At 36.0% G+C, this 138,897-nt stretch overlaps 10 protein-coding genes, 3 long non-coding RNA genes, 2 other non-coding genes and 1 pseudogene across 20 annotated transcripts; 3 read left to right on the top strand and 13 right to left on the bottom strand.

Annotated features, from left to right (window-relative positions):
* Positions 1 to 6,499: 6,499 nt before the first annotated feature.
* LOC106399528 lies at positions 6,500 to 8,804 on the bottom strand. 2 transcript variants are annotated; one of them, XR_007323956.1, is made up of 5 exons: positions 7,774 to 8,804; positions 7,568 to 7,674; positions 7,336 to 7,419; positions 6,929 to 7,226; positions 6,500 to 6,855 (listed from the first exon to the last, which is right to left on the bottom strand). It is a non-coding gene; the product is annotated as an uncharacterized LOC106399528 (long non-coding RNA). The 2 variants fall into 2 exon arrangements; XR_001280044.3 differs by lacking the exon at positions 6,500 to 6,855 and having other exon boundaries at positions 6,889 to 7,226; positions 7,774 to 8,791.
* Positions 8,805 to 20,840: 12,036 nt separating this feature from the next.
* On the bottom strand, positions 20,841 to 22,256 carry LOC106402024 (AP2/ERF and B3 domain-containing transcription repressor TEM1-like). Its single transcript, XM_013842656.3, has one exon. The coding sequence runs from the start codon at positions 22,083 to 22,085 to the stop codon at positions 20,970 to 20,972; it is 1,116 nt and encodes a 371-aa protein (XP_013698110.2). The 5' UTR covers positions 22,086 to 22,256; the 3' UTR covers positions 20,841 to 20,969.
* A 17,345-nt stretch (positions 22,257 to 39,601) lies between these two features.
* LOC106401643 (receptor-like protein 4) lies at positions 39,602 to 43,251 on the bottom strand. Its single transcript, XM_048756944.1, has 9 exons — positions 43,009 to 43,251; positions 41,859 to 42,908; positions 41,626 to 41,776; positions 41,129 to 41,200; positions 40,891 to 40,959; positions 40,597 to 40,665; positions 40,420 to 40,497; positions 40,052 to 40,260; positions 39,602 to 39,949 (listed from the first exon to the last, which is right to left on the bottom strand). The coding sequence occupies exons 1-9, from the start codon at positions 43,088 to 43,090 to the stop codon at positions 39,840 to 39,842; spliced, it is 1,890 nt and encodes a 629-aa protein (XP_048612901.1). The 5' UTR covers positions 43,091 to 43,251; the 3' UTR covers positions 39,602 to 39,839.
* Positions 43,252 to 45,926: 2,675 nt separating this feature from the next.
* On the bottom strand, positions 45,927 to 48,401 carry LOC106359127. The gene is made up of 3 exons (XM_048757275.1): positions 47,133 to 48,401; positions 46,063 to 47,049; positions 45,927 to 45,989 (listed from the first exon to the last, which is right to left on the bottom strand). The coding sequence occupies exons 1-3, from the start codon at positions 48,399 to 48,401 to the stop codon at positions 45,927 to 45,929; spliced, it is 2,319 nt and encodes a 772-aa protein (XP_048613232.1).
* A 9,204-nt stretch (positions 48,402 to 57,605) lies between these two features.
* LOC106399027 lies at positions 57,606 to 63,318 on the bottom strand. The gene is made up of 5 exons (XM_048757274.1): positions 62,618 to 63,318; positions 61,335 to 62,548; positions 59,779 to 60,804; positions 58,328 to 59,719; positions 57,606 to 57,706 (listed from the first exon to the last, which is right to left on the bottom strand). The coding sequence occupies exons 1-5, from the start codon at positions 63,316 to 63,318 to the stop codon at positions 57,606 to 57,608; spliced, it is 4,434 nt and encodes a 1,477-aa protein (XP_048613231.1).
* An 88-nt stretch (positions 63,319 to 63,406) lies between these two features.
* Positions 63,407 to 63,513, top strand: LOC125588135. The gene has a single exon (XR_007324529.1). It is a non-coding gene; the product is annotated as a small nucleolar RNA R71 (small nucleolar RNA).
* Positions 63,514 to 70,950: 7,437 nt separating this feature from the next.
* On the bottom strand, positions 70,951 to 71,033 carry TRNAL-UAA. Its single transcript has one exon. It is a non-coding gene; the product is annotated as a tRNA-Leu (tRNA).
* Positions 71,034 to 71,431: 398 nt separating this feature from the next.
* On the bottom strand, positions 71,432 to 74,124 carry LOC106401963 (SUPPRESSOR OF GAMMA RESPONSE 1). The gene is made up of 6 exons (XM_013842588.3): positions 73,877 to 74,124; positions 73,187 to 73,331; positions 72,927 to 73,113; positions 72,348 to 72,844; positions 71,792 to 72,274; positions 71,432 to 71,701 (listed from the first exon to the last, which is right to left on the bottom strand). Exons 1-6 carry the CDS (start codon positions 73,882 to 73,884, stop codon positions 71,648 to 71,650), a joined length of 1,374 nt encoding a protein of 457 aa, XP_013698042.1. The 5' UTR covers positions 73,885 to 74,124; the 3' UTR covers positions 71,432 to 71,647.
* A 6,133-nt stretch (positions 74,125 to 80,257) lies between these two features.
* Positions 80,258 to 82,621, bottom strand: LOC106397101 (probable splicing factor YJU2B). The gene is made up of 6 exons (XM_013837658.3): positions 82,370 to 82,621; positions 81,745 to 81,887; positions 81,408 to 81,516; positions 81,118 to 81,277; positions 80,834 to 80,997; positions 80,258 to 80,747 (listed from the first exon to the last, which is right to left on the bottom strand). Exons 1-6 carry the CDS (start codon positions 82,370 to 82,372, stop codon positions 80,382 to 80,384), a joined length of 945 nt encoding a protein of 314 aa, XP_013693112.1. The 5' UTR covers positions 82,373 to 82,621; the 3' UTR covers positions 80,258 to 80,381.
* A 1,326-nt stretch (positions 82,622 to 83,947) lies between these two features.
* LOC106399375 lies at positions 83,948 to 85,794 on the bottom strand (annotated as a pseudogene).
* Positions 85,795 to 93,474: 7,680 nt separating this feature from the next.
* On the top strand, positions 93,475 to 99,581 carry LOC106401322 (phosphoenolpyruvate carboxylase 4-like). The gene is made up of 20 exons (XM_048756651.1): positions 93,475 to 93,903; positions 94,315 to 94,478; positions 94,626 to 94,740; positions 94,902 to 94,979; positions 95,065 to 95,133; positions 95,211 to 95,289; positions 95,369 to 95,445; positions 95,534 to 95,629; positions 95,792 to 95,933; positions 96,020 to 96,151; positions 96,261 to 96,328; positions 96,412 to 96,678; positions 96,889 to 97,014; positions 97,092 to 97,193; positions 97,267 to 97,413; positions 97,649 to 97,747; positions 97,859 to 97,947; positions 98,090 to 98,216; positions 98,305 to 98,511; positions 98,612 to 99,581. The coding sequence occupies exons 1-20, from the start codon at positions 93,490 to 93,492 to the stop codon at positions 99,434 to 99,436; spliced, it is 3,423 nt and encodes a 1,140-aa protein (XP_048612608.1). The 5' UTR covers positions 93,475 to 93,489; the 3' UTR covers positions 99,437 to 99,581.
* On the bottom strand, positions 96,800 to 98,305 carry LOC111206233. The gene is made up of 2 exons (XR_002658382.2): positions 97,552 to 98,305; positions 96,800 to 97,452 (listed from the first exon to the last, which is right to left on the bottom strand). It is a non-coding gene; the product is annotated as an uncharacterized LOC111206233 (long non-coding RNA).
* A 28-nt stretch (positions 99,582 to 99,609) lies between the features above and the next one.
* Positions 99,610 to 102,485, bottom strand: LOC106401324 (probable isoprenylcysteine alpha-carbonyl methylesterase ICMEL1). Its single transcript, XM_013841822.3, has 11 exons — positions 101,986 to 102,485; positions 101,816 to 101,892; positions 101,638 to 101,707; positions 101,464 to 101,547; positions 101,312 to 101,386; positions 101,086 to 101,187; positions 100,868 to 101,008; positions 100,539 to 100,604; positions 100,288 to 100,431; positions 100,092 to 100,182; positions 99,610 to 100,002 (listed from the first exon to the last, which is right to left on the bottom strand). Exons 1-11 carry the CDS (start codon positions 102,357 to 102,359, stop codon positions 99,850 to 99,852), a joined length of 1,377 nt encoding a protein of 458 aa, XP_013697276.1. The 5' UTR covers positions 102,360 to 102,485; the 3' UTR covers positions 99,610 to 99,849.
* Positions 102,486 to 102,510: 25 nt separating this feature from the next.
* LOC106398790 lies at positions 102,511 to 103,416 on the bottom strand. Its single transcript, XM_013839300.1, has one exon. It carries the CDS (start codon positions 103,414 to 103,416, stop codon positions 102,511 to 102,513), a length of 906 nt encoding a protein of 301 aa, XP_013694754.1.
* A 3,641-nt stretch (positions 103,417 to 107,057) lies between these two features.
* On the top strand, positions 107,058 to 112,059 carry LOC106401321. Of its 5 annotated transcripts, none has more exons than XM_048756653.1 (16): positions 107,065 to 107,351; positions 107,451 to 107,500; positions 107,587 to 107,743; positions 107,856 to 108,048; positions 108,131 to 108,256; positions 108,426 to 108,524; positions 108,780 to 110,512; positions 110,587 to 110,664; positions 110,742 to 110,789; positions 110,854 to 110,931; positions 111,023 to 111,094; positions 111,184 to 111,288; positions 111,363 to 111,455; positions 111,538 to 111,630; positions 111,703 to 111,826; positions 111,905 to 112,059. In XM_048756653.1, exons 3-16 carry the CDS (start codon positions 107,681 to 107,683, stop codon positions 111,916 to 111,918), a joined length of 2,919 nt encoding a protein of 972 aa, XP_048612610.1. In that variant the 5' UTR covers positions 107,065 to 107,351; positions 107,451 to 107,500; positions 107,587 to 107,680; the 3' UTR covers positions 111,919 to 112,059. The 5 variants fall into 5 exon arrangements, with proteins under 5 accessions (XP_048612609.1, XP_048612610.1, XP_013697274.1 ...); XM_048756655.1 differs by having other exon boundaries at positions 107,278 to 107,351; positions 107,673 to 107,743; XM_022702673.2 differs by having other exon boundaries at positions 107,278 to 107,351; positions 107,592 to 107,743.
* Positions 112,060 to 131,097: 19,038 nt separating this feature from the next.
* Positions 131,098 to 132,612, bottom strand: LOC106397824. The gene is made up of 4 exons (XR_001279850.3): positions 132,213 to 132,612; positions 132,047 to 132,126; positions 131,751 to 131,829; positions 131,098 to 131,293 (listed from the first exon to the last, which is right to left on the bottom strand). It is a non-coding gene; the product is annotated as an uncharacterized LOC106397824 (long non-coding RNA).
* Between the last annotated feature and the right edge of the window lie 6,285 nt (positions 132,613 to 138,897).

Here is a 138,897-nt window from a genome sequence, read left to right as displayed (position 1 = left end):
ATATGGCTTACTATCTCACCGATGGTATTTATCCGAAATGGGCAACTTTTATCCAATCTATTCCAATACCACAAGGACCGAAAGCAGTTTTATTTGCTCAACGGCAAGAAGCTGTCCGCAAAGATGTCGAGCGCACTTTTGGAGTCTTGCAAGCTTGCTTTGGCATAGTTAAAAATCCAGTACTTTTTGGGATAAATTAAAAATTTGAAAGATTATGAGAGCATGTATCATACTCCACAATATGATAGTAGAAGACGAACAAGATGGATACACTCAATTTGATGTTTCAGAGTTCTAAGAAGGAGAAGACACTGGAAGTTCACATGTCGATCTCACGTATTCTACAGATATGCTTACAAATATCGCCAATATGATGGGTGTTCGTAGTAGAATTTGTGATAGACAAATGCATCAACAACTCAAAGCTGATCTAGTTGAACATATACGGCGAAAATTTGGACGTGATGAAGACAACAACCGATCTCGGATGCATCTTTCTATTTTTATTGTATTTTTACTAATCTTTGTCTTATCATTATATATTTAAATCTATGTTTTATTTAATAATAAAAAAACAAGGAACCCCAAAATAAGAAACTTGCAATTGAGGCACTAAATTGTGGGGTTTCTTGATTAGGTTTCTTAAACTCACATTTATTACTTAATACTATTAAAAAAATCGCAAGAGACCCTAATAGGGGATTTAGGATAATCATGCTCTAAAGGTCTGATCTTTAGAAAAAAATTTAATGGATTTAGCGGATGAACAAATACTCTAATGATTGATTTTTTTAGGTGGTAATGATTTATGAACTAGGAAGAAGGCCGATGCTTAGAAATTCCTCCTTTGGGGATGATTATGAGAAAGAGATTGGAGCTTTGCTTGGAGAGCAGCAGCGACGGCAAGAGGAAGCTGATGAGCTCAAGAAATAGCTTAACTTGTACCAAAGCGGTTCGCTCCCCCCACTGTGGACTGTTCCTTTAGCGCCGCTGCCGGAGGGCTTTTCAGCGGCGGAGGTGGGTTTGGTGGAGGCAATAAAGGAAATGGGTTTGGTTGTGATGATGAGGAGTTTAGGAAAAAAAATGTAATTTTTGCCCAGGGCCCTGTTAAAATGATGGCTGATGATCTTGATGCTGAAGAAGCCACTCATGTACCAGGGAGTGACAATGTAGGTGGAGAAGTTATGGTTAGCCGTTGGCGTTTACTAACTTTAGCATCATTATTACTCTAGTAGCAGGCCACTTATCCACTTAATAGTTTCGCACACATTTTGTTAGTCTTGCCGCCAAGGACTTGTGTTGCACCTATCATTTGTCTTTGCTCATAGCTTGTTTGTGTCCTACTATAAGGCTTGCTAATTTTGAAAAATGAGAAAGCTTAGCTATGTAATAGGTCTAAAAAGATATATACATCGGAAAAAACGACAATGGCAAGTTTTGTTGTCAACCTCTTTTATGATAGACTACATGCTCTGATTCTATATAGAAGTTTTGTTGTCAACCTCTTTTATGATAGACTACATGCTCTGATTCTATATAGGCAATCATAAAATTTCAGCATTTTTCAGTTGGCCTATATAGTCCAGCCAGATAGCATATATATATATATATATAATGCTAGCCGGCTACACAAATTATATTTACATCAGCCATATTAATATGAGACCGAAATTTTTATTTTAATAGTCGGCTCTTTTATCAGAGCATCTCCAACTCATCTCTATATTTGCCTCTATATGCTATAATAGAGTAAAATCTACTTCATCCCACCTCTATTTCTTTCTCTAAAATAGATATTGTTATTTTCTTCTCTATATTTGGAAAAAGAAATAGTATTCCTCTATAATAGAGACATATTTTTTTATTTACACAATAGTCTTTTAACTTTTTGTGATTATAACTAAAATACATGTTTATGTTGAAATACATTATTTTTACATATAAAACCCAATTTTTTTGTTTACATAATATTCTTAATTATTACAGTTATAAATAAAATAAATAAATAATATTTAATTTTATTTGAAAGTCAATTTTTTAACAAATAATACTTAAATTTTATATTTAAAACTAAAATTATTAATTATATTTTACTTATTAAAAATTCCTCATATATTTTACATATTGATAACATATTTAAGTTGAACTTAAATATTAATCAATATAACATATTAAAACAACTTAATATTCTGGTAAATTACTTCCGGATCTACAAAGATCGTTAGAATATTGTCCAAACGAAATGGATGGACATGGAACTTGTTGATTTTATTGCTGGTTGCTTCAAATATCAGATGATGAAGATAACTGATTTCAAGAATTTTTAGGTCGATTCAAAAATATCAAAAATAAAAAAAAAACTCATTTCATAATGCATTAATTGATTATTTATGAGAAAAATATAATAATGATGATGGTTAGATAATGTCTACTTTGTTTTATTATTTTTATTTAATGTTTTCGTAATAAAATGTTTAAATTAAATAATATTTCATTTTTATGAAAAAAATCCAAAAGATATAATGAATAGGTTAATTTTCAACATTTATAAGTGAAAAGGGTGTCAATTGTAAGACTAAAAAAAAATCTTTTAAGAATATTCTTGTTTAGAGGAGAAAATAGAAGAATACATTGAAGACAAATTCACCTCTATTATAGAGTTCCTCTATTATAGAGGAAAAAATAGAGGAATACATAGGAGATGGTCTTAGCAGGCTAAACTCGATAACATCGCATTTTTTTAGCCGGCTACAAACTCATATACTATAAGCAAAACCTAATCCAGGCAAAAATACCAAAAGCCATCCTTTTTAGCCGGCTAAAAAAAATTAACATCACATTTTTTTAGCTAGCTACAAACATATATTATATGACCAGAACCCCAAACAGGCTAATATTTGCAAAACCATATAATTCCCTCTTTTAGCCGGCTACGAATTCTACATAGAAAACGTCGTCTTATACAAAACGTTGGCAATGAGTCCAAATCAGATGATAAGATGGATCTGGGCTGGAACCCATGTGCACATACAAAACGTTGCCGTTGATGGCTTTCTCCTCTCTTATTACTTGCGTATTCCATTGTTGGGAATAAATACTTTCACCTTCTGTCTGTATTTTCTGTGAGTTTTTATTGATGAGAGCTCACCGGGTGCCTCAATTTATAGACAAACTCCATACATGAACTTTCTCTCTCTTCTCCCCCATACAATTTTTTGCATGTTGACGAAGATTTTTTGCTATTTCTCTCTTTTTTGCATGCAGCCGTTTGTGTCAGATCTTCTAAGGCCTTCATTTGTCAATTTTTTTTATAGGCAACTTCACGGAACTTGGGTTGGAGAATAAACCCTAGGCTAATCATTACTATTCGCCAATTATATTTAAACTCCCTTTTAGTCAGTCTCTTACCTACATTTTTGCCTACACTAACGCATATCCTAATGGAAAGTAGGTCATTTTTGTCAATTTGTTTCTACCGAAGGCCACGTAATTTTTAGTTTGGGTAGATTGCTAATTGCTGAATTCTTTAGGGATTTTGATCCAATTCACTATTCGTAGAACATTATAAATTCATAACTAATTGGTAATTGTGGAATTTTAAAAATTATATATTATTGTATTTGTAATACGAATAAAGGAATACTAATACGTTCATATATTAATTTTTTTTGTTTCATTGTTTATTTGATATTGTAACCCAAATATTATAACTATTTCTAATATTGTATATCTAATTCTATTTCGGTGGTCCATAAAAAAAATTAGAGAGAAGGTTTACTCAATCTATTAGTTCCTTTGTATTGTATTTTTTATACATATTGAAAACAATTTTACAATGGCTATTGGAAAATACATTAGTAAAAATCAATTTTTGAATACATGTATATTTTTGAATCAATTTTTGTTTTGAATTTTGTTTGATGATTAATTTAGACAAAATATATTTTTATTAATTAGATTGGACCAGTTGCATACAAAAAAAATAAGATAGAGTCATTTTCGTATATTTTAAATCTGGTCCAAACAGATAATTTATAAAAATATAATGGGCTTCAAATTTTTTTTAATAACATAAGATCATTATTATTATTTTAATAATGTTATCTATATTTTCAAACAACATTATATTTCTTTTTAATTATGTTATTCTTGTTGTCAAACATTCCCAATAGTACTTCTACTTTAATAATATAAAAGATATAATATTGCAAAAAAATATTTTTATTTATTTTTTCACGTCACTATTAAATATTATATATGTGTCATCGTATAATTAATCGTGTTTTTTACCTACCATCATATAAATAACTATATAATTAATAGTATTTTACACGTACCATCATATAAATAATCATATATATTATATTTTTAAAACTTAATATGAAATATAAAAATCATAATTTACGTTGGTGTTTGAAATTGCTTTGTATTGTATTTTTCTTAAATATATTTAAAACATTTTTTAATGGTTATAAAAAAAAATTAGTAAAATCAATTTTTGAATATATGTATATTTTGATTCAATTTTTGATATAAAAATATTTTAAATTAATATTTTGATTTGAAATATGTATATAAAATTTAAACTTTGTTTTATGATTATTTTAGACAAATATGTTTTTAGGCAATTAGATTGGACCAGCCATTTTCGTATATTTTAAAGCAGACCCATATATATAATTTTCATAATATAATGAATTTCCAATTTTTCTTGATAACATAAGCCCATTATTTTTTTCTTTACTATATTGATATCCATGTTTCCAAACAATACTATATTTTTTTAACTGCTATCTACGTTGCCAAACAAAACCTTAAACTACTTCTACTTTAATAAGATAGACTAGATTTTGACCCACGATTTTAAAGCGCAGGATTTAGTTACTTAAAAAATTCAATCGAAAATCCATATAAAAATTAGTCAAATATAGGATGATGTGTTTTGAAATATATTTAATCTAATAAGATTTTTATTTGTGTTAACGGATGTGTATATTTGTAAAATAGTTATATTGTTAAGTATCGAAATGTAGTTGAATATATTGATGATATTATTCGATTACGTATTATAGAAAAACTATTTTTTTATCATAGGTTATTAACTTATTACTTATTAGCTTAAGTGAAAAAGACTTTTACCATTGTGTTGGAGTTCACCGGTTTGAGTGACCACCGAGATGAAACAAAATTTATATATTGTAGTTTCGGAATCTATGGTGCTTACAAAATTCGGTTCCGAACCTTCTGTTATTAAAAAAAAAGATTTTCAGATTTTGGAAACTAATATTATCAAGAGGCCATTTTATTCAAATATAAAAATATATTCTTGTATCGCAATAAAATTAAATTTATACATATATATATATATATGTTTACCCAAAAAGTCGGCTAAACAGCCAAATATCTTTATTGTTTCTCGGATAAAGCCATGAACTATGATTTAAAGAAGATATTATATTTTAATTGTATTGATTTAAATGTTTGATGAAAATAACCAGATACAATCACAAGAATATCAAACTACTAGGGTAAAGCCGCCCTACGAGCGGACCGGCGAATAAAATTAATAGTACAAATTTATTTTAATTTTAAGTTAAAATAGAATTAAGTTTTATAATTATTTTACAGCACTTTTATCTATCTATTCTATTCTTCATTTTGTAAATTATAAATTTGTATAATTATAATAAAATTTTAAAATATAATTATTTACTTATAAAACTAATGATTTACGCGATAAAGAAATAACTTATTCATTATAACTAAAAATATTTTAAGACAAATAAATTGACAATATGAAACTATTGTTACTATTTATATGTATACATGTTTAGTAGAATCTTATATATTACAGTATTATATATGAAAATGAAGTTACCCATTACTTTGATCAGAATTTTGAAATAAATATTACTGACTAACTTATAAAATATAATTCTTTCATTAATTTTATCATACATAATTAGATTGTTGTATATTGATTTTATTTTATTATTGAATAAAATTATTTCTTGTAAATTAATGTCTACTAATTTGCAATGACCTTAAAAAAATTGTAACTTTTTAGGAGATCCCCAAGCTGATAATTTTCTCTAACCGAAGAACATAAAAATAAATAAAAGTCAACTGCTTAAAAACCTTGTAGCCAAACCTGTTTTCCAACGCATTAGCTATTGTGTGGATGAAAAAATTTCATTTAATATTGAGAACAAAGTAGAGCTAAAATGTGATCTAACATGTTATTGCAATATGTGGCATGCTATGGAATCCGCAGTATCACCTCTTCATCCCAGTCTCTCCATTCTTTTGTTAAATCAATTTTAAGAAATTTAGAAAATCACGCATGGAATTGGCCAATACATAGGTTTATAAACAGGATCTCCTTGAAAGGTTCTTTAAAGACTCGCCAATGTCCTTTATAATTAACTTTCCTCTTTTTCTTGTTCAAAGACTCAATGCTGATGAACCTTTCATATTTTCTTCTTAGTGGTTATGGAAGAAGCAGAAAAATTGCCATCTTAAGGCCTTAGAGAAAATCAAAGCTAGTAGGTGACGATTGTTATTTTGTCAAAGCTTGATTTGGGTTTTCAAAAAATTAATATAATTGGTAATCGATTATGGGATTCATTTCCTCATTAAATCACATTTGGAGAAACATACGTTATCATGATCCGTGTTCCTTCAAAAGCTACTCTCTCCATGTTACCGTGTCTAAATGGATATGAGCCACTTTTAACTTTGAAAGGATTGCACCAACTTAACATTTTGTTGCTCGTCCTGGCCATATTTCATATCCTCTATAGTTTAGTTGCAATAGCGGTTTGCAAGCTTACAACAAAAGCTTTAACCAACGCACTGCAAAAGCAAGATTCAAAATGGTGGACCTCATTAATTTAAAGTAAATGATAGATATGTACGAAAGAAATACCCATAATCCACATTTGACAATAAGGAGCAACAACTCTTCAAAAGGAGCGCACGAAATTTATCAACTAACTCTTTGTTTCTTCTAGATCTCACAGCTTTATCACACCCAAAGAAGCTCCACCAAGCAGCTAAACTACAGCTGAGACAACACAATTCTACAGAGCACCCACCAGACCACATTATAAATCTGTGAACTTCACCCTGCGGTGATTAGTAGTCTCTTTGATGACCTTATACATCTCTGCACCTTCGGCGGTGTCCGCCTTAAACAAAAGAAAGAACTTGACAGGCACATGGAGCTGCACGGTCAGAAGCTTGTGTTAAATGGGACAAACAGTAAATGTAGGGTTTGGTTTCCAAAGGGTGACAATTGGATATATATTAAAGCAAAAGGTGGAGACCAGGAACCTGAATAATGAAGTTTTAAGTGAACCCGAGAGTTTTAAGTAAAACATAGAACCCAGTCGCTTGTAAATGGGAAGACAATGAACACTGAAATGAGGAAAATAATAATAAACAACAGATTCAAATCATGAGGAAATATATGATACAAAAAGAATAATTCTGATAAATATGAATCTAATCACCATGTGTGTTCAAAATAATGATGAATATGAGTTTTAAAGGACGGGAAAATTACAATAACAACCGGATTCAAACCGGACATGGCTGGTCCCTCATTGCCTTGATCCTCCTCTCCTCCGTCGCTACCGCTTTCCTCCTCCTACTGTGCCGTACGCGTCCGGTCTTCAAATCGAAAATAAAAATTATTGCTTAAGCCAATTTACAGAAAATAAGTTTAAACAAATGGAATGAGGAAATGGTTCTCATAGTAGGAAAGGTTACCTTTTTATAGTCGAGGTTCCACGGCCTTGCGTGAAGATCGCATTCAAGGTGGATCGTGGATCGTGGATTTAAGAGGATGAATCTGTATAGCTTCTCGGATTGTTAGGAAGAAGATGAAAGAACAGGTAGATCGTGGGTGGTCGATTTAAGAGGATGAATCTGTAACTGATAGCTCATCGGATTGTTAGGAAGAAGATGAAACAACGCCATGGAAACCTTAGGTCGAGATTAGCTCTCGAATGGGAGAGATGAAGAACGTGTTGAACCCTAAATCAGAAACAACGCGTTTCCATAACAACTGGAGTTACTCTTTATTCGGGTTGGGTTTCATTAAACCCGAATACACACTAAAGCCCAAACGGAATAGACACCAGAATAAATGAAACTCAGCGTTTAGTTTAAGTGGACACGTGTCGCGCTCTTCTGCACCTAATTGATGACATGGAATCCCACAAGGCATATCTCAGAAGAGAGTAAACTGTATTTTATATAATAAGATGATCTGATCTACTACGTAAAATGTAATCAAATAATATAAACATTAATTATATATATTTTATTTTTACCAGATAATAGATATTGATCCAACTTTAATTTTCAAAATTTAACAGAATTTATTTTTAAATTAATTATATTCTGATTTTTAGAATTTTTATTTTAAAATTATTCTATTATTTATGGCTTTAATAAATAAAGGTTATTATATTTAGGTTGGTAGAATTGCTTGTGTTTTCTGGATCTGAATCTTACATTTACCAAAAAAAATGCAATATTTTTTTGTATACAAATGGTATCAACCTATATGATAGTCTAATATAGGGTTTATTAATATCTTTAATTATTTATTAAAATTTCAATTTTTGTAATAACATATTTTGTAAATAATACATGAACTAAATGTTAGTTATGTACTATTATATTTTGTATTTAATCATTTTTAGATAATATATTGATTTTTGTTTCAAAATAAACAAAAAATAATATATAGTTGTAAATAAAATTTTAACATATGTTAATGATTTAGTATTTGCATAAAATATTAAATAGTTTAAGACGTTTTATCGATGAGTGATAAATTTAGTTAAATGAAAGCATTTTAAAAATAGGTTAATCTACCAATTTAATATAATTTTTTTATATTTAGTTCATAGAGCACACCTATTTTAATACATTATAATTTATAATCATAAATTTATAAAATAACATAAATTTTATGATAAATTTTAATTAAGTTATTATATTATTAATTACAAAATTAATTAATGCATTATTTATAAAAAAATATTTAAAATGTTTGGTAGGATTTTGTTAGATTTTTTTTAATAGATTTTCTTAGAATTGAAAAAAAAAGTCCAGATTTATTGTTAACATTGATTTATTATTAATATCTTACTCATTATTAAGATCTAATATAAATAATTAAATATGTTACATTAAGTAATTAGTTAAGTGGTCATACTATGGCTTGTCAATAGTAGATAAAAAATAAGACCCTAAATTAATATATTAGATTTATAAGCTATTAGGATTGGGACTTCGGATATTCAGCTCAGGTTCAGGTAGGATCCGATAGGATCTGATCGGGTTCGGATAATTAAATTATATACCCTAGTTATTAAATAAGTTTTGGTTCCCACCAGTTTCGGATCGGTTCCGGATATCCTTTTATTATGTGATTCATATATATTTTTACAAAATAAAATAATTTACATATAAACTGACGTGGTGTGGATATTTATTTTTATTTATTTTATTTATTATATTTTTTAAGGAAAAAGTGAATCAAAATCGTATATATATATTAATAATTTGTAGCTAAATACAACGAAGTTAAAGTAGCCTAGTGGTATTATACTTGTCACTTCGCCTATCCAGCCCGAGTCCGACATTCGGAGGATACAAACCTATGTTTTTAAAGAGCATAGAATTCGGATCCGGGTAAACCCAAAACCTAACCGATCTCATAGATAATCAACACATTACCCATCGGCATAAATTGACCCGGTTAAAGATCTTCCATTCAGCAATGTGATGTTGAGGTCCAATTTGTTTCAAAAGTCTGGTGATCTCTGTACTAGTCATCAACCATTGTCATGGTTATCACTGCTTGCATCCCCATCTATATTCTCTCTGGTTTATTATCAAACTAGGTTAAGATACTAGTCATCAATTTTATGTATTACGTATTTTTACATGTTATGAAATAATAAATATATATTGAATAATTAAAAGTTAGTAACTATTACATATACAATTAAATTGGTGTGAACATATAAATCAATTTTTTTAATCCAAACAATATTTTTTTCTATTTGATAGGATATAAAAATAAATTTAAAATATATTAACATACATAGTATATTTTTAATATTAATGTCTATTAAATGATGATTTCTACTCATATGTTTTTTTTTAATCATTTGTATCTTTTATAGCAAAAACTTTAAATTATTAACAAAATTTTCATTGTGGGATTAATAGTTTTACTAATTTATATATATTTTTTTAAATTAAGTTGTCAATGTTTGTTCAAAGCTTTTATTAAAAATAATTGTTCAAAGTAAATTTCAAAATTAAAATATTTATGTATTTTATATGGTATATATTTTAATTTAAAATGATCAATATATATATATATATATATTTATCTTATAATCTTAATAATTAATTAATTTATACTTTTTTCTTATATGATTTTCTAATCATTTGCATTTTGTCATAACAAAATTTTAAACCATAGATCACAAAATTTGAATGTGAAACTTTTAACTAATTTAGTAATTTATAGTCGTTTTTAAAAATTCAAAATATAACATATACAAAAATTTATGGTCAGTTTAATAAAAAGCTTATTATGTAATTTGATGAACTCACATATTTTTCTAATGATTCTAAAAATCATCTCAGTGATGACAAGCGGATACAAAAAAAAGTTGTTATGTTTTTCAATTAATATATAGGGGATTCATACAAAAGTAATCTACCATGTGCTTCTTTATCTCGTGGATAAATATTACTCCTTCCGTTTCTAAAAGATCCATATTTTAGGATTTTCACGTTTATTAAGAAAATATATCAAATTTTAGTTACCAATACATTATTTTCTGTAATCAACTACTTCTCACAAGTTTTCACTAATAGAATTTTAATAAATACAATTATGTTTTTTGAAGTTTACAATTTACATTTAATTTATGCATTAAAAATATGAAAAATGTATTTTGAAATAATTTTTTTTCTAAAACATTGATCTTTTAGGAAAAGAAGGAGTATAAAATAAATCTTAATTATTTCTAAACCTCCTAGGACTATCTCCTTGTCTCTCTGGAAAACATGTATGATCTTGAGCAAAAATCAACTACTCAGTCTACGTCCATAAAGAGGAATCAATAATACTAAAACCATAACTAACCTTGGTGGTATCCCTTGTTGAACTGAAGAGGAGATAGAGCTTGTACATTGATAGGGCAAGCTCTAGAAGATGTCCAGAAGAGTTCAATCACGCTTCAGGAGTGCCCTGAAGTATCTATCTTGTGAAGTTAAGTCCAGGAGGGACTTAGACTGATCTTAAGAAGGCTTTGGAGGAGTTTGGGAGAAGATGGTCGAAGGTGCAAAGATAGGGCGTCGGTACGAACCAGTACGGACAGTACGGCCTTGTACGGCCATGGGCGAACCAAGAAGAGGAATGGATCGACTTAGGAAGAAGAATGGGTGATGTGCATACTTAGGGCGAGTGTACGGACCGGTCAGGCCGTACATCGACCGTACAACACCCGAGACTCGTCCATTCATCCGGTTCAGCCAAGTTTAAAGATGTGCAAGGATAGGGCGCGGCTTATCTGATCTTTTAAGACCGTTGGAGACTTAAGGAGAGAAAGGGATATTCCTCATGAGCTGTGTGGTCCAAAGAGACAGGCTGGAAAGTAAAAATGGCTTTACCTTTACAGCCTTATCTTCACACTGTCTCATCTTGGCCATTGATTCAAAATGAGCCAATCTCTCCCCTCCATTCAAATCAGGCGTGCCTCCCTTGCCAGCTTGCACCAGAACATCCAAGACCAGCCTTCTCTCATCCTATCCATTCATTCTATCTTTTAATTACAGCCTTAGGATATAGGTTTATGATCTGAGTCATGTAAAGGCATATATAAGCCATTTGTATGCATTTTGTAAACTCTAAGAGAGAGAGGGGGATTTCCCCTCCTCCTTCATAATCTTATGATACTTTGTCTCTCTAAACTCTCTAGTCTTTGATTCTGGTTACTTCAATCTCGTTCTCAATCTCTATTCTCTCAATCTCTCACTTAATCTCTCATACACACTCACCATTCTCTTATACTTCCATTAATCTCTTATTCTCTTTCATTGTTGAACAAGAATCAGTCCCAACCTGTTGAGGTTGATCCATCACGCCCACACACAGCCTGTGCTCTGAAAAAGATCACATGGTATCAGAGCCAGGTTCATCAGAACTTGGTTCCAGCTTCCGCTCAAGCACAAGCTCACTCCCATGCCATTTCAAGCCAAGAAGAAGCTTCATGGTCCAGCCGGCTGTTCAACCTCTTCAAGAAGAAGATGTGCTCATCCATGGTGTCCAGGAGCTGTCCTTGGTCGTTCTACACTCTCTCATGTCCGTCCTGAAGAAAGAAAGCCATTGGAAGCATGTCCAAGCCTTTCCTATTCTCTGTCCAAGGAGAAACTTTCAAGAAGAAAGCTTTCTACTGGTGACTTGTGGTGGCGACTCAAACATGGTGAAAGGAGGTGTCTTTGGCATGGTGGGTTCAAGGAGAAAGGCCAGGCAAAGAAGGAGAGGTTGGTTCTCAAACCAACAGCTCAGATCTGGCCATTTATGATTCATATTGCCTTGGAGGTTCAAGGAACCAGCACAGGTTCCTTGGTTGTAAGCTAAACCTCCTTCCCTTGTTTAAAGCTTGTGTCTTTATGTTATGGTTGTGTTGTGTGGTGTGGTTAAGTCCTGCGGATTCTGTTTTGCATCATCTTGTTGTGATTGCCATAACTAAAGTGTCATTAATGAGTGTAGCATCTAGTAGAATGTCTAAGCTACTTGCATAATGGTACTGAAGTTGTTTTGCTGTTGCATTGGTTAGTATGCAGTGAGTAGTATTTTAAATCCCAGGATCTGATGTCTTGTTCATTGCATTGTCTTGTGTAGTGCCATAGCTTGAATCATCATGAATGTGTTGTAGAAATGAGTAGAATGTCTCTGCTGCTTGCATCATGGTTGTAGAGCTGTTTTGCATACATAAGCATGTCTCATTGTCTCCTGGTTCAATCCGAGTGTGTACTGGTGCTGTTGCCTGTGTTTAATCCATCATTGACTGTCTTGCATCAATTAGAAGTTGTCTAAGTTGCTTGCCTCATTGGTTTTGATTAGAACTGTTGTGCATAGCTTTAAAGTGTTCTCGGATTGATCATGCATTCATATAGCTAATGCTTTACGATTGTGCATTCATGTATTGATGCATTTAAAACTGAGCCTAAATTGCAAATGTACTGATGTTAGCTTGCATTGCATTTAGAGAACTTAAAAAAAAAAAATTTATATGCTTGATTGTGCCTAGATTGTTTGGCTGTTTCAAGTTTTATATATTGTTGTGGCATTGGTGATCAAACAGGATGGATGATCTTGGTTTGGTCCCAATGGGATGATCTGATCTTGCATTGAGTTGTGGTGATGTTAGGTACACAAAGAAGTGATACAGTGACAAGCCAAACCAAAGTGTGAAGACAAAAGGTCTAGTTCCATTGCAAATCATCACTGGATGTGTTAAATCCATAATCTACAGGAAGTGTAGTGTGATTGATTATGCAATGAGAGGATGCCATTGTATAATACCATAGGACATGTTCAGTCCACAGTCTACAGGAAGTGTAGCATGGGTTATTATACAATGAGAGCTTGTCTTGTGAGGACTCTCTATGGTGATTCAAACACCCTAGTTCCTGGTATAAGGAAGAGAGCAGCTCACAAGACCAAGGCCATCACAAAAGTCTATGAAGACCGGTGGTCCAAAGGCCATGAAATTGCTTACACCTTACACAAGCTTAGCTCCTCACCTATTCTCGGAGTTAAGCTTGAGGGGGAGTGTTAATGAGCAAGTTTCATGGTCCATTATCAAGTCTTTTCAAGGACTTCATCAAAGGATCATCAACCGGGTCTAGGCAGTGGCGTGTCTAGGCAAGAGACTGTTCAGAGCAGTCTTGGCTGGGTGAGGAAGAAGGCTCTCTCTCAATGCGGCTTCAATGTGAGGTGGTTGAGGAGAAGCTGATGAACCCACTCAGTCATCCAACAAGTTGGTGTTGCCATGAAGAGGTTGCAATGGCCAAGAGAGAAGGGCTGCAAGGACTACATTCAAGAGACATCAACCGGAGCTATTCTAGGCTGGGTGTGTATGAAGGCTAATATTCAAGCTGAAGGATCCATACAGTCTTCCAACAAGTTGATGTGTCCGTAGAGGTTGCAAGCATATGCCTAGTGTGAGGGATTCAAGTGACAATCCAATCCAGCCACTCCTCACCAAAACAAAAAGGGAAGTGTCCCTTAAACTTAGTTCAATTCAATTCACTCATCATTTCATTGTTTAAGCTTGATATGATACTCAAAGTGTTTTGATTGAAATGTGATGCATTGATGTGATGCAATCTTGGTTTCTTGATAAGTACTGATGCACCTTTGGGATAATGTATCAGGTACCATTGCTTGAGCCTCACTAAAGATGTTCCTGGTCATTTCCTAGCTTCTCTAAGGTGGCTGTGAAGTCTGTTGAGAGGGGGAGATCCAAACCAGTTCTATGAAGAGGGCAAGCATAGTTTGAAGTCTTGCTCAGCCTCACTGATGTTTAAAGATGATCCGGTCGCATCCTTGCCTTTCTAAGAAGGCTATGAAGCTTGTTGAGAGGGGGAGCCCCAAACCGGTTCCATGAAGAGGTGAAGCTGAGGTGTGAAGTGTGCGCAAAGCTGTGAAGTGTTGCTGCACCTATTAGGCCGTGATCCAGAGCTTCTTGTGTCCAACCACACTGGTTCTAAGGCACAAAAGCTCACTGGCCAATCCCTAGGCTTTGGAGAGCTCTACTCTTTTTCCCTTGCAAGCTTTTGTCCCAATGGGTTTTCCTTGTAAGGTTTTTAATGAGGGAGACTCTTCAGAGTTCCAAGCTTGGCTTAGGATCTCCTAAAGTCAAGCTTGAGGGGGAGTGTTGAACTGAAGAGGAGATAGAGCTTGTACATTGATAGGGCAAGCTCTAGAAGATGTCCAAAAGAGTTCAATCAAGCTTCAGGAGTGCCCTGAAGTATCTATCTTGTGAAGTTAAGTCCAGGAGGGACTTAGACTGATCTTAAGAAGGCTTTGGAGGAGTTTGGGAGAAGATGGTCGAAGGTGCAAAGATAGGGCGTCGGTACGAACCAGTACGGCCTTGTACGGCCATGGGCGAACCAAGAAGAGGAATGGATCGACTTAGGAAGAAGAATGGGTGATGTGCATACTTAGGGCGAGTGTACGGACCGGTTAGGCCGTACATCGACCGTACAACACCCGAGACTCGTCCATTCATCCGGTTCAGCCAAGTTTAAAGATGTGCAAGGATAGGGCGCGGTTTATCTGATCTTTTATGACCGTTTGGAGACTTAAGGAGAGAAATGGATATTCCTCATGAGCTGTGTGGTCCAAAGAGACAGGCTGGAAAGTAAAAATGGCTTTACCTTTACAGCCTTATCTCCACACTGTCTCATCTTGGCCATTGATTCAAAATGAGTCAATCTCTCCCCTCCATTCAAATCAGGCGTGCCTCCCTTGCCAGCTTGCACCAGAACATCCAAGACCAGCCTTCTCTCATCCTAGCCATTCATTCTATCTTTTAATTACATCCTTAGGATATAGGTTTATGATCTGAGTCATGTAAAGGCATATATAAGCCATTTGTATGCATTTTGTAAACTCTAAGAGAGAGAGGGGGATTTCCCCTCCTCCTTCATAATCTTATGATACTTTGTCTCTATAAACTCTCTAGTCTTTGATTCTGGTTACTTCAATCTCGTTCTCAATCTCTATTCTCTCAATCTCTCACTTAATCTCTCATACACACTCACCATTCTCTTATACTTCCATTAATCTCTTATTCTCTTTCATTGTTGAACAAGAATCAGTCCCAACCTGTTGAGGTTGATCCATCACGCCCACACACAGCCTGTGCTCTGAAAAAGATCACGTCCCTTGTCAAAAGAAGGTTCACAACTATGTTTATGGTTTCAGCTACCTAAAAAAAACTCTATTTATTATTTGAGAAACTGAAATTTAAAATACTATCTTCAGTGGATCAAATATTTGTTTATGGATTTCTCCTCAGAGATGTTGAGCTACGTTTTTTTTCAAATTAACGAAAGAAGAAGCCTGTATACATATCACCTCACCTCTATGGTAAATAACTTGTAAATCGTTTTAGTATACCAGTTGGTTTTTGAGTCTTTTGCTATCGTTGACATTTTCATAGCTCCATTATCTCTCGAGGCTAAGCTTAAATGGCTTCTTCAAAAGTGTGTATACTTTGAATTATTTACGTCTTATTTCTTGTTCCTGTAACCAAACATAAAGAAAACTTACATCTATATAAGTTTTCATGTTCTACATTTTATACATTCTTTGGTTCGTGTATGTTACAGCATTTTCCCTTAATCACCTATCTTTACTTTTCATCAACGTCACTTTGGTTTAATAACATTTCATTATCAATTCCTGTTTGCATACCGGTTAAAGGGACACATGTCTAGACCAATAACAATAACAGTATTCCTCTTTTAAATGCAAACTTTGACATTTTCCTAAAAAGGTAATTCGACAGTACTATTTCATCTTCCTCCTAATCTTTGATGTCATTGTTTCTGTATTTTCTGAATCACGTACTTCGAGATGACACATTCTTCCATTAAACCCACTTTATATATATGTCTTGATTCGTCAGTTCTTTACGTTTTCAGTGAGTTTACAGAGGAATTTATCTTTTTTTTTTTTTTTTGGACAACAACAGAGGAATTTATCTTTTTATCTATTTTACTGTCTCATAGTATCTCAACAATCTATATATATATATATATATATATATATATATAAATATAAAGTAAACTTTTTTTTTCTTCTTTTATGTGGAATGGAGTTTTTTTTTCTTTTAACTCAACCTATCATTCATTGATGTAATTCAATTCAAAGATACACGTACATTGACCTCAACATACTTTAGACCAATACAGTGATGAAGTCTATTATCACCTTGAATCACTAGAGATGGATCCAACGCTACCTAACTGACCATCACTGCATTTTTTACAACACTGAGAAGAACGAACACTCCAAGACCCGAAGTGAACACTTCTCTTAGACCCCTAAATTCGACCTAAATGACACGAGAACAATTACAGACACAGTGAACCATCAACCTAAACTGATAACATTAAACTTGACCCAACTATTGGTCCCTAAAGATAAGAATGGAGTACTTGTCCCAATAATCACAACACCATAGGCGCATAATCAGCTAGACTTAGGCTTACCGGCTTCCCCTCCAGAGACGTCCGACTGAAAAGCGGGCTTCAACAAAGAACACGTACGGTATATCAAATCAACACTTCCAGAGCTGTGAGTCTTTAGCGTAGATTTAACCATGAAGAGCTTTTCGACACTGGGATGTAGAGACTCCTCCATGAACCGACCTTAGGAAGACTCCTCTGGTGGCCAACACCATCGTCGCCGGTCTTGATTCATGTCGTCTCCGAAAACCAGAAGACGAAGCTCTGTCCTCTAACCTTCGAGAATTCTCCTCCATAAATCTCACCGTCGCAGAGGAACAATAGATATGTGATAGAGGAGGCATCACCACCGAAACACGTGCCTTTACCTGGAAGGATTCGTCGGAGATCTGAAAAAGAGAAAACTAGATCTGACTCCTCCTTAACCCTAAGAGCCCACCCTATCTTCTTCCGCCGTTTCATGAACCTCGCTGTTGCTCCAGTGAAGGCAAGAACCAGATATTGTCGCATAGCAACCCTCCGATAGAGTCTCACCGGTCCAGAGTAACATGCATATCAGCACAGATTAGGCGATGAGGGAGAGAGCAAAAAGAAAAGAAGATGAAAAGATGAAAGGAGGAAAGAGCCTCCGGCGTCAGAGGAACCGGGCCAGAGCTAGAGTTGAACGAAACTTGTAGAGGGAGGTTGGAGTCTTTTGGTTTTAGAGAGAGAATGACTGTTTTACATGTGGAATGTAGTTTGGTGACATGTTTCCTTATTTTTTTTTTTTTTACATGTTAGATCCTTTTTATTTTAAGTTGCTGCAATATAGCCCGTCATATTCTAATTATGTACTATTTAATTTTTCTTGCACTAGCTAACATCATATAAAATCTAATATTCTATTTTTTTTTTTTTTGACAGCATCTAATATTCTATTTTATTACATTAAAATTCAAGATGAATAAAGAAATAAGTAAAATAATATAAATATATTTTAAATATTTAATATATTCACAACTAAAAATATTTTCGTTATTTTATTATTTTTTACTATTTTATGATATTTCATTTACAAATTATATATTTATTTTACTATTACAATTATAGAAAAAACAAACTAAGAATAAGAAACTATACAAAAACACATAATTTAAATCTAAAACTTCCACAGAGAAAACTAAAATGCCATAGTGGCACTAAATTAATAAAATTTTGAAGCTGAGAGAAGATCAAGAATGAAGACTAACTTACCTCACATTACACATAGAGTATCTTGGCCAGAATAAGCAGAAGTTAGAAAATTGTAAAAAGATAAAATTTGAGACAATGCAATCCCTGGACACAAAGGAGCGCTGTGGACACCACTCGTATGGAAATTCATTTTTTTTTTTATTTAATCTGGGGGTATCCCGGGTCTATGGAAGGGCCCAGACTAATCCCCAAGGGGAGGTGCAGCCCACGGATAGACCCTCTCTCCGGATATGCAAATGGGCCCTAAAGCATGGACCCATATCCGTGTGGGGTGTCCAGAGACATCATGAGGTAGTTCCCTCCGGCAGGGTTCAAACTCGCAACCTGGGTGCAGGAAGGAACCCGTTCTTACCATTGGGCCATGATGTTCCGGACTGGAAATTCATTTCTTCTTCGTTTGCTTTGTAAAACCAAGAAAACTCTTTAATTTTCGAGGTTTAAAATTTTGAATAGACTGTAGACGAATATAAGATATCGATATAGTTACAAAATATTATATTCATCCAAAACATGGTCGATGAAACAATGGTATTGATATAATGCCAGAAGGTTTAGAATACAATTTCGAATAACATGTCATGTTGGAATCTCACCATATGCTTTGGTTCTGTCTAAGAAAAGAAAACACAACTTGGAGAAGAATGGATTGAACAGGAAATGAAACTAAGACCATGATTAGCTCGGGGTTATTAGGGTGGAGTTCTTAGCGGAAGTTAAGAAACCTTATTTAAAAACCGGTTCTTAGCTTTTTTAGTTAAAATTTAAGAAACCGTTTCTTAACTTCCGATAAGAACCCCATCCTAAGAACCACCGGTTAGTCATGCTCTAAGGTTGGTGACGAAGAAGAGAAACAACAAAGTATATGAACAAATGAACCTGGGCTTTGTAGATGGGCTTAAAGCACGACAACAAACAGATTTGCAAATCATTTGTTTACTTTTTGGGTTATTAAGTTTTTAGAAAACTTCACTATGTTTTGTTTATCAGAAAATCATTTGTTTAGATTTTAGTTTTTACTAGTTTGTAAGGATCAATAACACAAAAATAAAGTTTAGATAGTTCATTTAATCATTCATTCTACTATTCTGAAAAGTTACGTGTTTTTCATTTCTTTTACCACACTAGAATGTATATAAGTATCTTGATTCGTGACTCTCCTACAGCTCTGAGAAGCGAGAAAAATTGTGGTAACGGTGCAATAATCAGTTATGATATGAACCAGAACAAGTGTACATAGACGACAGTATGTTTAGCTTTTAAGATCTTATTGATTCTCTTTTTTTAAAGCAAAGATCATAATGATTCTTCTACTTTTTAAACAACTATATATTTCGTGGAATAAGGGAAGATAATCTTATTAAGATGCATGAATCTGACAGAAGACAAACCATTATCAATCTTCGAGATGTACTTCTATTAATTATATGAATGGTTCAAAGTCGTAATTTAGATCCCGTGCATGTTATTAATATTTTCTGGTCAGTGTTTTCCACAGATCGTACGTGAAAACAGTGTTTAAACTTCAGTTAAAGAAATAAGAAACGTACAGAATCTTTGAACAATCGACGTTGTTCTTCTCCCTTTAAGCATATCTCAACCACATAAAAAAGATTTTCGTATCCCACCCACGTTTTTTAAAATGGGCATGTTGACATTAAACAATTCCATTTGATCTTATAAGATATTTTTCCAATAATGTAATCAACTAGACAAGTAGTACAAAATACATAAATACCAGTTTGGCCAAATGCTCAAACAAATTAAATATGAAAAATCACAACAAAGGGACTATATAACAAAAATAAAGAAATGAGATTAAGTTAAAAGTTAAAACACATACTCTTGCCAAAAAAAAAAGTTAAAACACATACTCTCTATGATTCTAAATAATCTATTTTTCTATTTTCACGTATATTAAAAATTTTGTAAAAAATTGATCATAAATACATTATTTCTATGTCAAATATTTTTAATAATTGTACATCAACAGTAGTTCATTACACTTAGTTCCTTTTAATTTTTAAGAATATTATCATTATTAATTAATAAAATTATGTATAAAACTTAAACTATATATTTTAAAATAAAATTTATTAAAACATTTATATTTTGGAAAATGGAGAAAATATCATTTTTTATATTGATGGAGAAAATATCATTTTGTTTTATTTGTACATAGTGTAACAGGGTTTTGAGTTTTCTTGATTTCTTTATTTTCTGATAACTTCAAATATTATATCCTTTGTAAATATATGGTTGAAAAGAAATCATGATGAGCAAGGGAGAAAAACAAACCCAAATTAGACGTAAGCAAAAACTATTTCCTAGTCATCATTTTTTTCTGGTCTTGTCCTAATTTACAACTTGCCAATTTAATAGAAATTTTGAAAAAGAGAAACAAATTTAAAATAAGAAAAAAAATGAAACTGTCACAAGGCATTGATCATCGTCTGCTTCTTGGAACACCCTAACGCAAACAAATCAACTTCCCGAGATCTTTTCTTGCCACCGCACTCTACTGCGACGTCGTTTGGTTTAGCGTTAGTCGTCGCATTAAAAATGTTGACCCCGAATAGCCTAACCACACTCTGAACCGGTGTAATTTCCTCCGTACCGGACTGAACTTTCCAGTCAATATACAACTGCCGGTCTGGACCGGTCGACCTCTCGAAGCAAACCACATCGCCGGCTCGGAGATTCTTCTCCTTAACGAACCGGCTCCAGCCCTTGGTCAACACGTAACTTTGACTGCTGTTCCAGTACGAGTAACGGAACCGCCACACCTTCCCCATCCTGTCTTCCAAATTAATCAAAACGCCTTTCGTCGGAGACGGAGTCATCGCCGCCACCACCGTCGCCGTCGTCATCGCCGGTAACGGAAAATGCTTCTCCGCGTGCTGCTTCGGTATCACCAGCCGGTTAAGCTTCCCGACGTCGCTAGGCGTAACGGCTTTCTCGAAAAGAACTTCACGCGCTCTCGAAACGCCGTCGTTTCCGTTACTCATCGTCGCCGTCCCCGAGCCGCACCGTTTTCCGTTACCGTCAAGGAACTTCCGTTTGCTCTGTTGAAGCTCGTCGGCGTAAGTGTGTTTCCTCAGCATATCAACGATCTCGGCCTTAGAATGAGCCTCGAGGAAAGCAGACTCAGCGTCGGTCCCGTCGATCGCCGGCGACTTGAAGTTCGTGACGGCGTCGCGGCCGCGGAATCTCCTAGCGGCGATGTCGTAGGAAGCCGCGGCTTCTTCCTCCTCGTTGAAAGTGCCGAGCCAGACACGCTGGTGCTTCTCGTAAATCTGAGCTCCCCATCTTCCGTTAGGCTGAGGGACAACGCCTTTGAACTTCGACGACGGGAGCTTGCGTGACTCAGTCTCGACGCCGTTCTCAGAATCCAGCACGACGCTGCTTCCGCCGCTTCCCATTCTGTAGAGACGCATCGTCGCCGGAGGAGGTGGAGGAGGGGAGAGTTTCTTCTTCGCGGAGGGAGTAGAGGTGGAGAGAGACCCTGAAGTGTTGCTAGTACTGTCATCTATACAGCTGTTATCCATTTGTTAGAGAGAGAAAATGAGTTCTTTAAGAGAGAGAGAGAGAGAGAAATGGGCTGTGTTGCTTTAACAAGAGATGGGGTTGGAGTGTATATATATACAGAGGGGAAGTGCATGCATGTACGTTGCCTTTGATATTAATTATTTGTTTCTTTGTGTTCGTCGAAATATGATAGGATATTAGAAAGATAAATGTAAAATGTGGGTGATGTATATAAAAGAATAAGATAAAATGATTATAAAAAAAGGGGAAGATGCAGAAGAGTAGGGTCAAGTCTTGCAAGAATGGCAACATGTTCTAGTTAGAGGAAGTTTCATGGGAAGAGATGAAGAGAGTCAGTCCAAAAATATGGGTACTAGTGTTATACGGTCTTTTTTACTTTGGTACCTTTTAATTGGTCCCTTTTTTGTTTTGTTGGCATATTAATCCCTTATTCGGTTATTTATATATTGGTATTGAATGATGTGTCTATATCAAATGTATTGTGAACACGGACGTTATATAAAGGAATCTGTTTCTGTAAATTTCACTACGAGACAAAGAATAATACTAGCAATGAGGTTCTTGATGCATTGAGATTTGAGAACCGAAAAGTAGAACTAAGAAAAACTCTGTTTTACGTAGAAAACAATGGTGAATATTAGCATAACTCTATTTTTTTTTTTGTTTTTTTTTTCGTTTTACAGACTTACAGTCCGGTGAAAAAGCTTGTTAAACAGAGAGTAGTAATCTTGAAACCAATGACCCGAATGGTCCATATGGAAATGGATACCTGTAGAAATATGTGTAATGTAGAAATATGTGTAAACTAGGATAAGACCTGCGCATTGCGCATGGTGAGTTTATTTGTATATATTATCGATAGTTTCTTTTATATATTTGATCATTTTATTTATATATATAAAATATTTTTTGTTGTTATTATATAATTTCTTTCCGATGGATCGGATTAATTTTTATTAAAAATAATGGAACAAAACTATAATTAATACATCATGGGTTGATCGGATTGGATATTAAACAAATTATGACAGAAAAACCTTATTTTTTCCATCGAACACATTCTTGAAAAAAAGTGAACAGTATTGTTTTCACAGTTGAATTATTTTGACTTTTATATTTCATATGATTTTGAAAGCTTTCAAATCAATCATCGAATTGATACATGTCATTTTAATGTTTTTAGTCGTATACTTAAGGAAAACTTACATTTTTGTAATTTAAAGTCGTTTTAAAAAATTCAAAATATAACATATAAGAAAAAATCTAACATATAAGAAAAATATAACATATAAGGTGTCCTCATTTTTGTATTTTAAAGTCGTTTAAAAAATATATATAACATATAAGGTTTCCTCATTTTTGTAATTTAAAAAATTCAAAATATAACATATAAGAAAAAATCTATCTTTTTTATTATATGGTTAATGTGATTGTTTATTTTTTTTAATACTATAAAATTAAACAAAATGAAGAAGAATGCAAAAATTGTTATCAAATCTTTATTATTCATAATCATTAATTGTCTTATATATGTAAATCATATTAGGTAATTTCGTAGCTTTTATTTATGGAAAAAATACATACTTTTTATATTTTAGGTTTATATAATGTTCTCTAGTGGACATTAAACAAATTATGACATAAAAACTTTATTTTTTCCCTCGAACACATTCTTGAAAAAGTGAACACTATTGTTTTCTTAGTTGAATTATTTTGACTTTTATCTTACATATGGTTTTAAAAGCTTTCAAATCAACCATCGAACTGATACATGTCATTTTAATGTTTTTAGTCGTATACTTAAGGAAAAGTTACATTTTTGTAATTTAAAATCGTTTTAAAAAATTCAAAATATAACATATAAGAAAAAATCTAACATATAAGAAAAATATAACATATAAGGTGTCTTCATTTTTTTTATTTTAAAGTCGTTTAAAAAAAATATATAACATATAAGGTTTCCTCATTTTTGTAATTTAAAGTCATTTTAAAAAATTCAAAATATAATATATAAGAAAAAATCTAATTTTTTTATTATATGGTTGATGTGATTGTTTATTTTTTTAATAATATAAATTTAAACAAAAATGAAGAAGGATGCAAAAATTGTTATCAAATCTTTATTATTCATAATCATTAATTGTCATATATATGTAAATCATATTAGGTAATTCTGTAGCTTTTATTTAAGGAAAAAATACACACTTCTTATATTTTAGGTTAATATAATGTTCTCTAGTGGACATTAAACAAATTATGACATAAAAACCTTATTTTTTCCTTTGAACACATTCTTGAAAAAAGTGAACAGTATTGTTACCACAGTTAAATTATTTTGACTTTTATCTTCCATATAGTTTTGAAAGCTTTCAAATCAACCATCGAATTGATGCATGTCATTTTAATGTTTTTAGTCGTATACTTAAAGAAAACTTACATTTTTTGTAATTTAAAGTCGTTTTAAAAAAATTCAAAATATTACATATAAGAAAATTCTAACATATAAGAAAAATATAACATATAAGGTGTCCTCATTTGTGTATTTTAAAGTCGTTTTAAAATATATATATAACATATAAGGTTTCCTCATTTTTGTAATTTAAAGTCATTTAAAAAAATTCAAAATATAACATATAAGAAAAAATCTAATTTTTTTATTATATGGCTAATGTGATTGTTTAATTTTTTTTAATAATATAAATTTAAACAAAAATGAAGAAGGATGCAAAAATTGTTATCAAATCTTTATTATTCATAATCATTAATTGTCATATATATGTAAATCATATTAGGTAATTCCGTACCTTTTATTTAAGGAAAGAATACACGCTTCCTATATTTTAGGTTAATATAATATTCTCTAGTGTTATATAATTATGGAATAATGTGACATCATTAGATTAAACTATACTTTATATTAGATGCTCTAGAATTCTTTGAAATGGAATTTAGAAGGCATTTAGGGGGGCCTATTGGAAATGGAATTTGTGTGGAATCTGAAAATTTTTAAAGTTCAAAGATTTTTAAGAGTTAAGTAGATTTGATGAATTCTTGCCATATGTATTGCATAAATTGTCATTGATTATGATTGAATAGCATGAATTTCCATATATGTTTTTCTTTCCAGATTTATCTTTCAATAAAAATACTTAAATTTTTTTTATTTCAAGAAATATAGTTATTTGATGTTAAAATAATTTTTTTTTTATTTTTTAATATTTGAATTTGTCTTGTTTGATTTTTGTTTAAAGTTTTATAAGGTCAACCTATGATTTTTTCATGATTCTTGATTATGTTATCTTTGATAATTTTTTATCTTTAAATTTATTTTTACAATTATCTTTCACATGACAACAAAAATGTAATACACAACTTTTTGTGTTTGTATATTTGTGTTTTTTGTTACATAGATTCTAAGAATCTTATGAGTATAGATGATATTTATAAAGTTGAGTGTTATGAGTAAAACTAGAGAGAATTTATGTCCCAATAACAAGAGAGTTTACTAGAATTAAAAAATCAATAAAAACTAAACTTTTTGAATAACAAAGGATTTTATATAGAATTTAAAAGTCCATAAACCAATAACAAAAGATTCTAACAAGATTGTAAGAATACATAAACCAATAACAATAGAATCTCTAAATTTTATAACTCTTTCAAAATTTAACTATCAATAACCCTCCTTTAGAGTGCCACCTAGGATTTGGGGTTTTTTTTAATTAGTACAAAATTAAGATTCTAATTTTTTAAATGCTTCTCAATTAATATATAGGGGATTATTGTTTAGAGTTGACTAGTTGAGAAGAAAAAGAATGAATAATGGGCAATGTGTAGCAAAGATGGCCAAGTAGGGAGCCAAGTGGGGAGGGGGTTCACATGACATTTGGACCTTCCTTTTTTTTTTTGCAATTATCTATCTAAGTTGTGCATCCCCCTTTGAAGCTTTTCTTGGAAACTATTATTCCACATTCCATATTGGTATGTGACGTGTCTCTTTACATATTATGCAATTTGTTTGCTATAGTTAGAGAGTCATGAGCACCGGTTCCTTCTTTGCTTCCTAGAAGTCTTTTGCTACTTTAATTTGGTTTTATCCTCTATGCACTTCTTTGTACGTAGAAACTGTTTGACATCAGTTTCAGTATCTTGTGTGTTACAACGTCACTCAATCATATTTCAAATAATTGAAAACATACCATCCACCAGAAATTGGTTTTAGTTATCCATCAAACCCACAACATATTGTCTATTAACTAGAGAACAAATTGGTGAGAATAGTTGATATTCCCACTTGGATGGGAACTGTGCTCTATTGGTTAGAGTTTGACCTAAACAACCAGATATCTCCTAAACCATTGAACTTTCCTCTGTTTTGCCTTTTGTTTTCTTTGTATACAGTTCTTTTCCCCTCTGCCTTTCTTTAAACTTGTATTCCACCTCATCAGAGATCAAACTACACAATTGGTTTGAATGCAGAACTAAACATCAACTTCTGTTGTTCTGATCGCCTTCATATAACCAATGAGTTCTAGACTTCTTGTCCTACACAATTATTTGGTCAATTATGTTGATCATAATTAAATATATAGGATAATAAGAATGGGGACAAAGAAGATTGAGAGGATGATTGTATGTGAAAGGGAGATGAATGCATTGTATTACCCCAAAGCTATATTATTGTACGGAGGAGAGTACCTAATTCCCTCATTTTCTTGGTCCTACCTTCCTTCATATGTTTATCCATTTTTGTTCGAAACAAAAGTAATTACTTATCCATTTTAAAGAGCTAGGATGTACATTATTTGAACTTACTAATTCCTAAAAATAATTTGTTATGTCTTCTGTTGTAGATAAATGATCTTAAAGAGTTACTTAAACCGAGCTAGACACTGAACCCATTTGATTAGTGGGTCAGGGACTCATAACTCAATCATGTTTCAACCCCTCCCACCAAATTTATTAAGGGGGTGTATTGAATTAATGATTTTAGGAGATTTTAGAAGGTTTTGATTTTGGTGAGTTTTGAAGTGATTTGAGTGATTTAAGTAAAAGTTAAAAAATAAAAATAAAACTTATAGGTGATTTGGTAAGATATTTTCTGAAAATTTTAGAATTGATTAGCTGATTTGAAATGATAATATTTAACTACTAATATTTTCTCATTCGTTAAGCAAAACAATCCTCAATTACAAACTTTTATAAAGTTCATAAGTACGTATAGTTCAGCCAATGGTTCCTGCATGATAATGAGGCTTTGGCTGTGGTTTCCAATCAGGTGAACAGATTAATACATTTCAAAGTTCACTTTTTTTTTTCTTAACTCATGAAGAAATTATTTCTTTTGATATTCAAAGCATAAGGTTAAGAACATCAATACACTGCTAAAACTAGACTAGTCCAACACAAGCCAACATTCAATGCTAGCATAACAATTAAACCAGTCAAGCTCAACTCTTTCAGTCCAAAATCACAACAAGATCATGCTGATTGTGATCATGCCAGAGCCTATAATCTTCAATACAAATATGGAACAAGTCACCCTAAAGGCAAGAACATAAAGCTCCATAATTTGTAGCAGAAGGAACAAACCATAGCTCAAACAGCGGCAGCAACATAGGGCCTAATACAATCTAGCTAAGCAGCAAATGGGAACCTTGACCAAAACACCGAGATCAGACTAGAACCAAAATCTACAAAACTTAAAAGCCAAAGCTCTAATCTGAGAGATCAACGCCGTAACCCTCAAAAAGACGGAAGCTTCAAGCCTAAAGCCATGAGAGACAAAACCAAAGTAGATTGATATCATTGAACCCAAAAAGGAACTTGCACGATCCAATAACTGACTAGAACACCACAAAGGACTGCCAAAGAATCTGAATCACCGCACACGGCCATTCCTTCGATCATGAGCAAGCATAAACCAGACAAAGCGAGACTGGAATCCAAGGATCAAGCACATGCAGCCATAGAAATGCCACCGGTGAAGCTAATTCAAAGAGGAGGTCATGTAATTCGGGAACTAGATCCGCAACAGTCACTAAGCTCATGTTTAAACACCATATCAAAAATTATAACTGTACACAAAATCAAAAGCTATAGATGATTCCGACGGCGGTGTCGATGTCGCAACCACCGCCGGATCTAACAACCGCAAACGTTCGAGAGTTTTCAGAGACAGATGATGAGAAAGTAAGAGCTTGAGATGTTATGCATAATATATTAATTAATTTACTTTCAAGTATCTTCAAATAACATCTATGGAGATGTTATTCTTCCGAGAACTATTTTTAACTATAATTGAACTTGAAGTCTCCTAAAATCTGTATCACAAACTTTTTTTTACTAAATATTGTTTTCAATTGAATAACAGTAGATTTTATATAGTTTTTATAAATGCTTAATTGAATAACAAGAGATTGTAAGTGAATTTAAGTGATTTTGCACGAAACACATTGAATAACACTTGATTTTGAAAGAGTTTTTAAAATAATTGATTGAATAACATGAGACTTTAACAAAAAACCAAAATTTCCTAAAACCCTTAATTCAATACACCCTCCTAATAATCCACCTTTATATGTTTACATATAATTCAAATATCCATAATCATTAACTATTCTGCTGAAACTTCATTAAACTCAAACATAAAATAACAATAATTTAATAATAACTTACCTTAAGCAAATATACCTTGTTTTCCGTCATAATTAATCAAAGGCTATAACAACTTTAGAAGAAAATAAATGGTAAGATAACCTCATGGTTGTCTTGATTAGATGTACCATGCATGGTTACATTAGTTCAAAATCAGTTTGGTGTAATTCAAGGTGTCGTTAATGAAGAATGGGCCATGCAAAAATGCAAGTGGGATGAAGACAACGAGTGGGATGTTTTCCTAAGGACGAAAAGGTCAGCACTCGGCACCATGCATCCTCTTCATTTCTTCTGTATGGACCAACCCAAACTTCATCCTATTTTTAGTAATATTCCAGTTTCATCTCAGCCGTTCGTTTTGGATTCTTATCTCCCATCGCCCAAGTTTGGTAGAGAAATATATACACAACATATATTTATGCCTTCATCTAACATATATAGTATTTTCTGTTGGGGATAATCAGGCTAGCCTAACCAATTAACTCAAATCCAGTGGAATGGTACTTATAAAACCATGGCCTAACTTAGGCCACTTTGCCAAAACTAATTAATTATAGCACTAAATTATGTATGGTTTCTTAGATATTAAAAAACGTGCGATATATTTAATCAACTCACTGAAAAGTGAAAACCTATTTTTTCAAAAACTCCATTGCAAACCAAACTCATCTGATTATATTATTTCTCGGCCAACTAAACTAATTGTATTATGACCTTTATCTCAACTATATAAAATGAACTATTTTCAAGCTTTTTCGAGCTGTCCACATCAATACAAATATTTAGAGCCAATGAAAGTTACATGTCATACATTTCATTTTACTGCCACGTCACATTGAATCTTAGCTCACTCACGTACAATAATTTGCGTCTCATGGAGTTCTTCTTCTTTGTTGTTATCTGAAAGACGGTTGCGATTTCAGCCTCTCAATTCTCTTTAATAATGTCAGATCTATCCACTAAACTTTCATTATACCTTTATTTGGCAGACATGGTACCCTTCCAACTCCCTCATTCTAGAGCTTATATAAATTCTCATTCTCACTCGAAATCCAAAAAGACATACAAGCTCCTCCGTTGATGGTCGGTGAAATCTACCGGGGTTGATCATGTTGCTGAATTTTGACGATGTCTCCGCTGGCTTATCTGAATCTGAGGTCCGTTTTCGTTTAATTGGTCTGGAGATGCTTATGATTGATGAACAGGTATGAACGATTATCTACAACTATTAATTCTCTCTCTATCTTCAATCCCTCTCACTAATGAAATTGAACACAAGCTACAGTTGGTCAGGGATTCATCTCATCAAATTGGGTTGTACGATACCAAAGGAATCTCAACTGTGGAACAATCTATCGACTCATGAATTTCTTTGCAACAAAAGCTAATACATCTATCTACAGGGTTGTTGATCACAACCTTACCATCCGTTTCACTCACAGTTCAGTCCTCTCGGAGCTTCAAGACAACCCCGTTGTGATTCAGAGAGACACGTTCAGGTTTCACTCATTCCAAGAGTTTGAAGCTAATTGTGATCTTTGAGGTGATTTGTGTGGGAAGCTGACTTTCTGGTGCTAACATACAACTAATTGTTGATTTTATGGAAACATTTATCTCAGAAGTAACCCACCTCAACTTGACTAATTTCTTTAACTGTGTTGCAGATATAAGGTCATCAATCCACAATCTCTCAACAAACATGCGGTCTTGGATGGAGTAAACGGTGGCTGGCAGCACTCGGTGAGTTTTATTTCACCTATATCCTAAAGAGCGAGCAGATACGGTTACATATTACCACCAGCCTTAGTATGTATATGTATGTAACTGTCCCACAATTATAATTGGCAATCTCAGGGGATAACGTCTAGCTCTGGGACCAGGCTGCTAAGGAGTTCTATAGCAAGTTCAATGAAAGTCTCGCCGCTCCTGCTGCTCTGTTAGTAACCACAGCGAACACTAAACATATTGGAGGTATAAAGTTTCCATGATTTAGTCAAGAACATCTTGATTTATCATGTACGATTTTATTGCAATTTTTAGTTGGCCAAAGGCATGAACCTAAGATCCCATCTATGTCTTAAACGTCTCCACATTTTGGTTATGAACAACATTTTTTTTCCTGCACGAGCTTATACCACCTTTACACAGCAAACTAAGTTCCCATTTTTGTGATTCTGGCCGTTGCAATCATTTTTAATAAATCTTTCTTTCAGCTCAATGTCCTCATGTATTCTTCGACAATGAGTTGGCTCCTACCATAGACTACTGAACATGGTAAGTATTTATACGCAATACAATTAATATTTATGAGCGCATTTGATTCATGAAACATGTTCAAGATTGGCGGCAAATCCACACATTGTTGCGACTATAACGGAAGTAACCAAGATGGAGGGAGACGCTTACTATTGGAGAGATCTTTGCCTTTCTGAAACAAGAACCAGTTCATGTAATTTTTAAAAGTCTGGGACCCATAAACCATACATTATAAGTACATTAAACAACAACATTTGACCAATTGTAGGTGGTCTCTTTTGATTTTATCGCAACAATAGATGCGTCGACCAGAACAAGGGGTGGTATTACATCGCCTGCAGTGACTGCCATACTCAGGCTAACAGAGGGCCAACTTCATTTATGTTTCCAAAAAATGTGGAGACTTCAACATCACTGGAGTTGCAATGTACATTACACAACGCTTATCTTTCACTTTAGCTTAGCCTGTTTGTTCACGTATGGTTTTCCTTTGTAACAGGTACCGTGTCGGTGCTGAGATCTCCGCCTACGACTATGGCGAGAAGGGAACTTTTGTGCTCCTTGGTAATGCTGGTCCTGAGCTAATTGGGAGGTAGGCGTCAGAGCTTTTTGACAACTACAGTGAGGTTAACTACAGTGAGGTTACTCATATTCATCTTATATTTCACCTCCCAAATAATATAAACTAACTGAAGCATTTTGATATGGCAGGGTAATGGCGACATGGGTGCTAACCATGAGATGCCAGCTCCACAATGTATGGATACAATTGGTCAAACACACAAATTCAGTCTCCAGCTAGAACTTTATAGCAACGAGACAAACCATAAATGTGACAAATGGTGTTTGTCCTTCTGTTCTGCCACTTATAAGAGTCGTAGCAGCACTCCTGGAGCAGTAAACGTCTGCAACACTGCCATAGGTGGAACTTGCAGCACGTGGTCTTTAAATGAGCCAAGTGCATCTAGCAAGGAGAGTGTCGTGCAGAAGAAAGCTAAGTACGAGACGTCTCTAAACCAGCCACAATCGAGGAACCCAAACCATGGTTGCTTGATAGAATCATTATCTATCTCTAAGTTGTTACATTATCTTTTTTTTTTTTTATCTTCCACCTTTTGTTAGGCTTTAATTTTTCAATACAAACGGTTTGGCAGGATTTTTTTGCCAACAACATTTTGCTTAGCAGTTTTAAATACACGTTTAAACTGGTATCATAATTACGTCTACCTATTAACATAATCGTTGTCTGATAAAAAAATGCTAAATCCTACAACACCACAATAGTAGTCGAATTTGTTTAGATTAAAAAGTGTAGTTCAACATACAAAATAGAATTGTAACCACTGAAGTCAACCTGAATTCCAACTTTAAAGTTAAACATTCTTAATTTGCCCTTCATATCACCGATATGCATCCAGCTTCTAAATAGTAAAAAAATTTTAGAAATGTGAGAACTGAGACTATGAACATCTTATTCAAGATCAACCCTTTTAAAAATTATTCGTAGTATTTGTAGACAATAACAATTTTTACCTTTACCTTTTTTACCAAAAAAAACAATTTTTACCTTTTCACTCATCTTTATTTCATTAGAACTTTTTTTTACATATTTTATTTATATTATATTTAGATTCACTAAAACTAATTCATGTTTGTTTATCTTTAGCACATTTCATCTATTTTAAGTAGATTTATTCTTCACCTAATTATTTGAAACTACTACACCAGTTATTTTTATATTTCGAATGGATCCACATCGACATCTCCAAAAAAGAACAGTCGAACACAATGATTACGTTGAAATTTGGGGGTTTTACATTATCAAATTATACACATAAACTTCAGAACGCTTGATACAAAAGGCTGAAATTTTCCAAACTCAAACTATTTCCAAGTTCAAACTTTGGATGTGCTTTATGAAAAAGATATCAAAATATATTATATATTTATATTAAAATTTCAATAATCAGATAATCCGCGCGTAGCGCAGATACGGACCTAGTATTTTTAATAACTTCTAACTGTGATTTGATTTGACGAATTTGTAGGGATTTTTGTACAGTCGTCATATTATTATTTGGAATGAAATGATCACTTTTGGAGCTTTTATCATTAACTAAATTAATAGAATTATTTGTTTTTTCTTTTACTATAGGATTCACACAAATTTCTTCTCAACTTTCTTGTTAAACAAGTTTTCACCATTTTTTTATCAACCGAGAAGATGATTTGTTTGCGAAGTGTCTGTTTGTCTACGTGATATCAACAAACGTTGGAAAATTTCAACAGCTGGTTTTTTTTTTTTGCAGCCTCAATGCCACATATCACTCTGTGGTTGGCCAGAAACATTTAGCACGAACGCGGTTTAACCTGATTCTTTTTAAAAAAAATCTGGATAAAATTTAAATGCTTTGTTCTCATTGATTGGACAGATTTCTCTGATATTTATCATCACTCAATAATTCAAACACATTTATTATATAATAAATTTTGTTTTTAAAATATCAAAATTCAAGATTTTTTTAGACAAGGTCTGATGTATTATGCAGATTCAGAGATTCAACTTAAAAGCTTTGCAGACTCTGATTGGTTTGGATAGCCTGATACCCAGACGATCAATCACCGGTTTTGCTGTGTTCTTGGGTCAAAATCTGATCTCCTTTGAGCTGTCGAGTAAGGAGTGACGGGCCTTTGGAAAACGTCAGAGTTTGCTCACTCATCCAGCAGAAGGAGAAGCATCGGTTTTGGCGGACCGTGCTCCACCCCGGTGAACTCGCGCGGTTTCGACCGGACAACTACCGATATCAATTAATATCTTTTTTTAGAATGTTTTTTTTAATCTATAAATAGAAACTACGCTCATTTCATTTGGATACAGAAAAAATCGTCATTTTTCATTATAATCAACTATTTTAGTGTTTTAAACTTTTTTTGGTTAGATGGATCATAATAATAATTCTTTTAACACTCAAAACTTTTCTAATTTTCCGTTCAACTTCCAAATCCAAACAATTATCAATTTCAAAACCAAACTTCCAACCAATCCCAAAACTAATTAAAATTTATTTTATTTTAGTCTAAAATTAATTATTAATATGTAATTGTTATGTTTTAAAAAATATGAATTAAAAGTTGTGGAGATAAGGTGTTGAAATTTTTAAAACAAAACCATTGTAGAAGTATATAATGAAGTGGATATTGAATAAATGAGATGAAAAGAAAAAAAAATGAAAATGTTGAAAATAGAGAGGATATTCAAACTATTGTACATGGTCTAAGAGCAACATTATTGGTGGGATGAAGAGAAAGAGAAAGAGAGTCCCTTGTTTTGTTTTTTTTTTTTTTTTTGGTCGTTGGAGAATAATGGACATCTCTTAATTAAGAGTTTTTTCCTTCTCTTTCTTCTTCGGTTTCCACCCTTTTTTTCTAAGGGATGTCTTAAGGGACTCCCGATAATGTTGCTCTAACAAGATATGCTAGATTTAGCTAGTAGGCGGAAACTATTTTTAATTAATGCAAACAAGTATATTCGGGTGTACCACACGCCTAGTAAGCCAGATAGGACAACAAGACCCTTTAAAATTACGACGACCAATTATGCTGCAAGTTAGTATATTTTACTGTTTGCCAGCAATTAAATTATTTGAAATGTTTAAGTATTAATACTGATATTGTGGAATAGTGGTAAATATTTAACAAAAATTACACATGCGAGATTTTAAAAAGGGATACTGCCTTTGTTGACCAGTAAAGGAAACATTATCAAAGAGAATCGTAACCATTGGCTACGTGACGTGGGTTTCACGTGGACTCCTGATCCGACCTGAATGCCACATTACTTAAACCCATTGGCTTTTGTTTTTAATTTGTCTTTGTCTTTGTCTTATACCAACTCGCCATTGGTTTACGACTTTAAAGCAAGTTTTGTTTTGTTTTTTGAGTGGAAGAATATAGTGTTCTATAACTATTTGCCAAGTATAAAAATCATATGTCACACGAATTAACATCATTTCACTGAAAATAACAAATTGAAAGGAAACCTTGATATATTTATATTCCCACTATAATCCTCCACTTGTATGATATACTTAAGACGCTAGAAGTTTAAACATAATACACATACATAAACATAAATACTCACAAACTAACATTTGAGCAAACGTATTTTGGTGGAATTAATGTGGCAACCTTCTGCCGACAGACATGGTACGCACAAACTAACATTTATAAAAGTCAAATAAATCTTTATTTTAAAACCAATTGGTTTTTTTTTTTTTTGGTCAACAACCAATTGGTTTAATATTATGTTTGAAAGCAACAAAATAGTCAGTTTTCATATTTTATAAGCAACTATGTATGTAGTCTATCTATGTACGTATTTTTTTCTTATCAATAATTTATTCTAGAGTTTTCTTGGTGCTCTGGTTTGTAAAGATAAGATTGCTTTTATTTTTTCCTGCAAGTTGCTACTCCTAGTTGCTCACCTTAACCCTGCATATATGTATGTATATTCACACATTTACATATAATTTATACATGTAGATGTCTAGTATATACATGTGTTATGTGTATATGTACATAAGTCCTTTCAAATATTATGACATTTACGCTCTCAAAGCCGCCCAGAAAAGAGTATCACATGATATCGCTGGTCTTGATGACATTCCAAGCTGAGTATTTTCGAATACGTAATGTTTGTTTTTTGTACACGTAGATTGATTAATTTTTTTATGTCGATTACGTAATCTTTTTTTTTTTGATAAACCCTATCGGCTGATCCGGTCGGTCCCGGGAGGAACGCACTTAGTGCTACAGAGTGGACTAGCCCGAAAGAGTACCACACTGCCTGACCCGAGTTTGGAATATCTTCCGACTAATGCCAGGGGGTGGACCAATCATCTGTTATGGCCCACCATGTAAACCACTTGGGCCGAAGCCCAAGCCCAGACTGACCAAGTAGTGATAATTTAATTCCCAGTGGGAATCGAACCCAGAACTGATGTGGGTACACACCAAGACCCAAGAGATTGCCACTAGGCTACCACCACTTGGTTCGATTACGTAATCTTTTTGTGTACGTAACACGTATATGAACCACAATTAAGTTAATAAACTAATGAGTCCATTGCTAAATGATGTATTATATAAATAATCATGAGTGGCATATAGTTAAAATGTTAAACGAGCCGGTCCATCAAGAGTTAGATAGCATAATTATAAGAGCTCTAATTATAAAATGTTTAACCCAAAAGACCCGGAGACGATTAGCTTACGTGCATCGAGGTCAACGAAGTCAATATAATTGCCAAATATATTTGTACAGCTATACAAGTATACAACTATAACAAACGTTCGTTATAACTTATAACTATACTCATCTGATACATTTTTGCCTTCAAAGTAAACAATCAGCATTCTGTTGACTTGAAAAAACGTTGTCAGCTATATAACTTAATATCTTTATTAGTTGATAAATACTATATGTTAATCTTAGTTATGTAATCTTGTCTTCTGAAATAAACAAGATTAGATGTATCGAGTGGACAAAGATAAACCAGCGGTACCCCTAGGCTTAGTTATATTTATATTCCATTTGAAAATCAACACGAGAATATAATTTATGTAACTTAACGTATAAAGTTGAAATCACGTGAACGATTTCAAATCGAAGACCATATCAAGTTGGTTGTAGTAATTAATAGATGCATTCTCATATTCTTTTGTCATTATATTTATGAGAAGAATTTTCAATATTTTTTTTGATAAATGATATAAGAAAATTCAGTATATTGTTATTTCATATAGAAGTTTGAGGTTTTCAAAGTGTGGACGAATTGAATACACAAAATATCTGATAGCTCCTCAATAACGAACATTTGGAACTGCGATATACCAAATAGATTGATAATAGAATTACTTCATGGAGTGTCCGAGTGTGAAGTATATATTCAACGTTCTTGTTATGATTTCGGATGAACTTTTTTTGTGTCAAATAGATTGTTTTTTTTAATAAAAATGTCAAATATATTGATAATAGGATTAGTTCATGGAGTGTGAGTGTATATTCAACGTTCTTGTTGTGATTTTTGATAAACTTTTGAGACGCTAAACATGATAATAACAAACCAATTGAGACAATTTCTTTCTTCTAGGGTTTCTCTTTATACGTTTAAGAACCCTATTCAATTTTGAATACGAAATATGTAATAAGCTTAGAAATTTATATATGAAGATCGAATGTTAATGATTAATGGGAAGAAGGGTGTGTATGTTGTTTCTATCAGTGTATCAGTAACCAGTTAAATGAAGTGGGTTTATAGTAGTTTGGTCTCTCAATATTGTAATTAATTATGACTGAAAAAATCCAAAATTTATTAATATATATAGAATAAAGCCTCTAATATAGTCGTGGACGGTTTTATATGATCTGAATTTACATATAAGCTGAAATAGAAATAAATGCGCATACATAGAGAAATAAGATTATTAAGAATAGCGACTGGAAGCTTATAGTGTCCAAATCAGCATTATACATGTAAACACACTACACGGCAACCCGCGCCCTTAACACGAGACCTGCATGGGAAAAGGCTCCAGTGTCAACTATTCAACATTTTTCAATTGGACACCGTCAGATATTCCAATTTCAAGTGGGAAATTAAATTTTAATAGAAAATAATAAATTTGATAGAAGAAGAAGTGTGAATGGTACTTCACAGAAATAAATGTTTTGCTAGCTTACAAGTCAAAGCTTAAAAAAAAAAAAAAAAAAAAAAACCTTTACAATCCAGTCGAGAGAAATTATGAAATGAAATCATGAATACATACACGTTACACTAAACAAGCATTAACATGTATCGAGGAGTTAAATGATACCGATTAAGTATGCAAAGTCTCGGGGTCGTACTATTCTTAGTTAAGTACTTAAGTTTGTACAAAAGTCAGAATGTTTAACTAAAAACAGGTAAGTAAACAATAAAAAATATGTAAGAGAATTAAAAACGAAAAAACAAAGGTTGTCACTTATCATCACCTCACGGGGTCAGTTGACAAACTTTGCTGCTCATTCACTCTCTTTTTCGAGAAAAAATCTTTTCGCTAATTTTTTAAAAATTGGTTCGCGGCTCATCTTTGTCAAGGGAATATCATTTCCTTTTATTTACAATTATTTCAGTAGACATTTGCTCATTGATCGTGTAAGGCTTTTTAGTGGTTAAAAACTTCAATTTGAGAGACTGATAGCTTAAGCAAAATGGCGTGGTTAGTCTCATATTACTTCTGGATTTTTATTTTATTTTTGTTAAAGAAGGTTCTTCAAGTGAAGTGACTTCTTTTTTTTTGCCCACGATATTTTATTAAAAGACCAAGCCCAGGGACAAAGCTCACCAAACCAACAACAACAAAAACGAAAAAGCCCAAAACAAACGGGCCGCTAACAAACTACGGGCTTAAAGCCCAACAAAACGGAAACCCTAGCAGACGCATGCCGCCACCGACACGGCCACGCAAACTCTGCAACTTCACCGGATCCCACCGGACCTAGGACCACATCGCGACCTCTTAATCTTCCGATCCATGGAGAAACCTTCATCGACCGAATCGATATCTTATCCACCACATACCACTTCATCATTCTCGCTTCTTCCAACCGAGAGCATCAATCGATCTTGATCGAGATCTCATCCTTAACCCAAACGAAGCCGCCATACTCAGAACCATTTTCAGTCCGCCAGAGAGCGTCATCAAACATCGAGATCTCATCCGACCACCAAGCACACAAGAAAAGTTAAATAAAACCAGAATCCCTAGAACCACCGTCTCCATCTCTCGGGACACCCCGAGACGACTACAACGACTCATGCAGAGCCAAAACCACCAAAACGCCTTCATAGACAAAGGCCACAGATGCCGACGACGCAGAGCTAAGAGAACCTTCACCTCCCGGGGACAAGATCTGACGACAGCAGAGCTATATAAGCCTCCACCTCCCAGAAAACCAAGCTAAAAGGAGAAAAAAGCTCCCTACCTCTCAAAACCAAACACATCAAACAGAGAAAAAAAAACAAAACGGTTAAGGAAACACAACGCCGGACCGACGGTGACTGTGGAAGCCCCTCCGTCGGCCGGAAAACAGATCTCTCTTTCTCTCTCTAACAGTGACCTTTACCTTTACCTCTCTCTCTAACGGGGCGAGAGGTCATTAAGTGAAGTGACTTCATAAAGTAGTTTTCTTTAAGTTTCAGAGAAATGCTAACGGAAATAACATCTAAAGTCTCGTACAGTGAATCTCAGAGCGTCACTGTCTCTTGGCCCAATATATATCCACAAAGTAAATTTTGGCAAGACAAACTCAAAATCATCATCTTTAAAGTTACAGTATGATCTGTGGCCCATCTACAAAGCAGACATCGTCAAAGTCCAAGGAGAAACATCTATCATGAGGCCTTAAGCATTTCAAAAATCTCTTTAGAACTAGGGAAGGGTCATCTTATGTGTTTACTAGTTTAAATGTATTTTTGCATATCCGTTAATCTCAAAAAGAAAAGACACGAACAAACAAATGTGGAGTATGATACATACAAAACAAACACAGTGAAGGGAGTAAGTAAGAATGTTTTTCTGTCAATTAATAATAATTTATCATCCATATCATATCAAAGAAAACCCCCAAAATGAAATTACAGTGAAACAAGTTCTATCTTACTCTTGATGCAATGCCATTCTTCAATGTTTACTTGTGGTCTTCTTGAGGAGTAATGCTTTGTATACTAATTACACAGAAAATCCTCAAATCTCATCTCCTTGCTCTCTGCCCAAAGTCAAAACTCTCTCTTTCTCGGCTATTGCGAGTTCAAGGGAAGTGTAGGCATTCCTTTAGCATGTTGGCTCTCCATTTCCAGTAGCATCAACGACTTCTGCCTCTGGTATCTGTTTCTCTTTGCTGCAAGTGCTGCGCAACACATACAAAGAGATCAAGATCAAGATCAAGATCAAGATTCAAGAATGTCTTTAATGTTGTTCAAATTATAACGACTTTTTTTTTTACACTCACATGTTAGATCGGTAGGAGGTGCAAAGTCGTAATCATGCCTTCCTCTCCATATGCAGCACAAGTAAATGACCAAGAGTACTAGAACCAATACCACCACACAAGATACGGCTATGGCTATTTTACCTCCTTTGGATAAGTGGCCATTCTCCCATAACAGTGGACACGAGGGAAGAGAGGGAACACCGCATAATCCTTTGTTTCCAGAGAGACTGTAAGGAGATGGAGCTTTTTATTTTAGTTAAATCATGATTGTGAGCTAATGGATTAAAGAAGAAACAATTGATAATAAAAAGAAAAGACAAAGTTGCCATAAATAGAACAAAAGAGAGAGACTATTATCTATGTGGAGACTTTCAAAATTAACTTACTCGATAATTCCACCATGAACACCAACTGAATAAACCTCCTCAGGTACCTTTCCTTGCAACTCGTTGCCATTCAAAAGCCTAACAACATATCATAAGATAAATCAGTCAAGTGTTTGTTTTAAAGCCAATATTGTTAGAGCAATCTAGTTCTCTTAACGTCAATAAATAGCTTCTTACACGAGCTTTAAGCTTGACGTGGACAAACTTTCAGGTATTGGTCCTGTGAGCTGATTGTTTGACAAGTCACTGCGAACCACATATGCAAACAAATGAGCACAAATATACAGAGCCAAAACTGTGTCAAGGGCATTCTCACACTACAATATCACTGTTTTGTTGTCATCTTATAAACGCATAACATTTATTCAGAAATTGCCTACAATTTGAGGAAGTAGCAAAAAATAGAAAGGGTCTCCCATCAATGATAAAATTTGGCAAATTAATCATATGAACTGAGGTGTGTTAACTTACAGACTCGCAAGGGATTTATGACCAAGACCTAAAGGTAGTTGACCAGTTAAGGAATTTGAACTCAAGTTCCTGCAATCATAACAAAAAAAAAAAGAAAAGAATATTCATAAATACGAGATAATAGAGTGAATTTCATATCTCTACCACTATGCATACACATGGATCCAATTGCATTATAATGATCAAAGAGCTATGAACTCTGATTTATAGATATACCAAGTTAATAGTTGATACTTACAGGCTATTCAAATTTGTCAGGAGGCTAATCTGTTCACTGATGAATCCTTTTAAGCCCTGGCTTCCCAGGTCTCTGAAACATGTCAGGAAAAAAAACTGTTAATTGTGGAAGTGTCTTTAAATCTAGTAAAAGACCAACATCGTTAGACCGGACGGACGAAGGATGCCTTTTTAAGATTAGGAAAAGTACGTTTAGTGGGATAATGATGTTTTTTTCTTAAAGGGAAAAGAAAATCGGGGTTTGAAGCTAGTACAAATATGGATCTAAGAGATTGGAAATTTAATCATTCACATAATCAATATTCAAATCCAAAATGGATATATTTGCCTCAATTCATTTTGCTCTCTTCAATTTATCTGCTTTATTCTAAGTTAATTTGAGTTTGTTCATAACACAAATGATATAAGATATCAAGAATATCAGGTAATTTTCTTTGCTCTATCCCAGTTGATCAAAGACAATCTAATTTTCACACATAATGTGACAATGACACTCACATTTGGAATATAACAAGAGCAGATCCTTGTGGGTTAGGCCGGCATTGAACTCCTTCCCAAGCGTCCCAGCTAGTGGGAGCACAAGGATCACCATTCCAACCCATCCTATCAGGAACACGCAGTGAATCCTTCAACGCTTTCATAGCAGTCACTGCAAAAACAAACACAACATATTAGCTTAACTTTGTAATAGTCGGCACTGAATGTTCCAAGTCCAATCAAGAAGTCTTTACTTTGTTCAGGCACCGTAGCCATATCAGCAGGAACAATGGCGTAAGTCTCTAACCCGCTGATGATCGGTGCTCCAGAAATAGGGGATAGCTTCACCGTCAAAGTAGTACTGCTCAGATTCTTGACGGTATAGTTCAAACTATAAGCTGCAAATCCTCCAACCTCGTTGAACACATCAACTCTCCTCACCTTGTCATCGTTCACCACAAGATCAAACACTCTCTGACCAGCTTTCTTCACCGTCGAATCAATCTCCGAGAAATGGAACCACATCAGGTAATCAAGCTTGGCGTCAACCTCCAGCTCGTAAACAAGCGCTCCACCTCCGGACACCGTAACCGCCGTCTGATAAAGCTTAACCGGAAAAAAATTGGGAGCCTGATCAACTCCCTTGATCTTCTCCACCGTGGACAACGACCTGGCCAAGGACTTAGCCTCCTCGGAGCGAAACGCCTCGTCGGACTGCCACGACCGACTGAAGCTATCGGTGTCGTTGGTGAAACCAGGCCCCCACTGGTCCGAACCGCAAGTGAGTCTCCCGTAGTTAACCAACAAAACATCCCGACCAGTCCCGTCGGCGTCGTAAGAAGACGGATCCACTTGCAAGACCTCGAGGGAGCCTACTATAGGAGGATCGGTGGCGATGCTGTAGAAGCACAAATCCAGCTCGCCGTCTCCGATGAAGGCGAACAGATCGGAGTACGAGCCGTCGCGGAGGAAATTCTCAGGCCAAGGGGATCTCCAGGAGAAGACGAGGGTGCCTTCCACGGAGACGTCGAAGGACGGGGAGTGTGATTTGCCGTCGTAGTTGTCGTAGACCGTGAAGGTTCTGATGTAGTAGCGGCCGGCGGGGAGGGGGATGACGTAGCAGTTTTTCTTGCCGAAGGAGAGAGGGAAGTAGCGGACGGTCTTCTCGGCGATGAGGTGGAAGCGGAGAGGCTCCGAGACGACGGCGGTGGATCCGCCGGAGTAGAATTGGTCGGGGAGCCATGTGCGGTTGAAGGCGTCGGTGGAAGGTTCGGGGCTTCCGCAGTCAATGAAGAAAGAAGTATCTGCAAAAAGAGAAAGATAAAAACAGAGGGAATGAGTTCAGTTCATCGTTATCAGATCTAATATGGAAAGATAGAGAGAGAGAGAGAGAGAGAAGCCTACTGAACGGAGAGGAGAGAGAGAGGGGAAGGATCAGGAGAAGGGAGGAGAGAGACAGGAAGAAGGAGGAGGGAGATAAGGGCATTGTTGGAATTAGTTAAAGTTTGGGGTTTGTGAGAGAGTAGTGGGGGAAGAAGCATGTATGGCACTGTGAGAGACAGCTTGTTACATACAAACATAAACAAAGAGATGAAAGGCGAGATTAGCGGGTGGACTGAGTTGAGAGTTCGGTCATTTAAAGACATTTACAACGCTTCTTGCTGACTTTATTAGTTTCACCTTCTTTTTTTTTTGTCAATATTAGTTTCACTTTCCCCCCTATATTTGGGCGTCGCTTTTTTATTATTTTCCCTTTTTAATAGGGCAAATCTCCAAAATAGCACTTTTCTAAGTTTATATCACAAAAATAGCACTCAAAAACTAAAATGACCAAAATAGCATCTTTCTAAGTTTATCTTTTGAAAATTTTAATTTTTTTTATTTTTCAAAATTTGAAATCTTATCCCCAAAACCTCATTTATAAACCCTAAACTCTAAACCCTAAACCCTAAACCCTAAACTCTAAACCCTAAACCCTAAAATCTAAACCCTAAACCCTAAACTCTAAACCCTAAACCCTAAACCCTAAATCCTAAACCCCACCCTTTAACTCTAAACCCTAAGTTTGTGACTTTTGATAAAATATTAAGTTCTATTTTTGTAACTTTTGACCTTGAGTGCTAGTTTACGAACATAAACTTGATTTAGTGCTATTTTTGTATTTTTCTCTTTTTAATATTCGTTTTTCTTTGAGGGTTTAATATTCGGTTTTAGACTAACTTTATTTGAATAAACCTGAACCTGATTACGGACTAGTTTAATTTTTCTCATTTGTAATAATGCAACTGAATATTACTTCATTTATTTTATAAAGAATGTCATTTTTATATCTTTTTCTTATTACACAAACAATATTACTTAAATTTTATACTTAATTTAATATTATTATTATTTGTTAAATAATTTAATGTTATAAATAATTTTATTATCTCAAAAAACTATTAGTTAAAAAAATATAATAATGAAAGTATTGATGAATGAGGAGTGATCCGCGGGAAGTGCTAATAGTTACGGCAGTGAATGAATCAACTTCTACCTGTTACCGTGACGTGGCCACCATGCACTACCAGACAAATATTCACCATCACCACCTAAAATTCACCGTCAATCTACTAAACCCCGACCAAATATTCACCTTTTTAAATTAACTTCAGTACACGCCATATTAGTTCTGAATCTTGTGTTTTATTTGGTGACCAAGTCTTACGAAATTTAATTAGTAACAAACTAATCTGTCATATTTTTCTTTCTGATGGAGAGATATTTAAGTTGAATTTTGTGATCATGGTGCCCACTTCGTTGTAATCAGTTCCGATATATTTTAATCAACTGCTTGATTACTAAGTATATGGTTTTACAATGAAAATTTGAAGAAGAAGAAGAAAAGAGTAACGTGGTTAGTGGTTTGAAGAGTGACTGTGTCAGCTTCAGAGGACAAACGCGCTCGGTGTATTATTAAATTATCGTAAACTCTGAATCCGTGACTCCATCTCCTTGTCGTTTCCTTCACAGTACCCGGTCTAGTTGTCCAGAAAAAGAAAAAAGAAAAAAGAAAAAAGACAAAATCCGGTCTAATAACTCACCAACTCCCGTTTTATATTTCGATAATTATCAACTTATATTGTCGGATTCAATGGGCTTAAAAAGCCCAACCCACTAATTTTATACGTATGGCTCCAGAGTTCAATCGATCCGAATTGTTTTCTTCAACCAAATTTCAACGAAAAAAACAAGGGTTGACGTCAATTGACCCCCTCTACTATACGCACCAACACCCGTTCCACCCAGACTTTATGGCTCATCAATTGGCTTCCTAAACTTTGTTTCATCATCAATTATCCACAATTTTTAACAGATAAAAGAAATCACGTTTAATAACTAAAAGTGCGTTTAATTAAAAACGATTGCCCAATTATAGATCCAATTAAACCTTACCCGACTCTAACCCGCAACATTAAAATCAGAAAACGACAAACCAAAACCTAAATCCAATTAAACTGAAATCGATTTGGGGCTTAGGGTTCATCGAGTGAGTTTGAGAGGAGAGATGCAGAAATCGAGTTGGGTTTCGTCTGAAGAGATGAGTGACCACGGTTCAACAACTAGGCAACAGGTTAATGGAATTCCGACAAGCTGCTGGTGTGGAAAAAAGCTTGCAACTTTCGTGTCTAAAACGAATGAAAACCCGTACCGGAGATTCTATCGATGTGTAGTCGCTAGGCAGGTAAAGTAAACAAGAATGATAAATGTGCATGACTAGATGATGTGTGTAGGATGCCAAGTTGTTTGGTTTTGTTGCAGAGAAAACACGACAATTTGTTTGGTTTTGTTGCAGAGAAAACATGAAGATCATCTTTTCAAATGGGAGGATGAGACGATTCTTGATGAGATTCATATGCTTCAGGTGCAACAGAGGAGGCTTGAAGACGATGTCGAGAAATGGAAGATGATGAAAACAAGAGAAGATGCACCTGTTGGCTGCGTTGGAACCATTGGATGGCTTTGTGGAAAGCTCTGTGATAGAGAAGATTGATGAATAATGTTGTAATTATGTGACTGAGACTGATGTAAGGCTGATGAATCTTTCCAAACCTTAAGCTATTATCTTTGTTTGTCACATGTTGATCATCATCTCTTAACAAAAGAAGCTTCTAAAACACACTGAATTGAAGATAAATTGAGTTTGAAAGACATAACACCATTCTGTTTAACAAGTTAAAAACATCCTTACAAACCGCATCCTAGAGTTATTACAAGTTGAAAAAAACAGCACAAAAAACAACTTGTACTAGCATAACCGCTTAAAGACTGCATCCTCCTCCTTAGTCTTGAATTGTTTGAGATTGGTGTGTCGTGCCATTGAGACCCGAAGTGCTTCCTTGTTCCTGCAACAAAGATAAAATGCTCAGAAAATACTACCAAAACGAGTACAAGTAAAGTCAAGTGACAGGAATGTACCTTCTCTTTAGGCTCTTTCTTGATCTTTTTCTTCGGGTGTAACTTGCATGTTGCTGCATTATGATCAGCTTCTCCACATTTAGAACAATGCATGGTGCGACCTTTCCTTCCAAGAGTCTCTATTGTCTTCTTCTTCTTCTTTGGCGATTCATTTTTGCCTTTGAATCTCGGAAACTTCTTTTTCTTGTTTTTCCTCTTCCTACCAGGAAGCGCAGGCTCAGGTGCTTCAACAACCAACTTGTACTTATCCTTTTTCATCCAGAAACGTGGACCTCTAACCGTGTTGATCGACTCACTGTAAGTTTGTTGCCATAGATGTGTTGAGAAGAACTCAGAAACATATTCATCAACATCTAAGCCTACATCTATCATTGCTCCATACGCATGCTCACATGGAATACCAGTTATCTGCCACTTCCCGCATGTACAAGTCATCCTATTAGTATTGACGTCATATGTCTGTCCTGAAAGCCGTACATCAAACACACCATGAGTTCCCGGAGTCGTTATACACTTGTCAGCATCTTTTTTCTCAGACTTTAGCATTTCAACCACATATTTTGTAAACCTCTGCTGGCGCCTAAGCGACTTCTTGTTTCTCTTTGCAATTCTAACCATGGCTTGTCTTCGGATGGTCTCCAACATAGGTACAACCGCCTTAGCTCTAGCTCCGACAATGGTGGCATTGAATGATTCAGTGGCGTTGTTATCAACATCCTCACAGTAGCTGCCAAGCTTATAGAAAGGCAGGGACCACTTCTTCGGTTCCAGCTTCATAACATCATCGTATAGTGACATACTATACTCCTGCATCTTCGTGAGGTTCTCGCCGTACTGAGTAGTATTGTAGCTCCAAGCTAGATTCCATACCACGAGTTTCAAAAGATCTTTCTTCTTGTGCTTCTTCTTCAGGTTTTCAACAATGTGTTTAACACACCTTCTATGCTCAGCCTTTGGTAACTCATATTCAATAGCGCTTATGAGACCCTGCAATGTTATATAATTATAAAGCTTCAGGTAGTCACGATTAATATAGGATAAAACAATGCATTTAAAGGTTGAATTCTTACCTTTGAGCTGTCAGATAGAAGTACAAACTTCTCTCCATCTCCAAGATTGAGATTCCGTTTGAGTTGCTTGATAAACCAGAGCCATGTATCAGATGTCTCACCTTGTACCAGAGCCCAAGCAAATGGATAAATCTGGTTATTTCCGTCATGTCCTATAGCAGTAAGTAATATGCCTTTCACTTCTTGCTTTAGAAATGTTCCATAAAGACCTATAATAGGTCTACAAGTTCCACTCCACAACGTTTTAAGCTTCTCGAAGCAAACGTAGAACCGATCAAACATATCTTCTCCAGCAGCATTAGGGATGGTTTCAAGGACTACACTCGTACCTGGATTGGTCCTTTGAATCTCGCTCACATAACCTCGAAGATGTGAAAATTGATCTGCATACTCCTTGTGAAGCCATTTCAACGCCAAAGTTCTTCCTCGTTGGCACTGATTCCTTGAAGGTATTAGCTTCCACTTCTCCTTAATCATCTCTTGAATCTTCTCATGCATTAAATTACCATCCTCCCTTAGTTTATCAAGGAACAGCCTTGCTATAACTGGACTTCTAAGCATTTTGCACTTTCCATTTGGTGTACAGCTATGATACCTGTACCTAGTCTTCACCAACCACTTCCGAGTGGGTTCATCATAAGCACAATAAACCCTCCATTTACACTTTCCTCTCATCGCACACTTAAAGCTCAGCTTCGTTTTATCCCACTTACTTTGCTCTATATTTCGGCCTTTGCTCAGAGCATAATGTAACACCGCCTCTTTGAACTCAAAACCAGAGAAGAAAGATGTTCCCACATCAAGTTTATCTTCTGTCTTTTTGCGTTTTCTGTCTCTCGGATAAAACTCATCTTCGTCCTCATCTTCGCTTTCTGGAATCGTGTTCCTCCCAATGAACTCCTCATCCACAAAATCTGCCACCGACTGTTCAATCTCAAGCTCATACCGATCCTCCAGCTCTTCTTCTTCTTCACCATTACCAATTCTTTCATTTTCATCTTTTTCCATGTCTTCTTCGTTGGGCTTTTTCGGCTTTTGCCCGATTTCATACTCCCAATATTCTTCACCTTCTTCGTTTTCTATCTCCTGGGAAACAAGAGTCGAGTTTGCATTTGACTCCTCTTCTATTGGCGAAGCTGCAGTGACAGGAATGCTCCACTCTTGATTTGCGCCTTCTTCTGGAACAGGAACCCAGCTATCTCCATCATGCATCCCCAAATCTACAGATACAGGAATCAAACCTTCTCCTATTCCTTCTTCGTTCTCCATTTTCGTCGAAGAACCCTAGAGTATCGACTTTTCTAACCCACGATCTCTCTGATTCTTTTGAGATGGGAATCGACGAACCCTAATCCCCAATTTTTGAAACTGTCGATTTTGATTTGTGTCGGGTTTTGTTTGAGGTCTGAAATATCCATTAGGTTTAATCGGATCTATAATTGGGCAATCGCTTTTAATTAAATGCACTTTTAGTTATTAAACGTGATTTCTTTTATCTGTTAAAAATTGTGGATAATTGATGATGAAACAAAGTTTAGGAAGCCAATTGATGAGCCATAAAGTCTGGGTGGAACGAGTGTTGGTGCGTATAGTAGAGGGGGTCAATTGACGTCAACCCAAAAAACAATTTATGAAACTGTTTCTAATGCAAAATGGAGCTCTAGTCAGAGGATAAAAGTAAAATAAAAGATATTGACAAACAAAAAGTGAAAATTTTAAAATAAGTATGCTATTAACTCACCAACTCCCGTTTTCTATTTTGATAATTATCGACTTATGTTGTCGGATTCAATGGGCTTAAAAAGCCCAACCCACTAATTTTATACATATGGCTCCAGAGTTCAATCGATCCGAATTGTTTTCTTCAACCAAATTTCAACGAAAAGGCTTTTTCTGAAACTGTTTCTAATGCAAAATGGGGCTCCAATCAGAGGATAAAAGTTAAAAACAAGATACTGGTAAACAAGAAACAAAAAGTGAAAATTTTAAAATAAGTATGCTATTAACTCACCAACTCCCGTTTTCTATTTTGATAATTACGACTTATGTTGTCGGATTCAATGGGCTTAAAAAGCACAACCCACTAATTTTATACGTATGGCTTCAGAGTTCAATCAATCCGAGTTGTTTTCTTCAACCAAATTTCAACGAAAAAGGTTGTTTCTGAAACTGTTTCTAATGCAAAATGGAGTTCCAATCAGAGGATAAATGTAAAATAAAAAACGTGAAAATTTTAAAATAAATATGCTATTAACTCACTAATATTATAAATCAATTGATGGAGTCCATAACCGGTCCATACATTTAGAGAGAGACGGCCCAACCCTAGAGAGAGAGAGAGGCGGCCGTGACCTTAGGAGAGAGAGAGAGAGAGACGGCTTATGCTTTGGAGAAAAGGAAACTCTATTTCCTTTTCCTTGTAATTGTTATCTTTTCATTATTATGTATTAGTAGTTTTCCTAATCCTAGTTGGTTTAGGTTTTTGGATACTTTCATTTTTTATGACTTGTAATCCTTATATAAAGAAACCCATGTTATATATCTTATTATATAAAGCTTGGTTCTTCAAAGTTGCTAATTAACACGATCGCGACACATGACAGTTATATAATTAAGATTGTGACATGTGTTAGTATTGTTTTTTTTCTAAAATCATTAAAAAAATGATAATTTTTTAAAAATCTTATTATATAAAGCTTGGTTCTTCGAAGTTGCTAATTAACACGATCGCGACACATGGCAGTTATATAATTAAGATTGTGACATGTGTTAGTATTGTTTTTTTTCTAAAATCATTAAAAATGATTATTTTTTAAAAAATGATAGTAATTATCCTTTTTAAAAATCTTAATCCTTTTTAAAAATCTTAAACCAAAAAATTGTAGAAGAGTATTTAATGTTAATTTTCTTTTATTGGTTCTTCAAAGTTGCTAATTAACACGATCGCGACACATGGTAGTTATATAATTAAGATTGTGACATGTGTTAATATTAATTTTCTTTTTCTATCATAAACAAAAAAAAAAACTATAATTATTCACAGATTAACACGATTTTTTGAAAAAAAATAATAGTAATTTTTGTTTTTACAAATCCTATACCAAAAACGATTTGTAGAAATAATTTATTTAATACTAATTTTCCTTTACTAAAATCATAAACCAAAAAATATTTGTACAAATAATTTTCCTTTTCTAAAATAATAAAGAAAAGATAACTGTAAAAAAATTGATAGTAATTATCCTTTTTAAAATTCTAAAGCCAAAAAAATTGTGTTTAATGTTAATTTTCCTTTATTAAAATCTGATTTTTTTTGAAAAAAAGTAATAGTAATTTTCGTTTTTACAAATCTTATACCAAAAACTATTTGTAAAAATATTTTATTTAATACTAATTTTCCTTTTCTAAAATCATAAAGAAAAGATAACTGTAAAAAATATTAATAGTAATTATCCTTTTTAAAACTTTTAAACCAAAAAATTGTAAAAGAGTGTTTAATGTTAATTTTCCTTTATTCAAATCCTAATTAAAAAATCAAACAAATAGGAACTACAATTATTCACACATATATATATATAGGACTAAGTTCTCTTATATTTTGTACCTTCTCATATTTGATCAGCAAGCATAACGAAAAATATTAGGTGAGTTTTTTGGTCATCGCATGTTCTTTTCTTCTTATAAACTGATGTTAATTTTTTTTTTCATTATTGTCATGCTGCACACGTAAGTTATTGCCACAATAATGCTTAGGAGTTTGTACATACAATATATAATTAGTTATGCTGTTGTACATAAGTTAATGTCAACGTCAATTTACTACTTTAATACGTTTAATTATGCTTATGTGTGTTCGTTCTATTTATTATTTTCTAACTGAAATTGCAATTCCATTTGCTACCAGGAATAATCAAGAAACAATGGCTTCAGAAAGTTATTTAACACTAGATCAGTTAAATAAGAAACGTCCTTACCGTCGTACTGTAGAAATTCCAAGAAGCTAACCATCCTAAACTACGAGCCTCTTCTAAATCAAGTCAAGAGCAAGGTTAATACCTGGAGTGAATCGCTTTCTTTTGCTGGAAGGTTGCTAGCAAAAGGTTGCTATTGGTGAACACTGTCATTGCTGGAATCACAAACTTGCAGCTGACGGATGAAGAAGACACCTACGTCTAGACTGTCAACGGATCAAACTGGAACAAGTACAACACAGGATCAATCTACAAGGAACTCAAGAATCATGCACCCTTAGTTCAGTGGTACAACACAATTTGGTGTGAAGGAGGCATACCTAAACACAACTTCCTGGCTTGGCTTTTTGAACTATACCGCAGCCCTACAAGAGATCGATAAATCAACTGGGGCCTCAATGTTGATCCATTCTGCCTTCTATGCAATGCGGCTCCAGAAACTCGAGATCACCTTCTTTTTGACTGCTGTTACAGCTGGGAAGTCTGGTCCTCAACGTAGCTTTGCTAATCAGGTTACCACTCCATCATCAACTACTTCAACAGTCTACGACTGCCAAAGCCACACAAAAAAACTCCTCCTAATCGCTTGGAAATGCGCAATATACCTACTCTGGACCGAACGAAACTCAAGGCTCCACAGGAGATGCTTCAGATCGCCCACCTCTCTACTATCAACTCTCAACCTCACTTTCCGAAAAAGATGGTCAAGTCTTCGATCACATAACACAGTCTCGGTTTCAGCTATGATCCAGATGTGGCTCCGATGATCTCTTTAGTTATCTTGCACCGATCGGATCCTTTTTCTTCATCGCCTGCGACTTTCTCCTCCCTTCACTGCATGCTCTGTAATTGGCTGTCTCTGTTGGGGAAAAATTGGACTGGGCTCTTATCTAAACTTATTCTCTAATTATCAGGTTAACTAAGTAACTAAGGCCGAAAACATTACTAAGGTCCAAAAGCCTGTATTTTTTCCTTTCCTGCATTTAAATAGAAAGCCTTTGGTCTCAGAAAAGTTGGCCGATTCTAGCACCAACTATCACCATCATGATTTTATATACATGAACTTTTTTTTTTGGAAAAAAAATTGTCTTCGTGTATATATACATGAACTTTAAAGCTATGTTAAAACCTTCGTGAACTATATTAAATTTTGAAAGCACTACATGACCTATTAAAATATGGTGAAAAACTACGTAACTCATCTTCATTAATTAACGGTAATGGAGTGTTGTAGTAAAAAAAATGTGTTGTCTTAATCTAGGGGCGGGCGTTCGGATACCCATTCGGGTTCGATTTGGATCTAAGTAGGTTCAGTTCGGATTCGGATAACCCATTTAAATAATTTATAAAATTTTAAAATTCATTATATACTTTAAATTTCTAAAAATCTTTAAATAAAATAATATATTACATATAAATTTGAATAACATATGTCAAAACACCTAAAATTAACATATAAATTGGTTTGGTTTGAATATTTTGATAGAGAATCAATAGAATTTTTAAGTATTTTTTGGTGTTTTCAGTATATTTTAGTTATCTTAGACATTTAGTTTTGACTATTTGTTTATATTTTCAAGCATTTTACACGCCTTAAAATTATCTTATATACTTTGGATGTTTTTAATATACATTAAATCTAAAAATAATTAATATATTTAGGTATATAAATCTATTTTCGATATATTTGGATACCCGAAATACTTTGGTTCGGGTCGGGTTCGGTTTCGGTTCTCTAGATACCAAAATTTTTAACCCGTTTGGATATTTATTCAATTTTGGTTCCGGTTCGGTACTACTTTTTTGGAACGGGTATGGTTCAGTTTTTCGGATTCGGCTTTTTTGCCTAACCCTATTTTAAACTCTGTTTCATAGCAACATACGAAGACGTTTACTTTAAATTAATATAATAAAAAAAGTTATAAAAATTCTTTTAAAATCATTCCAAATTACAATTAATATAGCCTTGCATCATTCCAAAATACGATCTGAGTTGAACTTGAACATGATTATTTCAAAACAGACGACATAGTCTCATCATTAAAAGGTGAACTATTTATAAAAACCAAAAAAAAAATATTAACTATTGTAAAACACGAAAGACAAACATCAAAAATTATGTAGAAAACAAATTTATATTCAAAATTGTGTCCATAACATATACATATATTCTAAAATTGATGTAAAAAAACTGTCATTCTTTATATGTTTTCATAAAATTAAAAATCAAACAAAACCCGTGCAACACACGGATCCATACCTAGTGATTAATAATATACAGAAACATTCAGCTCTAAATCTATTGTTTCACAACACGTTATCAGCACGATAGTCCCTAAATACCCTGAGCCTAAAAACCATATCGACAAAACCCTAACCTAGCTGGCGATCTCTAAACCTAATCCGACGAACCCTAATCCATCCTTGCTCACGTTCCAGCTTGTCACCAGCCGATCAGCTCCAGCCCTAAGGTGTTCCTGATCCTAGACGACCTCAGCTTCCCGTTCGCATCAGAAAAGCTTGTGTTCCCTGATCAGCCAACTCGCGACCCGAATAGGAAGCAGCCTGCTCGCGTTCCCGATCAGACGCGTCCTGTTCCAGCTCAATCCTCAGCACGCGACCATTCCAGCTCGTTCCAGCTCACGTTCCAGCTTGTTCCAGCTCGCGTTCCAGCTTGTTCCAGCTCGCGTCCGTTCGAGTTTCTCTTGGTGGTCCGGTTTCTACAATCTGCAAACAAAAGGTAACCCTGATTCTAAGAACATGAGAATTGAATTCGGATTGTTTGTAAAGATTGAAACCCTAAAATATAATCTCTAAAACTAAAGCCATATGATAATAGATCAATCCCCTATGAGTAAATCGAAGCTCTATAAGTTCGATCTAAACCCTAAAACGAGATTGATCCATTGATCAATTAAAATCAGAACCTTAAAGGTTTTGAATCTCAAATCAAATCTCTTTGATCAAAGATCAAAGTTTCGAAATCCCTAAAATCCTAATTCGAAAACTATTCAAACTTATTGATTGATTGAGATTGAAATTGATCACCTTGAAACCGACATTGCTTGATTAATAAAATCGAAACCCTAAAAACCCTAAATTGAAAATCAATTTTGATTATTTGAAATTGAATGGTATTTGATTGATTGATCACCTAGAACTATTGATTAGGATTGTTTAAACTCGAATCTGATTGTGTGAACTAAAACCCTAATGACCTAGTTTAGATTACTTTGAAATCGAATCTGAAACTACATATTAGGTTAAACTGTTCTAGACTTGATCATATTTGTGGCCTTGTTGCATTCATACCACAATCTGATCATATTGATTGATTGCAATTGAACATAGATCTTATTCTAGGGATGGTATTGAATTGAACCAAATAGCCGTGTGGCTTGTTTTATTGCTTGGCCAATTAGTTTGTTGGTTTGATTGCATCATGAACTGATAGAAACAAACCGTCTTAGGATTGCAATTACATGTTAAACTAAATGCATAAGAGTTAAACCTATTGCATCCATAGCCGTGTGGCTCATCTTGGCCGTGAGGCATATACCTTTGCTGTGAGGCATAAAACTTGGCCGTGAGACATTGTTTGAATGTTTAAAACTAAAAACCCTAAATCTCGTTTTAAATCCCTAAAGGCCTTGAAACCTTAAATCCCATATTACCTAAAAATTTGAATGATTGATTTGAGGTTTATGATTGTTTACATATTGCTTAAGAGTTAGGTTGCTAGATTATTTGATTCTGAAACTCTAAATCCTAGCCGCATATTACCAGCCTTGAAATTGGTAAAACCCTAATTGATATACATATAAAACTGAATGATAAGATTAAATGCATCTTACCTGATAATCCTGTTTGCATTCCATTCTTATGTGGCCGTGTGGTCTAGTAATACATCATATCCAAATGGTCGTGTGACCTTGCATGCATACTCATGACCATATGGTCTTATATTCATATTCATAGAGATTACTTGTTTTGATTGATGCATTGGACACATATAGACCTCGCATTCTCGACTTGTCTCGCACCATGGCCGAGTAGTAAATTGCTTTGGTCGAGAGACTTGTGAAAACCGTATGCATTGATTATTTTAAATTGATTGCATGAACTCTAAATCTTAAATTGATTGATAATATGATTTCAGATGTCAAAATTTGAGCCCTTGGATTATGTTGCCCTAAATCTCTCTGGAGATAATTATCTGGAATGGGCAATGAACACTTCAGTTCTCCTAAAATCAAGAGGACTCGGTAGGAGTACCATTCGGGGTAATTATGCAACTGAAAGTGAAATGTATAGGGCCATAACAATTATGCGCCATCATCTCACTGAGGATCTAAGAAATCAGTACCTAAATATTGGGAATCCTCGTGACCTTTGGACAGAATTAAAATCCAGATACACAATGGTGTTATTACCAAAGGTCAGGCATGAATGGATGAGTCTCAGATTCCAGGACTTTGAGTCTGTGGAAGAATATAATTTTACTTTGTCCAAAATCGTTTACAAACTGAGACTATGTGGTGAAGTGGTAACAGAGAAGGATTTACTGGAAAAGACCTTCCTCACAGCTGATACACTAAAAATGAATCCTTGCAACTGTCAATTTAACAGTGGTAATTGTAATATTTGAGATTCAATCCAGAGGACCAGTTTACTCTTTACTCTTATGAGTTCAATAATAAGCTGAGAAACAAGTGGGGTTTTGAGAATTAATTGTGACGCAAGTAACTAGAATACCTAGATGGTTCAAATTCGATTTAAATGAAGCCGGCTTAGGGTTATTAATCGGGTGTCAATGCAAAACTGAACAACTATTCAAGTGCAATGAGGTGCAGTCTAGAACTCAGATCATTCGGCTAGAACAATCCACTATCGTGGTCTTGCTCCCTTTGCAGATCGGTCTTGAATCCTAAGTTCTCACTTGGAACAAGACGCGATAACAAGCCTTAGAGACAAGATCCGATTAGTTCACTTAATACCCTAATATCTACTCTCGCTGATTAGGGATACAAAGTTCATTCAATATATGTCAATTTATCTCCTAAGAGGTTAGCTAGGTGATTAAATCAGAAATCGAACATTAAGTGATCAATTCAATGTAAGCAGTAAGAACAATATGAATAAAGAACAGTTAAGATCACTTATTTGTGTTCAGTTCATGCGGCTAACACCCTACAACCCTAAGAAAGCTTAGCCTACCACTCAATCATAAAGCAGGATGACACATACATGGTTTCTGAATAATACTGCATATAAAATAAAGTAGAAAGACAAAGGTTCAGGATGATCTTCTCGTGAGGATGAAGCCTTCTCCCTTACAAGTTGCTTAATCCAAAGAAAATAGTTCTCGGTCTCTTGCAAAACTAGCGTAAGAAAAAGAAAATGATAGCATAAGCCTTTTTATATGGAGGCGCTGGTGGTAAAGAGATAAGAGAGAGTGGAATCTAGGGCAAACTTCCGGAATAGGAAGTTTCCTTAATGATCGGGAACAGTCAGACGCTTGTTCTCTTCGGGAACAACCTTCGGTTGTTCTAGATGGCTGTTCCGCATCGAATCCTTTAAAACGACATCTGACTTCCTGAATGTCTCTTCTTTGCTCTTTCACTTGCTCCAAACCTGGAATGATATCAATTAAACACGAATTAGGACTGAGAATTAGCTCAAAGCACACATATAATGGTATTAAAAACACCATATATCAATTCCGCCAGACTTAGATCCTTGTTTGTCCTCGAACAAGGCCAAGCCTCAAGAACATGGAGAAAGGTTTGAAAGAGTGGGAACTCGCTTTTCCTGAATAACCATGCTCTTACCACACATCTCTGAACCATACAAGCTGTAGACTTAGACCGCACACCCTTACCAGAACACCCACGATCGCTGTTCGAGAATCAGCTCCATACTCTCTATCTCATACCTGAAAAGGTCGCACTATCGAGACAAAACTCTTTAAACATCAATTAAGAACAGCGTGAGCTTCTCTTTACAGGCACTATTCAGGGTAGACGGATTGATAAGGAACAGACTGTTTTATGGTGGAGCTGAGAGTGTTTAGGGGCTACCGTATTTGAGTGTATGCAGGATATCACGCAAAATAGCAAGAGAGGATGGATCTATTGATGTCCGGAACCCTTACTCGTTTCTGCTTCACGGATGTGGTTGTTCTCCACTTCGGGTCAATCATATGACTGTTCTCCAGCTCTTGACCTCTTTTCTTATTCCTCAAAAATCGGTACCAACTCCTTGCTCAACCATTCCCAGTGGCGTGTATATTCCGAAGTTACCTTCCCCATCTCCATCATAAAATAAATAAAAGCATACTATATATTTTTTGAATAATATTGATGGGGTTTTGAGGGAAAAGTATCGGGGTGAATGTTTTGCAGCCACTGGTGGTCTATCCTTTTGTTTCTCACGGGTCGCCATTGTTCCTCTGGTCAGATCATGCACCCTTGAATGTTTTTCTTATTAGGGCTTGATCTTGTCAACTGTTCTCATTATGCTCGCTTTCTCTTCTCTTAATGTAAGGCATTAACGAGTAAGGGGCTGCGTCAATCCTATCCTCTCCGACCTTTTTGCACATATCTGCACATATGACATTGAAAAACAGAGTGCATGAGGGTGAAAATAAAGGCTTAGGTACAAGGTTGGAACTAGCTAAAGATGAGCTAGCCACTCAGGATCAGCAAGATTAGTAAAAAGAATATGAAGCCCTGAGCGTGGGTCTCGTTTCCTTGATCTAGTGCCCATAACAAGAAGAATTTCAGTCAGGATTAGGTTCAAGTTAGGTGGAGTTGAGTATACCCAGTGTTACCTGATCGGATGAGAGCTTCTGGAGAATCAAATGAGATAAGTTAGAGGGTGTTCCAGGTCCAAGTGTGGGTCTTTCATCACTGCTAAGGTCACTGGATAAGAATGTCAGAGCACGAGGTGGTTAAGAGAATATATCACAAGGTCCTAATTTCCACAAGAGTTTTAGCTGACTCGATTCTAAACTGACTCAATAAAACATCCAAATGACATAAGGACTGACTCCAAAACCAAGAAATAAAGTTTCAGCACACAGTGCTTGGCAATGGGTTGTTCTACCAGAAGAACAGTCCTTTGGTTGTTTTGACTGAAGTGTCCGATTTTTCTTGTTTTTGACCTACAAAATAATTCTGAAAAGAAATAAAATAGACTATAGAAAATAATGTACACACTAACCAGTGGGTTGTCTCCCACCAAGCGCTTGGTTAAAGTCATTAGCTTGACTTGGATCAGCCGATCCGGTTGATGGGGGAGCGCTTAGGAGAATTTCTTCGCCCTCTGCGATAGTGGAGTCAGCAAGATAATGCTTTAAGCGCTGCCCGTTCACTACGAACTCGTCTCCTTTTCTGTCCAGTAACAAAACAGCTCCGTAGGGTCGAACTTCCTTAACAGTGAAGGGTCCGGACCATCTAGACTTCAGCTTGCATGGGAACAACCTCAGCCTTGAATTGAAAAGCAAGACCTTATCGTTGGGTCTGAAACGTCTGGCAATGATTCGCTTGTCATGGTAGGCCTTGGTCTTTTCCTTATAAATTTTGGAGCTTTCATAGGCGAGGTGCCTTATCTCTTCCAGCTCATGGATTTGGATCATGCGCCTCTCAGTTGCTGGCTTGATGTCGAAATTCAGTAACTTGACTGCCCATGCAGCCTTGTATTCGAGTTTGACAGGAAGGTGACACGCCTTACCGTAGACCAGGTGATAGGGGGTTGTCCCTAGCGGCGTTTTGTAGGCCGTTCTGTAGGCCCATAGAGCATCGTCCAGCTTAAGTGACCAGTCCTTTCGTGAAGTGTTGACAGCTTTCTGGAGAATGCTCTTGATCTCCCTGTTGGAAACCTCAACATGTCCACTCGTCTGTGGATGATAAGCGGTTGCCACCTTGTGCCTTACTCCATTCTTCTTTAAGAGGCCCTGAAATGCCTTGTTGATGAAGTGTGTTCCACCATCGCTAATGACCACTCGGGGCACTCCAAATCTCGGAAAGATGATGGAGCTGAACATCTTAGTCACCGCTTTTGCATCATTAGTGAGACTCACCATCGCTTCTACCCACTTAGATACATAGTCAACGGCGACGAGGATGTACTCGTTCTTGAAGGATGGAGGGAATGGGCCCATGAAATCGACTCCCCAACTGTCGAACACCTCAACCTCTAGAATGTAATTATGAGGCATCTCATTCCTCTTGCTGATGTGCCCAAGTCGCTGGCATGCATCGCATCTGGCTATGTAGGCGTGAGCATCCCTGAACATAGTTGGCCACCAGAAACCCGCTTGAAGGATTTTGGAAACCGTTTTGAATGTAGCGAAGTGGCCTGCGTAAGAAGAACCATGGCAATGATGTGGGATTCCTGGGATATCTGCCTCTGGAACACACCTTCTGAACAAGCCATCCTTGCAATGTCTGTACAAGTATGGTTCATCCCCAATATAACGCCTCGCCTCCCTTAAAAATTTCCTCTTGTCGTTTTCAGTGAACTTAAGGGGTTGCTTTTCAGCAGCAAGAAAATTCGCAATCTCAGCAAACCACGGGAGGTGAGAGTACTGCTTTTGGATCGCGGCGACTGGCTCTTCCACGATGCGAGAACAGTCGGTATCATTCCCAGAGGTTGTTCCGCGAAACGCAGACCAATCACGTTGACGTGTTCCACTGGGTGTTCTTCATCAAGAGTTGTGTCGTCCTCAATCTTCATTCTTGACAAATGGTCTGCAACCCCATTCTCAACCCCTCTCTTATCTTTTATCTCAATATTGAATTCTTGGAGAAGAAGAATCCACCTCAAAAACCTCGGTTTTGCATCTTTCTTTGTGAGCAGGTACTTAAGAGCAGCATGGTCGGTGTGCACAATCACCTTAGATCCCACCAGGTAGGATCTGAACTTCTCGAATGCAAAAACAATAGCCAGAAGTTCCTTCTCAGTCGTAGCGTATCTGCATTGAGCTTCATCCATGGTTTTGCTTGCGTAATAGATTACATGAAGTTTCTTATCTTTGCGCTGCCCAAGGACTGCTCCAACTGTAAAATCGCTGGCATCAGTCATGATTTCAAAAGGGAGATCCCAGTCTGGCGGTTGTACTACATGCGCGCTGACTAGAGCTCCTTTGATGGTATGGAACGCAACTAAGCACTTACTGTCGAAATCAAACTTGATCTCCTTGCAGAGCAGTCTGGTGAGTGGTCTCACTATCCTTGAGAAGTCCTGGATGAACCTTCTGTAAAACCCCGCGTGACCCAAGAAACCCCTGATAGCTTTCACAGTTGTTGGTGGTTGCAAGCTCATCATCACCTCGATCTTTGCCTTATCCACCTCAATGCCTTTCTCGGAGATTTTGTGCCCCAGAACAATCCCATCCCTGACCATGAAGTGGCACTTCTCCCAATTGAGCACTAGATGTTTCTCCTCACACCTTTTTAGTACCCTGCACAAGTTAGACAAACAGACACTAAAGGAGCTTCCATAGACGCTGAAATCGTCCATGAAAACCTCCATAATGTCTTCAATCAGGTCAGTAAAGATTGATATCATGCAGCGCTGAAATGTTGCTGGCGCATTGCACAAGCCGAATGGCATTCTCCTGTAAGCGTACGTTCCATAGGGGCAGGTGAACGTCGTCTTTTCCTGATAGTCTGGATGGATAGGGATCTGAAAGAAACCTGAATAACCATCTAAAAAACAGTAATATGGGTGGTTAGCCAATCTCTCAAGCATTTGATCAATAAAAGGGAGTGGAAAGTGATCCTTTCTGGTTGCTGTATTTAATTTTCTGAAATCAATGCACAAGCGATGTCCTGTCACTGTCCTAGTAGGGTTCAATTCATTCTTTTCATTTGTGATAACAGTGATCCCACCTTTCTTAGGTACTACATGAACAGGGCTAACCCATTTACTATCAGATATGGCATAGATCACACCCGCTTCAAGAAGTTTCATAATCTCTTTCTTAACAACATCTTTTAGATTCAGGTTTAACCTCCTCTTATGTTCGACAGAAGTCATTGATTCATCTTCTAGGTGTATTCTATGCATGCATAAATCAGGTGAAATGCCAGGTATGTCAGCTAGTGAATATCCTAATGCCTTACGATATTTCCTAAGCTCACACAAAAGCAATGCAGTTTCCACATTATTTAGTTCAGCGTTCACAATGACAGGATATGTGGAATTCGGACCTGAGAAAGCGTACCTGAGCCCTTGGGATGGGGTTTTAGCTCAACCTTGGGAGCTTTAAGCTCACTCCAGGGATCATCTGGTTGGTTCGGCGGAACATGCAAGTTCGGTGTAGGGGTCGCTCCAGCTGGAATGTTCTCGTCCGTGTTGCTTGCCTCCCCCAGACTTAGACTCGCTACCATCCTTCCCATACTCCTTGTGGAATTAAGAATCTTGGCATACCCGTCTGCATCAATGTTTACGACACTCTGCTCAGCCTCAGCTCTTACTAGTGCAAGCTCAAGTGGGTTTTCTGTAAGAATCTCCTCGATCATTCTTTCGCGAGGTAGTTGCGGGTCAATCCCTTCATCAACCTCAAAGGTCTGCCCATCTAACATCGGCTTTTTTAGTAGTTCATCCATCTCAAATTGCATGACTATGTCCCCAAAATTCAGATCAATCTTCCCTTGTCGCACATCAATGATGGCTCCAACACTACATAGGAATGGTCTTCCCAAGAGGAGAGGATCTTTAGACTCTTCTTCCAGCTCCAGAACAACGAAGTCTGCTGGAACAGAGGTGTTTTCGACTTTTACTTGGAGATCCTCTAGTATACCAACTGGGGATTTGACTGATCTATCCGCGAACACTAAGGACATCTTAGTTGGTTTGAAATGCGTGTATCCTAGACGTCGTGCTACAGAGTAAGGCATGAGGTTCACGCTGGATCCAAGATCAACCAAGGAGCATGCAAAAACTGTCTTCCCAATCTGGATAGAGAGGACGAACTTTCCGGGGTCTCCTCGCTTCTTTATCTGCCTGTTCTGAAACACTACGCTGCAATCCTTGGAAACTGTCATGAATTCGCTCTCTTCTGATATTTTTCCTGAGATCAATCCCTTCATAAAGCTGCGTATGGAGGGCATCATCTGGATCACATCCATCAAGGGGAGTCGGACGGTTAGGTCCTCCAACATCTTCCTGCACTTCATCTCCTCTCTGTCCTTACGAGTGGCCTTGGCTGGAACAGGGTAAGGGACTTTAGGAATGTATTCGCGAGGAGGAACAACCTCTGGGATAGGGCGAACAGCTTCAGCTGGTTGTTCTGGCCCTGGCGAACTTGTTCCAACTGCTGGTTCCGTATTCCTCTCAACTGCCGGGGTATCGGCAGGTAATTGTTTCGACTCTTTCTGCTTCCCTTTCTCAGCCGTGGTGAACCTCCTCTTCTCCGGCTCGGAAAGTTGCTTTCCGCTCCTCAGTTAAACTGCATTGCACTCCTTAGGATTTTTGTCTGTTTTACCAGGTAGAGTACCTTGTTGCCTCTTGACGCTCTCAGCAGTCTGAGCTATCTGAATGTCCATCTGTCTCATATGGCTCGCGACATTATCGTACTTGGTGCTCAAATCTCCGAACATATGGTTCATTCTGGTATTGATCTCGGTAGTAACCTGGTTCAGAGCTTTCCCTTGGAGCTGTTGTCCTTGGAACAGTTGCTGCAACATGACCTTTGTCTCATCTTGCGGAGCAACGATAGGAGCAGAGGTAGCTGGTTGAGGGTTCTGGTGTTTCTTCATCTGGGGCGTGTTGTTCTGCGGTTGGCTTAGAACATAAGCCCGGGGTTGGTAGTTCTTTTGATACCCGACATACTGACCTTGGTTACTCTGTGCAGGATCAGTTGATTTATCTTGCTTAGGCCAGAAAAGCTGTTGGTTGTTCCGCACGTTAGGGTTTGGGTGGTAGTTTTTGAGCTGCCATCCTTGCCCATTCACGTAGCTCACCTCTTGCTGATCGTCCCCTGATAATTCAGCTTCAAACGCCAGGTCACCGACACTCTTCTCAGGAGTTGCTTCTTCCATTATGAACACTTGGCTTTGGTTTCCCTTAAGCAGTTGGTCCACCTTCGCAGCGAGATCATCTATGCTGTTCACACTCTTCGAGCGGTCATGCTCCTTGGTCTTGTTCAGTGAACTTGATGCCATGTTCTGAATCAACGCAAACGTACCAGGTGTGGTTTGAGTCATGAAGTCTCCATTACAAGAAGAGTCAAGGGTGTTTCGGAACTCATAACTCACTCCATCGTAAAACACCTCCAATATGTAATCATCATCAAACCCATGGTGTGGGCACTCTCTCTGGTATTCCTTATACCTTTCTCAAGCTTCATGAAATGGGTCATCAGACTTCTGCTTGAAGTTGGAGATTTTGTGCCGTAGAGCCACGGTTTTGGACTTTGTGTAGAAGTGGCTCAGGAATGCTGATCGAACCTGGTTCCATGAGGTGAGAGAACCGGTTGGGAGAGATTGCAACCAGCGAGAAGCTTTCCCTTCAAGACAGAATGGGAACAACGTGCATTTGACATAATCTGGTGGCACTCCATTAGAGCGAGAGAAATTGCAGATCCTCTCAAAGGCCTCTATGTGGTCCATTGGAATGTCTGAAGTAAGGCTGCTGAACGTGCTCTTCTGTACCAGACCTATCAGTGCAGGTTTGATCTCATAATCTTGTCGAGTACAGGGTGGAGGGTTGATGGGGGAGCGGTTAGTAGCGAAGTTCCACGGAAGGTTTCGCTCCCCAATAAGAGCACCACGCTCTTCTCGTGCGGCGTTCACGGTTGCTTGTTCCTGAGCAGCTTGTTGCTGATTTTGGATGGTCTGCTGCATCTGCAACATCTGCTATTGCTGAGTCTGCATTTGTTGTTGGATGAGTGCCAATGCAGCAGTGAGGTCATCCATATTGCCGCATGTTGGTGTCGGTTGTTCTTGGCTGTTGACGGTTCTGTCTTTCTAATCTTGCGAGTTCGTCGTTGGTCAGTTGATGTAGTGGTCCTTGTGCGTTGCTCTGAGTATGTCTACTGGTCATGCACTTGGATCATCTGTTCCAACAAAGAAATAAAGCAAGTTAGATATCTCAGACTAAATATTAAACCGAAAAATAAAGGTAAAAGCTTAGTCTCCGTCGCAACGGCGCCAAAACTTGATGCACTAAAAATGAATCCTTGCTACTGTCAAGTTAACAGTGGTAATTGTAATATTTGAGATTCAATCTAGAGGACCAGTTTACTCTTTACTCTTATGAGCTCAAAAATAAGCTGAGAAACAAGTGGGGTTTTGAGAATTAATTGTGACGCAAGTAACTAGAATACCTAGATGGTTCAAATTCGATTTAAATGAAGCCGGCTTAGGGTTATTAATCGGGTGTCAATGCAAAACTGAACAACTATTCAAGTGCAATGAGGTGTAGTCTAGAACTCAGATCACTCGGCTAGAACAATCCACTATCGTGGTCTTGCTCCCTTTGCAGATCGGTCTTGAATCCTAAGTTCTCACTTGGAACAAGACGCGATAACAAGCCTTAGAGACAAGATCCGATTAGTTCACTTAATACCCTAATATCTACTCTCGCTGATTAGGGATACAAAGTTCATTCAATATATGTCAATTTATCTCCTAAGCGGTTAGCTAGGTGATTAAATCAGAAATCAAACATTAAGTGATCAATTCAATGTAAGCAGTAAGAACAATATGAATAAAGAACAGTTAAGATCACTTATTTGTGTTCAGTTCATGCGGCTAACACCCTACAACCCTAAGCAAGCTTAGCCTACCACTCAATCATAAAGCAGGACGACACAGACATGGTTTCTGAATAATACTGCATATAAAATAAAGTAGAAAGACAAGGGTTCAGGATGATCTTCTCGTGAGGATGAAGCCTTCTCCCTTACAAGTTGCTTAATCCAAAGAAAATAGTTCTCGGTCTCCTGCAAAACTAGCGTAAGAAAAAGAAAATGATAGCATAGGCCTTTTTATATGGAGGCGCTGGTGGTAAAGAGATAAGAGAGAGTGGAATCTAGGGCAAACTTCCGGAATAGGAAGTTTCCTTAATGATCGGGAACAGTCAGACGCTTGTTCTCTTCGGGAACAACCTTCGGGTTGTTCTAGATGGCTGTTCCGCATCGAATCCTTTAAAACGACATCTGACTTCCTGAATTTCTCTTCTTTGCTCTTTCACCTGCTCCAAACCTGGAATGATATCAATTAAACACGAATTAGGACTGAGAATTAGCTCAAAGCACACATATAATGGTATTAAAAACACCATATATCAACAGCCGATCCAAGAGATCTATTGTTACAACATATCTATAGAGAAAAAGGTTTCACCACCTATAATGATCTGCTCTCATGCCTATTACTAACTGAGCAGAGTAATCAGTTGCTAAAAAGAAATAATGAGATGAAGCATCTTGAAGCCAATAAGGCTGAAGAAGATAAGAAAGAATCCAAGGAAGCCACATCCAAAGTAACGGATGGTGTGGCCGGCTTGTCTATTGACTACGAAAATGAGATTTTGACATACTGATTTTGTGTTAAGTTTTTGATTTATGCTTTGCTTTGACCTTCTTGTCATTCACGAATTTTCTTATAATAATAGAATTGTTTTTGAGTTCATTGCTACTATACCTTGCCTGATTTTGCTTGGTAATGTGAATGATTTTATTGATAAAGAATACAAATTTGCGGGTATAGTAGCCTAGTGAGAAATCTATGGCCAAGGCATTGCCTAAAGGGCATTATATACACCCAAGAATTCGTGACCCATTGAGTTATAATAAAATGGTTTCCAAATAGAAACAATGGGCAAAATGAAACAAAAGGTTCCTTCAGATTTAAGAAGAAAAATCGCCTAAGGCCTTATAAGAAAGTGGTCAAGACTATACATGCGTACTCTACTGATCTAGACTATGCCAAAGATCAGTATGATAAAAGGCAAGAGCCATGGTAACCAGATTGGTATACCCCACGGAAATTATACACTTTATGGCACGACTGGATTAGCCATCCTAGTCTAAACTTGATGCAAAGATTGATATTGCAAAAGGCACACAGAGTTATCCCATAGTATCTCACATTGTGTAACATGTACACAGGGGAAACTCATTAGGCTTTATTGTCCCAAGCATCACGAAATTATAGTATGTTTATGAGGGGGAGTGAGGATAAACCCGTGGTCCATGACCATACTATAAAGACGTATATAACAGCTTGATAACAGCTTGGCCGTACAGGCTATTACCTATAAGGTTCAGACTCTAAAATCTATAAGCTTGGGGACATCACGAGTTTTACATGTATATAAAGTTAATAAGCATTAGGCCATATAAATGAGCATAGATATTCCCATCTCAGATTGAATACGGGTCATAAGCCAGACATATACCATCTTAAGAGACTTTGAATAAACCACCACAGACATATGTGCTGTCTAAGATGGAACCTCAAAAGAGGATTGGGAATATATGTTGGATAAAAGTATGTCTTTCCCCCACAAGTTTTAAGAGACCTTGAGCCAAATATGGGTGATCAGATTGAGGCCAAGTACACGGATTGCATGAGTCAATGAATCTGACTATCCAACATTAGAAGGAGAAAGTTATAAGCTCGTAAAGAGTAAAAGAATGATAAGAGAAATATAATGGTATTAACCATCATTGTATTGGCTAGATCCTCGGACTAAAGAATATGATTTAAGACGTCCAAAAGAAAAGAAAAATTATACAAAGCTAGCTAATCAGATGCCAGACACATTGACCCGGAAAGAAAAGAAAAGAATGACTAAGTCATACCAGCTTAGCACCAAACGAATTTGATGTCCTAGAAAGAGACATAGTCAAGTTGCTACAGAGTTTATACAAGATAGACCAATAAGTTCCATAAGATAAGAATCCTCGGAAAGAAAGCAGAAAGGTGCATAGAAAGATAAAGACAAATCCGAGGTCATTAGGGAAACCAGACCAGACATAGAGATAAGGCTGGCCAGCTGAACATCTAAGGTACCAAACCATGTAGCTTGGGACGCCAAGCTGCTAGGTAATAAAGGTCATGGATAATGAGATCTCAAATCGATTAGATCATGTCTGGAACACAATAGAACTATATATATATATATATAAGAGTGTCGACACATAAATGATATATTTGTATAAGGATACATAAGAAAGTAGCACTTGAGTTTAAAGATATAAGCGAGGATGAGGACCCACGTAAGTATGAGAATGCATTCATAGATTAAATTGAGTCAAAAAGAAAAACGTGGGGTTTAAAGTATCTATAAAAGAGATAGGCGTATTGGCCATATATATAGAAACGCCATCTGATGATATAAGCCAGTGAAAAAGATGGGTCTAAAGGTGTTCATGTTCCTACTAACAGCATTCAAGAATAGCTTGTTACACAAGGATACTCACAGAGACCATGGAACATATTATAAGGAGATAAACTCCTATGTGGTGGATGCTGCTACATATTTTCGAATTGATAAAGGTCTAGTCATAAGAAAGAAATTAGATTGATATATAAAGATGTAGTAAGCAGCATATGGATCACTGGGAAAAAACAGCATTGTTCCTAAGCTGTTTATGGACTGAAACAAAGCAGCTGCATATAGCATGAAAAGGAGTTATATAAGAACAATCCAATTCAGTCCATATATACTTATAAAAAAAATTTTAATTCCTTGTGTTTACTTTATACTAAACCAGCCTAAAGAGAGGTTAATTGGTTGATACAGATTATCTATTAAATCTCAGACCATCGCTGCAACACTAGCCAAGAGAATTTATAGTTGAAGTTGATATATCAACATGGACCGACCAGATTGTAGTATGGCTAGTGGAAAAGAAAGATCAGCTATCATATGGCAGTCCATAAGCACGTGTGGTCGAGGTCCATGACCTAATATATATTCAAGTGCGTGGTATGATCCACGGAAAGAAAGGTCATGGGACGCCATCAAGATATAAATATAGCACTGCAATATCTAATGTATGTGGCATTGCCGAAGGCAAGAAGAATCGATAGCCATGTATGAGGTCCATGAGTGTATTTGGCCGCAGAGCCATAGTTTGATGAGATTGAGAAACTCATTGCAGCAATGATCATTGATCACGTCATGATCTTAGACACTCATGAGACAAGTTATGGACATGTATAGACGAGGTCTATGACTCAACATGGATCGATCAGATTAGAGTATGGCTGATGATAATAAAGAAAGATCAAACTGTGATGGACAAGACATTGGTGCATATGGTCAATATACATCCGTGTGGAGAAGATGCACCAGAACATAAGCTTACGACCTGAAATTACAAGTTCATGGTACCATGCTCAGTCTATATTATCTATGAGTATGTTTAGTTGAGATCTGTCCGACCAAAGTTTAGAGTGGTCGACAGCAAAGACTCACGTCTTGTCCATGCACACACGAGTTTCCAGAAAACATGAGAAAAAGACCGGAGAGGTCAAAGTAATCCAAGTATGGTCCATGATAACTCGGCCGATTTGTTCACTAAGGCACTTCCTACCTGTACGTTCAGGAAGCTCACGCATCAGATTGGGATGCGTAGGCTGAAAGACCTCCACTGAGGTTCGTTTCAGGGGGAGTAGTACGTGTTGTACTCTTTTTCATTCATCATGTTTTTGTCCCACTGGGTTTTTCTTGATAAGGTTTTAATGAGACAACATTAAGCGTATTACAATCCCTGATGGTTATCGCATCCAAGGGGGAGTGTTATAAATCAATTGATGGATGTCCATAACCGGTCCGGTCCATAACCGGCCTATACACTTAGAAAGAGAGACGGCCCAACCCTAGAGAGAGAGAGAGAGAGAGAGGCGGCCGTGACCTTAGGAGAGAGAGAGAGAGACGGCTTATGCTTTGGAGAAAAGAAAACTCTATTTCCTTTTCTTTGTAATTATTATTTTTCTATTATTATGTATTAGTAGTTTTCCTAATCCTAGTTGATTTAGGTTTTTGGATACTTTCATTTTTCTATGACTTGTAATCCTTATATAAAGAAACTCATGTTATGATTAATAATATATAGAAACATTCAGCTCTAAATCTATTGTTTCACAACAACTAATTCTCGTTTTCTATTTTGATAATTATCGACTTATGTTGTCGGATTCAATGGGCTTAAAAGCCCGACCCACTAATTTTATACGTATGGCTCCAGAGTTCAATCGATCCGAGTTGTTTTCTTCCACCAAATTTCAATGAAAAAAGCTGTTTCTAAAGGATTTTTAGTAGATGAATCGTAAAAAAACTCTCAACTAAAAATTCTGTGAAATAAACTTTCAACTTTAATTCTGTTAACATATGTTACCCTCCGTCTAAAAAACCGTGACGGAGGATGACATACGTTAACGGTTTATAAGTTGAGGGTTTATAATGTTGAAAACTTAGTTAAGGGTTTTCTTACGATTCAAAAATAGTTGAGAGAGTTTATCACTAAAAGTCATTAAATGTTTTAAAATATTTATTATCATTTATACATTAATTTAGATTGATATGAGCCCTTAAAAATAATTTATAAATTTTAATACATTACTTTATAACCGATTTATAAAGCTTCATAAATATTTTAATATTTTTACATATGATTAATGCGGTTTCACAATGATTTTATAAGATTTTACAATTTCTGCTACTTGTTAGGATAAAATAATCTAACATTATTCGTGATACAATTGAAACAAAAAGTAATACAATAAATCAAGAACAATATATCAAATATATTATTGATTAAGAAAAGAAAAATATAACGTAATTATTCAGAAATCAACGAAAATAAAAATAATCATGCATTATTTTTTTGGGGATATGGGGAAAGTATGAGCCGGAGGATGAAAATAGGAAAAAGTGCATCATACTCTAAATAGAAAGATTGACTTCATTCATGAATTATCCTCGACACTACTTAAGCCTTAATATAACTTTGAAACTTTAAATTATTTGATATTTGACAATGAAGATATAAACACACAAATTTTTTTATATCATTATTTCCAAATATCAAATAATTTAATATTTTATAGTTATAATAAGTTGTAAGTAGTGTTGAAAATTATTAATTTTGGATGTATAAATTAATATATTAAAATTTATAAATTATTTTTAAAGGCTTATAAGTCAATCTAAAGCAAAGTATAAATGATAATAAATATTTTAATAACATTTAATGACTTTTAGTGAAAAAACCCTCAACTATTTTTGAAACGTAAAAAAACTTCTGCTTTTAACATTATAAACACTCAACTTATAAATTGTTAACATATGTCACCCTCCGTCACGGTTTTTTAGACGGAAAGTAACATACGTTAACAAAATTAAAGTTGATGGTTTATTTCACAGGATTTTTAGTTGATGGTTTTTTTACGATTCATCTTTAGTTGAGGGGTTTAATTACTAAAAACCCTTTTTGAAACTGTTTCTAATGCAAAATGGGGCTCCAATCAGAGGATAAAAGTAAAATAAAAGATGCTGACAAACCAGAAACAAAAAATGAAAATTTTAAAATAAATATGCAGGATGTGGGTTCAACTTATAAACTGTTAACATATGTCATCCTCCATCACGGTTTTTTAGACGGAAAGTAATATATGTTAACAAAATTAAAGTTGATGGTTTATTTCACAGGATTTTTAGTTGATGGTTTTTTTACGATTCATCTTTAGTTGAGGGGTTTAATTACTGAAAACCTTTTTGAAACTGTTTCTAATGCAAAATGGGGCTCCAATCAGAGGATAAAAGTAAAATAAAAGATACTGACAAACCAGAAACAAAAAATGAAAATTTTAAAATAAGTATGCAGGCTGTGGAGTTCGAACCCACGCGCACTTATGTGCAGAAGAACTTAAGTCTTCCCCCTTAACCACTCGGGCAAACCTGCTTGTTGTGACTTTTCATATATCATAATTTTATTAATAAAACAAACAAAAGAAAATATAAAACACTAGCAAAAGAAAAAGTATGAGAAACGTGCGTTCTTCAGCAATTTGGCTCTATGGGAAGCTTGTTAAAACAACCACCGAATCCAATGGAATGGATGAGATTAATCAGGTTGGAGAAAGGTGGTGGACAGTATTCAATAGTGTGGTAGACAGTATTGATAAAAATCATATATTACGCTACTTGGCAAAGCGACGTTGTAACAAGTAAACGATAACATGGTGTTTTGGTGATGGTTTGTTAGCAACATGAAGTTCAGTAAGAAAGAGCTTCCAAGTGAAATTCTGGACAACTCCGGAGAGATTAGAGTCCAAACATGGAGGCTTTGGACTCATTAAGTTCTCAGAAGGAAATTATTTACATAAGGACATTCCAAGTTAGATTGGATACAAGTTCCAAAGTAGTTATCTAAATCCGAAAAAAAAAACCAAAAACAGTTTGAAATCAAAGCACTTGAGCAACATATCATATATCATACATCAGCGTGGCACCGTTTTGCCTACCAAAAAATAACAGAGCAAGTTCCAATAGTCTTGGAACTCGCGGGAGTAGTGTTTAGTCAGTCTTTCCAGTGCCCCAAGCGAGAAAGCTCTCCTGTGATCCAAATTCCTGAACACCCATAACATAAACCCATTTAGCCTTTTTGTGCCTGATTGCATCAAAAAAAAGTTTCAAGAGAATAAAAGGATTAAAGTTTACCAGTTGGCTAAGACGAAACTCGGGTGGAGTATCAAGATCTATGTTGGAGGGATCAAGAACGAGTTTCTGACAGTCCTCCAGATCCCTTTTGAAGTCTTCTGTTCCTCCCAAGCGTGCATAATCACCAAAACACGGCTGCTTGTTCCTTGAGCCTCCTCCATTGTTTGTGTTCTCATCTCTGTCCTGCAATAGATCATCGCAAAGAGACAAGGCTTCCACAAGCTGTTGGGAGTCCAAGATAAACTGAGATTCACCACTTTCCAACCAATTCGGATCTTCCTCAGCTTGGTGTTCATTTTCTTTGCCTTCTTGGTCGTTTCCATCTTCCTTACCATTCTCTTTCTCTTCTCCATCATATACCTTTATTTCATTATCTCGGTTTTCAATCCCGGTCTCAGGTGCAGGCTCATCCTCGGAGCTTGTTCTTTCATTATTACGTTGAACTCCCTGAACCTCATCTTCCATATACACTGCCTCAGATATCTTTGGGAAACAAAGGAAGAAGTGTCAGTTAGTAAGTGTATCAAAAGAAAGCAGAACAATAAGAAACTTTTACCTCAGCAAGAGAAACCTCCTGAGGAATAGCATAGTCATCTGCAAAGTGAGAATCAGAGCAAACTCCCACAGCTTGTGGAGGCTCGGGTGTAAACAGTTTGGGAATGACAGGATCCGCTTTAGGGGTGGCTGAAGCAAAGATATCATCAGAGACATCCTGCTCAGCTTTATCACCACCACCTTGTTTGAGCACTGCTGGCTGCTGGTAGAAAATCTTGGAAACAACGTAGTCACCTTCTTTCTCATCTTCGTCTGTCCCCAGATGGTATTGGTGCATCACCCAGTTAGTTTTAACGTTTTTCCCACCGTATAGAACCATTATTTTCTTGCAACCTCTTTGAACACCATCCAACACAACCGGTTTAGTTCTTCCAGTCTTGTGCCAGCGCACATCGCCGAAATCATCGTCGTGTATCTTTCTGCGCTTTCGAGTTCCTGTGCTGTAGGCTTTGATTGCTCTGTGGAAGAAGTGGGACACAGTCCCATCGTGCTTAACACCTAAATATATTTCAAATTTGATTTAAGAATAAGACTTCATTTGATCATTGAAAACATTAAAAAGAAGCTGAAATGTCCTAACCTGGTAAGTTCTTAGGATGAGTGTAACAGATACCATCATCTTGATTAACAGTTGGGATGAACTCATCAATGAAAGGGTGGGTGCTTAAACCCAACAAACCAGATTTTGCAAGCAAATGCCAGATGATCTCAGGATCAGATGGATCGAATTTCACACCTCGTGGCAAGCCTGGCCAGGCATCAACTTCCTGGAAAATGTAACAAAACTTTTGTGTGAGAATCGTAGATATGAAGGGAAACTAAAGAAAGAGCAAACCGTACATCATCGTTGTTGTCAATGACGTGGTGACAGTTGGGACAGTGTCTAGTAGGATTACTGTTCCACACCACTTGGTGCGAGTCAGAATGACTCGATGCACTCTTTATTTTAGTTGCGATTCGGTTACTATCAACCAGCCACGATCGTCTGCAAGAAAAACATCCATTGGTGAAGACAGTGGTTCATAGCCACAACAATGAGAAAAAAAAAGATGTTACCAAACAAAACACATAGGCTCTAATGAAAAAAAGAGCTAAAAAAAAAAAAAACTTATCCAAACAGTACCATTTCCAAATAAGAAGACATAACAACAAAACATTACTTGTGCCTAATGGAACAAAGAGGATACAGAGTCTGATCCACCACCCCCAACACAGTTAACAAACCATGAATATGTACTTGGAGAAAGTGCAAAGACCTAGATTTTGAGATAGATGTGACATATATTGTGGATAACTGTAAAAAGTTTTTTTTTTTTTATACAACACTAGGAAAAAAAATCTCTTTAGCGCTAAACTTATACATCAGCAGAAAATTAAAATCAGAGAGCTCCATTGACTCACTAAAGGCGGAATCAAAAGTTTCAAACTTTTTTTCCGATTGAAATTGGCAGTAATCGTAGTTAATGCAAAATCAAAACTCGATATAACCTAGCCGAGTTCCAGAGCGATATAGAAGAAGGAAGTGCTTACCCAGCCATGATAGAGCTCGATGATGATGAGAATGCAGAAGAGAAGAAGAACCCTAGACAACTCTCTCGCCAAGTCTTAAGTTTGATATTTGTGTCCACATTGAAGTTTCCTCGAATATCGATGAACTCGACCCCGCTTTAATACTCTTTTCTTTTCTTTTCTTTTCTTTATTTTTGTTTGCGAAGAGGGAAACAATAAAGATTTTTAAGAAAATAAAATCCCGTAAATAACTGGCTAGTGGTGGAGATATCTAGAGAGACAGAGAGACGCGCCAGTTTTAATGTCTTTTTGGAAATTACTGGGTGAGCCGACGACTTCGAGTTGACTTCCACTGTAACAAGCCTGGTCGTCTAGATCGACGGTTGTGATTTCTTCAGTGGGTCTTCTGATAACTTTCCTATTTTATGGGGCAGGTGGGTGACCAATGGTGATGTTGTGGGGGTTAAGTTTATTTAACATTCGTTAAGATTTAAGACTAGTAACGATCCTTTTTCCGACACAAGGTGGTGGACCTTCCATTAAAGGATTATTGAATTTATTGATTACAATCTTCCACACCCCAAAGATCCAAAGCATTCAGCTTTCCATTTGCTTTTCGCATTTTTAAAAACAAAACTAGTGTTATGAAATAACTTATAATTTATAGTATCGAGAAATTTAAATAAGAGTGGAATTTGATACCCGTAGGAAGCAAATAACACTAGTATAAGGGAGAGAGTTTATTATAAGGAAGAAGAAGAAGATGTAATGGTTCTTTGATTATAAACTCTTGTTCTTGTTTTTGGTGTACAAAAGAGTGAGATGAGTGATGGTATTTATAGTGAACAACAATACATAAAATAACAAAGATGGTGCTTAATTTGGTAAATGAGTGGGTGATCATAGTGCTTGATGAGTAGATGATCATAGTGCTTGAGTTGGTAAAGGAGTGGATGATCATTTCAATGCTTATCTTATAACACTCCCCCTTGATTATCCATCTTGTATTACGTGGTACCTCGTTAAAAACTTAGTCATAGAAAACCCAATGGGAAAAACCGTTGTAAAAGTAAAAAGAGTACAACTACGTAAGCTCCTCCTCGAATGAGTAGTCATAGAACCTTTAGAACAATGATAGATTTTCATCTCTCAAATTGTAACATTCTCTTTGGGTGTCTATCTTTTGTATGTTCTTTGTTGCCTCGTTAAAACCTTGTCATGGAAAAACCCAATGGGATAAAAAAAAAAACCATGATAAGGAAAAAGAGTACAACCACACTTACTATCATATTTCTTTCTCTGGAAACAATATCTTCAGGATATGCATTCCAATCAACTCTCTTAAGAGAATTAAGCTTAAGAGAATAAACTCTATTCATTTCTATTATGATATCTAGGGCCTTTAGACTTATTGTCCATAATTCTCTTTTGACTTAGACAATAGTTTATTGGTCTATTTGGATTTCAAACCAAATTTCTTACATATAATCGTATAGAAATTCGTCTCGTACATACGAATTATTCATTTGTAACTATAGAAGTTACTATTATGATTTTCTTTCTTTTCATATGAAATTACATCTTTCAGTAATGAAAAAGATTAATAATTTTCTTAAATAACACTCTTACGTATGGTATTTCAGGACCAAACATATACGAGCGTCTTAAATAAAATACTTTAAGATCTTTATGATAACATCTCAGTTTTAGATCTCCAGTTTAGAATACATAAAAACAATATAGTATTGTCAAGAGTTTTCTTCCAAAATATAATTTTTCTATAACTCTTCAGGAGTTTTGATTATATTCAAATCATGATTCTATTGATTTATAATCTCTTGATAAATACAAATGGATACATTTGTTAACCTTATAATATTTCATATATCCCATAAAATAGTTTGTTTCAATTCGATCGAATATGCAGAGTTCCCGGGAACATGATTTTGATATCATCAATCCTTCATGGATTATACTTTCAGGGATTAACATTTTTCAAGTGGATTGTTTTATTCAAGTTCTTCCTTTATTACCAGACTATAAGGAACTTGAAACTAGTTGCATCTACCATACGAAATTATGTCTCTTCACAATCAATTTCATATTGATCCTTCTTTGTGTGCAACGGTTCATTTACATCTCACTTGTTTTACACCTTTTAGTGTATGGACTACTGGTCCAAATACTTCTCTATTTCACAAGAAGTTTATATCTTTGTCTATTGCATCTTTCTGATTTGGCCAATCATTTCTTTGTGTACACTTTTCAATAGACTTTCTTTCATGATCCTCTTTCTCATTTATTATATCAACTGCTACTTTGCATGTATAATATTATCGACGTTAATTTTCTTATCGGTTCCATTTTGTCTCATACATGACATAACTTATTGAGATCTCTTCATTTGTCTCGGGTACCTGAATTTTCGTCAGTCATGTTTAATTTCTCTTCTGGAGATCATACAAAACTATATTGCCTCGTTTTGACCATTATCAATATATGCTCCTTTTCATTTACGAGGATTTATCTTGGGAACCAATCTGTCTACCACGCTGCAGGCGTGACTAGCAGTTTGATATTGTTCTTGTAGAACATTTATTTTTATTGGAGCATTTACAGCTGGTATATGTGACTTGATCACTATATTTATATGGGTCGTGTCTGGCAACTACTTTAGTAAGTTTTGAAATGAATTATCTTTTGGACTTCTATTTCACATTGTGTTTAGCCCGAGGATCAATGATAATTCATTTCAATTTATTTTCTTTTCCAGCTGTTTATTTTCTCCCCCTTATGTTGGAAGTACTAACTCACTTTTAGAATTCATGTATAGCCTTACTTATATTTTTCGGGGATGGCTCTGGATTCTTAAGTGTCAATAGAGATTTATATCCAACATATATTTCCAACCTCATTTGAAAACACATCTTCATTTGAAGCTCTGTGGCGGAGCAACATCCAACATTCTTAGATGAAAATGATTGGTTTCTGATTCTATACCAATGATGGGGAGAACTAGTGAATATTTATTGGCTTGATGCGATCCAGTGTTGCTCAAAATGTTTAGCACTTATCTCAGTGAATGTGCTATAGTCGTTAAAGACTTTAAGAATTGAATTCACCAATATTATAAAAATGCATAGTGGGTGATCAGTCCACTAACATCTTCGTTATTTATGCCAATATCTTATTTTGGCTGGTGAAAACGATATTACCCTTTTATCTTATGGGTAAACAACATATGTCAAATCATTCGGAAGAATCTTCGGGTTCTTATATGACTATGCATATGACCTTTAAGTATATATTCGCATTATTAATGAACCAAAATGGTCTAACTGATTCATGCCAAATGTAAACTTCTAGTTTACTATACATTTATCTTCATTATACTAATCTTTGTGTAGTACAATATATAAGAGGCTGTAGATATTTTCTCTAAAATACTTATACTGCTTTGAGAATTATTTCTGATTGAAATGTATATATCATTTCGTTTGCTTATTGTCTCAACATAAGTGTCTCAAAATCTCATGGATTTACTTTGAGAAAAATTCATCAATCTTAGTTTTAGTGTAAACATAATCTTCTGGATGTTTGACTTATCATAAAAAGTGAGATTCTTTAACTCTTCCCCTCGAGATGATAATACTACAGGTTTATCAATCTCGAATGTATCTCATTTTCTTAATCAACACCATATCCTACATGAGTTATGTATTTTTCGTAGATCCTTTTAACTTTTGATACTTATAAAAATACAATACCTTAAGAACTTTAAATTGCATTCTTAAGAACTTTAAATTGAATTTTTATGTGCAGTAATACTATGTACACTTCTGGAGCATCATATAGATCATCTTTTTAAGCTTTCTATAAGTTTTTACTACCTTGTATTGTACACACAATAAATTTTCTTTCATCTTCAGATGAATTCATAATTTCTTTTCTTTATTACCATGTTTATTTTCTCAACTTTAACTGAGAGTATGAGTTCTATAAAGAAACTCTTTGGACCTTGACCTCATTTATGCTTACGTCTAAAACCACTTTTATGTTTATTTTCTTGACCAATGTTCACGTCTAAAAGGGTATAAATGTCATATTCTCTTCAGGAGAATGAATCATAATCAACTAGACGTGATTTATCAATAGATATTTTTCAATATATATGCATCATAAAAAATTTATTGAAGAAATTTTACTTTTAAACTTAACATCCAACATAGTTGGCTTTATTTACAGACTTCAGGTTTTGTAATCTTTAAATGCAAAATACAAATTGAGCTTTAGGTAATCACTTCAGGTGATAATACCTTTTTTATATATATTATCTTCCAAAACTTATGGATCTTTTAGAGTCAAACTTTAAACTTAAAATCTTCAATATAAATGGTAATAAAATCAAAATATTTCAAATATATATAAATATGTATTAACAAAGGTGTCTTATTATATCAGAAAATAAATAAAACTTTCATAGTAATTATTATATAGACTATATTATTACTCTCATGCTTTTTAACAAAGTTTAACCTATCAATCAATTTAATGAACAAATTTATATCACTGCCAACTTCATGCAAATTGATTTATCTAATCAAGTTTGTTAAACTTGTATATAAAGCATAAAAATACTTATCTAATAAACAGAAGTATATCGGCGATGAAAGTTTCAGCTGTTCACGTTTCTGAATTGGCTGATAACTTGTACATATCTTTCCGAGAGAATACACAATCCTGAAAACTTTAAATTTTGCTCATATAAACATGGTCATTACATTAGTAAATATCAACATATAATCCAAATTCTTTTATGATATTAGACCAAAGACTAATCTACCACAAAACTAACCGATTACAAATAATTTCTTTTATGATGTTAGACCATGAATCATAAAGTATGTTTCCTTAATACCATTAAACCATGAAGCATATTAAAGTATAATAAGCAAAATTTAATTCATCAAATAACTATTATTCTTACATATAGACAAGCGTTGATATATATATATATCATCGTCTAAAATGACTATATATATATATATATATATATTTAGAATTTCGCAATTTTAAAATGAACCATTTATTATGAACTTCATAATTTAAAAACCGTTTACATTAATCATACAAGCAATTACAAGGAGAAGCGATGTAAATAAAATTAAACCGATATTCATCTTAAATTCACTCGGAGTAAATTCTCCAACGAATAAACCATAAATAGAAACACAAATAAAAATGGCACATAAAAACAAAAGTGCGCGAATCATCTTTCTTGAAATGAAAAATCGGAGGAGAGCGATTTGAAATTTTTTTTGAGAGAAGATGAAATGTTTTGGATGATGAAATGGAGTGAAAATGAGTTGTATTTATAGATGAAAATTACTGTTCATGACCGTTGGAGAAAGAGGAAATTTTTGAAAAAAATTCTTTGTGACCGTTGGGGTTAAATCGAATGCACCAAAAATTAGTCCGAAAATATCGTATTAAACGGTCAATCAAATCTATAAAATTTCATAAAAGTGAAAAATTATGACAATGAAATATTTATGTTATATGACAATGAAATATTTATGTTATATGACAATAAATCATGCGACGGCTCAGCCGATCAATGCATAATATCAAATAAATTATACGGCGGCTCGGCCGACCAATTAATAATAAACAGAATATAAGGCGGCTCAGCCGACCAATAAATAATAAACAGGATATAAGGCGGCTCGGCCGACCAATAAATAAATTAAATTACTAGTAAATAATATAGGCGGTATTCCGGCCATTATAACATGATATAAATAATAGTAGAGGCGGTATACCGACCATTATAACAGGGTATAAATGATACAAATAAATTTTACCGAATCGCAGAGTGATCGTGCTGATAACGTGTTATGAAATAACTTATAATTTATAGTATCGAGAAATTTAAATAAGAGTGGAATTTGATACCCGTAGGAAGCAAATAACACTAGTATAAGGGAGAGAGTTTATTATAAGGAAGAAGAAGAAGATGTAATGGTTCTTTGATTATAAACTCTTGTTCTTGTTTTTGGTGTACAAAAGAGTGAGATGAGTGATGATATTTATAGTGAACAACAATACATAAAATAACAAAGATGGTGCTTAATTTGGTAAATGAATGGGTGATCATAGTGCTTGATGAGTAGATGATCATAGTGCTTGAGTTGGTAAAAGAGTGGATGATCATTTCAATGCTTATCTTATAAGAACTAGTACATTTTTGATATAGTGGAGTTGATGCATTTCACCGGTACAAGAACTTTGCATCGTGAGATTTCACTATTTTTAAAAACCGAGATTTGCGTTAAGATACCAACAATATACTTATCCACCCAGAGTTATCATTTAAGACGTTCCAAGCTTGAACGTAGAAAAGAACCAAGAACAGAGCCAGTATCAAATTCAATTTCCCACGTCAAAAGATTGTCACTAGTGTAACGAGTCAACTTTATTCTTTTTCTTACACAACTTTTCAACGATTCAAGCGCAGGTTTCTAAATTACATCATTCTTACAGAAACTGTTGAGCTCTTGTACTTGCTTGCTGATGATTGTTTTTTAGACAATGACGAAGCTTTGAATCCCCCGCTCAACAGACTCGACGCTGACGCTCCACATATTTTCCTTCTCTTTGCTTCTAGCTCCAATCTTTTCTTGCTTGACGATGACATCGAGTAAGATGACTCTGGAAAGATGGAAGATGCATGGATCAGAGCTCGTTTATCCTTTCGGTTCTTATCAAACTTGGTCTTGAACTTCACTTTTGATGCAGCTGCAATATCTTCTTCGCTTTTCGGAAGAAGTCTTATCCCCAACCCTAGCTTCCTTGAAGCAGCCTCTTCTTCACCTACACGTTTCCTGTGACCCTGGAGAATGAGCAAACGTTAGAAAAAGAGGAATCCACATACAAGTTTGCATGCAGGCAAAAATAAATGCAAAACTTGTAGATTACCCTAATTTGTGCGCGTAGAGCTTTGTTTAGGGAGTAGTCATCTGCATGTCTTGCGTCTGAGACTCGCTGGAGACGGACCAAAAGCGGTTCTGCTGCTTTCTTCTTCTGCAAATCAACTTCCTGGTGCTCTAGACGATAAAACGGGTCTGCAAGCTTTCCCTTCTCTGCACCAAGATTATAAAGCCATACCGAGAATGAGCCGGTGGAACAAATAGGAATGAAGAAAAGCCAAAACACCTATAGATATTCTAAATGCAAACTTGTTGACGAAGGTAGAAACCAACCTTCCTCAGCAGTGAGCTCCATGGTTTCTGCGTCTTCTACGTCATATTCCTCAACCTTCTTCTGGGCACCACTAGTAATCACATACTCGCAGTTCTGAGGATCTGTCTGGATAACTATCTCTTGTTTGCAGCATGGTGCTTTCATCGCAAAGCTCCATATCTGACCATAATATAATATATAAACTCAGCCATAGTTCCATGGCAAGCAGAAGGAGAATATACACACGTATCTGTGCAATCAAAGGTTATTGAAGTGATGGCAGAAAAATGAAAGACTCTCAAATTCATACCTTTGTAGAATAATAGTTCCCAACTTGCTTCTTCTCTGCATTGAATCGAACACCCTTGGCAATCATGGAATTGCAGCCACCACACCATATATTATAGGGCATCTCGAACCTGAAAAAAAACAAGACCACGTGTGAAAATTTCAACCAAAGTAATAGTACCCTCCTGCCAATTCAATTTAAAAAAAAAAAAAAAAAGAAGAACTTCTCATCGATCAACAGAATGTACAGCAGCAGAGATAGGCACATTTGCACAACAACTCAAGCTTCTGATCTCCATTGGTAAGTAGGCAGACACTGGAATGAACTAATAACATCGTATTTGATTTGATTATGGTACCTTATGATCAAAATCCCCTCGCCTAGTTTCCTTGCCCTCTCTCTGAGGGGATGCTGTCCTTGAAACTTGTTCAAGGAACCTTGATCCGGTGTCCATTCTGGTGGATAGTAAAAGTTATCTGCCCTGGCAGCTGAAAGAGTCGACTGCAAAAAAAAAAAAAAATTGAATTTCCAATTAGCGAATTATACAGGACTGACACATAGAATTAAACCCTGAGTAAGCAAGCAATTCATTCGGCTAGCTGAAACGTCTATAAAATTTCCATAACAAGCTCAAAGCTGTAAACTTTTCAACTTTGTGGATAACAGAGAAGGATTGCATCAATACAAAAACCTCAAATCTATCTATGAACCATATGCTAATCTATTTATAATACAATTAAGTAAAGGTATAATCATTCTGAATGATGTGCCAGGAACGAACCCTAAACCCAAATCTCAGCCACCGAAAACCCTAAATCTCCGAGACCAATCCAAATTAATCACAAAAGAAAATCAAATTTTTGGGCTTTGGAGATTAATTCCAATCAACAAACAAGATATCCCCAATTTTCCACAGGAGATAAATCAATCGATGAAAAGCAGTTATTTGAAGGATCGATTGAGAAAAAAAAAACAGCACGTACCATCTTCTTCTTCTATCGAGATTGATCAAATCGTTGTTTCAATCGCAAATCTCTTTGGCTCGGGCTTGGCTATGAGTTTGTTTGTTTGTTTGTTTATTGAAGCGAAAACTTATTTTACCTCTTGAAAACGTTTTGGTGTTGTTTACACACGGAGACGGAGTCATTCTGTATTGGTTCAGGATGTGTTTTTATTTGGTTGAACCGATCATATCCAACTCAAACCGTATTGCAAATCAATTTTAAAATTCAGACTAAAACCTATACCATTAAAAGATGATCATCCTAAAAATCTAATTACAAAAGGTTATTGCACCATTCATTACTATTCACTAATACAGTAATCAATAATTTATTCTCATTATTTAAGTTATCAAAATATATATAAGTAGGGTTGATGAATATATAAATATATCATTAATATTAATGAGTATTTCAAAATGTTCAGCTTACTTTAATATAAGGTACTATTAGTTTTCATTGTATATATTTTGTTATTCTTATCATAGATTATGTTTGTCTTAATATTCAAGACATGTTTATAAATACACAATAGTTTTACATGTTTTATTTGTTTATTCTACTGTAATTAGAGTATTGGTAATAATTAAAATAAAATTTTAATACAAAATCACTGGATTATCTTATTTTTTTCTTATGAATATTTTAAAATTTTATGTATTTTATACTATATTATTAATTATGTGCCAAAATATTATTTTATATTAATGCCAAATGTTTTGTTAGATTTTTTAAAAAATTGATCAAAAATAAATTCTGGATTATTAAATATTTTATCAATAAATTTGGTTTAAAAACAATAAGATGATGAAAATGTGGAATACTTAATAAACCTTTACAAATTATAGTGTTAAATTATTAGACAACTTCTCTTGATGAAATTTCATCATGAAAATAAAGGATTCAGCTTTATTAATAGTGTAACATTATTTTTAATATTTGTTATTATATTTAATTGTTTATGTACTAGGTAAAAGGTGTGGTCGAACGAATTTCTTTTTAATGTGTCGACGCTCCGATTGTTTTTGTTAGTAAGGTTACCGGGTTGTGTGAGTTTTATCCTCTGTTTTAAAAATCGGCCGCCTAGCCGCCTAGGCGGCCGCCTGGGCGGCCGCCTGGGCGCTACGCGTCACTCTTACGCCCCGATTTATGCCAAATCGGTTAAAAAAATCGGATATCAGATTTTCTCCGCCTAGACTGCCTAGCCGCTTAGGCGGCCGCCTAATCTTTTTTTTTTTTTTTTAATAATATTTTTATTTATTTATTTGATCTAAAATATTATAAATATCACTTATATTCATAATTTTGATGAAAATTACACTGTATTAAATTTATATATTCTATTTGTGTGTTTTATACAATTTTAAACATGAAAATGTATTAATGTTATACACAATTAAAGAATAACATTTTTTATAACATAGTAAACAGTCTAAAAATTCCGTCCCGCATAATTTCCGATTAATCTCCGATTTTTTCTTTAGGCGCTAGGCCCAATCCGACCGCCCGACTAGCGCCTAGCGCGTTCCCGAACGGGGGTTTTATCTGATATTATTTTAATGATTTATAATTGCATCGTGTATTTCAAATAAAATAATAATGTGTGGATTTTTTCTACAACGGAGAAAATGAATCGGTGAATGCCATCTGACCTCCCGTAGGTCAAGCCTCATAAACCCAAGATGTAAATACAAGCTAACATGAATGGAAGCCTCACGAGTCACGATCAAGGCTTAGCCCTATTTAATGGTATCCAGTTTAAAACTAAGAAGGTAACAACACCAAATCAAGAAACACAACCAACAGCAAAAACAAAGATAAGCTAGTGAAAGTGACCAGGGGATTTTCCTTCATTTTCATGTGCCACCACCGAGTGCTTAAGTAAACGGGTATGATGTTGCATGACCAGTGCCCCCAGGAGTAACCAACACAGGTTTTGGTTTATCTTCGCTAACGGAACTAGAAGCTCCAGCAGCAGCAGATGTTAATGGTGTTGTCTGCGGCACAGAAATAGGACCAGTAACTAAACTAGGCTTGTCAGACAGTGGAAGGCCAGCACTTGTTTCAGCGACTCTAGTAGTTGATAGAAAAAAGGGAAGCAAATTAGTATCCTGAGGTAGGGTAGGGGGTATAGTAATAGGAGCTTTGTTCGACAACAAAGGAGGTGCCATCTCTGAAGCTAGGGAAGGAGATGGTGCTGATGGCAGTGCAGATTGCATGCCTGAAAAGAGCGTCATAGGTAGACTAGAGAAAGGCAATGAACTGGGTGCTAGAGTTTGAGAACTGCTAATATAAGGAAACAATGACGAGGGTAGGCTTGAACCCAGCAAAGTTGATGAACCAGAAGGTGGAGGGGGGTTAAAGTTAGGATACTGCAGGGGTTGCTTTGCATTGGCAGCGCATGAGGGGGTCGAATCAGAGACTGTTGCTGCAATTGGGGAAGACAATTTGGAGGTGGGGTGTAGTATCCTTGCTAATACAATGGGGGTTGTTGTGAGGCTCCCCACGAAGGAAGATTTTCACCAGGCTGATACAAAGGCATTGAGTTTTGGAATCCCATCCCATGCTGACCAGGTTGTCCATTATTAGAACTAATGTCATGCAGAGAATTGCCTGCGGTAGAGGCAAGCTACTCGATGTTGGGATCGGGCTAGGGTAGTGAGACTGCATAACAAAGACTATCAGAGAATGAGGATTCGTCTCTAAGATCACAGAAAATAACATTTCCACCGTATTCACCTGAATTATAGCAGGGTCGTTATTTATAGTAGCTGGAGGTGGAGGAGAAGCTTTGACTAGCAAATCCTGCCAACAACAAGAACAATTAAGTGGACAAACAGTGATTATTACATCAAAGCATTAGCAAAATCCTGATGGATACCTTGATAATGGTACCACGGAACAGTATGTACTCATAAACTTTCTCACTTGGAGGAACTTGAGGACCATCTTTTTTCCTTCCTTCAGTTCCAAATGACCGGACTACACATATCATCAAAATTCAAGGATCAGGGCATCTCAATCTTACGAAAGACTAAGCTTTTCTAAGCTCCACCAATAGTTTTACAAATCATTGACTACAAGAACACTTCTCTTTCATGAATTTCAATCACAAAATCAAACTGAGCTCAACAGTTCAAAAATTTCACAAGAATAACAGGAATAAACAACAAATCAGATCACAAAGATGAACACAATTATAATTATATACTACACATCTAACAATCGAATACGAATGGTACCGTTTTGAAGTCCGATAATGGATTCATCGGTATTGATGTTGTAAAGGATGCCTTCGTATCTGATCTCGCTCTTGGAAGGGGCTGTTCGTGTCGGCATCTTTCATCTCCATCAGATGATTCATTGTATGATTTATCCATATGACACATTCAAATTTTTGTGACAGTTTGTTTAGTTTGTTTGTCCATACAGATAACTCATCTAGATTACGGATAACTCATCTAGATGAATTACCATCCAAATTGAATTACCATCCAAATTGAATTAAAATGAATTTAATAAATAAATTACCAAAATACCCTTATGTTGATTTAATCATATGTTAAAATTTTACTGCAATAATAACTTCTAATAAACAAAAAAATTAATAAACATGTATTTGAAAAAAAACTTTAGAGTTTCAGACTAAAAAGAGTATTATTAATAAACCGACTGTAACTTCGGTTTTGGCGGAAAACGAGATTTTTCGGTTTTGACGAAAAAACAAGATTTTTCGATTTTGACGGGAAAACGAGATTTTTCGATTTTGGCGGAAAAATACAATTTTGGTTTTGGCGAGAAAACGCATTTTTTGCGCTTTTGGCGGGAAAACACGTTTTTGGCGAGAAAATGCATTTTTTGCGGTTTTGGCGGGAAAACGAGATTTTTTTTTGTTTTGGCGGGAAAACGATATTTTTGATTTTGGTGGGAAAACGAGATTTTCAGTTTTGGCGGAAAAAACTAAATTTTTCAGTTTTGGCAGGAAAACGACAATTATTTGTTTTGGCGAGAAAACATGTTTTACGGTTTTGGAGGGAAAACGTGTTTTTGCGGTTTTGGCGTGAAAACACATTTTGCGGTTTTGGCGTGAAAACACATTTTACGGTTTTCGCGGAAAATGCGTTTTGGCGAGAAAATATGTGTTTTGCGGTTTTCGCGGGAAAACGCGTTTTGGCGGGAAAACACGTTTTTGCTGTTTTCGCGGGAAAATGCGTTTTGGCGGGAAAACATGTTTTGCGGTTTTCACGAGAAAGCGCGTTTTGCAGTTTTGGCGGAAAATGTATTTTGATGAGAAAACACATTTTTCGGTTTTGGCGGGAAAATCCGTTATGGCGGGAAAACACGTTTTGTGGTTTTGGCGAGAAAACATGTTTTTATGTTTTGGCGGAAAAAACGTGTTTTGGGGTTTTTGGTGTGAAAACACGTTTTTGTGATTTTGGCATGAAAACACGTTTTGCGATTTTTTGCGGGAAAACACATTTTTGCAATTTTAGCGGGAAAACACGTTTTTGCTATTTTGTCCGGAAATGCGTTTTTAGTGTTTTGGCGTGAAAAAAAATCGTATTTAGGTTTTCGCGGGAAAATATATTTTTGTGGTTTTGTCAGTTTTCATGTGTGACAAAATGATATTATGTTTAGGTTTGTAATTTGTGAATTACATTTGGGGCATAATAAATATTATACCATATTGAATGAACCATCACCATCCAAATGGTCCAAATTGCTTCAGCTGAATGGACTTTAAAATTAAACCTAAATTTCTGAAAGTCATCCGGATGAGTTGCACTTTTAGTAACTAAACGAACAAAAATCTCATCTTCATCCAGATGGCTCATCCGGATAGAGAAATGAACTGGCCCGAAGTCAAACTAATCAAGCTCCTAACGTATGAATCCGCAGCGGAGGAGCTCGATTTCGTGCCCGTGTTATCAGCCGTATCCTATTTATGTTCCTCTTCGCCGAAAAAAGACGGAAACTAAAGTCAATAGAGGGGAAAGAGTAACACACACGGTCCCTCCGCGAGTTCATGATCCCCTTCGAGAGAGAAAGCGACACAATTAGAGTTTACTGTAATTTGGGGAGATCGAGCATCTCTCTTTAAAAAGGCCTCCCAAAAATAAAGTTAATTATTATTCAAACTTATGGGCGTATAGTCATTTATTCTCATTATTATTCAAACTGATCCGGTCCACAAAGTTAATTATATATGAGATAACGATTTTGTAGATGGTATAATCTGATACATATATAACTAAAAGAAGTATAATTTATAACATGTGTAAGTGGACCATCTATAATGATTCGGATTATACCATTATGTGCATATGTATTGGATTTCATGTAACAAAATATTACCGTTAAAGTTATAATCTCTTCACAATGTTACCAGAACCGTAATATATGTTATAAATTATACTTCTTATAGTTAATAGTTAAATAGATTGAGACAAAAGTATATGCACATGTTTTTACAAGTATTCATCATATAGCATTTAATAATTTAATAATCTAAGTATAATGTCTAACTATAGTCTAATTCAAAAAAAAAAGTATAACTATAGTGTCTACAAATTAATTCCGTTTAAGGACTTATCGTAACAAGGGGATGTCTAACTATTACGAAATCACGATGGCCCATATAATTTCGTTTGAGGACTTATCGTAATTGTAATCATAAACTGTGATTAATGATTGTTACGAAATCACGATGTCTAACTATCTATACTATTAAAGCAGGATCCTATTGTCATAATTACCTTAGGGGCATGTTTCCTTCACTAACATTGCATGTTTCATTAAGGGCAATTAAGTAATATTAATAACAAATCTATATTGGGTCATTATTTTTGGATCCAGCCCAAATCAAATCTCTCTTGGGCCATTTGGGCCTATTAAAAAATCAGATTCAATTCTCACCTTTTTTTTTTCTTTTGGACCATTGAGTCCAAGTTCAAATAATTTTTTTCAACTATTCTTAATTATTATTTTTTTCTTTTCTTAATATAATTTAAGCATTCATAAAAATAATTGAATTTTTTTTTTGAAAAGTATAAATCTTTATTAAAAGTATATAATTTTTTAATTAAAATATTAACCCCATAATAAAATTAATTTATCAGAGTTATACCAACTTAATTCATTAAAAAAATAAAGTTTAATTTTTTTAACATAAATAGTCATTTAAAATGAAATACGATAAATAAAGATAAAATTTTTAAGTCTTTTATAAAATAAAACACAAATATATGAAAATGTGACATTTACTAAATATTTGTCAATTGAAAAAAAAACAAAAATAAACCCGCGCTTTGAAAGCGCGGGTCAAAATCTAGTTAATATTAAAAAGAGACGTGATTTGCAATAACTTTGTTCAAATCTGGGTGAAATTTAAAAGGAAACTTCTAATAATGTTACAATATATATGATATATATGAAAGTTAAAAGAAAATTTATAATAAATTTAATTGTTCTATCCCTTAATGAAACATGATTTGCAAGACAACCGTGATTAATGATTGTTAAAAGAAAACTTCTAATAACTTTGATATATTTTTAAATTACGAATTTGGTAAAGTTTTGGTAATAATACTTGAATCAAATCCGCCATTATTTTTTATAACTTTTTGGTAGTAATAGGGAGTCGATTATGATTACAAAATTTTGTGAACTAGTAATATGTTGTATATAAGGAAGTTAGATTATGGGTTCAAATTATCAAATCAATTAATAATCGTGAATTTTATTCGTTTTGTTCAATTGTAATTTATAAAAGGAAGTTTGATTATAATGTCTACAAAATTAAGGTAAATTGCGATTACGATTGGAGCCCAAGTTATGTGAAATTAAATATGTAATAATATCTTTAATTATGATGCAGGACTTTTCAAGGGTCCAAGATCAAATCAATGTAGTATAATAGATTGTCGAACCAATCCTAGGTGATTCTAAAGCAAAGGGAATGCAAGTTCATGCTTACGCTAAGTGCAATCCGGTTTTAAATATGATATGAACTAAGAACTAATAAGCTAATGCAATAAAGTAATGATCTTTCTTTCTCAATATGAAGCAAAAGGACTCATGTGGCTAGACATTTGATCTCGGGTGATGTAGATCCAATCTAAGGGTGGCAAGGTATCAATCAAACACTTTCCTTATGTCTAGACACTAAGCTAAACAAGCTCTATCTCTAGATGAATGTTCTTTTGGTAAAGCAACTCAAGCATCTAATCTCTTAGGTTGAATGTTACTAAAGCAAACATGGAGAACAAGTCCAATAGCAATCTTAACTCATTTAGCAACTAATCTCTTAGGTAAAGCAAGCTAAAAGCATTGAAGAGTTGGTTAAGGCATTTCATCATACACCTTGTGGGCAGGAAATGCCTAGAGATCTATTTTAGTATGATAAAGACTAAAATAACATTGAGAACCCTCAACAAGCAAGAAAACAAGTAAATCTAACACTAAACACCCTAAATCTTCTCTAATCACCCTTAATCACCCTTAATCACCCTAGCCCATGAATCCAAGATTAGTCTACTCAGTAATAGACATGAATAACCCCAAAACCATGGATGATTTAAGGTTAAACATGATTAGAGAACAAGATAATCAAGCAAAGATAAGAAATTATGATCAAGATTAGATCTTTCACCAAAAAGTGGCTTTTGATTAGATAGAAAACAAGATCCTCCCAAATTTTGGTCTAAAAAGTATTTATAGAAGACTAAAACTCGAGTTGGGCCAACCCAACAAGCCTGGTTTGACCCACAAAAACATAGATATTTTTCTCCGTAGTGACTAGAAAAGGTCGCTACCGGAGGTTGCTACGACTATAGCGACTTGTCTTGCCCGCTACGTGTGGCCGCTAGGATACTTGAACGCATAGGGACCTCGTGAAATCGCTATGTCTGGCCGCTGTAGAAGGCGCTTCAATTCTTGCAGTCTCTCCAGCCCGCTACGTGTGGCCGCTAGGATACTTGGGAGATTTTAGAAGTCTTGAACGCATAGCGACCTCGTGAAATCGCTATGGCTGGCCGCTGTAGAAGGCACTTCAATACTAGCGGTCTCTCTAGCCCGCTACACACTTCCGCTACGGTACTTGGGTGCCTCAGGTTTTCAGCTCTATCTTCTGTAGCAACCAGCCTTTGCCGCTACGCCTGGCCGCTAGGATCCTTCAGCGACTCATCTACATTCTTTGGGCATCAAAACACTCCTTGGGGCACAGAGTTCATCATGAAACTCTCTCCAACACCTGATAAGGACTAATGCATGGAAATGCAACCTAAACATGTGTAAATGCTATTCCAAAAGACCAATATGCACAAGAAAGGATAATTAAAACAATGTAAATATGCAAGATATCAAATTACAGCTATTATTTTGTGTATCACTAATCACACGGGCGCTGCCTTCTTAATATAAATATATGTTCTCTACAATTCATCGACTCACCACACACTTCTTCTCGACTTCCTAATTATCAAAACATTCCCTCAAACAAACAAATGGCTGGCTTTAACTCCGTTTCAGAAAGTGGTATATCAGTTCGTTTAGTGAATTTTTTAAGTAGTTATGTTTAGTTTGGTAAACTAATTCTTAGTTGTTTCTTTCTAAATGGTTGCAAACCAGGAGTTCTGAAGACTATTTTCACGGCATCTTGGTTTTATCAGTGTTTTATTTGTTTCCTTATAATTTGTTTCTTTCATATTTTATTTTTCTATTACTTATGTTTCTTAATATTATAATCATATTCTATTTCCTATGTTTTGTTTTGTCTTAAATTCATAATAAATTAATAAAATTTATTGCATACTATTATATATTTTTTACATAAAATATATCTAATTTACGCAAAACAATCTTTTTCAAAAAAACACTTAAGCTTACATTATATATACATTCACACTTTCATTCCATATATATAATTAAATCTAATATTTGTGTCTATAACTTTAAAATTTCTAATATCTGTAATTTTTTTAAAAAAAATCTCTTCTGGCCACTCACTCCGCGCAGGACGCAGATTATCACCTAGTATTCGATTAAAACTATACTAACCAAACATGTGAGTCTGTGACATTATTTTCTTTATGTATTCAGTAGCAACATTAAGTTCACTTGTATAATAGAGATTTCTCAATACATGATGTTTAAATATTAGTGTACACCATTATATATTAAATAAAATATTTTTTTCTGCAAAATTAATTGATTATGTATTGCTTACAGTTTATAAATTAGTTACATGCAAGCCCCAATTTTTTTAATATATAAATTACTGATATAAAACATATTAAAAATGGATTCTTACTAATATATTGTACAATCTAAAACTCCAACGGAAAACTAATAAAATAAATATATTAGAAAGAAGATACAATACAAATGTCTGTCAATTTGAGACATGAAACTAATTGATCTCATTTACATTATACAATATGTTTTGTAAATATAATTATATACAATGACGCATTTGAAATATATAACACTAAAAAAAAATTATAAAAAGATAATCAATAACCGCGCGGACGCACGGATCAACATCTAGTTGTGATATTTAAAATTCAATGATATTATAACAAAAAAATATACAAATATTTTTATGTTATGAAAATTATACAAACATTTAACAGTTTCAAAAGCTTGAAATCTGTGGAGGCAATGCAACATTAACATTAAGTTTTCGTTAATATAAAGATTATTTCACCAATGTTTATTTTTTAACATTGTTACATTAATTTCATCCCATTGTTTACAAAGTTTTGGTTATCATAACTCTTTTTCCTGTAGTAGTATAAATCTATATACTGCATTATATAAGTTTGTAACATAAAAAAAATATTTCCTAAACTATGATATATTTTAACTTTGTGAGTGAAAATAAAGCGAGAATGTTAGGAGTTAGGACAAAACAATTTTATTATGAGTTTGTCCCTATGTTCGAAAACTAAAGATAACTATGGAAAGAAATTGGAGAGAATATTTGACCGCACGATTTTAGTGGGAATAATAATTAGTCTGTACTTTATCCATACTAATATCATTGGTAGACGGACCTAGAGAACGATCCTCTATGATTACAGCTTTCAAATAATTGAGCTATAAAGCTTAACACAATATATTTTAGAAAAAAATACAAAAATAGCACTAAATCAAGTTTATGTTCCCAAACTAACATTCAAGGTCAAAAGTCACAAAAATAACACTTAATGTTTTATCAAAAGTCACAAACTTAGGGTTTAGAGTTAAAGGGTGGAGTTTAGGATTTAGGGTTTAGGGTTTAGAGTTTGGGGTTTAGGGTTTAGATTTTAGGGTTTAGGGTTTAGGGTTTAGGGTTTAGAGTTTAGGGTTTAAGGTTTAGAGTTTAGGGTTTAGGGTTTATGGTTTAGGGTTTAGAGTCTGGAGTTTAAGGTTTAGAGTTTAGAGTTTAGGGTTTAGGGTTTAGAGTTGAGAAATGAGGTTTTGGGGATAAGATTTCAAATTTTGAAAAATAAAAAAATTAAAATTTTCAAAGGATAAACTTAGAAATGTGCTATTTTGGTCATTTTTGTTTTTGGGTGCTTTTTTTGTGATATAAACTTAGAAAAGTGCTATTTTGGAGATTTGTCCATGTAATTCTTTTTGATAATTGTCCTGACAAATCCGTCTAATATATTAATTAGGAAAGCGGATGGAATTTTTATACTGGAGTCCCAACTCTACGAGCCGAAAAAATCATCTCAAATGATTGAACTTTATTTGTTTGATAGCTAGTTGGCAAATTGTAATAAAAAGTTATTTGATTATTTTGGAGGTAAAACTGAAAAGGCTGCAAATTTGGAGGAGGGAGAAACAAATTAATGTTTTTGGCATTGCATCATAAAGTTCAAATGATCAAATCTTAAATTTTAGAAAATAATTTATTAGAGTAACAAAGAACTTTTTTAATCTAAATATTCAGCACAATCATTTTTCAAAATAGTTTTTTTTTTGTCAACTTCAAAATAGTTTATAATAGTGAAAATAAAATTATTACACGTGAATTCTTGTAAGATAAATAAAATGATATATTCTAAAATTCTCATAACTTATACTAATGTTGACTAGTGTTGAAAAATTGGGACATGGAGAATCAAATTAAAATCCCCCGTAGATTCGGGAATCCAACACATTGCCACCGCCAATTTACAGTTGGTAAAAACCGTGACGTGTCGTCATCTGAGAGCGTAAACATTGTGGGTAGGGCCCACTTCCAACAGACCATAAATATCACTCGATTGTACGGCATTCTTCACAGCAACGAAGACTCTCTCTCTCCCCTTCACACTCTCCACACTGTTTTCCTTTTCCAAGGTCTACTCGAAGGTCAAAGCAGTCTTTCGATGACGGATACGACGGACGATATCGCGGAGGAGATTTCGTTCCAGAGCTTCGAAGATGACTGCAAGCTGCTCGGCAGTCTCTTCAACGACGTCTTGCAGAGAGAAGTCGGCTCCGATTTCATGGAGAAAATCGAACGGACTCGTGTTCTCGCTCAGGTTTTTGCTTCTCTCTCACTCTGTTCTCAAAGCTCTTCTGTGATTTTTCGTGTCTTTTGCTCGAGAAGCGTTAACGTTCTACTCCGATCGTTCCGTAAAACGATTTCTATAGACTGCGATCGGTTTGTTTTGAGAGGAAATGGAAACGTAGGAGGACGCTAGGTGAAGTCTTCTTACTCGAATCGCTTGAGGTCTTCGATATTTCGTGATTGTGTTTGTTTTACACTGTTGAGATTCCTCTCGGATCAAGAACGTTTGTAGAAAACTGTTTGTTTTGTAGCTTTTCTTGATGGATTCGTTTCAGATCTGGAATATGCTTTTTGATTATCATGTTTCCTAGGTGGTGACTGATTTCTAGAACCTTACGACTAAGTGTTTTCACTGGATATAATATACTATTTTTGGTTTCAGAGTGCGTTAAATCTTCGTCTGGCTGGTATCGAAGACACGGCCGAGCTTTTGGAGACGCAGCTGACTTCTGAAATATCAAACATGTCACTGGAGGAAGCACTGACGCTGGCTCGTGCCTTCAGCCATTTTCTCAACTTGATGGGAATTGCCGAGACACATCACAGGTTGACTATAGTTGACAAGCACATGTTAAAAAGAATGAAAATGTTTTTAAGTCGTTATCAAAAGATGAAAGTGTGTGGATACTTGGAGAAGTTTGTGTGTTTGAAAGATTGCTTTTATCATCTAAGCAAAATGTTTCCTGTTTTCAGAGTTCGTAGAGTCCGTAACCTTCCACAGCTTTCAAGATCATGCAACGATGTATTCAGTAACCTATTGCAAAGTGGTGTTTCCCCAGATGAGCTTTATGATACCGTTTGCAAGCAGGTTATGCTTCACTGTTCTACTCGCTGTTACTCTATCATCATCTTTTCTATATTTCTGATGAAACTGGTGGTATCTTGTAACTGAAAGATTGAGTTCAAAGTGAAGTCATTTTGCTTGTCCACAGTATGATACTTGTTTTCTAACTAATTTATCCTATGCAGGGGGTTGAAATTGTTCTTACTGCACACCCCACTCAAATTAACCGGAGAACCTTGCAGTACAAACATATCAGAATGGCTGTGAGTTATCAGTAATGCTGAAAATTGATTGATATATACATGTTTGCAAGCAATTTTAGGTTTATGGTCTTTGTACATTTTACAGCATCTTCTTGAATATAACGATAGACCAGACCTTGGATTTGAAGATCGAGAAACGGTCATTGAGGATATGGTACTCTCTTCCACAAAATATTACTTACAATTTCTCTGCTGAAGCGTTACATCTAATAATTTTATTTCGTTTAAAAGGTTAGGGAGATAACTTCACTGTGGCAGACTGATGAACTTAGACGTCAGAAGCCTACTCCTGTTGATGAAGCTAGAGCTGGTATTCTCATCAGAAACTTGTAAATGTCTGAGAATAAACCAAGGTTTTGCTACAAGTATATGTTATTACAATGTGTCAGGTTTGAACATTGTTGAACAATCCCTTTGGAAAGCTGTACCACATTACTTACGTCGTGTCAGCAGTTCTTTGAAGAAGGTCTTACTTTTTTTCTCATTTATATGCAAATTGTGAATGAATAACCGACTTGATATTGATAATATGTTATTCTCTATGCGTTCTTCAGTTAACGGGGAAGCCACTCCCATTAACTTGCACCCCAATAAAGTTTGGTTCCTGGATGGGTGGCGACAGAGATGGAAATCCAAATGTCACTGCAAAGGTGAGCAGTTACTATTCCCCTGAAAAATCTATGTATGAGTGAGAATGTGAGCTTTGCATGGGAGTTCTGTATTATTTAAGATGGCTTACTATTTGGCTGTTATAGAGAGATATCAGGATTAACTTGCTCACACACGATTGTCTTTTATCAATAAATTTCCAGGTCACAAAAGAAGTATCGCTTATGTCTAGGTGGATGGCTATCGATCTATACATAAGAGAGATTGATAGCTTAAGATTTGAATTGTCAATGAATCGATGCAGTGATAGATTGTCAAGATTGGCAGATGAAATTCTTGAAAAAGGTAAGCTTCTGGGAGACAGCTCATGACTCAGATTTTTCTTGATTCTTGAGAGAACAAATATTGAAGATGTTATTTTTGCTGATCAGAAATTGCTGACCAAGATGACCTTGAAAGTTGGGGTACGAATGTTGGTAGAAGCCAACCAAAATTTCCAAACCAGCAGGGCTTATCTCTACCCACTCAACTTCCACCTAGAGCTGACCTTCCCTTATGTGCTGGTACGGGATTTCATGTGTAGAATACTCTCTTCTTATAAAAGTTTCTAACATTCAATCATGCATATAGACAACTCACTCATCTTATAAGTTTCTGATATCCTACCTGCAGAATGTGGTGAATCACAGTATCCCAAGCTTGAAGTTCCTGTGACAGATTATATTCCACTCAGTCGCCAGGTGAAGCATGCATTTTAGAGATGCATATTAAAAATAGTCTGGCTGTGTTTGTCTGTACTTGATAGTTTTCTTCCTTAAAATAGGATGTTCAAGGCATTTCAAGTGATGGCTATGGCCCAAATTTGCAAATAAAGACAGGAAATGGACATTCCGTCAACTCTAATGGTTGTCAGCAAAGTATCACTCCACGAGGTTCTTCCTCCTCGAGTTCACAACTTCTCCTTCAGAAGAAACTACTTGCTGATTCTCAGATTGGGAGGACCAGCTTTCAGAAGCTACTAGAACCAACTCCACCTAAACGAGCTGGAATTGCTCCTTATCGGATTGTTCTTGGGGAAGTAAAGGAAAAGGTGCAGATCCTTACTCCTTATTTCTCATTGAGCTGAATTAGCATTGCCAAAGATGTGAAAGAGTTCATGTTTATATCTCCAAAGGCATTTATCTTTAGTTACTGCTTAACTTATTTGTAAATATTCTCAATATCAGAAATTTATAAACATATTGGTAAACTGTACATTCTCGCTCAAAACCACTCACTTGTAATGATCTGGTGATTACAGCTTTTGAAGACACGAAGACTTCTGGAACTTCTTCTTGAGGGTCTTCCTTGTGAATATGATCCTTGGGACTACTATGAAACATCAGACCAATTTCTGGAACCATTACTTCTCTGCTATGAATCTCTGGTACGATCTTGCTCCATGCAAATTGAGTTCCCATTAAATATCATTACCTTTCTAACTGAAAATTACTATTTTCTCAGCATGCATCTGATTCCGGAGTTCTAGCTGATGGCCGGCTTGCTGATTTGATCCGTAGAGTTGCTACTTTCGGCATGGTTTTGATGAAACTTGATTTACGACAGGTGACGTTTTTCTTGCTTGTTGTTTTGGCTCCTTTTCTGTTGTTTCTGTCTGATCTAAGATTTAATTATTCAGGAAGCTGCAAAGCATTCTGAAGCTTTGGATGCAATTACAACATACTTGGACATGGGCACATATAGTGAATGGGATGAAGAGAAGAAGCTTGAGTTCTTGACAAGAGAATTGAAAGGGAAACGTCCTCTTGTCCCCCCAAATATTGAGGTCAGCGAGCACTCACCGTGGGTTTTTTTTATGTTAGACCTGTCCCAGAAAAAAAAAAGAATTCTAATTAGTAGTTGCAACTTATCTTATTGTAAGACCAAATAGAGTAATTAATAACTTGAATGTTTATGCGTTTACTTCAAGGAAACCCAGTATGATACAAAAGTGATCTCCCATTTTATCTCTTGTACGTTATGTTTGCAACACAGTCCTCAAAATCATTGAACTGTTGCAGGTCGGTCCTGAAGTGAAAGAAGTACTAGACACTTTCCGAGTTGCTGCTGAGCTAGGAAGTGAATCACTTGGAGCTTACGTGATTTCCATGGCTTCAAACGTATGATAGATCAAGTCTTTTACAGTCAACTCTTTTCTGAGGCTAATGTGGACAAGTAACTATTTTAGATCCGCAGCAAAAATGATGCCATTAATTTGTTGCAACTTGTAGGCAAGTGATGTCCTCGCTGTGGAACTTCTACAGAAAGATGCACGTCTTGCCGTCACTGGAGAGCTGGGAAGACCATGTCCTGCTGGAACGTGAGTGTAATTTCTTGAAGGAACACTTCATTCATTATCAATTTGCATGTCTGCCTACTATCATGAATGGTTGTGTCTTGTGTCTTACATATTTTGATGACATAAGTACTTGGTATGCTGATTTGTTTTTGTTACATGATAGACTGCGAGTGGTTCCTCTCTTTGAAACGGTGAAGGATTTAAGAGGTGCTGGCTCCGTGATAAGGAAATTGCTATCAATTGACTGGTACAGAGAACACATCGAGAAGAACCACACTGGACACCAAGAGGTGTGTATACTTAATTTCAACCAAATCCATCTTTGGAGGCTGCGCCAGTTGTACCTTAATAGCCTTGAAAACATAAACATGTGTGCAGGTGATGGTCGGATATTCTGATTCTGGAAAAGATGCTGGTCGCTTTACTGCAGCATGGGAACTATACAAAGCCCAGGAGGATGTTGTGGCTGCTTGCAATGAATTTGGCATCAAAGTTACCTTGTTTCATGGACGAGGAGGAAGTATTGGGAGAGGTGGTGGCCCAACTTATCTCGCCATACAATCCCAGCCTCCAGGTTCAGTGATGGTGAGTTAAACTATAAGCCGCCACAAATTAGTTAATACTAAATGGACGGGGTTTTCGCTTTTCAGCAGTTCTAAGGCACAGTCTTGCTTTGAAATTGCAGGGTACTCTGCGTTCCACAGAGCAAGGTGAGATGGTGCAAGCCAAGTTTGGGATACCACAGACGGCTGTTAGGCAGCTAGAGATTTACACAACCGCAGTACTGCTTGCTACTTTGGAACCTCCTCAGCCACCTCGAGAAGAAAAATGGAGGAGCTTAATGGAAGATATCTCCAACATCAGCTGCCAAAACTACAGGAGCACGGTGTATGAAAACCCAGAATTCCTCTCTTACTTTCAAGAGGCAACACCTCAGGCCGAGCTCGGTTTCCTCAACATAGGAAGCAGGCCAACACGAAGAAAGAGCTCAACTGGTATTGGACATCTCCGAGCTATCCCATGGGTTTTCGCTTGGACACAGACAAGGTTTGTGCTTCCAGCTTGGCTAGGCGTAGGAGCTGGTCTGAAAGGAGTCTGTGAGAAAGGTCACGCTGATGATCTCCAAGCGATGTACAAGGAATGGCCCTTCTTTCAGTCAACCATAGACCTTATCGAGATGGTGTTAGCGAAAGCAGATATCCCAATAGCCAAACACTACGATGAACAGCTTGTCTCAGAAAGCAGAAGAGGACTCGGTAGTGAGCTGAGAAAGGAATTGCTGACTACTGAGAAGTATGTGCTTGTGATAAGTGGACATGAAAAGCTCTCGGAGAACAACCGGAGCCTGAAGAAGCTGATAGAGAGTAGACTTCCGTATCTGAATCCAATGAACATGCTGCAGGTTGAGATCCTCAAGAGGCTAAGACGTGATCTTGACAACATCAAGCTCAGGGATGCATTGCTCATCACCATCAACGGCATTGCAGCTGGAATGAGGAACACTGGTTAAAAACACTCGGGTCTGTATTTGCTTGTGGTTTAAACTACTTCTCCCTGTTTCATCCATCTGCTTCTTTACTGCTTTTATGTACTCTGCCAACTGTTGAATCATAAGTAATCCAGTGCACTATAATAATCAAGAACCGTTTTAATCACGAGACCAGGCAGTTTAATGAGACAAGGTAAATAAACATTAGTTTCTTCACTGCTCTTTGTTGTTCTACAAGTAACACAAACCAGAGAATGACCAAAAAAAAATCAACGTGTATTGCAAACGGTAATACAATTACACCATCATGATCAAAGTTCAAAATCATCTGTATCTCAAAGTATAATGAAACTGTCACTGCTTGTTAAGTACTATACACGGTAATAGCATCTTTTGGGAGCAGAAGAGAGTGAGAGTGAGAGTGAGAGTGAGAGTTAGAACGGACTGACCCAGTGAGCCAACTTCAACATGAATTCAGGCACAAGACGCCTTCTGTCTACGCTTTTACCAACCACTTCTTGATTGTCTCCCATAACCACTGATACTATGTCTTCAAACATCTCGTCCTTTCCACCTCTCATTGGATCCTAACATAGATAACCAATTTTCCAGAACAGTATTCAGGTTCTTGTACGACTAGACAGTCAGAGATCTCAAATATACCGGCATATTGTACCTGAAGAAACAAATCCGTGTGTGTTTTCCCCTCGTAAAGGATCACTTCTGCTTTCCCTCCGAGCCTCTGGAGGGTTTCCGCAAAACATTTACTGAAAAAAAAAACATTTTCAGAAGTTGAATTATCATATCAACCACCTGAAGAAGTACATGAGACAGACATGTGCACACACAAGGCTATGGAAGTTTAACCATACCTTGCATCTGAAGGGATGGAGTAGTCCGCAGTACCGTGGAATAAAATAATAGGTGGAAGACGAGCGACAATGTGTTTGAGATTTGGGTCTTGCACTACTAGTTCAGGGGAAAACTGTTTTAATGATTCCTCTCCTTCCATGATGCTGAGGACAAAACAAAAAGTCGCATGTTTTTAAGTGTAAAATTTTGGACTGCTCTACTGGCCAGGTGAGCATCGTACGCTAATCTATACTAGGAACTATTATTATACCTCAGAAAGATGGAACGGTACAATCCCCTGCTATGGAAGTGGTCTACAAGGCTCAAAAGGTTGTACCTGTTGATCACAATCAAAGAGATTATTATTTTTAAGTGTGAAAGCCTATAAATAATTTATTTGGCTTTGGCTGGATGGAAGTTAGGACTTAGGAATCTACTTGCTTCTTTAAGATACCATTTGACCTTTATGCTATGCGATTTATGAACTGTCTACCACCATTTTACAAAAAAGACTTGTAAAGAAGCATTTTTAAACAACTTCTTGACACACATTTCAATTCCAATGTATTGTTGGTTCTGTGATCAGAAGAAAGGCTTTACCCTCCAGACAGACCAAAATAAGCATTTATCTGTGAACTACTCCAAGAAACACTGTCTCCTTCCCCTGACTCTTTAACCACCTGGTCTACCAGGGCGCAAGCCGCGATATGTGCACCAGCAGACTGACCCATTAGATAAATTCTACACGACAAAAAAAAATATCAGAAATCATAAACCTGAGAACTTCCATGTTCAAGGATTGTTGACAGGATTAATACCTGTCTGGGTCACCACCATACTCAGCGATATGATTACAAATAAATGATATACCAGAAGAAGCATCTTTAACCATGTCACTAATAGATCCTTGAGGAAAATTCCTGATATTGCCAATGAGATGGGGATAATGTAAATGAAGACATTAACCAACAACAGATTCTAAATGGAAACTGATGAAATATGAGAGGACGCCACTACATTCATTGTGGCATAGAAAACAATTACCTGTAATCGATGCATGCCACAATGATATCTCTTTCTGATAATTGCTGTCCTAAAAGAGAACCCCACGCCTTATAACTGTATCAAACACAAGACATATTCCGTAAGACAAATTGCAGTTCTTCCTAGGATGAAAAAATGGGTACCAAACTCACCCAATAATCCAGGCTCCACCAGTAACAAACGCCACAACTGGTTTCGGACCACCGTTGGAGTTCTTAGGTAGATACAAGTCAAGCCTGAAGAAACCAAAAACAAAACATAAGGCATCAACTAGTCTGTAAAGGAATAAAAAAATAGAAACTGGATAAGCGGTAAAGGATGATGACCTGTTTCTTGGTTGATCACCGTAAACAATACTTCTGCGGACGTGAGGAGAGAAGAAATAGTAATATCCGACTGCAAAGCAAACACTCCCAACCTTTTAGCAAATGAAAGTTACCATCTTTAGATCAAAGAGAGAGAGAGAGAGAGAGAGAGACAGAACCGTAAGTAGAAGATCCAAACCTTGAATGAATCCCGGCATAAGCAGAAAAGCATAGCATCCAAGTGCAAGAAACCTCGTGATCCATCTATAACCTACCCTGAAGAACAGTTTTTGATCAGCGGATCATACATCAATGATCGTGCAAACCCCAACAACAAAATATCATCTTTTTAATTGGATCTTTAAGTACCCGAGATAGCTGAGGAGCTTCAAGAAGAGACGAGTCAACAAGAAAGTCTCTGAGGCGGCGTGGCTAACCTCCTGACCGATAGTTTGTTGTCCGTTTCCATTAGTACCGTCGGGAGAGGCCGCAGAGAGGCAGTTGTCGCTGTTGGATCGTCGCCGTCTGTTCTGGTGCAAACCGGTCGATTCACCGTTGGGAGTGACGGCGCCGTTGAAGCTGGAGGCGCGGGAGAGGAGAGGCTTGACGGAGTGGTCGTCATGGAGGAGGAGGGTGGTGGATGAGGGATCGTCGTAGATCAAGGGTTTGAACATCATTTCGGTGGAGGATTTAGGGGGAAGAAGATGGGAGGATGAGATGGGGAAGAGAGTCTGCGACGGCATTTTCTTTCCTTTCCGATTTCTCCGTTTGCCTAATTTAGATCGAGAGAGACAGAGAAGAGATGTTAGTTAAACCGCAATGAACCAGATGGGGGCTCTGACATGTTCTTTTCTTTTTTTTTTTTAACTCAACCACAACTTCTCATTAACCAAATCATTGTTCTACAAATGACTTATCAGCCTCCATACAAGATAATAACCCACTAGTCACAATATAATACAACTTAGGGACAATGGACGTAAACATAGTAGTCTCTTTCGCTATTCTATGTGCAATTTTATTTCCACTCCTAGGATAATAGGCCACCTCAACTTTCTCCATACCCGACGGTGATGAGCTTATCGCTTGGATCATGGGCTTCACCCTGGGCCAGATTTCCTCTTCATTGTTCAGCATCCTCACCAGCACTTGAGAGTCAGATTCAAACGTGACGTTTCTATATCCAAACCCTGCTAGCGTGCGTATAGCCCAGCGTAAAGCTTCCATTTCTGTTTCATGCACTGATCCCATGTCGGGTAACCTTTTCGCCCCAGCCCACAGCATATCACCGTTATGATCTCTCAGTACCCATCCCACTCCACCAACTTCAGTTTCTTGCATCCATGTTGCATCTGTATTGCACTTAAGCTTGCCTTGAGGTGGTGGAGTCCAACGTCTCTCCGGTATAGCTGCTGCAGGCGGTTTCACCTCTTTCAATTTAACCTCTTCTCTACTCTTCCATACCCTCGCATCATCCCTCGCCTTCTCCACATACATCTGTGCTGTATACTCCTTACTTCTGAAAAGCAGTTCATTGCGATTCTTCCAAAGCCTCCACATGATCCATGGGGTTAGATCTTCTTCCACCTGCTCCTTTGGATACTCTTGTTTTAAATTTAAGACCCAATGGAGTTTGGAATAGAATGAATCAGACCACGATCCTGGGGGCGGGATATGCACGTTAGCTACTGCCCATATCAGGCGGGCATACGGACAAGTGAAGAGTAGGTGATTGACAGTCTCTGCCTCTGCCCCACATCTGCTACAACTTTTGTCTTTCGCTATGTGTCTGTGGACCATATTAGCAGCAACAGGCAGTGCATTACTGAGACACCTCCACAGGAAGTGTTTGACCTTTGGACTTGTCTCAAAATTCCATATTTTTTTTATAGATGACATCCAAGCTTGGTTGGGACGCTACTTGCTTTGTCTCCTCTGCTGCAATCACATTCATATGTACCCAATATGCAGACTTCACCCTGTAGTGACCAATTTTCGTATACTCCCACGCATAGGTGTCTTCACTTACTCCCACGCATAGGTGTCTTCACTTATACTCCCTACTGGATGAATGGCCTTTATTTTCCTTCGGGTTTCCTCTGTAAACATACGTTCCAGCTTCTCCTCATGCCACTCTCTGTCATTGTTACATAACAGTTCACATACTCTCATATCCTCAGATAACCTCTCTTGGGAACCTCCCTCTCCTAATCTCATCGAGGTGACGGTCGTCGCTGGATGACTACCCAACCACCGCTCCCTCCACACCTTCGTTTCCCTTCCATTCCCAATGATCGCTCTAGCTCCCTGTTGAACTAGTCTTTGGGCAGCATGGATACTTCTCCAAGCATATGAAGGTCTTGTGCCAAGAGGAGCACTTAGAGGGTCTGCATTCTTAAAATACCTGCTCCTGAATATTCTTGTCAGCAGTGAGTTCTTGTTAGTTATCATCCTCCATAGCTGCTTACCCAATAGTGAAAGATTATAAGCCTCCAAATCGCAAAAACCCAACCCTCCTCCACTCTTTGGTTTGCATAAACTTTTCCAACTTTTCCAATGCATCCCTTTTGATTCTTGATTGTTTTGCCACCAGAAATCTGACATGATAGACATAATCTCCTTACAAATAGTCTTTGGGATCAGGAAGCATGACATGGTATATGTGGGAAGGGCCATCGCAACCGCCTTGAGTAACACCTCCTTGCCTGCTGGAGATAAGAATTTCGTCTGCCACCCATGAACTTTCTTGTTGAGGTTCGCTTTTAAGTAACTGAGAATTGAGACCTTTGACCCGCCAAAAGCTTCAGGTACTCCTAAATAGAATCCTTCTCCTCCCGTGTTCTCAATTCCCAACTTGGTCTTGATCACTTATCTCTGACCCTCCGGAATGTGTATACCAAAATACACACTTGATTTTTGGTAATTGATCCTCTGACCCGAGGCCAAACTATAACTGGAGAAGATTGATCACCTGATCCAGTTCTGAGTCTGCCCCTTTGCAATATAGCATACTGTCATCCGCAAATAGCAGGTGTGTGACTGGTGGAGCTCTCCTTGCCACTCTCAGTCCTGATATTCTGCGTTTCCTCTCTACTAGCTTTAGCATCTAAACTAAAATTTCTGTACATATGACAAAGAGATATGGAGATAGTGGATCCCCTTGCCTCCATTGATGAGGACTTGATACCTTACTGATGAAACACTGCTCATAATGAGGCTTCTCCATGGTGCCGAGAAACCTATCGCATGCATCGCTCTATCCAAGAAGGTCCATTCCACCCGATCATATGCTTTGGAGATATCTGTCTTGATTGCGATATACTCCGAAGCGCACTTATTGTCTGAAGAGAGCGCATGCAGTAGCTCATGGGCCACCATGATGTTATCTGAGATAAGTCTCCCTTCTACAAACGCGGCTTGAGTTTCTGAGATGATAGTGGGGAGTACTTTCTTTAACCTCTTCGCCATAAGCTTCGAAACTATCTTGTACGCAATGTTACAAAGACTTATAGGTCTATAATCGCTCATACTCTTAGATGTCAGCGACTTCAGGATCATACAGATGTTTGTGTCGTTTAAACCTTCCTCCAACATGCCTGTTGCGAAGAACTTCTGCACCATGGTTGTGATATCGTCACCGCTTGTCTCCCAAAACTGTTGGAAGAAATGCCCACTCATCCCATCTGGCCCCGGACACTTGCTAGGATTAATATCAAAAACTGCCCTCCTTACTTCCTCCTTCGTCACCAGGAGCATCAAACTGGCATTCTGTTCCTCAGATAGCATGGGTGGTATTTCATTCCACTCCTCCAGATCTATACCCACATCTGTAGATGAGAGCAACTTTTTAAAATAAGCTTCAGCCACTCTGCCCAGATCCCTATCCGCAGATCATTCTTTGCCATCATCATCAATGAGACACTTGATTCTATTCTGAGCTTTCCTGTTTTTGGTAATAGCGTGAAAAAACTTGGTGTTTTTATCACCTGACCGCAGCCAATTCAGTCTGCTCTGTACCATCTAGAACAACTCCTCATTGTAATATTCCTCATCTAGTTCTCTTTTAAGGATCTGCAATTCCTCCAGCTTGAATCGCTCCTGTCTTGAGGCCTCATCTATCTTTTGATGGAGTTCTTGGATTCTCATGGCGGAATTTGGCTTAGCTTGGCGCTTCCAGACAGATATGGCCTTACGACAGTCTGCTATCTTACACATCAGACCCGCATGTCCTGCCTGCCCTAAACTTTGGCTCTTCCAGCTTCTGTCTACTGTCGCAACAAAACCTTCTCGCTTTACACATCTGTAATCATATCGAAATGAGGATCTTATTTTTGCTTGATACCCATCAAGGGAGGTGAGTATAGATGTTTTTACCATTACTTTATAAATATATAAATATAAATAAATATTTTAAAAATATTTTTCTGGATTTTTTTTTGATTTTTTTTAAATCCGAAAATTTATTTTGAAATTATTTGTAAGATATTTATTTTAAATTGTAAATACTAATTTATTTATTTTTAAAAATCGTAAAATTTACCCCCAGAATCTCATCCCTCAAATCTGAAATATAACCTTAAGCGTAGATTACTTGTTCCTAGTAGTATAAGTTTTTACTTACCTGTTTAATGAAATGTTTTGGTCATTTTGTACTTTGTGGGATATATTCATGATAATTTGTTTTTAATGTTATCATATAAAAATTTTCATTAATTATTATACTATATATATATATATGAAATGCATATGATTTTGACATGAAAACTGTTTCTTTTATATATATTTATTCGGGCAATTATCTCAAATGACACTTTTTAAGTTTTTGTCACAAAAATAGTCCTCAAAAAAGAAAATGACCAAAATAATATTTTTTATTTTGAAAATTTTAATATATATATATTTTTTTAATTTGAAACTATATCCCCAAAACTCCACCCCTTAACTTTAAACCCCAAGTCTAGATTAGTTAACCCTATGATAAAAATGTACTTTTAGACTTTAATAAAACCGTTTTTGGTTATTTTTTTTATTGAAGGTTATTTTTGCGAAAAAACTTAAAAATGGTTATGATAGGGAATTTCTTTATATTTAATATATATATGGATTATGGAGTGCGTAGGAAAAATGAGTTGAGTTTAATTGAGAAATAATATACTTAAGATTGATACAGTACTTGGCGTTAAAAGTGTTAACAAATAAACGTTGAGTAAAAAAGAAGTGTTAAGAAACCAAACGCTCGTAGCTTGGTGGTAAAGGATGTACAGCTGTATTGCCCGCCACCCGGGTTCGAGTCTTGGCCACAACGGATTTAACATCACTTCTGTTGGGGCGCTGGAGTCCTTTCGGGGGATAGTTGGGAATGTGGCTGCCCAGATACCGGAGTTATAAAAAAAAAAAAAAAAAAGAAGTGTTGAGAAATAGAGAAACGTTCATGAGTTGTTTACATCATATTCCGTGTGCATGCATCATCCTCCTTCCCACATCTATCATAAAATATCATTTTGTCACACGAGAGAGAGAGAAAGTAGAGAGGGCGGGAAAAAAAGAAAGAAACGGTTAGGCTTTTTGTTCGCGAACACTAGAAAGGCAGAAGATAGGGTTTCTAACGGCGAAGGGCTTGGATCAGATTCGATCGATGGCTGGATCAGATTCGAAGAATCGCTTCTTTTCCTCGCGTCAACCACCTCATGATTCTGTTTCTTCCGGCAATTTCCCGAATCTGAAGTTCACGGCAGGTTTGCTTTTCTGTATTTCGTTTCGCTTGATTTTGAGGATTTCGCCCAGATAGTTTCTGAAATCGCACTGTTCTGATGATATGCGATCCTGTTTCCCAGAGAAATTGGTGAAGGAGCTGGCGTCTATGAAATCCGATCTCCACTTGGCGGTACTTCGATTGCTTATCCCGTTTTATTCTCTACGAACTTAAGTTTGATCGATGTGCTTAAGAGCTATGTACGGCGTTGTTGCTAGCCTAGGATCGTGCTTCTTCGATTCAGATCTCTGCTTAGTATTCCGATTGCTTATCCCGTCCTCTTCTTGCTTTCCGCGTTTATAAGCTTCATCCATGAGCTTAAGAGGTGTGTGTGGTGTTGTTGCTAGCCTAGGATTGTGCTTCTTCAGAGTCGAGGTATGTATGGTGATGTTGCTAGGATTTGTGTTTCTATCGCATCTCTGTTTAGTTTTATTTTTGAAGTTCTTGTTAACTTCTTTGTATCTGACCATCTGTTCCCGTGATGCAGCACTCTAAGCTGAAAAGATCAATGGATCAAATACTTGCTTTAAAGGAGAAACTGCAGAATGCTAAGCTCATGGGGATGCAAAAGGAGGATGAAAAGCTTCGGAGAGGGATGGAGTCCAAATTTCCTTCGACTAACACTCTGTGTGATCAACTTACTGAGACTCTGCAGCACTTGGCTTCTCAGATTCAACAAGGTATATAGCAGATGCACATTGGTCGTTATATACTTGAAGCTACTTATGCTGTCTGTATCTGTTTTTTGAGTTTACTCTACAGCGGAGAAGGATAAGGAGCGTTTTGAGTTCAAGTTCTCTACTAGTGCGCAAGCAATTAACTCTTTGAAGCAGCAAATGAAAGATCTATCTGTAAAACTGAGTGCTTCTGAAGAAAACATCAAAAGCCGTAAGTTGTTGTTTTGTCTCAGACATGTTTTTTTTTTCTTTCATAGGACACCTTTATTTTGAAAGTGATTGTATTGCTGCAAGATGGTTTATCAAAATTTATCTACCGTTCTTCTGTTGGATCTTTCTTGTTATACACTTTTGTTACATTTAATAAGTCAACCATGCAGGAGAGAAGGAACTAGAAGAGCTACAACTCGAGAAAGGACAGAAAGAAAACTCTTACCAAAATGAACAGTGTAGAACTGCCAGTTTCTCAAACGAGAAAGGTAAATTTTCATTGTTCTTATATATTCACAATGTCAATTCTCACATGTAGTAGACTGTAGACCACATGTATTGACCACATGTATTGTCTGATGTAATAGCTTAAGCATGTCCCACGCACCAAACTGGCTGAAAAATTCAATGTTTCAGAAGGGTGTTCGCTATTTAGATGGAAACAGGATAGGGAATTTTTAGCTTGCTATATGATAGTATTGGTATTTAAATGAAATGCTCTTGTTTTTCCTTCTTTATGGCAGATGCTATGATAAATAATTCTGACGCAGCTATAGCCGAAGCAAAACTCAACATTGAGAATTTGAACTTCCAAATTGAGAAGGTGAGGCTTGAGTTAACATCAAAAGAAGATGAAGGCAAATACCTTGTTGGCGTCAAGGAGAAGCTTGAACAAGAGAATATGAATATTCAGTTGAGTGCTGATAATCTTTCTGAGTACATTGAAGCCATGATCAGGCATTGCAGGGACATTATCAAGGACGACAAGGTTACTGAAACCATAGCCAGAGACGACGATGATGTGCACATCTATTCTTCTGGAGAAGGAGACACCTCCGGGGATGATGATTACGATGATGATGATGAAGAAGAGAGGGATGTAAACAGCAAGAAAGGAATAGACGACCAGTGTGAAGAGCGTGCATGGAAACGAAGTGCTCATCTCAGATCAGTTTCATCAAGCTCTGTTGGGGCAAAAGAAGATGCAACCGATACTGATCCAGAAGGATACAGAGGTTTTGTCCCATGCCCCGAACGTTCTGATATACTAGAGATACTTGCCGCCCGTCCCGACAATTTAGCTAACTATACTGCCCTGCCGTCTACCCTGCCGTCCCGAATTTCTCTTTACTATGCAGAGATGTGTCTCAGTGAGGAGAGATTTGAGCTCCTAAAGAAATCAGAACCCCAAGGTCAAATAGGGGTTTCTGATACTAGTGGCCGACTGTATTTGTTCTGGACGCCAAGGCCTCTAGATCGAAAGCATGTATTCAAGAAAAGACAAGTGGAGAGGCGGGAAGTGGTTGCCGGCTACATTCGAGATCAGTTATTTCATGCTCTGTGTTGGGCCTATTCCTTATGCGACATGGTAAGTGCTTCTTTGGTGCTTCACGGTTGGGAGAAGGAATTTATACCGCTGTGTCCGAGATACTTGTGCGAGAAGGTTCGTCCGGACCTGTATGGAAAAGATTTAAAAAGAGGTGCAGATTTAAGTAGTTCTGCAGCCCATAGTTGCTATGGTCTGTCTTTGGAAGACGGGTTGGCGTATGTGCAGGATGCTGGCATACCCAAAGAGCAGAATCCTACCTTTAACTGCAATTTCAAACGGGCATCTGATCCCGAGGAAGATTTGTACCGCATCACCGATGTCTTTAAATATGAAACAATGGAACAAGCCTTGGTGCGCCTTAAGAGTCATCCTGTTGCTGCAAAACTGACGTTATTCGAGGGATGGAGCAGTGACAGAATATATCGAGGCCCTAGTAAGAAAGGCGCTGGATACATTGGTGAACACGAGGTGTTGATGCTCGACTGTGTCCTAATGGATGGTGAAATGGTTGTACGTTGCAAAAGTAGCAATGGTGAGCGTATTGGAGTTTTGGGATACATATTTGTTTCCCTTGAAGTGATGTTTCTCCTTGCCGGTAAAGATGACTCCAGATTCTGCTTCAAAGAACCTCAATACCTCATCAATGGTTTCTTCTCCATAGGCATGGATACAGGTCCGCTGGGATTACAGTTCACAGAGAAGCCCAACCGCAAAAAGAGAAACCTCAAGAAGTTTAAGGTTGTACTTGAACAGATAACAACTGATAGTGAGTCATCGGAACTAGGGATGATGAGAACAGAACATGGAAGTATGATTGCTGAAGCAATGAGCAGAGTTGGAAGGAAGGAGACTTCGACCATTGTGGGTGATGGGACCACACAGGAAGCAGTGCAAAAGCATCTTACACAGATTAAGAATCTTATTGAGGTATGAACTTAGGAAGTTTGGAATCTCTACTACTTTTAGTCCGTAGAGTACTTAATGGTATTTGGTTTGTGCAGCAAGCGGAGCAAGATTACGAGAAGGAAAAACTGAGTGAGAGAATAGCAACGCTTTCTGGTGGAGTTGCTGTGATTCAGGTTAATACAAACACCATATAATATAAAGACTGTGTTGGAGAGATGTTAAGATAAAGCTCTTATGTATTTGGTAAAAGGTCGGAGCACAAACTGAGACAGAACTCAAAGATAAGAATCTTATTGAGGTATTAACTTGAATCTCTACTTCTTTTTTTCCATAGCGTACTTAGTGGTATATGGTTTGTACAGCAAGTGGAGCAAGATTATGAGAAGGAAAAATTGAATGCGCGAATTGCAAAGCTTTCTGGTCGAGTTGCTGTGATTCAGGTTAATACAAACCCCATTGATAGTCTTTAGTATAAAAAAAGAGTATGTTCGAGAGATGCTTAAGTAGAAGCTCTTATGTATTTGGTAAAAGGTCGGAGAACAAACGGAGCCAGAGCTCAAAGAGAAAAAACTGAGAGTTGAATATGCTCTTAATGCTAAAAAGGTGATCTTTTATTGCTGAGGAGCTATTTGCATACACACTTACACAGTGAAGTGTACACTGATCAGGATGTCTATTATTTTATTCGTCAGGCTGCTGTTGAGGACGGTATTGTCGTTGGTGGTGGTTGTACTCTGCTTCGCCTTGCTTCCAAGGTTGATACCATTAAAGCCGCCCTTGACGATGATGAAGAAAAGGTATAATAAACACTTTCAGTTTCCGATTCTTAAACACCTCAGATCTTCTAACATCTCTGGTTCCCTTACTTCAGGTCGGAACAGACATCGTGAAAAGAGCACTTAGTTACCCTCTAAACCCGGTTGCTAAGAATGCTGGAGTCAGTGGAAGCATAGTTAGCGAGAAGGTAGTTACCTCCACACACACTTATCTTTTGATTTAAAATCAGATATGCTTGAAGAGCTGCTATCTATTATATTCATTGTCAGGTGCTTTCCAACGAGAACGTTAAGTTCGGTTACAATGCTGCAACTGGCAAGTACGAAGATTTGATGGCTGCAGGAATCATCGATCCAACAAAGGTCATAAACTGTCTTCACTTAGCTAAATTTGGTCATCAGAGAAACTGAGAGTGCTTTGTCTGGATTTTTTAGGTTGTGAGATGTTGCTTGGAACACGCAGCTTCGGTGGCAAAGACATTTTTGATGTCAGACTGTGTTGTTGTTGAGATCAAGGAACCTGAGCCAGTTCCCACAGGCAACCCAATGGACAACTCAGGTTTGGTTCAGACAATCTATTAGATCTCCACCTAATCAAAATCTCAACACTGATTCAATTTACTAATCACGTGTTCAGGAAATGGATACTGATGAGATAGGAGGATAATGCAACTCTGCCGGAAACTGATTTCTTTTTAGCTTGCAGTAGATGAGTGCGCAAGTGTAATGATTTTGAACAAGGGAATGTACTCTGTGAACTGAAATTTTGAAAACTGCAGCCCTTCACGAATATCTTTATCCTTTCTGTTCTCTCTTCCTTGAATACTTTTGCATCCACCCACATTTTCACACGACACAATACATATACTTTAGGTGTAACAACATAAACAATACCTTTGAAGAAGGTTTCAACAGGAACTAACCTTAATCTACTTACTGCTAATGAAACCGGGCATTTCTCTCAGCCGGCTCTGATTATCTCTCTTTCTCTGTTAACTCACCAGAATCATCCACCTTAACTGAAAGACAACAATACAAGTTGTTTTTTTTTAGAGAAAATTGATGACACAAAGGCCAGGGAGGAGCTGGAGTTTGGGAATGTCTACAAAACCATATCGCTTCTCCATTTGCACAAGCAAGGGGGACCAGTTTTCTGCCCGATTGTCCGACCATACTCTGCTGCAGGCCAAATCTCTGTCCCAAACACTGCACTGCAGACTCAGTTTCAACGTCCTACAGTTACTGAGACGCTTCTTGAGATTCCAGTCAAATTTCTGCTCAGTTCAATACTCAAAACTCATCTTCATGCTTGCATTTTACACCCTCTCACATACTATTACAGGATTCTCAACCCTCTATAAAACATATATTAGACATCCACAATTTCTCAATCCATTTGAACGAGGAGAGATACAACAAAAGAGACAGAGGATCAGTTGGATATTGTGTTTGGATTACCAGTTTGCATGATCTAGTGGCTATGCTTCAGTCTTGTTGTGTTTCACCAAGTGTCTTCTTGAAATGCTCTCTATACTGTCATTTGACAAGTCATTTATTTTACCTATTTGTCATATTTTCAATAGTTTTTATACTAACTAGGGTCGGCCCGAGATTTTTGTTTAAATTTAAATGTTGAATATATATTTAGTATGTTTATTTTAGTTATAACGTTATAATCTATAATAAAAAATATAAGTTGCCAAACAATTATAAAATCATTTTAAATTATTCATTGTTTTTGTTTTAAGCATTTAAAAAGTTTTACTATCCATTTTTTTTGTTATTAGAAATTATATATAAGGTGATGAGTAGAGTAAACAAAAATAATTAATTTTTAATTATGGTGTTTAATTGGTTGAACTGTATAAATAATTCATTTCACTTAAATCTGTTTATGACACTATAAGAAAACACAACATTAAAGACGGCGAAATTCGTAATAAGTTCGTCGTAAAATAGGCTTTACGAGGAATTAGCGAGGAAACAAGTTTCGTCATTATTCGTTTGTCGTAACGCATATTTCCTCGCCAATTGGTCGTAACTAGGGAGAAACACATTTCGTCGTAAATACGAAGCACAGTATTCGTCGTAAAAACCACGTAACTTTTCCACGTAAGGAGGACGCTACATTTCCTCGTAAATACCTCGAAAGTATTTCCTCGTAAATTACACGTAAACCCTTCCACGTAAAATACTCGTTAAGCTTTCCTCGTAGTGTTGTCGTAAAAGTTTTTCTCGTAAACTTTCCACGTAATGTAGTCGTAATTTAGCTACGAATTTACTTCGATTTTTATTTTCCAGAATTAAAAAATAAAATAAAAATTAGTTAATTTATTAATAAAAATATAATTTAAAAATAAACGTAAATACAAAAATTTTTTTATATATAAATAAGTTTTGAATTTATAATACAACCAACGAAAATAAAAACAAAAGAACTAAGGGTCGTTCATCGCCCGGTAGAATTCCTCACTCCTCCTCTCTACATCCGCCTCGTCATGTGTGCCGGATGACTCGCCTGGAATGAGATTTTTTCGTCGCATGTTCCTCAACAAGGACTTCCATTCCGGATTTGTGGCCGCTACAACGTGCAAGAAGCCCTCGATTCCAGCCATACGAGCTGTGAACGAAGATCTCGTCGAGTCCAACTCGTTGCGCAGCTGAGTGACTTCATCATCCCGTCTCTGTCCATAAGACGATGTCGCTCTAGGAACATCGTTGACGGAACCAATCCCCAATGTACGTCCCTTTTTCTTATGGACAACCTTAAAAACAAAAAATAAATATTGTTAGTAAAAAGTTAAAGTTAAATTAAATGAATAATAAAAAAAAATTAAAATTTAAAATAATTTACCTTCCCGTAAATCCTATCCACTTCAAGTGTGGATAAGGTGACGGGTAATCCGTCGGTGGACTCCTGGGTCAGCTGGGTCTGGCGTTTTTCAACCCGACCAACCAATTCGTTGAAGATCTCCTCGGACCTAGCATCTAGAAATTGGCCCGCCTTGTTCTCCCGTCTCTTTGGCCTAAAAAACATTTAAGAAAGTTAGAATATATATATATATATAATTAATTAAATTAAATATTTAATTACCATATCCAGACGGACATCGGCGTGGGGTTTTTGACCCGTAGAGTGAAGCATCGGCCCGTGGCCGTGCTCATCTACCGTCCGATGGGAGGCAGAGTAAGATTCGACGACTCTAATGGAGTCAGGATTCCGCCAATAACAGATAAGGTATCCCACACATCCGTGGTGAGCTCAAGGGGTTTACCACACTCATATCCCTTCACGATCCAGTCACCCTTCCAATTGGAGACCGTGTCCAACAAGCAAGCTTGCGCCTTCGCGTTGAACGCTTTCTTCACCCTCTCATTGATCCCCATGGACCAATGGTATTTTTGCTGTAACAAAAAAAATTAAATTGAGAATTTGTTTTAAAAAATTAAAAAATCTAAATCATAAAAAATTAAAGTATATATAATTAACTAATAGTAACTTACAGCGAAAATTTTGAACCACGTATTTCTTACGTAGATCGGCGTTTTTTTCCAGTTCGGATGTGGCTCGAAGAAGTAACCTTTGATCATCTCGGTTACGTTCCGAGCAACACATCCGTCAACCCCAAACCTGAAAAAAACAAATTTAAAGTATAAATTATTTATTATTGTTATAAAATAATTTTAAAAGAATTTAAAAAAAAAATATAACGTACGAAAAAGTTTCGTCCGGTCGGTCGGGGTCTAGGACTGATAAACCTTCTCTGCCTGGCTGAGCGAGAAGGTCCTCGACAGTGTACTGCAAGTAAGGAGCACTCGGCGTCACCATCAAATCGGGATGAATCCCAGCTGGCATCAGAGGAGCCATCGGAGGAGGCACAGGAGGAGACACCTCTAGGACATGAGAATGAGGAGCTGGTGGTGCAACGAATCGAGGAACCGATGGTGCACCAGAAGGAGGCGACTGGGAGACTCTCTGAGAAGACTGAGTCTCGGGAACAGTCTCCGGACCCGAAGAACCGGGAGCTGAAGAAGAACCGGGAGCTAAAGAAGACGGGTCTAAACGACTACCAGGCTCACCGAACATCTCTCTGTAATGGGGAGTAAGTCTGTTCTTTCGAACCTAGAAAAAAATTTAATTTTTAAAATTAACATCAACACTAATTAACAAAATCTATAATTAACAAATTCTATAAATCTAGCTAAATTCCCAACATTAACCACCTAATCAACACTAATTAACATATAATCCGTAAACCTATCTAAATTCCCTACACTAACCACCTAATCTACCCTAAACTATTCAAATTAGAGAGGAAATAGAGAGAGTTCGTACCATTGCTACAAAAGAGAGAGAAAGTGGAGACGAAATGGAAGTGAGAAGCTCGCGTGTATATATAAGAAATTAGTAACCCTCGTAATTTCCTCGTAAAGTTACGAGGAACTCTCGAGGCCCGTGTTTTTTTTACGAGGAATTAGCAAGGCCCGCGTTTTCCTATTACGAGGTCTTTACGACGAATTCTGCTTACGTGGAATTAACGAGTCCCGCGTTCTTTAATTTTAGGATTCGTCGGAAGTTCCTCGTTAATTTACGAGGAAATAGCAAGGCCCATGTTTTTATTTACGAGGAAATACAAAGGCCCGCGTTTTCCTATTACGAGGTCTTTACGACGAATTCTGCGTACGTGGAATTAACGAGTCCCGCGTTCTTTATTTTTAGGGTTCGTCGTAAGTTCGTCGTAAGTTTACGAGGAATTAACGAGGATTATGTTTAAATCCCTAAAATCCGAAACCCCAAACCCCATCTTCCATATCTTCTACTTCATATATTCCAAACCCCAAACCCATCTCCCCTTTAACCTCAATCTCTTCTTTCCATTCCAAACCCCAAATTCTAAAACCACAATTCCTTAACTTATTATCTCAATCTCTTCTTTCTAATTCAACCCCCCCCCCCCTCCCCCCCCCCTCCCCCCCCTCATTACCTTACACAAAATCAAATTATATAAATAGATTTTCATGATTAAACCCATCAAATCACATGCATTAAGTCTGAAAATCAATCATATAAAAACAAATACATCAATCGGATACATCGACATTCTCTTCATCACTAGAAACATCATCATTTTTATTAAACTCGTCTTCAACAGCTTTGTCCGCGGCATCCTCGGTAAGATCTTTGTACTCATGATTATGCGGATCAATGAGAAGGATGTCATCAATTTTTTGTTCAGGTTCCTCGACTTCATTTATCTGTTCTTACTGCAATGGTGGTTCTTCTCCACTGATGATTCGTCCACGAGGTGTAACTTTGATCACGACTAACCAATTTATTCCCGATTCTCTCATCCGAGGGTATGGAAGGAAGCCAACTTGGTATGCTTGTGAAGCTAAGGTGAAAGGCTCGAATTTGTTGTACCTACAAAAATAAAGACAACGTAGAAATTAATCATACATATCATGTATGTCAAATTGGTTGTACCTTCGTCCACCATTGACATCAACTACACTAAATTTGTTAAACCGAACACCTCTGTTGACGACATGGTCGAATCATTCACATTTGAAGAGGACGCATTTCAGCTTCAATAACCCTGGGAATTTCACTTCAATAATCTCCTGCAAGATCCCGTAGAAATCTGTTTCACCTTTCACACATATTCCATAGTTACTGGTCGCCCGCTGTCTACCATACTCATATGTGTGAAAAGTATAGTTTCGTGTGAAATACATCTGTGATGTGGTGACCTTTGCAAGTGGAGCTTGAATTACTTCGTGAAACCACGTAGGGTAATCTGCGTCGTTGTCATAATCAACCTGCAAAAATAAAGAGAACGTTGAAATACAGATCATGTATGAAAAAAGAGTGATCGATCAACCTGCAAAAATTAAGAGTTTGAGTTAATACATGATTCTTCAACAACTTAATAAAGTGTTGATTTTTCCTTCTGTCTACGTCACTTGTGGATATACCTGGGAATGTTTCTTCGACTTGAGAAACAAATAGGCTGTAAAATTATATTTTATTTTAATTAATTAATCTTTGAAAATTATATAATTTATACTTATATTTGTTTAGAAGTTTCCATAAAATATGTTACCTTTCAAAATAACGCATCAATGGATCCTCGCAATTGAGTAGAATATAGGTGTGTCCACTATGAGCGTCTTCTTCACTCGACCACCAAACCTCTTTCGATTTCCCACCAATTCGCCCAATCTAGGTAAAGATGTCTGGAACACCAGCAACTGCATATGTTGGCGCGACACCACCATCATCATATCTTCTTGGACCTCTTTTCTGGGTACGTACTTTTGACGTAAAGTAGTACGATGTGAAGTGAGAAGTTTCTTTCGTCAAACTTCCAGCAATTATAGAATCTTCAACTTTTGCAAGGTTTTTTACTTTTCCCTTCAAATATTTCATGGCTCGCTCATACTGATACATCCATCCGTAATGTACAGGTCCACGAAGCCATGCCTCATATGGATGCTCCATGATGTCAAAAAATCCCGGAGGAAATATCTTCTCCAAGTTGCACAATAAGATGGGAATGTTCTCGTGAAGTTGTTCCACGACTTCTTCTTTAAGAGTGCGTGTGCTCAGATCTCTGAAAAAAAATACTCTAATGCCTTGTATATTCCAGAAACAATTAAACACATTAGTAGTCATATATTATTGAAAACTAAACCATTATAAAATTAATGCGTTATAATATATTACCTGCAAGTGCTTCATGTACATTTGTTGGAAGTAGCTCCGCAAATGCAAAGGGAAGTAGTCATTGCATAAAGACATGACAATCATGACTCTTCATCCCCGAAAACTTTTGACCTTTTTCAACACATCTAGTGAGATTTGAAACATACCCATCGGGGAACTTCACTTCTGATGCCACCAAGTTGAGCAACACCGACTTTTATTCTGAAGACAATCTGAAGATCGGAACGGGAACTTGTCCATTGCTTTTTATATGTAACTCACTTCTTGAGCAAATATCCGGCAAGTCCAACCTCGATTTTATGTTGTCATTTGTCTTCCCTGGGATATTCAATATTGTATTCATGATGTTCTCAAAGAAATTATTCTCTATATGCATCACATCGAGATTGTGGCGCATAAGAAGATCCTTCCAATATGGCAACTCCCAAAATATGCTCTTCTTGTGCCAGTTGTGCCGAACACCGTAAAAATCAGGCATATTACCGGGGACATGCCAATTACCACCACAACGAACTATTTCGTTAGCTCCGTAGTAATCGATTTGCGCTTCAATTTGTTCTCCAGTTAGATATGGAGGAGGAGTGTCTCTCACAACCCTTTTGGGCCTAAATAATTTCTTGTTTCTTCGGTACGGATGGCCAACGAGAAGAAATCGACGGTGACAATCGAACCAACTTATCTTCTTACCATTCTTCAGTTGAAACGCATTTGTCGTTCCATTACAATATGGACAAGCTAATCTCCCATGTGTAGTCCTTCCAGACAACATCCCATAGGCAGGAAAGTCACTTATGGTCCACAAAAGCATCGCTCGCATCGTAAAATTCGTCTTCGTTGAGGAGTCATACGTCCTCACCATTATTGACCACAAATCCTTCAACTCTTTTATCGGTGGTTATAGGAAAACATCCAGAGACCTTTTTGGACGGTTCGGACCAGGTATTAATATGGTCAAGAATAGCAACTCCCGTTGCATGCACATCTCCGGTGGCAGGTTATATGGCGTAAGAAAGACTGGCCACAATGAATATTGTCTCCATGACATTCCGAATGGACTAAATCCATATGTGCATAATCCGAGATACACATTCCGGCTATTGCTAGCGAATTCCGGATGTACTTTGTTAAAATATTTCCAGGCTCTTGCATCTGATGGATGAGTCATCTCACCATCCGTCTGAGTATGCTCGGCATGCCATCTCATCCCTCCGGCAGTCTGCTTAGATTGGTACAATCTTTTCAATCTGTCTGTAATTGGTAGGTACCACATCCTTTGGTATGGTACCCTATTACGTCCTTGTCTTTGCGGCTTGAATCATGGCTTCTTGCAGAATCGACATTCTTCTAACTTCTCATCATCTCCCCAGTAGATCATGTAATTGTCGATGCAAACGTCTATCATCTCCGAAGGCAACCCAAGACTATAAACCAGTTTCTGAATCTCATAATAAGAACCAACAGACATATTGTCTTCCGGCAAATACTCTTTAAACAAGTCTGCCCATTCATTCATGCAACTTTCAGGTAGATTGTGATCAGTTTTAATATTCATCATTCTAGCAGCCAACAACAATTTAGAGAGACCTTCTCTAAAACCACTATAAAGTGGCTGATTCGCAGCATCTAACATTTCATAAAACTTTTTTGCATCTATGTTAGGTTCTTCATCTTCATCATGAGCTACGAATGCATCATCTACCATATCATGAACCCTATCATAATCTACCATCTGCTCCTCCTGATGGTAACTATGTTCATTATGCAAATGATGATCAACCGTTTCTTCCTGAAAATTGCTATTACTACCACTAGCTTCATTCTCATAATTATAACCTTCTCCATGTTGAAACCAGATATAGTAATTTGGCGTGAAACCTCTATTTATTAAATGCTTCCAAACATTTTCACGATTTGCCAATTTCGAATTGTTGCATTTCGGACAAGGACAGAATATCTTACTGCTTTCTTGGGTGAGCGGTGTGGAATCTGCTTGATGCATAAATGTCTCCAGCCTTTCGAGATACTCTTTCGTCACTCTCCCGTTAGCATCTCTGTGCATATACATCAACCTCCGCAACTCGAAAATATTACCGGAGCCCGACATTTTTTTTTCTTGTTGGTGTGCTTAAAATGATGTTCAAACGTCCATATTTATAGGAAATTTTGAATCTGGTAGTTGAAATTTTACTAGGAATTTACGACGAAATTTAGTTAGGTAGCCGAAACAAAAAACGTGTTACAACTACAAAGTTGGTGGACTCGAAATTTTGTCATTAAGTTAACGTAAAATATCTCCTCGTAGAGTAGACGCTATTGTTACCTCGAGTTTACGAGGAAACCATTTTTCCTCGTAAAAACCATGTTATGTTACGTCGTTTTTACGACAAAATCATTTCGTCGTTTTTACGACGAAATCATTTCGTCGTTATTTTACGACGAACTAACGTTGATTTTAAATTTCCTCGTAAGATACTCGTAAAGTCGACGTAAATTTACGAGGATTAGTTTTTCTCGTTAATTTTCGTCGCTATAGTTGTGTTTTCTTGTAGTGTGAATTTTGTTTCCAATTAGTATTCAAATAGTTTAATAGACCATCACCTTAAATCTACAACCGTATATTTTTATGTTTTATTTTCTCTTAAATCAGAGGTTTAAAATTTTTTATATTTTTAGTCAAAAAAGCTTCAACTAATCGGACCCATTATCTAAATATTCGTTTATCTTACTTATATAAGTTTTAATGAAAAAGATTGTAAAATGTATAACCAATCAAATTGATTCAACAAATAATAGCGACAAAATGATTTGGAGATATAATTGTAGATCTTCGTAACATTACGTCTAATTTGGTTGAGTGTGAAAGTCGAGTTGACATTAAGCGTAACGCGTGGTATGATGTTTGGGCTGTTTACTAATTTTCTTTGGGTTTTCGAACTAATTGTGTTGGGTTGTAGGTATATGGTTTCAAAATTTGTGTTATTTCCGTTCCAACAGAATTGTGAAATCATTATTAGTTAGGACATTGTTTAATTTCCTATTGATTTTAATGTTTTATTTTATAGGATATATATTACAAATAAATTGTGAACTTCACATTGTTAGATATTTTAGTTATGTTTTTATGAGTGTGTTCAATAATAAAATGAAGGAAGCTACGATTAGTTTTAAGTATGACACAACTTTGGTTGCCTTGCGGTTAAAAGATCATGTAAAATTTGTATAATCGTGAGGATTCTAAGAATTCCCAAAGCTCTGATTGTTGTATGTTATATTTGCATTTGGAAATAATGCATATGATAATAGTAATTCGCGGGAGGAGTTGATTCCAGGAAATGAACTAAAAGAAGAATTAAATGCAGTGAGTTATTTTGTTTGCTCCGGTTTATTGTATACAATGTTGGTCAATTTGATTTGTGAGAGCAGTTTAGTTTGGAGAAGAAGCGTTGATGTGACATATTTGATAAGCTACGTGGACTTTTAATGGTGTTGAAGTTGTTGGCCTTTTTAAAACTTCCAATTCATAATTGGGGAGGTTATTGTTTTGTGCTATGGGTTTGCAAAAATTGGTAAGTTTATATAAATAGATTTTGTTTGTAAAAAGAGTTTGGGCCTTATCTAGGAAAAAGAGTAATAGATGTCAGCTTATTATTATTAGTTCTTCTTAAAATGCCATTTTCACCTTTGTCCAACAAAAAAAAAAAGATGCCATTTTCACCTTCATCGAGGAAAGAGTGATATTTGTCGAAGAAACATAACTTAATTTCACATAGTATTGTAGTGTTTTTGATACTTTGTGTAAATATCCAAGATGGCAAAGGGCTTCATAGTGGTAAGAGACCTTACCAAGCTTACTTGCGTTAGAAGGTAATGCATATACTAACAATGTGTATGTTTAGACAGTACCTGTCCCATTAGTGTACAATATTCTCATCGTTTGTTTTATGTTGAGAACCAAAGACATAATCACTTTTACTAAACCAAATGAATTGCACGGCTAGCTTGCACATAATCAAAATAGAGATTATGCAAGAAGCATCGAAAATGAAAACTGGATTTGTTTGAATGCTCTCATCTCATAATTCTTTCAAAACAAAATTTGTAGAAATATGTTATCAGCAGAAAATGTCGTAATATTAGGAATAGTATATGGATTGTTCTTCATCTTCATCTGTCTCATAATTTAAGGAGCAGTATACCTGAAGAGTTTATTAACAACACTATGATAAGTATTATGAGAAACAAAATCATCTTCTCGATGTATATAAAATCATTTACACAAAAAGAATTGTTATTAAATATCTATTCTTGAAAAAATCAAGTACACTATCCTTGATGTATATAAAATAGAGATAATTGGTCCAATATACCTTAGTGAACTGAGAATTAGAAAACTACCCTAAAGTCATAAAAAAACTCACGATCACTATGTCTTATTGTGTGTGTCTTGCCGGAAATGCCCCTGCAGCTAAGTGAAGTACGATGGAAACGTGAGGAGAGATAGATTGGTTAGATCTTTATAGTACAATAGTAGGATTGCATAGAGATGTAGGTCTCCAGCTAATTTCTTCCCCATCCACTTGTTTGGTTACGCCATTGTAGGGTCTGCAGCTATTATCTTCTCTTTACACTTGTTTTATTAGGTAATTATGTAAGGTAAACTAAAAAAATTACAAAAAAAATCGGAGAAAGTCTGTGTATAACAGATTAAGTATGGCATTGACCATACGTATGTCGCATGTGTGATCTTACAACGTAATAGTTTATATTGAATGTTAATGTTTGATCTTATCTGGTAACTATAAATGTTTGTGTTATTTTAATAGTTGACCTGCATCCAAAGTCAGCATCTATACCTTATTAGATCCAGCTGAAGATTACATGACACCTGCACCGGAGGCATACACACTTGGATCTCTAAACATAGCATCTCAAAATACAAAGTGTTATCCTGGTAGGTCAAAGAAGATAAGGATTTTGTCAAATGGTGAATTCAAAAGGTAGACTTCAGCTAATTTCAGCATATACCAAACATGCATTGAAGTTAGTTGTTACTAATATTATTAATCGTTATTGAAAGTTCTTAACATCAATTTGCTTGTTCATGCAGAAAGGTGTCATAGGGCGCAAAGCAAAGACTTGTAGGAGGTGTGGTGGAACGGATCACATTAGGTGAAACCATTATATAAACTACACGAATTAACTGTTAATTCGAACTTTAGTGGTTAATCATTACTGATGAAACTAAAAAAGAGTGAGAAGTGTGAGCATTGGTGATTGTATACAAAACATTTAGAGTAGTATATATAAATGTTAGCGGTTAAGTATTCATATTATATGTTAACATCTCCGGACAATAATAGTTGCTACGATAGAAGTTAAGAACTAGTGAGATATCGTTACAAAATTGGATAACTTAAGCACGTAAGGATCACTGTAAACTCATATATATTATTCAATGTTAGATACTACTATAAAAGGTTAATGTCTAAGTAATAATGGTAACATTAATAAAGTACGTTAACTTTTGAAAACCGACTGGCTCTCTCTTTCCTTCTTCTCTTTGGCCTCTTTTCTTTTTGCTTCTTCTTTGCTCTCATACGGGCCAGATCAGCTGCAGTGGAGCCTCCAACAAACATCGTTTTTTGAATATGTGACCTTTCTATATTAGCCGGACAAGGTTGTCAACATTCTCGTCCTCAACTTTGTCATCCCAAATCAGGTCATCTGGGGAGTATGTCGTATCCGCAATAATGGATATCACCTCAATCTGAAAACACAAACAATCAAATCAATTCACACTTTTTAATGTAGTGGTTACAAGCATGATAGCGCAGCATAATTCCTTACATTCGGCGACTACTACATAAGATAATTATCAGCCGTAATTACTTATCGTATCAGTTACCATTCATAATAGCTTTCATTTGTTAGCCTTTCACTAAAAACAATAGAGTAACTTAAATAACTAGTGACAGTTATAAACGGTTATCCTCTGTTACGTTCCTTCATTACTGTAATTCAAAATGAAATAGGTCAACATTAGCTATTAGCAACTAAGATGAAATGTACTAGTGTTCTTGGACGTTACTTTCCGAGATAACGTTGAATTGGTAACCTTAGCCTCTACTATAGTAGCATTAAAGATAGTCTAGCATGGTATCTGGAAATAGTATAAGCAAATCTTGATCAATAACGTCTACTACATATCTTAGATGGAACTTTATGAGAATACATCCACTTTGATAATTATTCCTATACCATACAAACATTGCGGATATTTCAACAAGGTATTGAAAAAGATTATTATTAACACCCACTAATTCGCTTGGAAGTTACGCTTGAAATTACTAACCTTGGCTTATTCATCTTGCTCTCTAGCATGAGCTGGGTTTACACCGTAACGAACGGAAACGGGAAGGGGTGGTGGGACATCTCGCTCTTCTTCTTATTCTACTTGGGAGTCATCTATAAAGTAGAAATAAAATTACTTGAGAAATATGTGTTAAGAAGAAACAAGATTACATTGAAGCGGTGGGTCTGGTGACGGAAACGACGAAGGTTGAGGTTCTAAGTGCCGTTGCGCACGAACTAGAAGAATGTGTCGGTGACAAAACTCATTAGGATCAGAGTAGCTATTGAGATTAAGAGACGCAGAGTAAATCTAGAGACGTTGCTTTTGTTAACAATAATCCAACAAGAGTTTGTGAGATTGAATCTATCAAAACTCACTAAAAATCCGTGATAATTACGAAGAAGGAGAAGTGAAAGGTTCTAGGTTTTATGAAGAAAGAGAAACGAAAGATTATGCATTTTAAGCCAAAGAAAACAACAAATATATATGTAAATTGCTGTCTCTACATCTACCCTTGACGTCTTTTGGGGTAATGATGAAGTACAGTGCATGGCGTATAGCGTAGGGTCTCAGGTTCCAAGTCTATGATACAGAATCTGAAAGTACAAATAGAGATGTTGAGGTTGTGTAGGGGTGTTTTGGTATTAAAAAAAGATTAACAGTGGGTAAGGTATTCTCCTAATTTTGATAATTTATGTGTGTATAGCGCCTAAATTCTCTATAAAATAAGCATCTAGCTGTGGTGATTGGTCAGGAATAGGTATGTATATAGACTCAGTTCCTCTGTAATATGCGACGTTTCAAAGATAAAATCATATACAAAAAAGAAAGTTCCATTCACAATTTACCCTAACAAAAAAAAAAAAGTTTCAAGTCTAACGATTAAAAGCGTTTAAGTACGAACCCAAATACAATATAAGAACTCGAAAAACTTGTCTTGAAGGATCCATGAGGGTACACGAAACATTTTACTCAGTTTCTTCTGCTAAAGCGTAGTAATAGACATTTCTATCCTTTTTCATCTTCAAGAAGAGCTGCCATCTGCTTTGTCTGAAGAATCAGGAGCTAGTTTCTTTGAAGGACTCGACTCTGCAGAGCAGAAGTTGCATTCATCAGAACACGCTTCATTCCTCTTCCAACAACACCCAAATGAGTAAATATCTAATGATGATGCTGCTGCTCTTGCAGCACCGGTGTGAGTAGTGGAGACTGTAGGCGAAAGGAGAACCCGTAAGAATTGATGCCACTCCACTTACCTGTGAGAAAGCATTTCACATTAGTCTAGTGTTTTCGTTGGAGAAAAAATTCACAAGATTCCAAAATTATATAAGTTACCTACGAACTGTATTTCTCACCCAATGCCACAACCTTACGATCTTCTTCATGAGCTGTGGTTGAGAGGTTCAAAAATGAAAAAAGCAAGCATTATTTTTATATGAGCTTCTTTCCGAGTTTCATCCTCCGATAACTATCTTGAACTTTTTTAGACATGAACATGGCTTGGATCCGCACTATAGATATCTCCTATACCTGTCACTGACTCGTCTTGCAGAAATATTGCTATGCTTCACCTGGAGGATGTTCCTCTGCTTGAGCTTGGCTCACTTGGAGTCCTCTAGCAATATTATCTTCTGTCTCCATTGATTATTGCCTTCTCCAACACTCTTACAGACCAAATTATCTTCATGTACTGCGTCCTTGCTTGTAGCCCACTGATAGCAGTCTACAAAAGAGATGAAAAAGAAAAATGATTTAACAAACACATGGGTTGCAAGCTTCAGACAAAACTTATGACTCAAGTGTGACCCACATTAAACCATATCACGACATACATGGATCTCGCGAGAACAGATATAGAAGTTCTAATGGGATGAGAACATATATTTGACAATACTGTTCTGTAAGGTCGTGATGTAAGGAGCAGTATCTCTTCATGTTTATTAACAACACTATGATAAGAATTATGAGAAACAAACTAAGCAGGTTTTGTTCTTAAACAACACCAAGCACACTGCTCAATCAGAAAAGATAATAAGGCATATGAGGATACCTAGAGCCGCTCGCAAAAGAGTAGAAGAAGTGAATCATTCTTAGAACTGACGCTTGTTTCTTTTTAAGAATCTGCATCAGATTTCATAAAATAATCAGAGTAGGATGAAAGCAAAAACCTTAAAACGTATCGTCGAACTACCAAGACTTTAGGTACTAATGCTTCCAATCAAACGCTTACAAAATAATTACACAGAGCCTTCTTAGATCTGAAGTAAAGCACATGCCAATTGTATATCAAATAGATTAAGATACACCGCCTTGAAGAGGATAACTCTCATTCAATGTCAGATCGTGCTTAAAGTCAGTCTATGGAGTTAATTCGGATGTTTAAAGCGATGAATCAAACCATCGTGACGGTTCAGATTTTTAGAACCATAGACGAAACGACGCCATGGAAGACACGGTCAGAGCTTCTAATTTATGATTCGTCTAACTCTTCATCACGAAACACCATTGTTGCTGAAGAGCTTTAGAGATCGACGAAGTATATAACCCTAATTTAAGTTTCAATTAGATGATGATGAAAGAACGCTATCAGATCTCATGTGTTTCTTCATAGAGGCGGAGGTGAAACTGGTTAACTCTGATATCAAAACGCCGTGTAACACCGCTTTACAATTAGAGTAGTCTGAATTTACTGAAACGCCGCGTATTGATTGTTCTGTCACGTGGCGCATTCAAGATCACTGACTTTCTGACCTGAAATCCTATGTGGCAACATGAGAGGAGAGAAAGATTTTGTTTATTTATCATATTTTTAATTTATTATAAAATAATCTCTATAATATAATTTAAAATTTAAAATTTGATTATTTGGTTATATAAGTTTAATATTTATTTGTTAGTACAACTTTTCCCTTTGTTTGTGTGACAGTGCGGTGGAAAAAAATATAAAAATTAAATGTCTGTATTTATTTCTGTAGATATAAATTAATAATTAATAATAAAATTATACTTAAAATGATCACTATGTTTTTGAAAAATTTAATACGCAAAACATTGATTTCCAAAGTCGGTGTTACTTCTGTTAAACTGAAAAAGCAGAGATCCAATCTTATATTACAGTTATAATTTTCAATGTAGCATAACGTAGTTGTAAATTGTATTATTGGTATAATTGATTAAGTTTAATGAAAATATAAAATCTTAAATGATTAATATATCTAAAATAAACCTGCTATAATAATATTTGATTAAGTTTAACCTTAAATGAAGACATATCTAAAGTAAATCTACTATAATCTACTGTGTAAAATTTATTTTTATAAAAGGTAAATTTGTTTTATTATTTAATTTACGAATTAAGGAATGTATTTTGTGTATTGGTTTGGATTAAGAATCATGATATCCTTAGTTAAAAGAATATACATATTTTATTTGATAATTCAATTATAAATTAATATCATAAAATTTGGCTAACAAATAAAATGTGTTTTAGAGTATGAGATATTTCATACATATATTGTGTCGTTATCGTAAAAGGATATTGTTTCAGTCATAAAAGTTTAAAATTAATTATCTTAAGATCTAATTTGTTTTTTTACTATTATTAATTATCAAAATCAAATTCACTTTTATACATCCCAAATCGTTAAAAAAAACTTTAAAATATTACTAAATTTTTTAATAAATATATTTAAGTAATAAAAAATTTATATTTTTAATTTTACTACCGGTAAAAAAGGGCAAACAATTTTTTATTCGATTTTTTTTTTTGTTTTAACACCAGAATTGTTTTTATCATTTCAGATGAGATGTATGTAATTTCATGTTGTCAATGTTTTTCTGAAGAATATTAATAAAATTTAATGTCACATGTTATGAAAAGTTGTATTGTTTTTTTTTTCCAAAAAATTATATACTTTGTGTTTCTATTTTTTTTCTAAATGCAATAAAAATCATATTTATTTTGATAAACAACTTTGTTAGGTATAAATAATTTCATGTTCAAATTTTTTTTTTTGAGAACATAAATAAATTTTTTTTGATGATCTCTGAATTAATATCTGTAAGATAATTATATATGCATGTGTGGGCAACATACCTAGTCAATAAATAAACGAAAAAGGGAATTGAATGCTTTTCTAGAGAATTGCATCTACATTTCTCAGGTGTAAACTTATCCCAAATTGTTTTAATTATTGAGCCCTTAAATATTGTTTGTGCCCATTGCCCATGGTAAAGGTTGGTCTCCTTCTACATTTCAGAGTTGCTTTTGCAAGTTCACTTAGTCCATCTAATGTAACTATATTACAAACTAGTGGTTTGCCGGCGCTACGCGCCGGATTTTTTATAATAATTCAAATAGATAGTTTAGACATTAAAATGTATTTTAGTGAATTTATTAAATTTTATTATCATTTTAAAAACTAATTGTCAAAATTATAAAACTACTATTATTTTAGATTTAATTCCTACATCATTGATTATATGAGGTTTAGAGAAATGAAATAGTTAGTAAAATTTAAAGGGTTTTCTGAAAAAAAACCCTCAATGTGGTTTTTTTTTGCAAATTAATCCGCGAACTCAAAAACCCACGGGTCAACCCTCCAAGTGCCAGTCAAACCGCAATATAACCCTCGGCCGTATATATATGTATTTGACTGTGTATAATTTTCACATTTTTTCAATACTAGGTCGTTTTGGCGCTAATTTTTTAATGAAAAAAAATTGTTGAACTCGTGGTTTGAAACTTGAACCTTAAACACCATGTGCATGTTATATAACCATCTCGGCCAACAAATATATTTGTTTACTTAACAAACGTAATTATATAGATTTCTAAAAATTCATTCCGAAATGACCTTGTTTCTTCTCGGACATGGGAGCTTGCGTAAATGTACAATGAAGGTGGGGTTCAACAAATTTTTTTCATTAAAAATTTAGTGTCAAAACGACGTAGTATTGAAAAATGTGAAAATTATACACAGTCAAATACACATATATACGGCCGAGGGTTATATTGCGGTTTGACTGGCACTTGGAGGGTTGACCCCTGGGTTTCTGAGTTCGCGGATTAATTTGCAAAAAAAAAAAAAAACACATTGAGGGTTTTTTTGCAGAAAACCCAAATTTAAATACATGCATGAAAGTCGTATTAATCTTCACCTAAAATATTTTATAACTTTAGGTATTAGTTTTATTTGTTTTGCTAAGACTTTGTAATAACCGATCTTATGTTTTGGAAGTGGTCAATCAAAAAAAAAATATTTCCAAATCACCAATACTCTAAAATTGTGTATTATAAAATATTTTGGATTTTAAAAGGACGTATTAACCCTTTTTATTATAAAGCATCTAAAATTTTAAAATCAGTGTGAGACATGTTTAATAGATGAATTATCCTACTTTGACAATTATATAATTATATATAACAAATTTTTGACTTTAATTATATATATATAAAAACCAAATTAATTCCATATTTGAGTATTTGTTATTTCACTAAGATAATTAATTTAAATCAATGGAAAACTTGATTACCATAAATTACATAATATTTACTTAACGGATGATTTCATAAACATAATTTTTAACTTAAAATATTATATTAAACTATAGAAAAAACTAATAAACTCATGAATGAACATTAATAGTCTGTACTGAATTATTTTATGGATCCAAATATAAATATATTTGATATCCTAAGTAGAATTTGAACTTCTATTCAAAAATATATCAGTAAAAATCTAAATATCTACAAAGAAATATACATATACTGAAACGACCTTTTAACATATACTTTATCTTCAAAGTTTTATAAACAGGCTGAATATATAATTTGGTTATTATATTAACAACTGCATCGATCTATTGAGGTAGTGGATTGTCATTATAATATTTTCATTTTTATATGACGTAGAGCTCTTGTTTATTTATCTGATTTATGGTGTTTCTAGCATGCTTTATTTTTCTGGCTGAAATGGTTTATCACATGTGTTAAAATCTTAATAACATACTATTTGATGGACCCATATACATGTCATGGTTATAAATCATTCTCAATCTCTTAACATATCTAATACATTGATAGCTTGCTACATTATAACAAACAGTCGTATTGAAAAGAAAAGAAAAAAAGAAAAAATAATATGGGCTAAGATATATTTGCATGGATTGATGTATTATGTTTTATTATATCAGATCAGAAAAGAGTCTATACTTGCGGTAGTCAAGTATTATCCCGTTTAACCATGGTTGTTCATCAAACTCTGTTTATGATTATTGTTAGGGATTAATATTTAAGTTCTGAACGCTTGTGTTGCAAGATAGCTCCACTTAGTACCTTGTTGCGTTTTCGTGGATAGGGACGCTGTTTGATGGTTGTTCGACGGTCCTCTCGAAGCACGAGACTTGAGTCTCTCAGACGGCCCCATCTTTGGTCCAGCAGTATGTGGGGGTTTCTTGTTAACCATTTGGTAAGGTATACATGAAAAGTCGAGAATAAAGTACTTGTGCGAATCATTACGCTGATAAGCCCCAATATGTGAGTTTGTGAGAGAGTAGGTGCTGAAAATCTGTAGCCTGCTTGAATAGTTTCTTTTGAAGTCTCTCTGCCGCATGTGTTTACCTGTTTTTCTTTTATTATTTGAAACATCAGTTGCAATTATTAGTGGGTAGAGATATTAGGAATATTTACTTTGCATTTCGAACTGGAGATTTAGTTTTTATTTACTTGACTGGTAAAAGACCTACGAACTTGTTTTGTAATTATGAAACATTATATTAGAATGGTCGGAATAGTATAACGGAGGATTACAAAAATAAAATTTGACTGCATAGCTACTAAGTAATTGAAAGTTTGTATAGGAGTGTTATGTGATTGTTTCTCGTAATGTGGCTCCTTCTAACTGCTCCAGCACCTGACATATCATCTCCTGATTGTAATTCCCACCCTGTCAAAGTGCATCCCTAATCAGTAATTATCATAGTGTAAGTTGTAAACAAATATGTATCAGATACGTCTTCACCTACTCAGGTTTATTCTTTGGTACAACATGTAGGCAAGACACTAAACTAAGCTCCCTGAAATATTCATCAGACTCTAATAAACTTTTCTAATAGTTTACCCAGGAACAAAAAAATATTTTACTCAAACAGAGAGCATCATCTTATAAAGTTAATTTTGTCACATGTGCAACCATATTGTCACTTACAACCAAAACAGCTAAAGTAAAACAATAGCACAACATTTGATTTTTCAACAAACAACAGCAAGTTTGGATAAGGCATAAAGAGAACTAAAATATGGAGACTCCAAACATCAGAATCTAATATTGATTAAGAGAGACCGAGATTGACGTAGCAAGATATATAAAATACATGACAATAAGTCTGACATATAATACAAACCTTCGTTTGTTTGGGAGCTGGAGACGACAATGTCAATGTCTTCACCACTGTCCTAATACTTAGCTCAGAATTTTGTTCACTGATTGATTATCATATCCATAAACGCTCGTTAATATTTTTAATCTCATAAAAGGAAAAATAGGATTACCATCCCAGAAGAGGAAATACGTCATCGTTAGTACCAAATCTATAACAATCGGCCAGTGTCAATAGGCCCAAGATCTCTCGGCCTATTATGTGACACTAACAACCTAATGTAAGAATATAATATGTTAAGTAGGCTCAAAAATAATCACCTTCAGAAGTGCAGACATGGACCGGAGCTGCCTCCTAAACTAACTCACTTGCTCATGGACTTAAGAACCAACTTTCACTTCTTCAAAAACACGGGTTATCAATTTGGGAGTAATCGAAATCTGAAGCCGTGTCTGAAGCTTATTTAAACTTATGAAAGCAATTTACCTTGGCATCAATAAGGAGCATATCGACAGCCATCAACTGACCTCCGGAGTCTGGTCTAAACGCGGGCCGGCCTTCAAGTCGGAGAAGTGAATCTGTGAATTTGACACTATTGGAAAGCTTCTGTGAGAGTTTCAGAGATTTTCGAACGGCTAAAAGTAGAGGAACAGGAGAGGACAATCTGAAGGTTCATATATACTCACTGTGAATAAAGATGGATCGTGGGGTTAGTGGGTTTTCGTCAATTAATGACATCTCTGGTGCGTTACTTGGCCGTGGAAATGGAATCAGGATCGTTAGGTTTTTGTTTTCTTAATCTCGACGGCTGAAGAAGTAAGCACACTACAACTTAATGGAAAAATAAAGAAAATACTAATGGCATGTGGGCTGACACACAAACACACAAAAGCCCATCGAAAACTCAGTTTTTGAAACTCCACGAGAAGCGATTTCGGAAAGTTATGCATATAACGCCACGTGTTGCAATTTGCCCCTGTCTCCCTGATGACGTGACACAAGAAAAAGGGAGAAAAGTCTCCTTTATTATTATAGATATGAACGAATTGATTGAAAATTGCTAAGTTGTGATAACGAAACATTGTTAACGGTAAACTATATTTAGGCCTAATTTTAATTAATGGGCCTAAAATAAGGTATTATTCATGAAAATTCAAAAAACTATAACTGGCCTATCTCTCTTTTTTATATATTCCAACAATTAATGTACGAGGTGTTATTGGTTTATATATTTTGATTGATTTAGAAATTCATGTAGTATTTATAAATCCAAGTAAAATATGTAAATTTTTTAAAAAATTCGGATTAGTATTTACGAATCCGAAGGTTTTTCCTCGGATTTGAGTCCTTGTATTTTTTAACCAAAAAATTCAAAAAAATCTATTCAAATCCATTATAAAATCAAATTTATTAGTAAATCCGTACGATTGAATAACACTTGACTTGATATAGAATTTATGAATCATTAAACCAATATAACACATGATTTTAATACAGATTTAAAAATCATAGAACCAATAACACTAAATTTAGTTCGGATTTTCAAATCCATTAAAATGTAACAACCAATAACCCCCACTAACTAAAACTGTTCAACAATGGTATATTTGCCTTGTGATAGGAAGAGTTAAATTTTTTGATACAGATACTAGACATGTTGCTAGGTTGATTTCGTGTATGAAATAGTTTATGAAATAGTTTACTTTCTTGAGTAACAAGTATCTTTCTCCAAAATTTGAACAAGAGCTTCTGGATTGGCTTATGATGAACCAAACCACTTGTTTCCATTCCATTCTTCTCATTTGGGCAAAAGCAGAATATAAATGTGATGAGTCTTCTTATCAAGAGAAATAATATTAAGCAAGAAAAGAACATGAAAACAGAGAGACCAGATAACAAAATGGCTTCTTTGTCTGATAAACTAGCATATGCTTACCAGAACGCAAGGCCAAGATATGCGATTGATGAAGTAACAAATGAATCTGAAACTTGTTTGTTTATTAAAATATGTTGGCTTTATATAGATTTTAGGAATACAATAAACTACTTGCATAAATTTAAGAAACAAGCTCCAGTACATCAGAACTAATTTCTCCACTAACTTCGTGATGTAACTTCTCAACATGATATAGCTTCCGTCCTCTACGTATTGCCTACGTGATCTTCTCCATGATGCGATGTAACATCACTCACCACTTGTTCCAACAAACCCTCCTTAAGCTAAGCATCCTGTAATGAGATTAGCTTACCTTCGACTGAACAAAATCCAAACCTACTTTTTAGATTTTCGAATGCTCCATGCTTCAACGGTTTTGTGAGAATGTCCACTACTTTCTCCATTGATCCATAAAGCTTCAACTGAATTGTCCCATCATTAACCAAGTCTCTTAGGAAATGAAAGCGTATATCAATGTGTTTGCACTTCCCATGAAACATTGGATTCTTTCATAGCTTGATAGCTGATGTGTTATCAGATCGAATTCCTTGAACTTCCCAGCTTGAATCTTTGAGAATTCTTCTGAAACAGTTTGCTTGACAAGCATATGTAGATATTGCTACATACTCTGCTTTATGTGGTGGAGAATGTAACGATTAGTTGCTTCTTTGATTTTGATGACCAAGGGGCTGATGCACCATCCTCATTATTCTTTAGCAACAATGTTTCTACATTCTGCGACTTCTCAACCTTTTCCTTGATTAAGCTCTCTTCACGTCGGCTGAACCAAGCTGTTGGATATTTTTTTAAGCCGTACAATACTCTCTGAAGCTTGTATACTTTATCTTCCTTAATTTCCTTCCACTATGTACCTTCTTGGTTGTTCCACAAAGATGTCATGTAGGATTGTCGGCTTTACATCTTACTGATATATGCACCATCTTCTCTGTGAAACAATGGTGGTCCTAAATGTATCCATCCTTGAAACCGGAGCATACACTTGTTGTAAGCTCAAGATTGTGAGCGTGTTCGAGCTGAGCTAAGAGTGTGTTACACAGTGCGGTGATTGTGTAACACAGTATGACGAGTTTGTTACGAGTGATGACGTGTCACAAACTTATGGAAATAGAAGATATTGCTTGGACGTGAAGCAAAGAAGATCTTCTAGTTTGCAAGATTTTAGGAAATAGAATATTGTCTTTTTCGTGTCTACTTAATGAGATAATCTAAGAGAGTTTTAGGTTAAGCGTTAAGTGAGAAAAAGCTAGAACAAGAGGTTTGTTCTTGTCGGCTACAGAGATCAAGTAACAGGTGTTTAGCTTGGGTCTTTGTGATTTAGATTAGAAACTGGTCTGTCGCTAGTCGTGTGTGACTGAGCATAAATCAGATTAAACAGATCTAGGAGATTGTTTAAAAGGTTTCTAATATACAAGAAAGTGTTCTTGAAATCTCTTGTGTGTGAGTTATAATTTGGGTGTCTCTGAACTTTCATTTGGTATCAGAGCGGGAAACCTCTGTGGTATCAAGTACTGCTTACAGGTTGAGATCCTGCGGATTTCATGGACACCATGAAGGAACTTTTACACATTCATAAGACTATCATGCTGGACAGTACCAACTTTGGTCACTGGAAAGTAAGGATGCAACACATCATCAGAGGGGTTGATGAAGATGCCTGGACATCTGTAGAAGATGGTTGGAGTGCTCCTACTGTTGTCTTGGAAGATAAGTCTGTAGGTCCAAAACCTAAAGACCAGTGGACTGATGGTGAGAAGAATGCGTCTAAATTCAACTCAAAAGCTCTAACTGTCATATTCTCATCAGTAGATGTTGAGCAGTTCAAGATCATACAAGGATGCGAATCTGCCAAGCAAGTGTGGGATACGCTCATAAATCACTTTGAAGGGAATACCAGTGTGAGAAGGACACGTCTTGATCATCTAGCCTCTAATTTTGAAAACCTGAGAATGAGTGACGATGAGCCAATTGATGGATTCATATGCAAGATCAGTGAACTGGCAAGTGAAGCGTCTGTCCTTGGAAAGAAGTATGAAGAAAAGGATCTGGTAAAGAAACTGCTAAGGTGTTTACCTCCACGGTTTGAAGCTTATAAAGCTGTACTTACACTGGCTGTAGACACAGATGAGATGAAGTTTGATCAACTCTCTGGCATTTTGAAAATGCATGATCTTGAGAAAAACGACCGACAATCTATTAATCAGAAGAGCATTGCTTTCACAGCCGAGTCTAAGGATGATGGTCGAGTTACTAAGATTGAAGAAAACCTGAGTCTAATGGCACGAAACTTCAACAAGTTTGTCAAGCGTATGGAGAAAGGTGGTGGTAGATTCAATGGACACTACCAAAAGGATGATTATGAAAGGAGTAGCTCTCAGCACTCAAAGCATGATTCTAGCAAGAACACAAAGAAGTCTCATGAGTTTGAAGGTTACGGGCACTTCAGGAGCGAGTGTCCCCTTGCTAAGAGAAAAGAGCAAAAATGTATTGAGTGTAAAGGAATTGGGCATACACGCAGTGAGTGTCCTAGCATTCTCAAGAAAGAGAAGTCTCTCATCTGTTTCAGTGACACTGAATCTGAAAGCGAGAATGAAGAAAGTGAGCTGCACCTGAACTTCATGGCTCTAGTTGGTCGAGAAAGTGGAATGGTAATTGATGCTGACAGCGATGGGGATGATGATCTTGAACAAGATCTTGAAACTGAGTACAAGACTCTGTTTGACAAATTCTCTGATCTCAGTCATGAGAACCTCGAGCTTCTGAAGGAGAAAGCAATGATGAAAGCTCAAATCAACATACTGGAACTTGACCAACCTACCACTAAGACAAAAACTTACTCAATTGACCGAGAGTCAGATCAAGAAGTTCTTGCACTAAAGAGAGCAATGACAGAACAGGAACGAGTTCGTAAAGAAGCTGAAGCACACGTACAAAGATTGAGTGATCTCTTAGCCGCAGAGACTGATCGAAGCAGGCTACTTGAAAGTCAACTAACTGAAAATCACAAGAAGGTCCGCATGCTCTCATCTGGTACTGCAACTCTTGATCACATACTTACATTGGGACAGTGCCCGAGTCTCAACACCGGTTTGGGATATAAAGGATCTACCTCAAAGGATACTGAAACGAAGTTTGTGAAAGAATCTCCTAATGAAGAAAAGAAACCTGAAGAGAAAGGAGTCCCTGTTGAAAGAAACAAGAATGTCTTTCCTAAACCAAGAAGACTTGGAAACGGATGTCATTTCTGTGGGAAACGAGGACACAACGCCAGATTCTGTTACTTTCGAAGACATCAGTATGAGAGAGCATGGAGGTTGAACCTGTGCTTCACCGAACCAACTGCTTACGGTTGTGTATGGATAGCCAAACGTGATCTGTATCCGAACTTCAAAGAGAATACTCATTCTAAGATAAACACCAGTTCTGTTAAGTCACACACGGAAGCAGAACATGATCTAGTTTGCAACCTGGTGCGAGTGCAAGTAGACACATAGATCGTGAGTAATGTTGCTTATACCTCTGCTGAAGAAGCATCACAATCGCAACTTCCATGGTATTTTGATAGTGGTTGCTCAAAGCATATGACTGGAAATGAAGACTACCTTGAGAAACTCGTACTCATCAGAGGTGGAAAAGTTACTTTTGGAGATGGTGGACAAGGCAAAATCCGTGCAATTGGAATAACCTCCAGACCTGATGTGCCTAAACTCTCAAATGTTTACTTTGTTGAGGGTCTGAAGGCAAATCTGATCAGTGTGAGTCAACTTTGTGATGAGGGATTAGAGGTTATCTTCAACAGCAAGGAATTTCGTGCCGTTGACGCAAGAAACAATGTCGTGCTAAGGGGTATTCGTTCCGGAAACAACTGGTATCTTTGGAGACCTTCCAACGTGTGTTTTGCAGCTGCTGAATCCAAACTTGATCTCTGGCACAAGAAACTGGGTCACATGAACACAAATGGACTATTCAGACTCGTAAATGCTGAAGTAGTAAGAGGTGTCCCTGATTTGGAGAAACAAACAGAGACAGTATGTGGAGCATGCTGTCAAGGAAAGCAAGTCAAGGTACAACACAAACAAATTTCAGAGATCAGATCTACACGGGTATTGGAACTGGTTCATATGGATCTCATGGGTCCTATAACTCCTGAAAGCATTGCGGGTAAGTGATATATTTTTGTATTGGTCGATGATTTTTCCAGGTATACATGGGTGGATTTCTTACGCAACAAGTCTGATGCCCTTGAGAGTTTCAGAATCCTTGCTCTTCAGCTCAAACAGGATAAAGGAGGAATCATTCAGATCAAGAGCGATCATGGCGGTGAGTTTCAGAATGAGCAGTTTGACAAGTTTTGTCACAGTCAAGGTATCCGTCATCAGTATGCCGCTCCAAGAACTCCTCAACAAAATGGGGTTGTGGAAAGAAAGAATAGAACATTGCAAGAAATGGCTAGAGCAATGCTGTGTGGAAACAATGTTCCATCTGGGTTCTGGGCGGAAGCAATCAACACTGCGTGCTATGTGATAAATAAGGTCTATGTCAAGCCAAAGACGAAGACTACTCCCTATGAAATTCTCAAAAGTAAAACACCGAACCTGAGTCACATGCATGTGTTTGGATGCTTGTGCTACATTCTGAATGACAAAGAACATCTGGGAAAATTTGAAGCAAGAAGTGACGTAAGGATGTTTCTGGGATACTCAGTGAACAGTTCAGCCTACCGTGTGTTTAATCAGCGTACAAAGTTTGTAGGCGACAATGTTAACGTAGTCTTTGACGATAGCATTGGATTCTATGAGGCTCGTGTAACACAGAGAATAGACGGTGTCACTCCAAGTTCCTCAAGACAAGCTGAGAATGAAGCTGAGAATGAAGTGAAAGAGGAGTCTGAAGAAGACGATGAACCTGAGATGACCAAGGTCGATCTCAATCAAGGAAAAGTACACAAAAACCACTCCTCTTCAGATGTGATTGGGGGACTGTTTGATGAAAGAGTTACAAGATTGTGAGCGTGTTCGAGCTGAGCTAAGAGTGTGTTACACAGTACGGTGATTGTGTAACACAATATGACGAGTTTGTTACGAGTGATGACGTGTCACAAACTTATGGAAATAGAAGATATTGCTTGGACGTGAAGCAAAGAAGATCTTCTAGTTTGCAAGATTTTAGGAAATAGAATATTGTCTTTTTCGTGTCTACTTAATGAGATAATCTAAT

The sequence above is a fragment of the Brassica napus genome, chromosome C5 (assembly GCF_020379485.1).
Source record: "Brassica napus cultivar Da-Ae chromosome C5, Da-Ae, whole genome shotgun sequence".
Lineage (NCBI taxonomy): Eukaryota > Viridiplantae > Streptophyta > Magnoliopsida > Brassicales > Brassicaceae > Brassica > Brassica napus.
Note: the sequence above shows the minus strand (reverse complement) of the source record. Positions and strands in the feature narration are given on the sequence as shown.

Bases quoted from the DNA above. Each gene is read 5' to 3' on its own strand.
- LOC106401963 (XM_013842588.3), bottom strand. The intron at 73,114-73,186 runs GTACGGTTTGCT...TACATTTTCCAG, and splicing joins TCATTGACAACAACGATGAT to GAAGTTGATGCCTGGCCAGG. The intron at 71,702-71,791 runs GTAAACTTTAAT...ATGGGTGTTCAG, and splicing joins AGTTTCGTCTTAGCCAACTG to GAATTTGGATCACAGGAGAG.
- LOC106401322 (XM_048756651.1), top strand. From the start codon at position 93,490: ATGGAGAATCAAATTAAAATCCCCCGTAGATTCGGGAATCCAACACAT. The intron at 95,134-95,210 runs GTACTCTCTTCC...TTCGTTTAAAAG, and splicing joins AAACGGTCATTGAGGATATG to GTTAGGGAGATAACTTCACT. The intron at 98,217-98,304 runs GTGTGTATACTT...ACATGTGTGCAG, and splicing joins ACCACACTGGACACCAAGAG to GTGATGGTCGGATATTCTGA.
- LOC106402024 (XM_013842656.3), bottom strand. From the start codon at position 22,085: ATGGATAACAGCTGTATAGATGACAGTACTAGCAACACTTCAGGGTCT.
- LOC106401324 (XM_013841822.3), bottom strand. From the start codon at position 102,359: ATGCCGTCGCAGACTCTCTTCCCCATCTCATCCTCCCATCTTCTTCCC. The intron at 101,708-101,815 runs GTTTGGATCTTC...TTTGCTTTGCAG, and splicing joins TATGCCGGGATTCATTCAAG to TCGGATATTACTATTTCTTC. The intron at 100,003-100,091 runs GTACAATATGCC...TATCTATGTTAG, and splicing joins ACACGGATTTGTTTCTTCAG to GATCCAATGAGAGGTGGAAA.
- LOC106359127 (XM_048757275.1), bottom strand. From the start codon at position 48,401: ATGGAGAACGAAGAAGGAATAGGAGAAGGTTTGATTCCTGTATCTGTA. The intron at 47,050-47,132 runs GTAAGAATTCAA...ATAACATTGCAG, and splicing joins TTCTATCTGACAGCTCAAAG to GGTCTCATAAGCGCTATTGA. The intron at 45,990-46,062 runs GTACATTCCTGT...TCTTTGTTGCAG, and splicing joins AGAAAGAGCCTAAAGAGAAG to GAACAAGGAAGCACTTCGGG.
- LOC106401321 (XM_048756652.1), top strand. From the start codon at position 107,252: ATGGCTGGATCAGATTCGAAGAATCGCTTCTTTTCCTCGCGTCAACCA. The intron at 110,513-110,586 runs GTATGAACTTAG...TGGTTTGTGCAG, and splicing joins AGATTAAGAATCTTATTGAG to CAAGCGGAGCAAGATTACGA. The intron at 111,289-111,362 runs GTATAATAAACA...CCCTTACTTCAG, and splicing joins TTGACGATGATGAAGAAAAG to GTCGGAACAGACATCGTGAA.
- LOC106399027 (XM_048757274.1), bottom strand. From the start codon at position 63,318: ATGACTCAAACCACACCTGGTACGTTTGCGTTGATTCAGAACATGGCA. The intron at 59,720-59,778 runs GTCTGCGTTTCG...GCATCGTGGAAG, and splicing joins GGAACACGTCAACGTGATTG to AGCCAGTCGCCGCGATCCAA. The intron at 57,707-58,327 runs GTTAGTGTGTAC...TCATATGTGCAG, and splicing joins TGGTGGGAGACAACCCACTG to ATATGTGCAAAAAGGTCGGA.
- LOC106397101 (XM_013837658.3), bottom strand. The intron at 81,517-81,744 runs GTACCATAATCA...GTTTTTTTTCAG, and splicing joins GAGGGGATTTTGATCATAAG to GTTCGAGATGCCCTATAATA. The intron at 81,278-81,407 runs GTATGAATTTGA...TATTATGGTCAG, and splicing joins GGAACTATTATTCTACAAAG to ATATGGAGCTTTGCGATGAA.
- LOC106401643 (XM_048756944.1), bottom strand. From the start codon at position 43,090: ATGCCCTTATCTCCCTCCTCCTTCTTCCTGTCTCTCTCCTCCCTTCTC. The intron at 41,201-41,625 runs GTGAGTGTCATT...GACATGTTTCAG, and splicing joins GCTCTTGTTATATTCCAAAT to AGACCTGGGAAGCCAGGGCT. The intron at 40,261-40,419 runs GTAAGTTAATTT...ATCTCCTTACAG, and splicing joins GTTCATGGTGGAATTATCGA to TCTCTCTGGAAACAAAGGAT.
- LOC106398790 (XM_013839300.1), bottom strand. From the start codon at position 103,416: ATGGTCCACAGACACATAGCGAAAGACAAAAGTTGTAGCAGATGTGGG.